Source organism: Lactuca virosa, chromosome 6 (assembly GCF_052849685.1).
Source record: "Lactuca virosa cultivar CGN04683 chromosome 6, Lactuca_virosa_CGN04683_v6, whole genome shotgun sequence".
NCBI lineage: Eukaryota > Viridiplantae > Streptophyta > Magnoliopsida > Asterales > Asteraceae > Lactuca > Lactuca virosa.
The window spans coordinates 17,132,025-17,276,203 of NC_136431.1; the positions used below are offsets into that span (position 1 = coordinate 17,132,025).

The following is a 144,179-nucleotide window of genomic DNA, read 5'->3' on the forward strand; positions in this document are numbered from 1 at the left end:
GGTGGCAGCTTCGGCGAGGCTCGGATGCGAGGAGGCTACGTGCCGGCTTCGGATTGGGCCAACACCTCGGACACGGGGCATCAGCAGCAATGCGCGTCGGAAGCCTATTGGACCGCACCCTCGGTCGAATCAGCATGCGACACGCGAGTCGGGCACGAGCCAAGCATGCGAGGATCACGTGGCCTATGCGAATTTTCTCGGATTTTAAAATAATTTCTCGCTTTTCGCGCCAAAACTTCTAAAATCCATAACTTTCGCATACGAGCTCCGTTTTTGACGTTCTTTATATGCACGCGTAGGTAAAATTACGCTCTACAACTTCTGCTTAGACTTTGTCGGCTAATTTTGACTTTAATTTTTATATTATTATTTTTAACAGACCGGGACAGGAAATCCGTTAAAAATTCATAACTTCTTCATCCGACGTCCGTTTTTGTCAGGCTTTTTACCGTTGTGCTACTATTTATGAGACCTTCGATTCTCGTTTAGGCTGTGTCGGCTAAAAATCACTCGATCTAAAATTCGAGTTTTTAGCTGTCTACTGCTAAGCTGAAACTTCGAAAAGTCATAACTTCCTCATACGAAGCCAGATTTTGGCGTTCTTTTTATCGAACTTCTCGGTTTAACGAATACTATGACTTTCATTTAGATCACTAAGGCTAAAAAGTATTTTATCAAAAACTTACTTTTTACGACATTCGGCACCGTGCCGGTTTGTCGCGAAACTTCGACAGGTCATAACTTCTTCGTTATAACTCGGATTTCGGCGTTCTTTATATATCCGTAATCCATGTCACGACCACTACAACTTTCTTAATAGATATCGGCTTTATCTAAAATTTAATTTTCGACGCTCGTTTTTATTCTTAATTAATCAAATCCTAATAATTAAGCATAAAACACATAAAACACATAATTTTTCACATAATTCCTTTTCATTTCTCCAAAATGAGTCACAAAGGTTAACCTATACTATCATGTCAATATTAATGCCTAGCCTCGAAACACGGGCATTACAATTCTCTCCCTCTTAGAATGATTCTGTCCCCGGAATCACACATCAGCAAACAAATACGGGTAGCGACTCATCATGTCACTCTCCGTTTTTCCCCAGGTGAGATTTGGCCCATTCGTATGTTTCCAATACATAAGCACTAAATCGACCATCTGGCGTCACAACTCCTTAGTCTTATGGTCAACGATTGCCTCAGGTTCTTCAATTAACCTCTTGTTTTCATCCAACCTTAATTCTGAAATGGGAATTATGTCGGGCACATCTCCCGTGAATTTCTTCAAATAACACACATAAAAGGTGTTATGAATACCCGCCAGTTCTTCCGGTAATTCTAGCTTGTAAGCTTTATTCCCGATCCTCTGAAGAACTTTAAATGGTCCAATAAATCATGGACTCAACTTTCCCTTTCTACCAAATCTTATAAGTCCCTTCCATGACGAGACTTTAAGTAAAACCGAATCTCCAACTTCGAATGATATCAGTTGTCTTTTCTTGTCAGCATAGCTCTTTTGACGATCTTGAGCTGCTAACATCCTTTACTTCAATTCGGCTTAAGTCAACTACTACGTCGAACTTGGTTCTTTGAACCACGTAACAAACTCATCGTAGTCAGACTCAGTTTGATGTGACCTCTAGGGACGGAATAACAATCATCTTCTTAGTCATTACCGAAACGAAGGTAATGAAATACTCGAACAATAACGGAATCAATTTCTAGCTTCTTGGTAACCTTGTGACTTTCCTTGATCCAAGTACGAGTCCTGTGCTTCCGGTAGTATAGGCCTCTACTACCATTCACACCTACTCCTACTCGTCCCAAGTATTGTCTCGCAGTTCTCAAAGTCACCATACAAGAATTTCACATAGTCATTCAATTCATCAGATGACAAAACTAGGGTTTATAAAATTTCATAAAATAATTACACAGAGGTTTGAGTTTACCCTATACTACGCCTCTAATAGGCTACACCATAAGTTACTAACTGCATTGCTACTTTATATTTGGGCTTTGGGAATATAAAGTCCTTACTCCTGATCCATTGTATTTCCATCTGCTTCCTTAATGATCATTTGGAATGCCTTTGGTTTTGGTTTTGGTGGAACATTGGGCATTGCTACCTCTTTTTTCTTTGGGCAGTCTTTCGAAATGTGCCCTTCCTCGTTGCATCGATAGCATATCCTCTTGTTGGACGGACACTCGTTGGCATAATGCCCAGTCTTTCCACGCTTGTAGCAGGTCACCTCTTCGCTACATTTCCCGAAGTGCTTCTTTTTGCACTTCTCGCACCATTTTGCTTCGCCTTCTCCTCCTCCAGCCTTCGAGAATTTTCTTTTCTCGTTGGACCCTGAAGTCCTTTCAAAATTTCTTTTCTCGCCAACTTCAACCTTGCTGGCGGCTCTCCCCTTAATCATATCTTCAACAGACTTGGCAGCCCAGATAGCTGCCTCCAAAGTAAGTGCCTGACGTACTGGCACCGCATACTCCCATGGAAGTCCCTTTGCGTACCTGTCAATTTTCGCCAGCTCATCTGGGACAATACGCAAAGCAAACTCCATTTTGTCTGTGAAGTTATTCGTATATTCATCAACAGTCATACTCCCCTTCTTCAACGTTAGAAATTGGTTTTCTAAATTAAGCACGTTTTGGGCCGAGCAGTACTTGCGCTTAAAGTGCACCAAGAACTCTGCCCAAGTCATTTGCAGTGGCTCATTAGGGCTTAGGGTTTTCCCCAATGTATTCCACCAACGAGCAGCACTACCCCTGAACTGACGTACTGCAAAGGTGGTTTGTAACTTGCCTTGGCAATCACAAGTCATGAAATCCAACTCCATTTCCGAGATCCAGTCCATTACTCCGACGGGATCTTCTTTTCCAGTGAAGGTCGATGGCTTGTAAGTCATAAAGTCCTTATACTTGCACCCATTTCTCTCCACTCTACCCTCGTGGTTATTCCTCCCAACCACAAGCGGTTCACTATGACCAACCGATCTGCTGTTGTTCCCTTCTTCAGATCGATCGTCATTTAGTTCACGTCGTTCAACAGGAACTGAAGGTCCATCCCTGTTGTTCAGCAAAATTTGCCTCAACTCCTCCCTTTATTCAGCCAACATGGTCTGAATCATAGTTCGTACTCCAGCCATAGTGATGGGTTCTGGTGCAGCTCCTACTATAGGCACCTGTTCCACCACTTGGGGTTGAGGTTGTTGGTTTCTGTTTACATTTCCAGCTCCACTTCGGGTTCTTGCCATTATAATCTATATACCGAATAAGGCGAATTTAGGTCTTTATCCTTGTTAGACATGTCAATTCCCTTATCACTCCGAAACATTTACATGTTAGTTCTAATCTCGTAATCATACGCTTAGAATCCTACACACATAAGGTTTCCAGATCCGGTCGGCAACAGACCATAGATCCGAATAAATAATGGCATATATGGCAAACATATAACATTTAGCACATAAGGGCATTTTATGCATCTTTCCTAAAATAAACTAGTGCTCGTGTCTAAAATATGGTAGACACACATCTCACAATCATCACTTAGCATTCTAAGTTTAAGTCTAGAAATCCTACAAATTCCTAATTCGCTTAAACTAATGCTCTGATACCAACTGTGACATCCCCTAATTTCTCGACCAGAAAAGACCGATTTAATTTATGCTTTTTAAAATCAAATCAGAGAAATCTTTATAAAAGATGTTGCGGAATTGGTCCCAAAACAAAATATGATAAAAGTTTGTCAAAACCTTTCTTTAAGAAATATATAATTTCCTTTTATATCAAAACCTCGGGATGTCATGTTCCGATACAGATCAAAAGCATAAACAAGACATTATAAGCCTTACAACAGTTATTTATAACTACTGGCCTATAATCCAAAAATCAGTCATCATCATCATCCGACTATGCTCGGGGTCCACTACCTGTAATATAAAAAGCTGAGTGGGTCAGGCTTGGAAGCCTGGTGAGCATATAGGGTTTTCAACCCACAATAAATAATAAACTCTTTAAGTTTATCAATCAACAAATACTTTATTAATTTCAGCAACCAAAAACAACCCTAATTACCCATTCCCGTTATCCTCACCTTACGTCCCTAAAACAACTATCACAAGGGACCTAGCCTAAGGATTTTCATTAGGGGTGACAACTTTGCTTCGGGGGTTCCTCCGCAATTATGTCAAATAAGGCAACCTACATGGTGACAACACTGCTTTCCTCAGCAATTTATGTCAAACAAGACAACCTAACGCAAAACGACCAATAAGGTGACAACATTGCTTTCTTCAGCAATTTATGCACGCGTAGGTAAAATTATGCTCTACAACTTCCGTTTAGACTTCGTCGGCTAATTTTGACTTTAATTTTTATATTATTATTTTTAACAGACCGGGACAGGAAATCCGTTAAAAATTCATAACTTCTTCATCCGACGTCCGTTTTTGTCAGGATTTTACCGTTGTGCTACTATTTACGAGACCTTCGATTCTCGTTTAGGTTGTGTCGGCTAAAAATCACTCGATCTAAAATTCGAGTTTTTAGCTGTCTAATGCTAAGCTGAAACTTCGAAAAATCATAACTTCCTCATACGAAGTCAGATTTTGGCGTTCTTTTTATCGAACTTCTCGGTTTAACGAATACTACGACTTTCATTTAGATCACTAAGGCTAAAAAGTAGTTTATCAAAAACTCACTTTTTACGACATTCGGCACCGTGCCGGTTTGTCGCGAAACTACGACAGGTCATAACTTCTTCGTTATAACTCGGATTTCGGCATTCTTTATATATCCGTAATCCATGTCACGACCACTACAACTTTCTTAATAGATATCGGCTTTATCTAAAATTTAATTTTCGACGCTCGTTTTTATTCTTAATTAATCAAATCCTAATAATTAAGCATAAAACACATAAAACACGTAATTTTTCACATAATTCCTTTTCATTTCTCCAAAATGAGTCACAAAGGTTAACCTAGACTATCATGTCAATATTAATGCCTAGCCTCGAAACACGGGCATTACAATTCTCTCCCTCTTAGAATGATTCTGTCCCCGGAATCACACATCAGCAAACAAATACGGGTAGCGACTCATCATGTCACTCTCCGTTTTTCCCCAGGTGAGATTTGGCCCATTCGTATGTTTCCAATACATAAGCACTAAATCGACCATCTGGCGTCACAACTCCTTAGTCTTATGGTCAACGATTGCCTCAGGTTCTTCAATTAACCTCTTGTTTTCATCCAACCTTAATTCTGAAATGGGAATTATGTCGGGCACATCTCCCGTGAATTTCTTCAAATAACACACATAAAAGGTGTTATGAATACCCGCCAGTTCTTCCGGTAATTCTAGCTTGTAAGCTTGATTCCCGATCCTCTGAAGAACTTTAAATGGTCCAATAAATCATGGACTCAACTTTCCCCTTCTACCAAATCTTATAAGTCCCTTCCATGGCGAGACTTTAAGTAAAACCGAATCTCCAACTTCGAATGATATCGGTTGTCTTTTCTTGTCAGCATAGCTCTTTTGACGATCTTGAGCTGCTAACATCCTTTACTTCAATTCGGCTTAAGTCAACTACTACGTTGAACTTGGTTCTTTGAACCACGTAACAAACTCATCGTAGTCGGACTCAGTTTGATGTGACCTCTAGGGTCGGAATAACAATCATCTTCTTAGTCATTACCGAAACGAAGGTAATGAAATACTCGAACAATAACGGAATCAATTTCTAGCTTCTTGGTAACCTTGTGACTTTCCTTGATCCAAGTACGAGTCCTGTGCTTCCGGTAGTATAGGCCTCTACTACCATTCACACCTACTCCTACTCGTCCCAAGTATTGTCTCGCAGTTCTCCAAGTCACCATACAAGAATTTCACATAGTCATTCAATTCATCAGATGACAAAACTAGGGTTTATATTATTTCTTAAAATAATTACACAGAGGTTTGAGTTTACCCTATACTACGCCTCTAATAGGCTACACCATAAGTTACCAACTGCATTGCTACTTTATATTTGGGCTTTGGGAATATAAAGTCCTTACTCCTGATCCATTGTATTTCCATATGCTTCCTTAAGGATCATTTGGAATGCCTTTGGTTTTGGTTTTGGTGGAACATTGGGCATTGCTACCTCTTTTTTCTTTGGGCAGTCTTTCGAAATGTGCCCTTCCTCGTTGCATCGATAGCACATCCTCTTGTTGGATGGACACTCGTTGGCATAATGCCCAGTCTTTCCACACTTGTAGCAGGTCACCTCTTCGCTACATTTCCCAAAGTGCTTCTTTTTGCACTTCTCGCACCATTTTGCTTCGCCTTCTCCTCCTCCAGCCTTCGAGAATTTTCTTTTCTCGTTGGACCCTGAAGTCCTTTCAAAATTTCTTTTCTCGCCAACTTCAACCTTGCTGGCGGCTCTCCCCTTAATCATATCTTCAACAGACTTGGCAGCCCAGATAGCTGCCTCCAAAGTAAGTGCCTGACGTACTGGCACCGCATACTCCCATGGAAGTCCCTTTGCGTACCTGTCAATTTTTGCCAGCTCATCTGGGACAATACGCAAAGCAAACTCCATTTTGTCTGTGAAGTTATTCGTATATTCATCAACAGTCATACTCCCCTTCTTCAACGTTAGAAATTGGTTTTCTAAATTAAGCACGTTTTGGGCCGAGCAGTACTTGCGCTTAAAGTGCACCAAGAACTCTGCCCAAGTAATTTGCAGTGGCTCATTAGGGCTTAGGGTTTTCCCCAATGTATTCCACCAACGAGCAGCACTACCCCTGAACTGACGTACTGCAAAGGTGGTTTGTAACTTGCCTTGGCAATCACAAGTCATAAAATCCAACTCCATTTCCGAGATCCAGTCCATTACTCCGACGGGATCTTCTTTTCCAGTGAAGGTCGATGGCTTGTAAGTCATAAAGTCCTTATACTTGCACCCATTTCTCTCCACTCTACCCTCGTGGTTATTCCTCCCAACCACAAGCGGTTCACTATGACCAACCGATCTGTTGTTGTTCCCTTCTTCAGATCGATCGTCATTTAGTTCACGTCGTTCAACAGGAACTGAAGGTCCATCCCTGTTGTTCAGCAAAATTTGCCTCAACTCCTCCCTTTTATTCAGCCAACATGGTCTGAATCATAGTTCGTACTCCAGCCATAGTGATGGGTTCTGGTGCAGCTCCTACTATAGGCACCTGTTCCACCACTTGGGGTTGAGGTTGTTGGTTTCTGTTTACATTTCCAGCTCCACTTCGGGTTCTTGCCATTATAATCTATATACCGAATAAGGCGAATTTAGGTCTTTATCCTTGTTAGACATGTCAATTCCCTTATCACTCCGAAACATTTACATGTTAGTTCTAATCTCGTAATCATACGCTTAGAATCCTACACACATAAGGTTTCCAGATTCGGTCGGCAACAGACCATAGATCCGAATAAATAATGGCATATATGGCAAACATATAACATTTAGCACATAAGGGCATTTTATGCATCTTTCCTAAAATAAACTAGTGCTCGTGTCTAAAATATGGTAGACACACATCTCACAATCATCACTTAGCATTCTAAGTTTAAGTCTAGAAATCCTACAAATTCCTAATTCGCTTAAACTAATGCTCTGATACCAACTGTGACATCCCCTAATTTCTCGACCAGAAAAGACCGATTTAATTTATGCTTTTTAAAATCAAATCAGAGAAATCTTTATAAAAGATGTTACGGAATTGGTCCCAAAACAAAATATGATAAAAGTTTGTCAAAACCTTTCTTTAAGAAATATATAATTTCCTTTTATATCAAAACCTCGGGATGTCATGTTCCGATACAGATCAAAAGCATAAACAAGACATTATAAGCCTTACAACAGTTATTTATAACTACTGGCCTATAATCCAAAAATCACTCATCATCATCATCCGACTATGCTCGGGGTCCACTACCTGTAATATAAAAAGCTGAGTGGGTCAGGCTTGGAAGCCTGGTGAGCATATAGGGTTTTCAACCCACAATAAATAATAAACTCTTTAAGTTTATCAATCAACAAATACTTTATTAATTTCAGCAACCAAAAACAACCCAAATTACCCATTCCCGTTATCCTCACCTTACATCCCTAAAACAACTATCACAAGGGACCTAGCCTAAGGATTTTCATTAGGGGTGACAACTTTGCTTCGGGGGTTCCTCAGCAATTATGTCAAATAAGGCAACCTACATGGTGACAACACTGCTTTCCTCAGCAATTTATGTCAAACAAGACAACCTAACGCAAAACGAGCAATAAGGTGACAACATTGCTTTCTTCAGCAATTTATGCACGCGTAGGTAAAATTATGCTCTACAACTTCCGTTTAGACTTCGTCGGCTAATTTTGACTTTAATTTTTATATTATTATTTTTAACAGACCGGGACAGGAAATCCGTTAAAAATTCATAACTTCTTCATCCGACGTCCGTTTTTGTCAGGATTTTACCGTTGTGCTACTATTTACGAGACCTTCGATTCTCGTTTAGGTTGTGTCGGCTAAAAATCACTCGATCTAAAATTCGAGTTTTTAGCTGTCTAATGCTAAGCTGAAACTTCGAAAAATCATAACTTCCTCATACGAAGTCAGATTTTGGCGTTCTTTTTATCGAACTTCTCGGTTTAACGAATACTACGACTTTCATTTAGATCACTAAGGCTAAAAAGTAGTTTATCAAAAACTCACTTTTTACGACATTCGGCACCGTGCCGGTTTGTCGCGAAACTTCGACAGGTCATAACTTCTTCGTTATAACTCGGATTTCGGCATTCTTTATATATCCGTAATCCATGTCACGACCACTACAACTTTCTTAATAGATATCGGCTTTATCTAAAATTTAATTTTCGACGCTCGTTTTTATTCTTAATTAATCAAATCCTAATAATTAAGCATAAAACACATAAAACACATAATTTTTCACATAATTCCTTTTCATTTCTCCAAAATGAGTCACAAAGGTTAACCTAGACTATCATGTCAATATTAATGCCTAGCCTCGAAACACGGGCATTACAATTCTCTCCCTCTTAGAATGATTCTGTCCCCGGAAGCACACATCAGCAAACAAATACGGGTAGCGACTCATCATGTCACTCTCCGTTTTTCCCCAGGTGAGATTTGGCCCATTCGTATGTTTCCAATACATAAGCACTAAATCGACCATCTGGCGTCACAACTCCTTAGTCTTATGGTCAACGATTGCCTCAGGTTCTTCAATTAACCTCTTGTTTTCATCCAACCTTAATTCTGAAATGGGAATTATGTCGGGCACATCTCCCGTGAATTTCTTCAAATAACACACATAAAAGGTGTTATGAATACCCGCCAGTTCTTCCGGTAATTCTAGCTTGTAAGCTTGATTCCCGATCCTCTGAAGAACTTTAAATGGTCCAATAAATCATGGACTCAACTTTCCCTTTCTACCAAATCTTATAAGTCCCTTCAATGGCGAGACTTTAAGTAAAACCGAATCTCCAACTTCGAATGATATCGGTTGTCTTTTCTTGTCAGCATAGCTCTTTTGATGATCTTGAGCTGCTAACATCCTTTACTTCAATTCGGCTTAAGTCAACTACTACGTCGAACTTGGTTCTTTGAACCACGTAACAAACTCATCGTAGTCGGACTCAGTTTGATGTGACCTCTAGGGTCGGAATAACAATCATCTTCTTAGTCATTACCGAAACGAAGGTAATGAAATACTCGAACAATAACGGAATCAATTTCTATCTTCTTGGTAACCTTGTGACTTTCCTTGATCCAAGTACGAGTCCTGTGCTTCCGGTAGTATAGGCCTCTACTACCATTCACACCTACTCCTACTCGTCCCAAGTATTGTCTCGCAGTTCTCCAAGTCACGATACAAGAATTTCACATAGTCATTCAATTCATCAGATGACAAAACTAGGGTTTATATTATTTCTTAAAATAATTACACAGAGGTTTGAGTTTACCCTATACTACGCCTCTAATAGGCTACACCATAAGTTACTAACTGCATTGCTACTTTATATTTGGGCTTTGGGAATATAAAGTCCTTACTCCTGATCCATTGTATTTCCATCTGCTTCCTTAAGGATCATTTGGAATGCCTTTGGTTTTGGTTTTGGTGGAACATTGGGCATTGCTACCTCTTTTTTCTTTGGGCAGTCTTTCGAAATGTGCCCTTCCTCGTTGCATCGATAGCACATCCTCTTGTTGGACGGACACTCGTTGGCATAATGCCCAGTCTTTCCACACTTGTAGCAGGTCACCTCTTCGCTATATTTCCCGAAGTGCTTCTTTTTGCACTTCTCGCACCATTTTGCTTCGCCTTCTCCTCCTCCAGCCTTCGAGAATTTTCTTTTCTCGTTGGACCCTGAAGTCCTTTCAAAATTTCTTTTCTCGCCAACTTCAACCTTGCTGGCGGCTCTCCCCTTAATCATATCTTCAACAGACTTGGCAGCCCAGATAGCTGCCTCCAAAGTAAGTGTCTGACGTACTGGCACCGCATACTCCCATGGAAGTCCCTTTGCGTACCTGTCAATTTTCGCCAGCTCATCTGGGACAATACGCAAAGCAAACTCCATTTTTTCTGTGAAGTTATTCGTATATTCATCAACAGTCATACTCCCCTTCTTCAACGTTAGAAATTGGTTTTCTAAATTAAGCACGTTTTGGGCCGAGCAGTACTTGCGCTTAAAGTGCACCAAGAACTCTGCCCAAGTCATTTGCAGTGGCTCATTAGGGCTTAGGGTTTTCCCCAATGTATTCCACCAACGAGCAGCACTACCCCTGAACTGACGTACTGCAAAGGTGGTTTGTAACTTGCCTTGGCAATCACAAGTCATGAAATCCAACTCCATTTCCGAGATCCAGTCCATTACTCCGACGGGATCTTCTTTTCCAGTGAAGGTCGATGGCTTGTAAGTCATAAAGTCCTTATACTTGCACCCATTTCTCTCCACTCTACCCTCGTGGTTATTCCTCCCAACCACAAGCGGTTCACTATGACCAACCGATCTGATGTTGTTCCCTTCTTCAGATCGATCGTCATTTAGTTCACGTCGTTCAACAGGAACTGAAGGTCCATCCCTGTTGTTCAGCAAAATTTGCCTCAACTCCTCCCTTTATTCAGCCAACATGGTCTGAATCATAGTTCGTACTCCAGCCATAGTGATGGGTTCTGGTGCAGCTCCTACTATAGGCACCTGTTCCACCACTTGGGGTTGAGGTTGTTGGTTTCTGTTTACATTTCCAGCTCCACTTCGGGTTCTTGCCATTATAATCTATATACCGAATAAGGCGAATTTAGGTCTTTATCCTTGTTAGACATGTCAATTCCCTTATCACTCCGAAACATTTACATGTTAGTTCTAATCTCGTAATCATACGCTTAGAATCCTACACACATAAGGTTTCCAGATCCGGTCGGCAACAGACCATAGATCCGAATAAATAATGGCATATATGGCAAACATATAACATTTAGCACATAAGGGCATTTTATGCATCTTTCCTAAAATAAACTAGTGCTCGTGTCTAAAATATGGTAGACACACATCTCACAATCATCACTTAGCATTCTAAGTTTAAGTCTAGAAATCCTACAAATTCCTAATTCGCTTAAACTAATGCTCTGATGCCAACTGTGACATCCCCTAATTTCTCGACCAGAAAAGACCGATTTAATTTATGCTTTTTAAAATCAAATCAGAGAAATCTTTATAAAAGATGTTGCGGAATTGGTCCCAAAACAAAATATGATAAAAGTTTGTCAAAACCTTTCTTTAAGAAATATATAATTTCCTTTTATATCAAAACCTCAGGATGTCATGTTCCGATACAGATCAAAAGCATAAACAAGACATTATAAGCCTTACAACAGTTATTTATAACTACTGGCCTATAATCCAAAAATCACTCATCATCATCATCCGACTATGCTCGGGGTCCACTACCTGTAATATAAAAAGCTGAGTGGGTCAGGCTTGGAAGCCTGGTGAGCATATAGGGTTTTCAACCCACAATAAATAATAAACTCTTTAAGTTTATCAATCAACAAATACTTTATTAATTTCAGCAACCAAAAACAACCCTAATTACCCATTCCCGTTATCCTCACCTTACGTCCTTAAAACAACTATCACAAGGGACCTAGCCTAAGGATTTTCATTAGGGGTGACAACTTTGCTTCGGGGGTTCCTCAGCAATTATGTCAAATAAGGCAACCTACATGGTGACAACACTGCTTTCCTCAGCAATTTATGTCAAACAAGACAACCTAACGCAAAACGACCAATAAGGTGACAACATTGCTTTCTTCAGCAATTTATGCACGCGTAGGTAAAATTATGCTCTACAACTTCCGTTTAGACTTCGTCGGCTAATTTTGACTTTAATTTTTATATTATTATTTTTAACAGACCGGGACAGGAAATCCGTTAAAAATTCATAACTTCTTCATCCGACGTCCGTTTTTGTCAGGATTTTACCGTTGTGCTACTATTTACGAGACCTTCGATTCTCGTTTAGGTTGTGTCGGCTAAAAATCACTCGATCTAAAATTCGAGTTTTTAGCTGTCTAATGATAAGCTGAAACTTCGAAAAATCATAACTTCCTCATACGAAGTCAGATTTTGGCGTTCTTTTTATCAAACTTCTCGGTTTAACGAATACTACGACATTCATTTCGATCACTAAGGCTAAAAAGTAGTTTATCAAAAACTCACTTTTTACGACATTCGGCACCGTGCCGGTTTGTCGCGAAACTTCGACAGGTCATAACTTCTTCGTTATAACTCGGATTTCGGCATTCTTTATATATCCGTAATCCATGTCACGACCACTACAACTTTCTTAATAGATATCGGCTTTATCTAAAATTTAATTTTCGACGCTCGTTTTTATTCTTAATTAATCAAATCCTAATAATTAAGCGTAAAACACATAATTTTTCACATAATTCCTTTTCATTTCTCCAAAATGAGTCACAAAGGTTAACCTAGACTATCATGTCAATATTAATGCCTAGCCTCGAAACACGGGCATTACAATTCTCTCCCTCTTAGAATGATTCTGTCCCCGGAAGCACACATCAGCAAACAAATACGGGTAGCGACTCATCATGTCACTCTCCGTTTTTCCCCAGGTGAGATTTGGCCCATTCGTATGTTTCCAATACATAAGCACTAAATCGACCATCTGGCGTCACAACTCCTTAGTCTTATGGTCAACGATTGCCTCAGGTTCTTCAATTAACCTCTTGTTTTCATCCAACCTTAATTCTGAAATGGGAATTATGTCGGGCACATCTCCCGTGAATTTCTTCAAATAACACACATAAAAGGTGTTATGAATACCCGTCAGTTCTTCCGGTAATTCTAGCTTGTAAGCTTGATTCCCGATCCTCTGAAGAACTTTAAATGGTCCAATAAATCATGGACTCAACTTTCCCTTTCTACCAAATGTTATAAGTCCCTTCCATGGCAAGACTTTAAGTAAAACCGAATCTCCAACTTCGAATGATATCGGTTGTCTTTTCTTGTCAGCATAGCTCTTTTGACGATCTTGAGCTGCTAACATCCTTTACTTCAATTCGGCTTAAGTCAACTACTACGTCGAACTTGGTTCTTTGAACCACGTAACAAACTCATCGTAGTCGGACTCAGTTTGATGTGACCTCTAGGGTCGGAATAACAATCATCTTCTTAGTCATTACCGAAACGAAGGTAATGAAATACTCGAACAATAACGGAATCAATTTCTAGCTTCTTGGTAACCTTGTGACTTTCCTTTATCCAAGTACGAGTCCTGTGCTTCCGGTAGTATAGGCCTCTACTAACATTCACACCTCCTCCTACTCGTCCCAAGTATTGTCTCGCAGTTCTCCAAGTCACCATACAAGAATTTCACATAGTCATTCAATTCATCAGATGACAAAACTAGGGTTTATATTATTTCTTAAAATAATTACACAGAGGTTTGAGTTTACCCTATACTACGCCTCTAATAGGCTACACCATAAGTTACTAACTGCATTGCTACTTTATATTTGGGCTTTGGGAATATAAAGTCCTTACTCCTGATCCATTGTATTTCCATCTGCTTCCTTAAGGATCATTTGGAATGCCTTTGGTTTTGGTTTTGGTGGAACATTGGGCATTGCTACCTCTTTTTTCTTTGGGCAGTCTTTCGAAATGTGCCCTTCCTCGTTGCATCGATAGCACATCCTCTTGTTGGACGGACACTCGTTGGCATAATGCCCAGTCTTTCCACACTTGTAGCAGGTCACCTCTTCGCTATATTTCCCGAAGTGCTTCTTTTTGCACTTCTCGCACCATTTTGCTTCGCCTTCTCCTCCTCCAGCCTTCGAGAATTTTCTTTTCTCGTTGGACCCTGAAGTCCTTTCAAAATTTCTTTTCTCGCCAACTTCAACCTTGCTGGCGGCTCTCCCCTTAATCATATCTTCAACAGACTTGGCAGCCCAGATAGCTGCCTCCAAAGTAAGTGTCTGACGTACTGGCACCGCATACTCCCATGGAAGTCCCTTTGCGTACCTGTCAATTTTCGCCAGCTCATCTGGGACAATACGCAAAGCAAACTCCATTTTGTCTGTGAAGTTATTCGTGTATTCATCAACAGTCATACTCCCCTTCTTCAACGTTAGAAATTGGTTTTCTAAATTAAGCACGTTTTGGGCCGAGCAGTACTTGCGCTTAAAGTGCACCAAGAACTCTGCCCAAGTCATTTGCAGTGGCTCATTAGGGCTTAGGGTTTTCCCCAATGTATTCCACCAACGAGCAGCACTACCCCTGAACTGACGTACTGCAAAGGTGGTTTGTAACTTGCCTTGGCAATCACAAGTCATGAAATCCAACTCCATTTCCGAGATCCAGTCCATTACTCCGACGGGATCTTCTTTTCCAGTGAAGGTCGATGGCTTGTAAGTCATAAAGTCCTTATACTTGTACCCATTTCTCTCCACTCTACCCTCGTGGTTATTCCTCCCAACCACAAGCGGTTCACTATGACCAACCGATCTGCTGTTGTTCCCTTCTTCAGATCGATCGTCATTTAGTTCACGTCGTTCAACAGGAACTGAAGGTCCATCCCTGTTGTTCAGCAAAATTTGCCTCAACTCCTCCCTTTATTCAGCCAACATGGTCTGAATCATAGTTCGTACTCCAGCCATAGTGATGGGTTCTGGTGCAGCTCCTACTATAGGCACCTGTTCCACCACTTGGGGTTGAGGTTGTTGGTTTCTGTTTACATTTCCAGCTCCACTTCGGGTTCTTGCCATTATAATCTATATACCGAATAAGGCGAATTTAGGTCTTTATCCTTGTTAGACATGTCAATTCCCTTATCACTCCGAAACATTTACATGTTAGTTCTAATCTCGTAATCATACGCTTAGAATCCTACACACATAAGGTTTCCAGATCCGGTCGGCAACAGACCATAGATCCGAATAAATAATGGCATATATGGCAAACATATAACATTTAGCACATAAGGGCATTTTATGCATCTTTCCTAAAATAAACTAGTGCTCGTGTCTAAAATATGGTAGACACACATCTCACAATCATCACTTAGCATTCTAAGTTTAAGTCTAGAAATCCTACAAATTCCTAATTCGCTTAAACTAATGCTCTGATACCAACTGTGACATCCCCTAATTTCTCGACCAGAAAAGACCGATTTAATTTATGCTTTTTAAAATCAAATCAGAGAAATCTTTATAAAAGATGTTGCGGAATTGGTCCCAAAACAAAATATGATAAAAGTTTGTCAAAACCTTTCTTTAAGAAATATATAATTTCCTTTTATATCAAAACCTCGGGATGTCATGTTCCGATACAGATCAAAAGCATAAACAAGACATTATAAGCCTTACAACAGTTATTTATAACTACTGGTCTATAATCCAAAAATCACTCATCATCATCATCCGACTATGCTCGGGGTCCACTACCTGTAATATAAAAAGCTGAGTGGGTCAGGCTTGGAAGCCTGGTGAGCATATAGGGTTTTCAACCCACAATAAATAATAAACTCTTTAAGTTTATCAATCAACAAATACTTTATTAATTTCAGCAACCAAAAACAACCCTAATTACCCATTCCCGTTATCCTCACCTTACGTCCCTAAAACAACTATCACAAGGGACCTAGCCTAAGGATTTTCATTAGGGGTGACAACTTTGCTTCGGGGGTTCCTCAGCAATTATGTCAAATAAGGCAACCTACATGGTGACAACACTGCTTTCCTCAACAATTTATGTCAAACAAGACAACCTAACGCAAAACGACCAATAAGGTGACAACATTGCTTTCTTCAGCAATTTATGCACGCGTAGGTAAAATTATGCTCTACAACTTCCGTTTAGACTTCGTCGGCTAATTTTGACTTTAATTTTTATATTATTATTTTTAACAGACCGGGACAGGAAATCCGTTAAAAATTCATAACTTCTTCATCCGACGTCCGTTTTTGTCAGGATTTTACCGTTGTGCTACTATTTACGAGACCTTCGATTCTCGTTTAGGTTGTGTCGGCTAAAAATCACTCGATCTAAAATTCGAGTTTTTAGCTGTCTAATGATAAGCTGAAACTTCGAAAAATCATAACTTCCTCATACGAAGTCAGATTTTGGCGTTCTTTTTATCAAACTTCTCGGTTTAACGAATATTACGACTTTCATTTAGATCACTAAGGCTAAAAAGTAGTTTATCAAAAACTCACTTTTTACGACATTCGGCACTGTGCCGGTTTGTCGCGAAACTTCGACAGGTCATAACTTCTTCGTTATAACTCGGATTTCGGCATTCTTTATATATCTGTAATCCATGTCACGACCACTACAACTTTCTTAATAGATATCGGCTTTATCTAAAATTTAATTTTCGACGCTCGTTTTTATTCTTAATTAATCAAATCCTAATAATTAAGCGTAAAACACATAATTTTTCACATAATTCCTTTTCATTTCTCCAAAATGAGTCACAAAGGTTAACCTAGACTATCATGTCAATATTAATGCCTAGCCTAGAAACACGGGCATTACATACGCCGACATGGTCCTACGTCCCAACTGTCCGGCCTGGTTGATCCTTATTTGACAGAACTCTTGGTATTCATTGGGATTCATGAAAGATCTAGTTCTCAATACCAAATTATCATAAGGATTAGTAGGATAATGTATTATAGGTTAATACTCATTCGACGTGTTATCCGTCAGTTGGATCATCACTAGAATCACTCAGATAGCTGTCAATCTTCCAAGTCATTGTCAAGGTGAGTTCATTTCACTATATTATGTATTCCAGTATATATCCATGTATGTTAGGATATAGGAGCCAGTAGAGTAGGTGTCATGGTGTAGTTTCTATATGCGTGTAAAACCGAATGTGTAGTATCTATTTGCATAATTATTGGTATGCTTAAAAGATAGTGAGGGTTGTTGGTGGAACGAATAAAGTATGGGAGCCCATAGACACGTGTTTGTGTAGTTAGGGTTGATGGCTGAATGAAATAAGTACCGGAGCCTATAGTGTAACATCCCGATGATGAGGTATTTTCAATTTTAACCCTATGTATGAAGGAATATTGCATTTTGACCCTTGTTCTTGAGAAAGATTGCAATAATGGCCCATAGTGGCATATTGGTGATTTTTAGCCAAAGCCTTAGTACGTTGGGCGTACGTTGTGTATGTTGGGTGAACTTGGGCAGACCTTAGTACGATAAGCGTACACCACGTACGCAGGGCGTACGTGAAGGATCCTCTGTAACGCCTGTTTCGTAGTACGCATTTAATTATAATTTAGTCATTTTTGAAGAGCTACTCGACGAGTTGGGAGCCCTAGACTCGTCGAGTAGAAACGAGATTGAACGCGGGATCTTAAGCCACCTACTCGACGAGTTGAGAGCATCGACTTGGCGAGTAGGTCTGCCAGCATGAAACCCTAATTTCAGGGTTTTGGACCATATTTAAGCATTTTAATCCTCACCTTGTGGCCTCATTTCCAGCCTCCAAGTCCCAAACCCTAATCCACGAAACCCTAGAGCCTTGTGTGAGTTTATGAGCCATTTTGAGTGAACTTTGTGTGATTTGAAGCTTGTAGAACAAGAAGAAGAAGCTAGAGGATTCCAGGAGAAGATTGTAGGTCCAGAAACAACACCTCATCCTCTTCATTTCCTGGTAATCAAGCCTCTAACTTGTTTAGTAGTTTCATAGATCTCCTTATTTTCACTATATTGGGTTTTTGCGTTCAAGAAGCTTGACCCTTGGGATATCGACGTCCCAAGCAAGGATCCCTTCAGATCTGGAATTGTTAAGGGTTGTTATGGCATAAAGGTGCAAACTTTATGCCATTGGAACTGCCATGCAAGCTCTAAGGTGTTATTTTGGATTTTTAATCCCCAAATGGCCATGCATGGAAGGAAACCTAGGAGCTTTACGTATCCAAATGGTGTCTAAGGCCTAGATCTATGTCAGTATGCTTTAGTTTGGAGTATTATGGCATTTGGACCAAGATCTATGTTCTAGAGAGCTAGGGTTTGAGTTAAACCCTTTAAGAAGGACTAATAATGGGTAAAGTTGGAAACTTTACCCTTAAAAGTGTATTTTCAGTATGTAGACGAAGTATGGAGTTTGGATCTGAAGGATAGGAGCTTAATCCATTGAGATGGATCAAACAGACGGAGGAACTCGGCGAGTCCATAGAGGGACTCGACGAGTTAGGTTGGCTTGTCCCGATTCTGTTCAAGGCAGAAATCGGCGAGTCTGTGAAGGGACTCGAGGAGTTGACTCGTGTTTTCACGACTATGAGTAGCAATGGAACTCGGCGAGTCGGGTGGATGGCTCGACGAGTTGAGTCAACTCAGATTGTCGACTTTGACTTTGACTGAGCGTTGACTTTGACTGGGACAATGACTTTGACCAAGGTTGACCCGTGAAGGGGTCTTAATGTAAGGGATGGTATCTAAGAGGTCTTTTTGTATAGGGCGAGAGTAGAGCCAGTCGCGGGAGCAGAGACGTTCAGCTACTTCACTCGACAGTTGAGGTGAGTTTCCTTTAGTAGGAATGGGTCTACGACACCAATGTCGGTCTGTATATGTAATATGCATAGTAGCTGAGTGTGGGCAGGGCCCGTATCTCACAGATAGCACGATATAGTACAGATTTATATGCTTAGTTATACTTGTTGTCTATGTGTTACTTGTATATTATTTGTATGACTATTTGAGTGTGGGCGTGACCCGGATCTCCTAGTAGCTGAGTATGGGCGGGGCCCGGATCTCCTAATAGCTGAGTGTGGGCGGGGCCCGTATCTCATAATAGCTGATTGTGGGCGAGGCCTGTATCTCATAGTAGCTGAGTGTGGGAGGGGTCCGTATCTCATAGTAGCTGAGTGTGGGCGGGGCCCGTATCTTATTGAGTGTGGGTGGCACCCGTATCTCCTAGTTGCATGTTTTATGTATGGTTTATGGTAGTTTGGGGAGACTCACTAAGCTTTATGCTTACAGTTTATAGTTTTGATTTTAGGTACTTACGGTAGCAAGGGGAAGAGCTCGGGATGATTGCGGTGCACACATCATTTGTTCATCCTTGGATGTTTTTACTCTGATATGTTAGACAGATTTTTATGATATTTTGAGATACATGATCCATGGTTTTATATGATGTTTGGATAATTATGGTTTTATTAAATAAATTAAAATGAAATTTTTGGAACGTATTTTGGGATGTTTCAAGTTGGTATTAGAGCCTTGGTTTGAGGGATTCGGGCACACTCTCGGGTGTGTCTGAACGCAAACCGAAGACTTGGTATGAAAAATTTCAAAAGAAAATCATTTTTATATATAAAAAAAGGAATTTTGAAAAGTGAAAAGAATTTTGAAAAGAGAAAAGGGTGTGGTGCATGCAATCAACCGAGCTCAAGTAAGTACTCCCAAATTACCCATACAAGTTTATGCTATGATATGATTATGAGAACTGCATGCTAGATTAGGGCTAAGGATCTAGGAATGATGCCCTGTATGCTTGTTATATCTGAATGAAAGCTGCATGCTAGTTAGGGCTAAGGATCTAGGAAGGATTCCTTATGTGCCTGCTATATGATCTTATTGAACCGTATGCTAGTACCGATTTTTCAGTAATATGATAGCCTGAGTAGGATATGCTTGATCATGATACTCAATGCTCGAATGCTGGTTGCTTTGTGCTTTTAGGAATCCTAGTTATCTTTAACTAACTAGTAAACGAGTATGTTAAGTTACATATTATGGGGACTAAATAATTTCAGAAGGTTAGGTTTACGCTCTATTTCGGAGCTCTTGTCTGAGTCTAACCGTTGTAGGGAAGGACCTCTCATTCGAAGAATTATCTGGTCTTAGTGATATGTAATGGTATTCGCGAGCTAGTTAGCGAGAGATAGCAGAGGCTTCTTATGCAGCTGATAGGGAAGAGTGGGTTGGTGATTACCCTACGGCAAGCCTAGAATGAGATTCACGTGAGAATAGCAGTAGCAGTAGAAGGGACTTGGTGGAGTCAAGGCAGTTCTTGAGGAAAGTACGGATAGATGTGGATGGTAGTATGGGCCCGTACTACTGAAAGTAGAGGATCCGTACTCGAATCAAGGAAGGCTGAGATGAATCCATGGAACTTGTAGTGTGTGTGATCCCTCGAGTTATAATGAGTATTCTGGTGATTGTTATGGTGTATTTTTAGAATGGTGACGCTACGCACTAGACCACTCGGCACTTCGGGAGCTGGAAAGGGATCATGCTCGGGCTCTGGAGCCGGATATCTCGACGAGCAGACGAGAGAGTTCATATCGTCTGAGGTCACACACACTTATTTTAAACCAGACCCCTGTGATCTTTGGTACAATCAAGGAGGGTATCTTGGACCTTTTGGATGAGAGACTGAGTGCATTCCGCACTGAGGTGGCGGCCATGATGGGGTCGCGCACACTGACTTTCAGGGAGTTCCGAGCATGCGGAGCTCCAGATTACCATGGGGCTCGGGACCCCATTGCTAGCAGAAAATGGTTGGCTGATGTCTCTAATGCATTCCGTACGAGCCGATGTCCCGAGGGGGACAAGGTTTGATTGGCCTCCTGTCTGCTGAAGGACTGAGCACGCGACTGATGGGAGGAGGTCGGTCGAGCCATTGGAGATGATGCAGTTCTAGATGCGATGACCTGGAGTGATTTCTTGGCCATGTTCAGGGCCGAGTTTGCACCTGTGATTGAGGTGCATCAGCTTGCTAGGAAGTTCCAGGATCTCGAGCAGACGACTGAGACAGTGGCGGAGATCACCGCCAAGTTTAGGGAAAGGGCCCTTCTCGTTCCGCAGTACGTGGCAGACGAGGAGATGAAGAAGGCCCAATATCATGAGATGTTGCGGAGTGATATCCGCCAGTTTGTGAGCCGATCCAGCTGCAAGAAGCTAGAAGATATGATTGCTAGGGTTCGTGAGAGAGAGAGATCGATTTAGAGATGGAGAGGAAGAGGAAGCCAGAGTCGGTGTCTGGAATGGAGGGCTCAGGCAAAAAGCCCAAGGTAGATTCCCGACGGAAGGGCCACCATGGCCGAGGTCGCCGTGACAAGTGTGGTAGGATGCACGAGGGCACGTGCAGGGCGGGTAGTTCGGGTTGCTTCAAGTGCGGCCGAACTAGATATATGAGCAAGGACTATACTGCTACCACCAACACCACAATATCTGATCTGATTTGCTTTTAGTGCAATCATAGGGGACACAAGAGGTCCTAGTGTCCGAGTTTAGCAGAAGTATGGAAGGTGGCGGCACCCGCTCCTGCCACATTGAGGATTACAGATGGCCGACAGGGCCCGACAGAGGCGCCAGTGGCGAAGAGCAGAGCCTTCCAGTTGACAGCAGAGGAGGCACGTGCAGGTCCTGATGTCGTTACGAGTATGTATCTTCTCCTTTTCCCTTTATGTATATTGATTATTGCTTATGTTCATGTGTTTCATTATAGTATCGTTCCTTGTGAACGGTATATCTGCTCTAGTATTGTTTGATTCGGGGGCTACCCGATCTTTTGTATCGCTCGCGCTGAGCAAGCGATTTGTTGGAGAACCGTGGAAGTTAGATTGTCCACTGGATGTGAGATAGCAGATGATAGGACCTTTCGGGTTGCCAGAATTCATCGGGGGTTCACACAGCAGTTGTTCGATGAGCAGTTTTTAGTGGATTTGGTCCCCATTCCCCTGAGAGGGAATAAGTTTATAGTTGGTATGGACCGGTTGAGTCCCAACGGAGTAGTGATCGACTACGAGCAGCAGCTACTGTGGGTTCAGACTCCTAGTGGGGGAGGATTAGTGATTCAGGGAGAGAGGCCGTAGGGTGGACCTATCCTATGTTCAGAAGCGAGAGTGAGGCGCTATCTTTAGCAGGGTTGCGCAGGTTATGTCGCATATGTTGTGGATGCCCAGGATAAGGGTATGGCGACAGTGGATGATGTACCGATTGTACGAGAGTACCCGGATGTGTTCCCATAGGATTTTCCTGGGATACCTCCGGAGAGACAAGTTAAGTTTAGGATTGACCTAGTCCCTGGTGCGGCTCCGATAGCCAATGCACCATATCGGTTGGATCCTCCTAAGATGTAGGAGTTGTCTACGCAGCTGCAAGAGCTGCTACACAAGGGATTTATCAGGCCGAGTAGTTCACCATGGGGATCCTCGATCCTATTTGTGAAGAAGAAGGACGGGTCACATAGGATGTGCATAGACTACCGGGAGATGAATAAGGTAACGGTGAAGAACCGTTATCCCCTCCCGAGGATTGATGATTTGTTTGACCAGGTAGAGGGTGCATCTTGGTTCTCCAAGATTGATCTGCGATCGGGCTATCACCAGATGTGAGTCCGAGACGAGGATGTGCAGAAGACAGCTTTTAGGACTCGCTATGGTCACTATGAGTTTGTGGTGATGCCGTTTGGACTCACCAATGCTCCAGCCGCGTTCATGGACCTCATGAACCGTGTATGCAGACCGATGCTGGATCGGTCTGTGATAGTTTTCACTGATGACATCTTGGTTTACTCCAAGACTCGGGAGCAACATGAGGAGCACCTGAGGGAGGTGCTGGAGACACTGAGGAGGGAGAGACTTTTCGCGAAGTTCTCCAAGTGTGAGTTCTGGTTGGACGAGGTGTTGTTTCTGGGGCACCTTGTCAACCAGAAAGGTATTCTGGTCGATCCGGCCAAGATAGAGGTCGTGATGCAGTGGGAGGTTCCGAGGTATCCAACTGAGATTCGGAGTTTTCTTGGTCTAGCAGGTTACTATCGTTGATTCATCCAGGATTTCATCAAGATTGCTGTTCCTTTGACCCGACTGACCAAGAAGTCGGTAACATTCTACTAGGGGGCTGAGCAGCAGGCAGCCTTCGAGAGTCTCAGACAACGTTTATGCAAGGCACTGATTTTGACTTTACCGGAGGGAGTTGATGATTTCGTGGTTTACTGTGACGCTTCGATCACGGGCATGGGTGTGGTATTGATGCAGATGTTGGGTTTTGAGCATAACATCATTCCTATGGTGTACATGCAACGCTAATTGCTTTGATCTAGGTTTTTCTAAATTGAACATACAACTATGAATACCAAAGCAATAAACCCTAATCTAGCATGCTTATTTCGAAATTGACATGATAAAAAAGTTAGAATCTTTTACCTCTCTTGTTATGTAGTAATAACAACTTTAATCCTTCTTGATCTTGACTTCTGAAAGCTTAGTGCCCCAAGTGTTGCACCTCTAATGGAGTCACAAACACCCAATGCAAGAAGATGACTTAGGAGAGAGGTGAAATCGGCTGGGGCAACTCAAAGAAGACATTGGGCCGATTTCTACATGTTAAGGGGTCTATTTATAGTTGAGGCTATTAGGGTTTTAAGGTGAAAACCCTAACTGCCTTGCTTAGGCCTTAAGCAATCCATGGAGCCCATCTAGAAAGCCCTTGGACGAAATCTTCCTGGTCTCTCCAAAGATTTCGTCCAATCCCTTTCTATTAGGAATCCATACCCCAACTAGCAATTATCAGATAATTACAATATCAGTCCCCTTTATTTAATCAATCTCTTTTGATCACCAAATTAATTCCAAATTAATTTCTAATCAATACCAATTAAATAATATGATTTCCAAATAATATATTAATCTTGTAATATATTAATAAAACCATTTTAGGTATGAATTTATTATTCATATAATAAATTCTACTCTCTCTCCTCTCGTCATCCTATGAAGTTGCATGAGTGAAGGAAACCCAAAAGGACCATGCTCATAATCAGGTCAAGTACATACCAAAATAGTTATGGGCTTAGACACCTAATCCAACAGTCTCCCACTTGGATAAGTCTAATAACTATTTTGCAAGTACGACTTCAGAACCTGATTAGCAATCGTAGCTTTCAAAAGCCGCTGTCGAACTCTGATCTTATCAGTAACGTGTCCTTTAGATAAGAGATCATATATTCCTCCATTCTAGATATCGTATGAACTGAGACATGGATTTAAATCATACTCTCTGTTCATGTGTTGTTTCCCGATTTCCAATTTATGACGACTGACAACAGACTACAATTGAGCACATCAACTTAGTCCAGGCTTGGCCAAGCGCTTAGGGTGTCATCACTAAATCATCGAGGGGCCCACAAATATCGCTTTTATCCCACATTGGGTGAAAGGAATGGATAAACATCGACTCATATGCTTTCTTGTACGTACTCATCAAATCACACACAACAATATGTTTTATAACACCAAGTTACTGGTGCGTTTACATATGTCAATATGCAGCCGACTTGCAGACTACAACTCACATGTCTCGGTTTCAAGAATATAAGATATTATCGTCTCATTAATCACTCGTGATAAAATCCATGAAGTGATTCATGTGAGCGTGGGTTTAATCTAATACTCAAATCTTATTTCAGGAGCACTCATGAACACTGCAGCACCCTTTTGCTATGTCTAAATGCTTCAGACAATCTACAGTCGGATTCATGACAGTCTTGCCTCAATACCTACTTCCAACGTATGATCGACTGTGGATGTTTGAATAACCTAGTTATTCGGGAAGTCAAAACATGCAAAGTGAAACACAAGAATAATCGAATCCAATATGGCCTCACACTTTGAGTATAAATAAAACACCTTTCATTTAATCATCATATCGATTACACATTATTCATTGTATAATGTTTCAGATAATCAACTTAATACTTGGATTGAAACAATAGTTGTCCCATGCTCCAAGCATGCACACTACGTTTACCTACAGTCCTAACCTTGTGAAATAGATCAATTGAACATATTTCCAATGATGCTCATTTCACAATTCCTAATCCTTATCATAAGTGTAAGAATACCAAATTCTTTCCATTTTTAGAATATGTTAGATTCTAACATTTTATGCAATGATCCTTTTGTAATGTCATAGCACCAGAGTCACCAAGACTTTACCAATGAAATTACAAAGTGCTCTATTGGAGATTATTACAAGACAACTCCATAGATATGAAGTCTCACATTCAAAATATATTCCTTTGAACATCCTTCATGCATAAAAGTTTCTAATCAACATAGATTCTCAATATCCAACTCCTATTATGGAAATATTTCCATATTTCCCATATGACAACTCATTCTAAATAGAGTCCTATCTATTCATAATAATGCCAATATGGTCCATCCATTAATATACTTCCAACTTCCCACAGGCGACCAACCCTTAGCGAACCTCAGATTGTCCTTGACAGTTGTTTAATTGTTTTAGTCATATCGGGTTCTGGTCCTTTTTCCCTCTTAATGCTCTAGGCATTTGGAAAATCAGAACGGACAAATATTACAGCATATGCAATCAATCCTATACCCGAAGCGTATGGGACACAATACGCAATGGAAACGTGATACTTTACTAGTCTCTTGCCATAATATTGCCATATATGGAATTCCCTTATGTTGAATCTTTTCAACATAACATTTATATATGTCCTTTGACTAAATTTGATTAAAATTTCTCGATCTAAGCTTTTAGATTCGAAATGAAGTATAATATTCTCTCCCTTAATTATAGCAAAACAACCTTTCAACTTCTGCAACTTTGCGAATTGAATTTTTTTTTCTATAATTAATATTGATAACTCGCAATACTTAACATAATAATCATGCTCCCACTAACATGATAATTATTTCCTTACCAACATAACACTTATGCTCCCACTAGCTTTGACATCTATTAGGAAATCAGTTGGACTTTCTAGAAATCAATACTTATTGACTTTCAAAGTTCATATTTCTAATACCAGATGCTTCGATAAGACTTTATCTAGGCTTCTCAAACTGATACACCTTTCCTTAGATAACTCACATGTATGTCTAAAGAATTTTAGAACTTATAGCAATAAGTCCCAAATGTTCAGACTAATTGCCAAATCTCACAATTCGAACTATGAAGAGGGATGTTGTAATCATAATCGAATTTGAGAATGCAATTTATACAATTGCTGTCTCCTTAAAATCTTCTTAGTGAAAGCGTTTCCTCACAATCATTTTCATGAAGCCGATAGAAACCTTGCCACTTACATTTTATGGTGTATGTGTTCCTATCCATGTGACTTTGTCATAATCACAAGACAATGTTTGTGACAAATCCCAACTCATATGGACTGAACTTGTTCATTGTTAATTTCTTACCACTTGGCAGCACAAGGACCTACCATGTCTTTCAAGAAGCTCACCTTTACAGATTAATGTACTTTAATTGATCAAGGTATTTTGCCTTATACAATCAATTGAGAACTCTTAGGACTCACATGCATTGTTAACTTAAACTGGAATGGCACAGAAACAAGAATATGTCAACGCGATAGGTTATAATCCTCAAGTCGTGTGCTAGTGATTAACAATAGGTTTACTCTTGATTAGCTCTTGAAACCTTACAAGATCATTAAGACTCACACTGACCTCTTTACATATAAGATTCTTTTGTCAAGAAACGTTCATTCACAAACAAATATTCAAGAGTTAGTGCGGATTCTTATCAAGACAAACACTTCACACAATTGGTTTTAGTCGGTCTTTGTCTTATCCAAGACATCACAATTTACTAATTTTAAATGTGAAAGAGTAAGAACATTCCTACTAAATATTATGTCACTCAAATCACAATCTTGGAGTATGACTCTAAGACTCGATTTTGGAACGAAGTATGATTCACCATTTTGATTTAACCATTTCAACAATTCCTGATTCCTCTACTTAGTCATACAAGTGTACTAAGGTATCTTTAGAGGATGAATTGTGATATGGTCTCATAATCATTAAGACGATTATAAAATATGATACTTAAGTACTCTCCCATCTTTTCAGATTGGAGAAACTTTTAGCTTTCTGCCAAATTGATTCTTCTTATTCGATCTGCTATTCATTGAAACTTTTACAATGATTCAGAATTACACTTAATCTTATAAGCATAACCATGTTTACTAAACTTTTAGTAAAACATGACGAATAGCCTTCATTGTTATTTGTAGTGGACCTGACCAATACACAACAATGTGTACTAGATCTCCTAGTCCTTCACTTGACTCTTTGTCAAGGAATTAGTCTTAATTTTCCAAATTCGATGGTTCTCATTCATCATGCAATACCAATCGTATGATTCCTATTTTCTGTCCAATTGAAACTTGGGTGACGAGAATCTTTCCTTATTTGGTAAATTTTCGAGACTACCACAAATAACATAGCTAAGAATCACATTCATTTTCAATATTGCTAACAATAAAAACATACAAACACCAATTTTCACAAAAGCCATTGCAAGGAAGTATAAATAAGTTAAAAATCAAAATTTATTTTATTCATGAAAATGCGGAAAAAAAACTTGTCCTTACAACGCTATTACAAATGAAAACTATGTTACTTAATATTCCTAAGCAATTCTATCATAACCCCTAAACAACAGCTCAAAAATCCGATCATCAAACCATGCGATCGAAATTCATTTCTTCGCGATCAGACTCATCCTGCTTCTTCCTTTAAGCTTCCTTTCTTTTCTGCGATCCTACAAAACATCAAAATGCAATCTTATCACATCATGTATAAAGAATCTACAAACAGAAACTTAATGGAGTTAGATAGTGGATTTTACCTGAATCAGAGTCATACATCTTGACTCTCCCATCTTTGTGATCTCTTAGGTAAATAGGGCAGCTTCGTAACCAATGCCCCTTCTCTTGGCAGTAGAAGCAAATGGACTCTTTTGGAATAGCACACGGGACAATCTCAGATTCAGCCTTTCTTTTTACCATCCAGTCAAAAGAAGACTTTTCTGGACTTCCAATGTTACCATTGTCAATGTCCATGGAATTTTGGGAGGTTGATCTACCAGTCAAATTTGCTTGACCAGTGTGCCAAATCATTTCTGATTCAGCAGCAATAAGCAAATAGGTAAGACCAATGAGGGTCACGTCGTGGTCCATCATATAGTAATCTCTAATGAACTCACTATATGAGTCAGGAAGTGATTGAAGAACCAAGTCAACAGCCAGCTTCCTTGATACATCGACACCCAACATTCCCAACCTGTCATGGAACATCATCTTCTTGTGGAAAGCTTTTTCCAAAGGGTTCAGGAAGACCATAATTGTTAGAGTTTGACATCTAAAAAACGGGAGAAATTCAAGTTAGTTGATTTAATCCTTAATATAACACCCAAACGAAATATTAAGGCTACGACCCAACACAATATTCTACAACTTGGAAGAGAGATGCCGTAATCCAGTTGCAGAATATTTGAAGGTAGGTAAATGACGATTTACAAATTTCCACCATGAAAAATGAAAATTTAAAAATTAGGTTTTAAATGAATTGAAACTCCTAGATCTTTTGTGATTCATTGAACTTTTCAATGGCATGTTTAATCTCGATTATGCCCTTCATGTTTGTGACTGGGATGCCAAGGATCACAAACAAGGTGTGGATAACTATGCAAATTAGCTTGGTACTCTCGAAGATATCCATCACCTAATCAATGTGTCGGTTAACCACACACGCTCCATTGATCTATGATAATCTACGAGCTACCCATTGCCATCCTTCATTGGTCCCATATTAGTGTGCCGGTTAACCACACACGCTCCACTAATGACCAACAAGGTGCAATGTGCAATTTCATGGATTAGCACCAACTCCACATTTTTCTTAAAGCAACCAAGATTTAGGAATTTATAAAAGTGTTTAGTTACTTCGTATTACATTATACTTATAATGGAAGGTTTTGTCCTATCCTACCCATTCGGCTAACGACCCTCCACTACTCAAGGGTGCGGTGGGTAAGAGTGGATACCCAATAGCGGTCATTTTACAGGCCGCTTCCTTAAACACCCCTTATAGACCAGCTTCGTGAATGAGGCCTACTAACGGTAAGACTGACTCTTTACTTATACATATATAATATGTTATACTTTTAAGTATAAAGGTGTATTTTATACTTTTAAAATACTAGGTGGTTTGATCTATTAATAAATTAGACTTTTAATTTCGTTAATCTTAAACCATATTTTTTTAAGGATTTATTAATTCTCTCTTTTAATTAAGCACTTAATTAATTTAATAGAACCATAAGGGTGCAATTTGAACTTTTCAAAATACTAAAGTTTTAGAATTTAATATTTCAAAATTAATACCTTTTAATTAAATTATAAATTCCAAAACTTGAGGACAAATTTTGAAACCTTTCAAAATATTAGGGTTTAACTATTTAAATTTGAGTAAATTACACGAATGGTCCCTATGGTTTGGGACAATTTGCGCGCTTGGTCCCTAACTTATTCTTTTTAACTCGAAAGGTCCCTGTTGTTTGTTTTTGTTACGCATTTGGTCCCTACTGTTTTTTTTTGTTACGCGCTTGGTCCATATTTTACCTAAAAAGACTATTATTTAAATAGAGAAAAATGGTGGGGTAGGTAAGGTAAGGTGAGAGGGGTGGGGTTGGGGGTGTGCTTATTTAAATAAATTAAAAAATCAATGGCAAAATAGTCTTTTTAGGTAAGACAGGGACCAAACGCGTAACAAAAACAAACAGTAGGGACCTTCCGAGTTAAAAAAATAAGTTGGGGACCAAACGCGCAAATTACCCTAAACCATAGGGACCATTCGTGTAATTTACTCTTTAAATTTCAGAAAACTAAAACTTTTAAGTTCAAATTTAAACTATAAAACCAAAAGGGTGTAAATTGAAACTTTTCAACTAGGTCAAATATTTGAATCATAATAATCCTATATTATCCATATTTAACCAAATCCATTAATTTTGATCAGGATATCCATTACCGATCATAAAAATCGATTTTAGGCTAGAAAAACGAGTTTTGGTAATTATCTTAATCAAAATCTGGCCAAAAATCCAAAAAATTTGCTGTCAGCCGAACCGACTCGTCGAGTTGGCCCAACTCGTCGAGCCCAAAACTGGACTCGTTGAGTCCGTCAGTCAGACAACAAATTTCTGACTTTTTGATCCATTTGGTAGTTCACTTTTGCATCTATTCAATAGAAAAACGACTTAGGCTCTGATACCACTGTTGGGTTTTGAGCATAACATCATTCCTATGGTGTACATGCAACCCTAATTGTTTTGATCTAGGTTTTTCTAAATTGAACATACAACTATGAATACCAAAGAAATAAACCCTAATCTAGCATGCTTATTTCGAAATTGACATAATAAATAAGTTAGAATCTTTACCTCTCTTGTTTTGTAGTAATAACAAGTTTAATCCTTCTTGATCTTGACTTCTTAAAGCTTAGTGCCCCAAGTGGTGCACCTCTAATGGAGTCATAAACACCCAATGCAAGAAGATGACTTAGGAGAGAGGTGAAATCAGCTAGGGAAACTCAAAGAAGACATAGTGCCGATTTCTACATGTTAAGGGGTCTATTTATAGTTGAGGCTATTAGGGTTTTAAGGTGGAAACCCTAACTGCCTTGCTTAGGCCTTAAGCAATCCATGGAGCCCATCTAGAAAGCCCTTGGACGAAATCTTCTTGGACTCTCCATAGATTTCGTCCAATCCCTTTCTATTAGGAATCCATAGCCCAACTAGCAATTATCAGATAATTACAATATCAGTCCCCTTTTTTAATCAATCTCTTTTGATCACCAAATTTATTTCTGATCAATACCAATTAAATAATATGAATTCCAAATAATATATTAATCTTGTAATATATTAATAAAACCATTTTGAGTATGAATTTATTATTCATATAATAAATTCTATTCTCTCTCTCCTCTCGTCATCCTATCAAGTTGCATGAGTGAAGGCAACCCAAAAGGACCATGCTCATAATCGGATCAAGTACATACCAAAATAGTTATGGGCTTAGACACCTAATCCAACAGCAGAGGGGTCACGTGATAGCCTACTCTTCGAGGCAGTTGAACCCTCATGAGGCTAACTATCCGACGCATGATTTAGAGCTGGGGGCTGTGGTTTTCGCCCTCAAGATTTGGCGGCATTATCTCTATGGGGTTCGTTGTACCATTCACACGGACCACAAGAGTTTGAGGTACCTCATTGATCAGCAAAATCTGAACATGAGGCAGCGTCGGTGGTTAGATGCTCCGAGCCGCAAGGAAGTGGCAACCCCAATTCGAGACATATGTTTGAGGATGACAGTGATTACCCCGTTGTTGGAGCGGATTAAAGAGGCGTAGGTTGAGGGCCTGAAGGAAGAGCGTCAGAAGTGCGAGTGAATTATAGGCCTAGTGGCCTCATTTGATTATGATAGTTGCGGGTTGTTGCCCTACATGGGAGGGTCTAGGTTCCATACCGGGGCGGAGTATGACAAGTTTTGATGGATGAGGCCCACAAGTCGAGGTTCTCCATTCATCCCGGGGCGACGAAGATGTATCAGGATCTTCGCCCTGTTTACTGGTGGCCCTGCATGAAGCGGAACATCGCATTGTATGTAGAGCGGTGCTTGACTTGCAGGAAGGTCAAGGCTGAGCACCAGAGACCACACGTCAAGATGCAGCCGCTAGACATTCCCGTGTGGAAATGGGAAGATATCACCATGGATTTCATCACCAAGCTTCCGAGGACCGCACGTAGAGTAGATTCGATATGGGTCATCGTGGATAGATTGATCAAGAGTGCTCATTTTATCCTGATCCAGGAGAGTATATCGGCTGAGAAGCTGGCCGAGATCTACGTGCGTGAGATAGTGGCACGACATGGAGTGCCAGTCTCGGTGGTGTCAGACCGAGATGTCCGTTTCACTTCCAAATTTTGGAAGCGGTTTCACGACGAGATGGGTAATCGTCTCTACTTCAGCACCGATTTCCACCCTCAGAAGGATAGACAGAGCGAGAGGACGATTCAAACTCTCAAGGACATGCTACGTTCATGTGTACTGGATTTCGGTGGCAGTTGGGATACGTATCTTCCGTTAGCGGAATTTTCGTATAACAACAGCTACCACACTAGCATAGATCGACCTCCCTTCGAGATGCTCTATGGGATGAAGTGTAGGACCCCAATCTGTTGGGGTGAGGTTAGTCAGGGAGTCGTGGGGAGTACTGAGGTAGTACTCAAGACCACTGAGAAGATCCAGCAGGTCCGGAGTAGGCTCCAGACTGCTCAGAGTCGGCAGAAGAGCTAAGAGGCCTTCAGACTTGGAGTTTCAGGTGGGCGACATGGTCCTCCTGAAGGTGTCACCTTGGAAAGGTATCATCCGGTTCAGGAAGCGGGGCAAGCTGGGCCCCAGGTACATCGGTCCTTTCAGGTTATAACCCGGGTGGGCAAGGTAGCGTATCGGTTGGGTCTGCCGGCAGAGCTCAGCCATATCCACAACACTTTTCATGTTTCCCAGTTACGAAAATGTTTAGTAGATGATTCAGCGATTGTGCCTTTATAGGATATTTAGGTTGACGACAACCTGAACTACATTAAGAGGCATGTGGCGATTCTGGATCGCAAGACGAAAACCTTGAGGAACAAGGTTGTTCAGCTGCTGAAGGTGCAGTGGCAGCACCACAAGGGCTCAGAGTGGACTTGGAAGCCCGAGGAGGAGATGAGGGAGCACTACCCAGAGTTTTTTCCTGACGCAGCAGACTTCGAGGACGAAGTCTAAGACAAGTGGGGGAGAATTGTAACGCCTGTTTCCTGGTACACATTTAATTAAAATTTAGTCATTTTTGAAGAGCTACACGATGAGTTGGGAGCCCCAGACGCGTGGTAGAAACGAGATTGAACGCGGGATCTTAAGCCACCTACTCGACGAGTTAAGAGCCTCGACTCGGCGAGTAGGTCTGCCAACATGAAACCCTAATTTCAGGGTTTTGCACCCTATTTAAGCATCTTAATCCTCACCTTGTGGCCTCATTTCTAGCCTCCAAGTCCCAAACCCTAATCCACGAAACCGTAGAGGCTTGTGTGAGTTTGTGAGCCATTTTTAGTGAACTTTGTGTGATTTGAAGCTTGTAGAAGAAGAAGAAGCTACAGGATTCCAGGAGAAGATTGTAGATCCAGAAACAACACCTCGTCCTCTTCATTTTCTGGTAATCAAGCCTCTAACTTGTCTAGTAGTTTCATAGATCTCCTTATTTTCACTTTATTGGGTTTTTGAGTTCAAGAAGCTTGACCCTTTGGATATGGACATCCCAAGCAAGGATCCCTTCAGATCTGGAATCATTAAGGGTTGTTATGGCATAAAGGTGCAAACTTTACGCCATTGGAACCCCCATGCAAGCTCTATGGTGTTATTTTGGCATTTTAAGCCCCAAAAGGACATGCATGGAAGGAAATCTAGGAGCTTTACGTGTCCAAGATCTATGTTCTAGAGAGTTAGGGTTTGAGTTAAACCCTTTAAGAAGGACTAATAACGAGTAAAGTTGGAAACTTTACCCTTAAAAGTGTATTTTCAATATGTAGACGAAGTATCAAGTTTGGATCTGAAGGATAGGAGCTTAATCCATTGAGATGGCTCAAACAGACAGACGAACTCGGCGAGTCCATAGAGGCACTCGACGAGTTAGGTTGGCTTGTCCTAATTCTATTCAAGGCAGAACTCGACGAGTCTGTGAAGGGACTAGACGATTTGACTCGTGTTTTAACGACTATGAGTAGCACTGGAACTCGGCGAGTTGCTGGGATGACTCGACGTGTTGAGTCAACTCAGATTGTCGACTTTAACTTTGACTGAGTGTTGACTTTGACTGGGACATTGACTTTGACCAAGGTTGACCGGTGAAGGGGTCTTGATGTAAGAGATGGTATCTAAGAGGTTGTTTTGTATAGGGCATGAGTAGAGCCAGTTGCGGGAGCAGAGACGTTCAGCTACTTTACTCGACAGTTGAGGTGAGTTTCCTTCAGTAGGAACGGGTCTACGACACCAAGGTCGGCCCGTATATATGATATGCATAGTAGCTGAGTGTGGGCGGGGCCCGTGTCTCATAGATAGCACAATATAGTACAGATTTACACACTTAGTTATACTTGTTGTTTGTGTGATACTTGTATATTATTTGTATGACTAGCTGAGTATGGGCGGTGCCCGGGTCTCCTAGTAGCTGAGTGTGGGCGGGGCCCGTATCTCATAGTAGGTGAGTGTGGGCAGGGCCCGTATCTCATAGTAGCTGAGTGTGGGCGGGGCCCGTATCTCATAGTAGCTGAGTGTGGTCGGGTCCCATATATCATAGTAGTTGAGTGTGGGCGGGCCCCGTATCTCCTAGTTGCATGTTTTGTGTATTGTATGTGGTTGTTTGGGGAGCTCACTAAGCTTCGTGCTTACAGTTTACAGTTTTGGTTTCAGGTACTTCCGGTAGCAAGGGGAAGAGCTCGGGATGATTGCGGTGCACACATCATTTGTTCATCCTGGGATGTTTTTACTCTGATATGTTAGACAGATTTTTATGATATTTTGAGATACATGATCCATGGTTTTATATGATATTTGGATAATTATGGTTTTATTAAATAATTTAAAATGAAATTTTTGGACTGTATTTTGGGATGTTTCATCCTCAAACCCTAATTTTTAGGGTTTTGTCCATATATAAGCGTCATTATCACCTTATTTATCACTCCCTCATCAGCCTCTACCTGAGAAAATGTCCCTCTAGCTAACCCTAAGTGAGAAGAGTGCATCTTGAGCTCATCTTTGTGTTTTGGTGATATTCTTGAAAAGAAGAAGAAGTTGGTGGGAAGGCCTTGGAGCTTGGAAGCAACGTAGTCTGGGATTCTCTCCTTGCTAGCAAAATCCAGGAGGTAAAAATCTATTTTCTTGATCATCTTATCTTGTAGATCTAGCCATTTCTTTATTTAGGGCATTTTTGGTCCCAACTATGATGATTCTTGAGCATGGCATGCTCTTAATTGAATAAGTCGTCCTTTCAGACCTAATCAGGGGTCTTGAGTCATAAGAATGTGGTATTGATGCTTAGTTTTTCCCCATGCATGTTGTAGAAGGTCTTAAAGTGTTAAGAAGTTGGGATTTTGTGTATTAAGCACTTAATGGGCACGCAAAGTCATAAAGTTAGAAACTTTATGACTCGTCATGGTATTTAGGCCTTGGATATGAAATTTGGACGTTAGAGCTTAATGCATTAAGCTCTTATTGAGGAAAAAGGGAGTATGTGTGTACGCCGTGCATAACCTAGCGTACGTCGCGCGTACGTGGTCAACCTACCGACTCCATTCAAAGCCAGAGAACGCCCAGCGTAGGAGCTGAGTACGCCCCGTATACTCAGTTGAATGGACCGAGTTGACCCGTTGACCTTGACCTTTGAACAGTATTTTGACAAAACTGACCTAGGGTTATTTTAGGTATTTTGAGCTAATTAACTGAGATTAAGTCCTTGGTTTTGGTTAGGTTATTGTTGAGCCGATTTTCGGGACCAAGTTTGCATTCAGACTAAGGGGTGAGTTTTCCTCACTGTACCCGTGGGTCGAAGGCACCAATATCGGCCCACTATATTATTTATCCAAGTTACGATGGTATTATGCTAGTTTGTAGTTGTTTATCAGATCCGTATAATTATCTATATTTGTTGGCTCTGCGTTTATGTTTATTTGTTGCATCTGTCGACGTGTTGTGTTGGGTTGAGGTGGTCCTACTGTGTGCTGTAGGCCAAGACACTCGGGGACGACCGGATAGGTTGTAGGCCCTGCGAGGCGGTCCAGTCAGGCCGCAACCCGTGGAGCGGTCCGGATAGGCTGTAGGCCTTGCGAGGCGGTCCAGTCATGCCGAAGGATCGTAGAGCAGTATAGATAGTTGTAGCCCCTACGAGGCGGTCCAGTCAGGCTGACTACTCATATTGTATGCTTGTTTGTTGAGGTGTGATGGTACTTTTTGGGAACTCACTAAACTTCGGCTTACAATTTTTAGTTTATCATTTCAGGTACTTCAGAGGATCGTGGGAAGGCAAAGGCATGATCGTACAGACAACTTCCTATTTTTATGTCTCCGGGTCTGGGGAAAACTCTGATTTGAAATAATGCTTTTGAAACAGTAACTCTTTTTCTAAACAATATTGGTTCATGGTTGGTTTTTGAAAATTTTAAATTTATTTTAATTTTTGGAGTGTTACATATAGACCCGCATAGATTTTATGGCGGAACGATTAAAGTACGGGAGCCATTATTTGTATACATGTATAAATATTGTGGTATATGGTATATTGGGGGAAACTCACTAAGCCTAGTGCTTGCCCAGTTGTTTATAAGCATTTTTAGGAGCGTCATTGGTTCATAAGAAGGGCAATGTTCGACTATACATACGCGCATTCACAATCATGTTTCTGCATAATATAATAATTACTCTGATGTAAATTAATATTTTAACTAAATAAAAATGAAAATTTTCCTATGAAAAATGGGACGTCACAATTTATTTGAGCCAATATGTTATAGTGCATTTGTAGCTTACCAGTCCTAGTGAAATCATGAGATAAAAATGCAACCTTGTGTAATTTGAGGGACATAATAAGTTATACTTTATGAATACATAGTCCCAATAAAAAGCCTACCGATGACTGATTATCTCCTGGGTCCTTTCTGATAAAATAAAGCGAGTCAATTTTCCAAGTTTATCTGTTTAAGTTTTTTTGTTGTTGTTGAGTTTAGTTATATATAAAGATAAGTAACAGTTCAGGAGCGAGACCAATCTATGACCTTTGAGACTCGATGAGTATCCCCATCGGGGATATTTTATATATTTATCCACCTATTTATAAAAGCTTGGATGGATAGGAAGAAATATCATTTAAATGGGTTTCATAAAAAGTCATGGGTTCCATTAGCAGCCTAAGGTCTCCGAGTACTCCAATGAATTTTTCAGAAAGTCACGAACGATAGTATTAATATGGAGTTAAAGTTATTTTTTTTGCTTATGTGAAATTTGAAAGTTGAAGTTATGAAAAGAGAAAAATAAATTGGAGAAAAAAGTTCCACAAAAATATGAAGTTGAATAAAAGCTTAGTTATATTTTTAGGATAATTATATTATATAGTATTTTTAATTTTAAAGTTCAGTCACCTGGATTTTGGCAATAACTTTTGAAACGAAAGGGGGTAAATAAAAGGGCGTAGGTGGTAGGAATGCCAAAAATGAATGTTGTTCAAAATAAGTGGGAAGCATTTATGAGAATTATAAGTATTTATGTAACACCCTATTTCGGGTCATTTCATAATTTGGGGTCGTGATCTGAAGATGAAGCATCATATGGCTTCGGGCCGTGGGAAAGAGAGGATTAGACTCTTTTGGTGATGGGTAAGGTTGGTTGTGGGTACCGACTGTTCGGTTTGTGTTTAGGAGCCCAAGGGAATATCCATAGATTGATGGTGCAAACCTTTTATGAATTTTGGATTTATGTCCGGAAAGTTTTAAGGCAAAAGATATATGAAAGGATTATAGAGCTTCATATTACCTTTCAGTGGATATAAATAACGCCGAAATCGGACTTAGAATGAAGAGTTATGGCCTTCGGAAGATTGGTGATTCTAGACCCTAACCGAGTATGTTGGGCGGACACTAGGAGTATGCCGGACGTACTGGCTCGACATCCGGATCACGGAGGCTTCAGCGTACGCAAGGTATACGCATGGTTACGTAGGGCGTACGGCCAACAGGGTAAAACCCTAAATTTTAGGGTTTGTGCCCTATTTAATCACCTTAAGTCACTCATGGATCTTCTTATGACGATCCTCCACTTCTCTAAACCCTAAGAACGAAACCTTAATTGCCATTTATGAGATTTGAGCATGTAAGTGAGTTATTGTAACGCATGTTTCAGGTATCATTTATTTTTCTAACATTTAGGGTTTTGGACTGGGACTCGACGAGTTGGGGAGCTACAACTCGTCGAGTAGGGATCATTATGGACGTGGGATGAAGGGTCTACTCGACGAGTTGGAAGGCCCCAACTCGACGAGTAGACGCTGGAGAGGAAAACCCTAATTTTCTGGGTTTTGCACCGTATATAAAGAACTTATGGCTCATTTGTGGCCTCCCTCATCGTCCTTACAGTCCAGAGAAACCCTAGTTTGAGCCTTATACCTTCTTGAGTGTGTGTGTGTGAGAATTGGAGAGTGATTTTAGGGTGATTGTGAAGGAACTTGGAGCTTGAAGAGGTTGGAGTGAAGGGAGAAGCAGTAGATCCGACATCTACTTTGTTTTGGCAATCATCTTGAAGTATAAAGTTGATACCTTGACCTTTTATTGCTTAGATCTCCTCTTATGAAAGTATATGGTCACTTTTGGAGCAAAATGGAATCATTCTCGGATTTGAACTTGTCATGAGAATAGGATTTCAGATCTGGACAACCCAAGGCTTCCATGGACATAAAGTTGCCAACTTTATCTAGTCTTGGCACTCCTCCATTCCCTAAACCTTTTATTAAACTTAGTTTTAGTGTTTTAGCCTCTTGAGGCCTTGCATGCACATAAAGTTAGCAACTTTATGTGGTATTTCAGTCCTAAGGGATTGGATCTGTAGTTTGGAGCTTTAGATTCTACTGAAAGCGGCTGAATATGTTAAGAATGGAAAACTCGACGAGTTGCCATGACAACTCGACGAGTTGGATAGGGTATTCCCCGCCTTCTGGATACAGAGCGAACTCAACGAGTTGATAAAATAGCTCGACGAGTTGGCTAGGGTTTTTCCCCGGTTTGCTGAACACTGAAGGAACTCGACGAGTTGCTAGATGCACTCGACGAGTTGGGTCAACACGGATAGTTGACCTTGACTGTCGACCTTGACTTTGACCATGGTTGACCAAGATTGACCTTAAGGGTATCTTTGGTATTTCGGGATTTTGACAAAGTTAGTCACATATTGTTTGTAGGTAGTTGGGTTGGAGTTGTGGATTGGGTTTGACTTTTACCGATTCAGAACTTCTTGAGAGGTGAGTCTCCTCACCAAACCAATGGGTCTAAGGCACCAAGGCTGGCCCATTCAGTTAGCTGTAGTGTTTATTATGGGTTCACTACGGATATGTCTGGTATGTATGTATATGGGAATGTGCTAGTACTGTATTGACTAGATATGTGAAGACCCCGGGGGGAGCCCGTGGCAGTTGGATATAAGACCACGTGGGGGAGCCCATGGCATCCTAGGGAAAGACCATGGGAGGAGCCCATGGCAAGTAGTTAATACCATTGGGGGAGCCAATGGCACAAAGGTATAAGACCCTGGGGGGGCGGGGAGGAGGAGCCTACAGCCTCCTGGAGTAAGACCCTGGAGGGAGTTCATGACATCCCTATATGTTTATATATGTGTTTTGTAGTCTGATAGTTATTTCTGTGATATATGGTATGCTAGTCGACTTTGTGTTATTTCCATGGAAGACCCAGGGGGAGCATATGGCAATCGGATATCAGACCATGAGGGGGAGCCCATGGCGTTCCAGGTAAAGACCATGAGGGGGAGCCCATGACATGTGGGTATAAGACCCTGGGGGAGCCCACGACATCCCTGTATGTTTGTATGCATGGCTTATGTTGTTTATGTAGCTTCTATAGCTAATATGGATTATGTGACTATGTGGATCGTGTGGGGTATGCTCTGGGGAACTCACTAAGCATTACCTTACAGTTTGTTGATTGTTTAAGGTACTTCAGAGCCTAAGGGAAAGGGCAAGGTTTGATGGCGCGACATGCACTCTTTGGCATTTCATTTGGGGACACTCTGGTATTTTGAATAAAATGTTTGATGTTATGGATTTTGAAAATAATTGTTTTTGAGATTTCATATTTTATGGGAGTGTTTTGGTGATTAAAAAATGAAAATTTTATTTGGAAATTTGGGTCGTTACAGTTATGGTGGTGTTTTTGGTGAATTGAAGGAAGAAGAACTCTTGGAGATTGCCTCGGTGTTGCTTGAGCTTGTAGATCCAGAATTATCATCAATTTTGCAAGCTATTTGAGGTATAAAGCTCTCAACTTGATGGTTCCATATGCTAGATCCAAGTTAGGGCTTTAGTGTGCATTTTTGGGTCCTTTTAGCCATATATGAGATTAGGGTCTACTCCAGAAGCCATAAATGGTAGGTCTTATAACGTTTGAGGTCCCTTGTCCATAAAAATGCAATCTTTATGAGTTATAATTATCCATATATGTGTTAGGATCCTTATTATGGTTCTCTTTGAGTGTTGGGCCCCATTAAGTCATGCATGGGAGTAAAGTTGCCAACTTTATGTGTTAAGACATTATTTAGGATCACATCTAAGGTTGGAAAAGTGGCCAAATTGATTAAGAACTTAGTGACAAGTTTTGGGCCACTGTGGAGTACGTTGGGCGTACTCAGCTAGTACTCAACGTGTACTGGCCAAAAGTGGGTACGCTGGGAGTAATTCTGACTACGCAGGGCGTACTCAGTAGTATTAAATTTTGTTGACTTTTGCGTTTGGGCCTTATTTGGACTACTATGGTTTTGGGCCTTGATGGGCCACTAGTCTTTTTGACTTTGGGCCGTTGTTAGACTTGGGGTCTTCATGGAATTGGGCCCATAAGGGGCTTTGGGTGTCATTTTTGAAATTGGGTCATATTGAGATTTTGGAGCCATTGGGTTGGGCCATGGTTATTTGGTCAAGTGAGGAAAGGGTAAAATGGACCAATTAGTAGTTGGGATTTTATGTGATTGATTAGTGCGGGGATTTTCCAGATCAGCAGTCTGAGCATTTATCTGGTAGTTTTAGCAATTGAGGTGAGTTTCCTTCACTATATTTGTGGGTCGAAGACACCAATGTCAGCCCACTAGTTTATGTTGTAGTATGATGGTTGTTTTCGTGATAACTTTCAAATATGCTTGTGTTTGCTTGATGACTCTGTGATTCTCTGTTATGATAATATGTGGTAGTAGTAGGGGTGAAATAGACCTAGTATCCGGTTGAAATTGACCAAAGGGGATTGCAAGCACCCAAATATGCTTGATGGTATTCGGTTGAAATGGACCGAAGGGGATTGCAAGCAACCATATATGGTTGATTGTATCTGGTTAAAATAGACCGATGGGGATTGCAAGCACCCATATATGTTTGGTTGTATGTTTGTATTGTATGTGGTATTTTGGGAAAACTCACTAAGCTTTGTGCTTACGGTTTTATGGTTTATATTTCACGTACTTCCGGTTTGAAAGGGGAGGGCCCGGCGTGACTGCACAACATCCACCTATGTTTCCGCAACTTTATGATTTTGGGAATTGTACTCTGATAACTATTTTACTATAACATACTTTGAATGATTAAAAAGGTTAAATGGTGTTTATGGTTGATTTAAACATGAAATTTTTACCTTATGATTTTGGGGACGTTACAAGTTGGTATTAGAGCCTTGGTTTGACGGATTCAGGCATACTATCAGGTGTGTCTGAACTCAAACTAAGGAATTGGTAATCGTTTTCAAAGAATATAAAATTTCTAAAAAGATTTTTATAAAAAAAAGGGGTGTGATGCGTTCAATCGGCCGAGCTCAAGCAAGTGAATCCCAAAATACCCATACTTTTTTGTTATGATTATATGTTATGAGAATTACATGCTTGATTAGGGCTAAGGATCTTCTCAGGAACTCCATGTTAGCAGAGATTCATTTGTATGCCTATTGTTTGAGCTTTAGAATCGCATTCTAGTATGGAAAGCTTGGCCTGATTAGGTGATGCGTCAGTTAGATTTTCCCGTTGCCTGAATGTTGCATGCTTTTTGCTTTGGGCGGCTCATATTAATGTGAGCTAATTATTTCATGAATATGTTAATTTGCCTTCTATAAAGGTTAAATAATCTCAGAGTGATGGATTTGACCCTATTGCATAGCTCTTGTCTGAGTCCAACCGTTGTAGGGGTGAGTCTTTTACTCGAAGGATTATCTAAGCTGTGTTGCATGTGACTGTATTCATTAAGTAGTTAGCTGACATTAGTAAGAGTTCTTCAACAGTTGATGGCAGGGTGAGGATGAGGAACCTATGAGAGCCTAGGAAGTGTTTGAGTGGTTTCGGTCGTGCTGTTTAGCGAGTACTTGCAGTACCAGTTTGAGAAGGTAACTTAGAGATATTTAGGATGATTCTTGAGGAAATTATGGATATGTGTGGAAGGTAGTATTGGGCACGTACTACTAAAAGCATAGGATCCATACTCGAATCGAGTGGAGTCATGGAGAATCTAGGGAGCCTGTCAGATGAGGATTCTTTGGGTATGTTTTGATCATTCTCATGCCTGCTTTTGAGAATGGTGATGAGCACGCATGGAGGAGGTTTACGTTCTGGTTCAGGCTCAGGTGTTGGTACTGATCCGATTGATGAGCGGATGTAGGAGTTCATCTCGTCAAAGATTACCCGCGATATTTTGGAGCAGACTCATGTGATCTTCGGAACGGTCAATGAGGGGGTTATGGAGATTTTGGATGGGCGTTTGGGCGCATTTCGCACTGAGGTTATGGCTATTTTTGGAGCTCGAACTCTTTCCTTCCGCGAGTTCCGTTCTTGTGGAGCTCCCGAGTTCTTTTGGGAGAAGGATCTTATTAATAATAGGAGGTGGTTAGCGGACATGGCAAACACTTTTCAGACGAGGTTCTACCCCAAGGGGTCGAAGGTCAGATTTGCTTCCTGTATTCTGAATGACAGAGCTCAAGATTGGTGGGAAGAGGTAGACTTCGCTTTGGGCGGAGAAGCCCTAGAGACAATGACTTGGGATGAGTTTGTGACCCAGTTTAGGGAAGAGTTTTCACCAGCTATTGACATGCAGCAGTTGGCAAGGGATTTTTAGGACCTTCGTCAGACTACTGAGACTGTGGCAGAGATCATTGCCAAGTTCCGGGAAGGGCTTTGTGGGTTCCGCAGTATGCGGCAGATGGGGAGATGAAGAAGGTAGGTATCATGATGTGATGAGGGATGACATCAGGGAGTTTGTGAGTATGTTATGGTACAAGACCCTGAATGATATGACTGCTAGAGCCCGGGAACGAGAGATTGATTTTGAACACATGGGGAAGAGGAAGCCAGAGCAGTTGGGGGTCCTATGAGGAGACCCACGACTTTAGACCAGGGGTTGAGGAGCCAGAAGGGTCGGGGTCAGGGTAGCACGTGCGGGAAACAACACGATGGGGTGTGTCGATCTAGGGGTATGGTTTGCTACAAGTGTGGCAAGATTGGTCATGTTAGCAGAGATTATTCCCAGGTGACGAACCTATTATGTTTTCACTACAACCAAGTGGTCCACAAGAAGGCCGACTGTCCGGAGTTGATGAGAGGATGAGTGAGGGTACCTGCTCCAGCCACTTTGAGGATTACGGATGGTCGTGAGGGCAGAGTGGAGATTCCTGTGGTTAAGAGCCGAGCATTGCAGTCACAGGTCGAGGGGATCCAAGTTCCATCACTTGATGTCGTAGGTGTGTATTGTATTCTTTTCTTTCATGCTCATTTTAATTATATTTATGATTATCTGTTTATGTATGAGATGCTATGTAGGGTGTATTTAAGTCTCCTCCTGGGATTATAGTTTTCTCCATGATGGTCTAGACATTTTATCGTGAGAATCTTCATATGCCATTTTTACAAGCCGAAATCCGTATTTAGGGGATGTTTGGGTGAGCCAGATTGGAATTTCGATGTGGGAGGCATCTGCCATCACTAGAACACGCTTATGTGAGAAATAATCAGCAGGGATTCAAGAAATTCGCGATGTCGACATTTCGGGTTCGAATGCATGGTATGTAGGGGTTATTCGTGCTTTCGAGACAATAAGAAATGGGTTGATCATGGATGTAAGATCGATAGTTTCCAAGTTCATACGTTTGAATTGTGGTCAGTTGTAGGTTCGCCGAGAATCGCTCTATATGCTAGTGGGTCATAGAATCGGTTAGGTACCCATTTCGATAATTGTGATATTGTTATTCGTCAGATGGTAAGTCACCAAGGACTTTTAGTGAGGTCAACGAGATCTACTTGAGATGGTAGAGCTCGATGAGATTTCAGTAAGGATTCATCCGATTTTGGAATGAGTGTGATCGTTAAGATTGGCTAGTAATGGAATGCTAGTTCTTGTATGTTTAGGTTGTCAATAGTTTAAATTGTAAGGTTGCGAAGTGGATTGAAAATCCATGAAAGTTTGTGGATTGGAAGAGCATAGTGGAGCCCAAGTGGGGCAGAATCGTTCGGTAGATATGTGATTTCCAATAGGTTGAGGGTTATGTTAGAGACTCTCTGCTTGTTCTCGTCTGATTAAGGATTTGGGGTTCGAAGCATAACCCAAACACCTGGTTGGGGTATAGTCAGATGCGGGTTCAACTCATGATGATTATGGTTGGAGTAGAAGATGAGCAGAAGGACCATGGGCGGTGACAATGGAAATATGTAAGTGTTGTAAGACTGCGGGGTGGCCGTATCATTCACTAGAATGGAAAGTAGCGGTAAATGTGTTGTAAGACTGCGGGGTGGCCCTACCGTTCACTAGATTGGCAGATAGTATTGAAGTGTTGTAAGACTATGGGGTTAGCTGTAGCATTCACTAGGTTGGTAGATAGCTTGGTAGTGATATAAGACTGCAGGGTGATCCGTAACATTCACCCAGTTCTTGAGTAGCGGTGAGAGCATGGTAAATCCATGTTTGGACCCATAGTTCCTCTAGGTGGGATTAGACCATGGCAAGGCAGGTCGTGAGACTGTGGGAAGGCCACAACATTTGTAGTATTAAGGAAGGTTATGGGTTGTGTAAGGCCGTTTGTGATATAAGATTACCCTTGGTCATGTAGCATTCATTTATAGCAAGTGGATTTGATTGCGTCAGGTTTTCTAGTTGGTTATGTTCGTTTGGATCTAAAGAGCTATTGGAGCCATGATAGAAAGCAAGCTAGGACAGCTCTTTCCAGATAAGACCCTCGTTCGGAAATCGTATGGTGCGATTGTATGAGGCTATTAGCCTCAGCAACCGGTTGGAAATACAGTATATCGGTTAATTTGTAGGTAAGTATGAGACCAGGGAGGTCTCGACTGCATCAGAAATGTAATTATGGGTCATCAAGATGAGCCTGAGGTGGTACTAGTGTTCAGGGGTCATGTTACGATTCGCCTTCTTGTTAAGTGGATATGTTAAGTCACTTGCTTCATAGGTTAAATAATATCAGAGTAATTGATTTGACCCTACTGCATAGCTCTCGTCTATGTCTAACCGTTGTAGGGATGAGTATTTTACACGAAGGATTATCTAAGCCTTTTCTCAAGTGAAAAGTTTTCTGCAGCAATGGATGGTCAGTGATTCTATTCCCGGTGGAAACAACAAGATAACCAAGGGTTGGAAGTATTATCATCAGTTGGAATACGAAGTGGAGTTGTAGTCACAGTGATTCAGAGTGGAATGGCTGTAAGGGAGTTAGACAGGGTTTTGGCAATTTTCATTTCGGTCAGAGTAGTAATGGTTATTCTTTAGGGGTTGTGGAGGAAGTGTTCTATTTATCTTGTGTAGCTAGGATGTAGTAAGGAGTGATTTCGAGGAAGAAATCTAATTTAAGTGGGGGAGAGTTGTAACACCTTGTTTCGAGTCATTTCATAATTCACGGTCGTGATCCAAGGATCAAGCATCACAAGGCTACGGGCCATGGGAAAGATAGGATTAGAATCTTTTGGTGATGGATAACGTAGGTTGTGGGTACCGAGTGTTCGGTTTGCATTTTGGAGCCCAAGGGCATATCGGTAAATTGATGGTGCGGACCATTTATGAATTTTGGGTTTGATTCCGGAAAGTTTTAATGCAAAAGAGAGATGATAGGACCGTATAACTTCTCATTAGTTTTTTGTGGATATAAAGAACGCCGAAATTGGACATAGAACGAAGAAGTTATGGCCTTCGGAAGATTGGAAGTTCTAGACCGTAGCCGAGTACACTGGGTGTACGCTAGGAGTACGTAAGGCGTATTGGCTCGACATCCAGATCGCATAGGCTTCAGTGTACACAGGGCGTACGGGAAACAAGGGAAAACCCTAAATTTTAGGGTTTGTGCCCTATTTAATCACCTTAAGTCACTCATGAATCTTCTTACGACTAGCCTCCACTTCTCTAAACCCTAAGAACAAAACCCTAATTGGCATTTGTAAGATTTGAGCTTGAAAGTGAGTTTTGGTGAATTGAAGGAAGAAGAACTCTTGGAGATTGCTTTGGTGTGGCTTGAGCTTATAGATCCAGAATTATCATCAATTTTGCAAGTTATTTGAGGTATAAAGCTCTCAACTTGATGGTTCCTTATGCTAGATCCAAGTTAGGGCTTTATTGTGCATTATTGGGTCCTTTTAGCCATATATGAGATTAGGGTCTACTCCAGAAGCCATGGATGGTAGATCTTAGCACCCTTGAGGTCCCTTGTCCATAAAAATGCAATCATTATGAGTTATATTGGTCCATGCATCTGTTAGGATCATTATTATGGTTCCCTATGAGTGTTGGGCCCCATTAAGTCATGCATCGGAGTAAAGTTGCTAACTTTATGTGTTAAGACATCATTTAGGATCACATATGAGGTTGGACAAAGTGGCTTAACAATTAAGCACTTAATGGCAAGTTTTAGGCCACTACGGAGTACATTGGGCGTACTCAGCTAGTTCGTAACGCATACTGGAAAAAAGCGGGTACGCTGGGCATAAGTATGAGTACGCAGGGTGTACTCAGCAGCGTTGACTTTTGTCAACTTTTGCGTTTGGGCCTTATTTCGACTACTAGGGTTATGGGACTTGTTGGGCCACTAGTCTTTTTGACTTTGGGCTATTGTTAGGGTTTGTCCCTTCTTGGATTTAGGCCCATAAGGGGCCTTGGGTGTTATTTTGGAAATTAGGTCATATTGGGCTTTTGAAGCCATTAGGTTGGGCCATGGTTATTGAGTCAAGTGAGGAAAGGGTAAAATTGTCTTTTACCCTGGGAGTTGGACATATGATTGAGGTTCCTAGTTATCGTTTATGGCCCGATTATTAATTGGGATTTTATATGATTAACTAGTGCGAGAATTTTCCGGATCAGCAGTCTGAGCATTTAGCTAGTGGGTTTAGCAATTGAGGTTGATTTCCTTCACTTTATCTGTGGGTCCAAGGCACCAATACCGACCCACTAGTTTATGTTGTAGTATGATGGTTGTCTTCATGACAACTGCCAGTTATGCCTGTGTTTGCTTGATGACTCTGTGATTCTTTGTTATGATATTATGTGGTAGTAGTATGGGGTGAAATAGACCTGATATCCGATTGAAATAGACCTAAGGGGATTGCAAGCACTCAGATATGCTTGATGGTTTCCGGTTGAAATAGACCGAAGAGGATTGCAAGCACCCAGATAGGCTTGACTATATCCGGTTGAAGTAGACCGAAGGGGATTGCAAGCACCCATATATGCTTGGCTATATGTGTCTATGGTATGTGGTATTTTGGGGGAACTCACTAAGATTTGTGTTTACGGTTTTATGGTTTATGTTTCAGCTACTTTCGGTTTGAAATGGAATAGGGGACGACATAACTGCTTAACATCCACCCATGTTTTCACAACATTATGATTTTGGGGATTGTACTCTGATAACTATTTCACTATAACATACTTTGAATGATTAAAAAGGTTAAATAGTGTTTACGGTTTATTTAAAACTGAAATTTTTACCTTATGCTTTTGGCGACGTTACAATTTAGGGGTTTGGAAGAATTTTGGGTAATTTTGATACAAATACATGCATTGAGGTGAGATGTAATGGTTGAGTTTAATTCAGATTGTTTTGTGTGATGTTGCTATTCTAAGTTCTTTGTGATGTATTAAAATAAGTTTTTCTTAAGGGCAAGCAAAAGCCAAGTGTGGGGTATTTTGTTTTTGTCATATTTATATACATATTTTTGCATTATTTTAATACATTTAAGCTATATTTTGGTAAAATACAAAGATATTTGGTAATTATAATGTTTAAATTCTATCTTGCAGTCAAAAAGGACATTCTTCAAGAAAAATGACTGAAATTGAAGAAAGTTGGATACTTGGAGGAATGGCACTTTAAATTGGAGAAGAAGGAAGAAGAAATCGAGCATATTGAACCTCCCACGACGTGGACATCTACATTCCACGATATGGATTTTGGAAGCTTCTCGATTCGTGCATAAAGAGCTTTCTCATGACGTGAGCCTGTATTTGTCATGACGTGACCACATGCCAACAGTAGAATCCTCTACGGACATGCACAGATTCCTTGGCGCATATGGGATAAACGAGTCTCCCACGACGTGGCACTTACTTCTAATGTTGTAGCGACCATATTTTGGCAAGTATATTTGTCAGTATTTTAATGTAAATCAGAATATTTTGAGCAGAGAGTTGCGACTGAAAAACGGGAAAAAAAACTTTCTAAGAACCCTTGGAAGGCAAAAGAAGATTATAGATCGATAGATTGGAGCAATATTTCCACATAAATCATTCAATTTGTCAAGATTTAATCATGTTTAACCTAGATTTCTTTTTTATTATGTGTATTTGTTATGTAATTAAGGGCTAAAACTTTATAATTTTGTTTAGTGATGATGAACCCTAATACTATGTGTTAGTTTCTCTTTTCATGGATTTATGGAAGTTGGTTCAGCTTGTGTTTGATAGATAAATACCTAGTATGTTAAAAGTTTCAATATTTGTTGCTTAGATTCGAAGTTATATGTAGTTAAATGATCACTTTGGTTTCTTGAACTTGTTTACCTAGTTGTTTATGACATTAAAATTCCTAGAGCTTGTGAGAACAAGCATCAATGCGCAAGGAAAGGTTTAAAAACTTAAACCTTGAGTTAATCTTTAAGATCAACGTCTGCTCTTAATATGTAGTTCCCGTCGAATCTGGTAAACCAGTTAAGATATGAAGATAAATAATCAACAAAGTATTCAAGTAATAAATGAAGTAAACTTGAGTATAATCAATGTAAATATAATTTAAGAACAAGAAGAATCTTATGAAAGAACTTTGACTGGAAGTAAAGTTGAAACTGATGTAAAGAGAATAATTTCTGTTTTTGGATTTATACTTCGATTTTTAACTCTTGAAACATTCACTCCTTAAATAGTGAAGGAGGAACATAGTACAAACCATTAAAAAGTTCTAAGGACTAGATAATGATTAGTGTTTGACAAACTGACATCTAAAAGATACACAGTGGACCATATCCTTCTTTCTTCCTCCGATAAAACTTTGGCTGGAAATTTCAGAGGAGCTTGAAGTCCTACAACAACATTTGTGATCAAGTCTTCATCATCTTCTTCTTTATCATCTTTGCTTGAAGGGTCAATGGATATAAGTTGTATATCATCATCATCAGATTCATCTCGGAGACTGAACTCCAAGGCAGGTTTCCATTGAATGGTTTGAACCTTTTGGCTAGGTCCTTCTCCCCCTTACTTCGGAAGGCCATGCATCCGAGGCAAGTCAAGTTGTAGGTTGTACTTCGGTCAACCTTTCGAATACTCTCTGGAATCTCATGCTGATTTTCTTTGAGAGAGCGTCGTATGCTTTAGTAGTGGGAGCTTGGGCTTTCAGATGATCAAACAAGGTACCCAAGATGGAAAGCATTTCGTCGAACTTGTTGTTGGGAACGTCAACGATGTTCCAACAAGCTCAGATTAACTTGATGAGGACCTGTTGCATGATGAGATTAAGTTCATCCTTCTTCATGATTTCTTTCTCTAAGCTCTAGATCCTCTTCTCATGACGGACATGTGTTTGCTGAATCGTCTCGTTTGTCGCTTTGATCATGTCTTCATGGATTTTCAGCATAATGGAAGTGGTAGACATGTGATGATCCAAGCTATCATTGTATTTTTATTCGACTTCTTCCAAGGTGTGCTTGAATCGTAATGAGATGAGATGATCAAGTTGAGCTGCTCGTTCGGCTTCAGAGGGGCCAGTTTGTTGAATCTTCGAAAGGGATTGGAGGATGGCATCGAGCTTGGAGTCGAGGCTAGAAACCTTTTCATCAAGCTTGGAGTCGAGGCTAGAAACCTTTTCATCAAGCTTGGAGTCTACTGCGCCACTGATTTGTCGTGTGATTTCTCGGAGTTCCAGCAGGGTAAATGGATCAGCAATATTTTCATCTGATGATCCAGTGTCCAAGGTGGAACTCTCATACTTATCATCATCACCATCTTTGTTGACTTGAGGTTCGGAAGGAGTGGGATTATTTGCTGTTTAATTTCCTTGGGGAGGATTTGTTTCGGTTTCACCTCCTATAGTTGCTTGGAATTGGTCATCGATTTGTACTTCACCAACATGTTCCGAGGAAGATGACGTCAGTCCAAAATCATAAACAAGCCTTGATGAAGAAGGATTTTGTAGTGATCTGAATGAGGAGAAGAGTGGAGGTGCACCAACGGAAGCTCTATCATCATTGAACATAAACTTCGTTGAGTGATCTTCGTCTGAGGGCGGTTGAAAGGCATCATGAGCAGGAGACTTCGGAGGATCATCCAAGATGATTGTAGTTTGATGAGCTTCTCCTGTTGCAAATTCTCTATCTGTGACTTCTTCTGTGTGAGCACCAAATGGTAGGTTGCTCTAAATTGCACATTTTCTCATGGAAATGAGAGTTGATTCAACTTGAGCATGAGTTAGATTAGGATTTCTAGTGTGAGCCCTATTAACAAAATCAATCCAATCTTCATTGGTAGAAACTAGTCATCCTTTACCTGAACCAAGTATCAGACCAGTTGGGGCTCTAGAAGTTGGAGGGACAACTCCAGGTTCCGAGAGCTTCGGATCTGAGGCAGGGGCCTCTGATCGTGCTTGTGTTGAATAAAATGGGATTTCTGAGATGACATGTGAGTTTGTTCCAGGGGGTGCAAGGAACTTTGTTCAACATCGGCATCATATTTTTGGGAAGATGAGGGTTGATCATGTGGATACTCCTCGTGAGTGTGTGCAAGTGATATTGAAGCTTCGAAGGGTACTTCGGAAGAGTGAACTGGTGGGGTAATCGGATGACCCGTGTCAGTCGGAATGTCAGTATGTGATTCGTTCTGAGAGGAACCACTGGCGTTGGCTCTTTTTTGGTTTGAGCTTTGGTAGGAGAGGTTTTGCGTTTGGAAGCCTTTTTCTTTTTGCCACTAGTCGAAACTGGTTTGACCACATCTAAGGGCTGAGCAACAGAGATTGGGGCAGACTGTATCGAGTCATACATAGTCGAAGTCTCTAAGTGATGTTTTAAGAAAAGAGAATCCGATGGAAGAATGGACAATATGTGTTGTGGAAATCTACGAGTGAGTCCAAAAGTCGATTGGTTCGGAAGTCTATACATCTTAATAACTTTAATAGAGAAAAATACCTCTTTCGGTTCTGTGTTGATAAGGATTGGCTCTTATCTCTCTTGCTAAATTTGTTGAAGTGTAAGAGGCCAAAACCTTGGAATTGAAATCTCATGTGGCTTTCTCTTGACAGAAAACATCTAAAAGTCTTTCCATAGGACCTCGGTTAGATCGACAACGTTAGTCCTTCCTGAGTAGATGATGTAAACGACATACAACCAGTCTTTACTCATTATATCTATGCCGCCATGTTTTTCTGAAAGACCTTAAAGAATGGGGTGCATCAGTACGGTCCAAAGGCCAGGAACTGCTGATTTCTTGAACTTCTTGGCCTTAAACTCTTCAGTGTACCCATTTTTGTTGATGAACGTCTGGAACTCTTTAGTCGTAGATTCTTGCACTTGAAAACCCTTGGGGTTTTCTGGAATACCAATGGCTTTTAGGAATGTTTTCTTTGAAATAGGAACAATTCGATCACTAGTAATTTTCGTTTCCAGAACACCGTCTTGAATCTTGATTCCCTCGAAGGCAGTGAGAAGGATCTATAAAGGGATTTGAGGGTTCGGGCTTTTGGTGAGTGGAATGGCAATGGGGTGATGTGAAATGAACTCGATCATCACACGAAGGGATTCTTCTAAATCCATGGGATCGAGTGAGAAAATTTGGGTCGTTTTGCAAAGGATTGGTTCTGTATATGAAGATGAAGCGGAACATTTCGAAGATTTCTTCTTGGTGACAATTTTGGGAATTTTTGGGACATTTTGAGAAGAGGCCATTGTTGCAGGTACGAAGGCTTAAGGAACATATTTTCAGAGAGAATGTGAGAGAGGAGGGTGAATAGAGCGTAAAAAAAGAGCAATTAAGGTTGGAAAATCTTATATAGGTTGGATATCCCACGGGGTTAGGAAAAAGTGTAATGATGACACCCGATTGGAAAATTGATCGCATTAAATGTGTTGCTCAAATTGGCATGCATTTAACCTGCAATGACGAAAGAAGTGATGACCATACGTGCGAAAAAGAAAACTATCATTTTAGTTGAGATGATGTGCACTTTATCGAGACGTGTGCAAAAAGCGCGATTATTTAGGAATTAAGGATAATCATTAAAAAAAATAACTGTTAAATCATTTAAGAAAAACGTTTCGGAAAAAAAATTAATGAAAAACCTTTGAACTTCACTTGAAACAGAGAATCTCTGAATAAGGAAATTCCGAGATTGAATGTCATAAGATACTTCGAGGAGAAAATGAACACAACACTTGTACATGATATAGAGTTCAAGATGGCACAATCTCAGACTGAATATCAGAGATAAAATGCATGAAGATCTTAGAGGACAATTTTAAACAAATTTGAGATTTCGATACATGAAGAATCAGATCTCGTACAGTGGTAAGAGGTGAATGCACATTACCATTTCAGACTTGAATTCCGAGTGAAATGATCCTATTTATTCCGAGATGAAAAAAAAATTGACTTCGGAATTATTTCACTTTCTTGTGTTTCCATCAGAGAGTACAAGCCTCTTGGAAGAATTGAGGATCATGCATCATCATACCCATTTTGTTCAGAAACCCATTGAATTTGGTTTCGTCTAATGCCTTATTAAAGACATCAACAATTTCGTCGTCAGATGGAACAAAAATAAGTTTGATGTTTCCTTTTAAAACATGATCTTTAATAAAATGGTACCGAATATCGATGTGCTTCGTCATGGAGTGCTGAATTGGATTGTGAGAAATCGCAATAGCACTTTAAGAATCACAATGGATTGGAATTTGTTAAAATTGATAACCATAGTCCAAAAACTGAGATTTCATCCAAAGAACTTGAGAAGTGAAACTAGCAGCAACAATGTATTCCGCTTTGGCTGTTGAAAGAGCAATGCAGTTCTATTTCTTAGATGATCAGCTAACCAATCTTCCATCCAAAAATTACAACTCCCTGAGGTGCTTTTACTATCCACTTGAAGACCACCATAGTTTGAATCGGAGTATGCTTGAAGAAGGAAACTCTCATTTGCTGGATACCAGATTCTGATACTCTTTGTACCTTTGAGGTGTCAGAATATTTTCTCGACCGTCAAAAGATGAGACATCTTTGGATTAACCTGAAATCTGGCACACAGGCATGTGGAGAACATGATGTCCGGACGACTTGTTGTAAGGTAGAGAAGCGATCCAATCATTCCTTTGTACTACTTTTGATCAACAGCAACACCTGATGGGTCCGAGAAGATCTTGTGTCCGAAACCCATAGGAACCTTTGTAGAGGCACATGTGTCCCTTGAATACTTTTTGAGAAGCTCAGAAATGTATTTTTATAGGTGAATAAAGATTCGTCTTTTGGTTTGCTTGACTTGGAGTCCGAGGAAGAAACTTAATTCACGATTCATGCTCATTTGGAATCGACTAACCATTAACTTGGTAAAATCAGCAACCATTGATGAATCTGTGGATCCAAAAATGATATCGTCAACGTAGATTTGGACTAACATGAGGTTGTTTCCATTTGATATTCGGAATAGGGTAGGATCGAGAATTCCTCTTCGAAAAACGGAATGCTTGATAAAGTCAGTGAGAGTCTCGTACCAGACGCGAGGAGCTTGCTTGAGGCCATAAACAATTTTTCGGAGTTTGTAGCAATAGTTCGGATAAGAAAGATTGACAAAACCGGGGTGTTGTTGGAGATACACTTCGGTATCCGGTTCAGCATTGAGAAACGCATTTTTAACGTCCATTTGGTAAACATTAAAGCCTTTGTGAGCTGCATAAGCAAGAAAGATTTTGATGGCTTCAAGATGAGAAACAGGAGCAAAGGTCTCGTCATAATCTAGTCATTCAATCTGAGTGAATCCTTTGGCCACCATTCTTGCTTTGTTTCGGATAATAACTCCAACATCTTCTAGCTTTTTTCGGAAAACCCATATCGTACCACCAATAGGGTGATCCTGAGGAGGAGGGACGAGAGTCCACATTTCATTTCTATCCCATTCTGCCAATTCTTCTTGCATGGCTCTAATCCGTTCAACATGTTCTAATGATTCCTTGATGGATTTTGGTTCAACCATTGAGATAAATGCCAAGAAATGACATTCGTTTTTTATGTTAGTCGCAGAACGAGTTTGAACACAAGAGTTGAGATTTCCGATGACCTGATTTGGAGGATGATCCTTTGTCCAGATATGTAATCTCGGAATCTCTTGTGCAGCAGGTGATCCGAAATCAACAATGGGGTTATGTTGTTCCCCCTTAACCGTTTGAAATTGACGATGATGCTCCTTCTGAACTTCTAAACCGGATATATATACGTCGTCTTCGTTCGGAATGTCTACGAAGTTGGCATCGCCTTCGTTGTTGTTCGAAATAGGATCGGGTTCAGCGAATTGAGCTGCTGCATCTTGGAATCCTTCAACATTTGATTCAAGAGAGGGATGACCTCTCCCACTTAACCTGAGAAGGTTGAAACGGATTGGAATTAAATGTAGGAAAAGCGGGAGTCGGGGCAGAAAAATTTTGGGAAATTGGAGCTGCAGTTGATAAGGAAGGTCTTGATCAAGATTCCTAATCAAGAGCTATTTCTGACGGTTTGAACAGGGTTTCGAAGTCAACTTCATGGATAATTTGAGAGTTTGGACATCCTGGTGATGGAGCATCGGACTCCATGATGTGGATTGTGACACGGGTTGGGCCAGAATTCCAAACATAGTTGTCATTGAAAGTGACATCAAATCTTTCTTCAAGAACACGAGTCCGACGATTCAGAACTCGGTAGGCTTTGGAGTTTGGTGAGTATCCCAAGAAGATTGCTTCATCGGCTTTGGGTTGAAACTTCGTGACTTGATCACGGTTGTTTTTTATAAAGCAGCTGCAGCCAAAGACATGTAGGAATGAGATACTCGACTTGCGACCGTTCATGGCTTCATACGGTATCATGTTGAGGCGTAGATTGATGATGATTCGATGTTGAGTGAAGCAAGACGTGGACATAACTTCAACCTAGAGATAAAGTGGAAGCTTTGCAAAGTGGATCATCGATCGATCAACTTCAACGAGAGATATGTTTCTTCTTTCAAACACACAGTTTTGTTGAGGAGTGTAGGGAGCAGATAACTTGTGGTCGATGCCTTTATCGGAGAGGAATTTATCAATGGTGACATTGGTGAATTCCGAGCCATTATCACTTCGGATCCATCTTACAGGTAGTTTAACGAGAACTTCAATTCCTTTGATAAAGTTGATAAGTTCCAAGGCTGTCTCAGATTTTAGTGTAAGGAAGAAGACCCAAGTGAACCTTGTAAAATCATCAACAATCACAACAATGTACTTTTTTGATGCATACTTTCTAAAGTGGATGGTCCACACAGATCAATATGCAGAAGTTCGAATGGTTCTGAAATTTACTTTTCAATAATAACAGGATGACCTTTCTTGGATTCCTTCCCATATTCACATGCAACACATAAGTGATCATTTTCGAACTTGAGGAGTGGCAGACCTTAGAACATTTCACCGGAAACAAGATCATTCGTATATCGAAACTTTATATGAGCAAGCCTTCTATGTCATAACCAACTAATGTCAGGAACGAACTTTGAGAGAAGACAAAGTTGAGGCTTGCCAATGATCATGTTGATGTCTAAAGGATACATGCTCTTGTTGCGATTCAATTTGATTATACATTTTTTCCGATATTGTGTCATGACGTAGCTATGCTTTTTGCAGAATTCAACTCTTCGGTTGGAGTCAGTGGCTAGAGCCACACTAATCAGATTGTGCTTCAGTTCAGCTACATATGCCACATTTGAGACAGAGAAGTTGCCATTGGTGAGGATGCCATAACCTCGGATCTGAGAATTGGAGATGTTGCCATACGTTACATAGCCAACATTTGGAGAGAGTTTCAGATCACACAAAAAGTCTTTATGCCCCTTCATGTGCATGGAATAAGCACTATCAGTATACCATATTGTATCTTGTGCCGAAGCACAGAGTGCCTATAAAATCAATGATTTTTGGAGTTTTAGGCTCCGAGTTAGGTTTTGGGACATTGGTATGGACTGTGGACTTGAGTTGTGACTTTTGAGCAACTAGCATCTCAAAGGGTTTGTTCCGAGTACTTTCGAAAAGAAGAAAAACGCCATGGTCTTTTCATTGATCCAGAAATCATATTCAACAAGAGGTTGTTTGGGAACAATTTTTCTCGGACCAACAATATTTGGAGTTGTAGGAATGACAGTGTCACCTGAAGTTGCAGTTTCTTTTTCAACACATTTTACTTTCCACTCAAAATTTTGTTTTGAATCATTTGAATTTTTTTGAGTAACAGTGTTTTTAACAACTCGTTCTTTGTTTGTTATTTTTGATGGCACATTCCGTTTTGAAAGCTGTTGTGATTTGAAAATCGTACCATCATATATAGCAATGAACACAGAAGAAACTGTCCGAGGAGATTTAGTTTTGGTAGGATGCGTATCAACAGTAGTCTTTTTCGGAATGAGACTGACAACCTTGTTTTGAGATACCGAACTAGGAGGATTGGATGGCATTTTTAAGAATCTTAATAGGCGCAAATGTGTTGTGGTTCCTAGTAGATGGGCTAACGGTCTGAGATACTTTCCTTTTGGAACCCTCAATCAATCTGGAATCATGCCTTGACCTAATTTCCTTTTTAAGGGCATTTTGGCTTTGATTTTAGGGTCGTTAACATCTTTTTTTGTTTAACCAAGGTTTCTTCCAAGAGACAAATGATGACTTGGAAGTTTGTCCAACTGAAAGATTGTCAAACTTGGGCTTGATTGGCACTAGGGCTGTTTTTGAAATCACCTGAGAATTAGAAACACACGATTCAGATGAATCATCACCTAAGATTTCCTTATCAACGTCACTATCTAAAGATGCCCAAATGAAATCTGATCTATCGGAGTCAGGTCCAGTTGTCTTTGGAATTAATTCCTCAACAACACAATTGTTAGGAGGACCGAAGTTCGGAATTTGAACTCCAGTGTGGTTGATGCTAGGGAATGATTCCGAGGTCAAATTCCGGTCCAGGTGTATAAGAGGCGGAAGAGCTATGGAATCAGGACATTTGACAACTATGGGTTGAAACTCAGGAATCAGAGATTGAGACTGGTCTGAGGTCTCAGGAAGGGGTGACAATGGTGAAACAGGGGTATCTGAATGTTTGTAGTTTGGAATGTCTCCGATAAAAGTTAGATTTTGTAACTCCTTCAAGGGACGAACAACAGGTTTCAGAAACTCGCTTCTGATGCCTAGTGCTTTGGACCATGGATGACGAAAATTATGGGTCATTCGTTCATTTGCCTCAAGAATATCTATTGCATGATGAACAACATCAATTTTGGCATTCAGATGTTTGTTATCGGAAACTAAAACATTTCTTTCAGAATAAGTGATTTCACATTTGTCTTCTAAAATGATACATTCATCTTGGGAAATTACAAGCTCTATTTCTAGTGATTTTATCTTAAGCTTCCTATCTTCAAATCGTAATCTAAGGCGAGTCAGTTCAATTTCTAGCTTCTCACTTACTTCTGTAGCAGACTCATAATCTATATGGATGATGATTATATCTAATTGGATCTGGGTTAGATATGGTTCACAAAGAGAAAAATCGTCTCCTTCCTTGTGGATTATTGGTTTCCATATAGCAAACGTTTGGCTCAGCATCTTCATCGTCTCCTTCTGAACTTGATGACTAGTAGCCTTCATCACATTCGATTGTTTGTCTAGCCATAAGACACATATTTCTTCTAGTACTCACATCGTCCTCATCTCCAAAAGACCAGTACCTTTCAACATCTCTTGACACAGTAGTGACAAAAGCTTTTTCACTTGCATCCATCTCTTGGGCTCTGCGGGCTTGGTATGCAAAATCCTTGATCTTTGGTTTCTGTATGGTTTCAGCCACACAATCTTTGGCAAAATGATTACCATGACCACACTTGTGACAAACTATCTTGGGTTTCTCTGACTTTGGATTATCGTGGGATTCCGAGGGATGACTTGATGACGAGATGTTGGGTTTGTAAGAAGGTGGGTTCTCTAAAGGTTTAGGAAATGGTTGAGGATTATTCTGGTGAGGGGCTTGGAAACGGTTATGATATGGTTTGTAACTGGGATTCCATGGACGCTTGTATTTCATGGACAGTAAAGCAAACTCTTGTTGAAAGCGAAGTTCGGACTCAACTGCATATGGATCAAAATTCTCTGGATGGTTCAGAACAGGTGGAGTAGGTGGAGTAGGAAAGGTTGGTTGAACTGGCGTAACAGGTGGAATAATTCCGAAGGGATTTGACACAGATGGGGTTAGAATCAGCTGGTTAACATGACTAACCAAGGCAAGAGGACCTCCTGACAGTTCTCTTAACATTTGTGCAACTTTTAATTCGTGGCCTTGTAGTTTGTCAAAGAGTTGGTAGAACTTCAGCTTCTTCAAATATCCATTACTCTGAAGACATGTTTTGACATTCCCCCAGCCTTTTCCGAGGCTATTGATGAACTTCAAGTTGTACTCTAGAGGAGTTTTGGTTATTCTGTGTGTAATCATGTTGTTTACAACAATCTGATACCTATTTGAAGCCGAGGCAACGGATTAACCTGGAGTAGTGGTGAAGGTATCAAAATTGTTGACAACTGAAGTCAGACACTTTTCTTTCATGTTCTTGGACCCTTCGAACAGATCGTGAAGAGTATCCCAAATCTCTTTAGCATATTTGCACAACTTAATGTGCTCAAATAGAGAGGGAGGAACACTGAACACCATCTCGGAATATGCAACTTGATATGCATGTAGTTTCTCGATGTCTGTATCAGTGAGAGGTTTTGGGCGTTGTTCTTCTTGTCCCATAAGAGTTGCAGCGGCATCTCTCACCGTTTGTCTGACCGGGACATGTGGACCTTCTTTCACGGATCGACATATTTCTTCACCTTTTTCCTTACCAAGTAAAAATCTTTCCATTCTAACTTTCCAGTGATCATAATCTTCAACAACTAGCAGTGTGGAACGAGAAGGGCAACCCACGCTATTTGCTATTTGCATCGAATACATTTGTTGAGATGTATTAGGAGCAGCCATTGAAGTTAAGATATTATAGCAGAAGTGGTATATAGAAGAAATTTTATCCTGAACACATAAATGATTGAGATACCAAGGTATTCTCAGATCAACTATAATTTGTTCTTATGGATTCAAAGGACAACCACTCAAGCTTAGATACCAATTGTGAGAACAAGAATCAATGCGTAAGGACAAGGTTTGAAAACTCAAACCTTGATTTAATCTTTAAGATCAACGTCTGCTCTTAATATGTAGTTCCAATCGAATCTAGTAAACCAGTTAAGACTTGAAGATAAATAATAAACAAAGTATTCAAGTAATAAATGAAGTAAACTTGAGTATAATCAATGTAAAGATAATTTAAGAACAAGAAGAATGTTATGAAAGAACTTTGACTGGAAGTAAAGTTGAAAGTGATGTGAAGATAATAATTGCTATTCTTGGATTAATACTTCAATTTTTAACTCTTGAAACATTTACTCCTTAAATAGTGAAGGAGGAACATAATACAAACCATTAAAACATTCTAAGGACTGGATAATGATCAGTGTTTGACAAACTGACATCTAAAAGATACACGCGTTTTAGTCCTATGAACTGTTACATCAAAGTAAAGACAAAATGCATTAAATGTGTGTACAGACTTCTGACTTGTGAACATCTTGATCTCGGAATTGATCTGGCTTCATAACTTCATCATATCTCAGACACAAGCTGACTTCGGAACTTGATTGCTTGTAATTGCTAGAGGTTCACTTTTCATGTATCAACAGAGCTAGTAATTGACCAAATCCAAATTAGGTGATAAATATAGTTTCTTTAACTGTGCTAGAGAACATAATTAGATCATAATTTTTGTTTTGGTAATTTGTCTAGATCATAGATAATTAATTTTAAATTTATCATTCATTATATAATATTCTTCATAATAAATTAAGTGTCCCACTTGTGCAAGACCATTACATAGTAGTTCATAAATTGGAGAAAATGTTAGGAGATCAGACCAAGACTTCTAACAACTTTTACTTTGGTAACCAACTGAAACTAATCCATGTATTGAAACTATCCATAGGAAAATGAGTGATTTAAAGCTAAACGGAAGTGTCTTAGTTCTCTTGATTCCAATTGTCTTTATTTGTTTTCTTTAGTTTAAGAGTTTTAGTAATTAATTTCAGTTAATCTGAACTTGCAAAATCAGATACCCCCAACCCAATTTTAGTCGTTTTCTTAGTTTAATTTATAGTAGTTATTTTATTAATTAAAATGTCGTTACTTGAGATTGACACCCGACTTACTTTAATAATCTATAATTCGACTAGGTACGATGTCTAATTGTGTTTAACTAGTTAAGTTTTGTTTAGTTTATAAATTTAAAACTAGTATACAAATTGCACATCAGTGGAGATGATTAAAATACAAATGTGTGCTTTCTTGTTGAATACTTTAGGAGTAAAAAGTTGAAGACTCGAGTATATAAGGTACTCGAAGATGGGATTGGGCATCTAAACAAATCGCTCGTGTCAAAATCGCGGTAAAATTTTGATGCGAATCTAAAGGGATAGAGATTGTTTGCTGATTTTATGGAAAATATTGTTTTTGGTATGAAAATCTTGACTCCAACATGTCCCTTTTGTGTTATCCATATTTGTATTGCTGCTGGAGGAGGGCGATATGCAATTGCACTTGTTCAGGTTGCTATTGGGAGCTATTTCTATGTTATTTTGGCTTCGAGGAGGAGGAACTTTGTAGCAAAAGGTGAAGCTTAAGGAATGGTGAGCAAATCTATTGGAAGAATTCTTGAAATCACACTAGCTTATTGCAGAAAATCTTCTACTCATATGGCCCTTGCTTCTTTCGAGGTTGTGACTTGGTTCAACATGTTCAACAATCTCAAATCTTATCAATCCATTTAATTAAGGACTTTGAATCCTTTTCGTGCATGTTTAGTTTCTGTTGGTGCTAATATACTTGTGAACGATGAATTGAGAGTGGTTTTGATTGGAGATAAGGTGAATACAGAAAATGAATGGATTTTACTTAATGGATCCACGAGCAACGTTATAATGGGTAAACAACCACTGGCTCCACCCACCTTGAACAATATTTTTTAAAGAGTCATGTCATGACTATATCAAGAAAAATGCCGCAATGTCATGGAAAATGCAGGCTCTCCTAATGACACGTTAACCACATGGAATAATGGTGATCAAGGTATCAGACTTTGTAGGATTGAGCATATGTTCTTTACATCCGGCGAGAGAACAAAAAGCGGTAAGGAAGATGATTATAAATGTTGTTCCCGAACAAGGTATAGCATCCCAAGACCTATTATTGCCTTGTCAAAGGTCCGACTTTGAAGGCATTTTCCCTGGAGGGACTACCAGTGACAATCCGTTTCTTAGACCCTTCACTCCATGAATATCTACCCAAAGGTGGTGAAATGACAAGTTTGAAGGATTATGTGAGAAGGATGAAACAGGAACATGATGACATTTATTACATGATTGGTGCGAGCAAGAAGGTTGTTAGGAATTTATCTGGTGATAGTCCTACGTTTGGTTATAAGGTTGCAACCAGAGATCTTTCTATTATTTAACTACAAAAAGTTTGATTTTTTTTTGTCACAATCCGACTTGTAGTTTTCTCATATATGGTTCAATATTCTCGCTTCTTATCCCACAATTTTACACACATATTTGTAGGTTTTGCCAAAGAGTGAAACCAAACAAAAACACAATAACATAAAATGGTTTAAAAAACAAAACCTTTTAAAAAATCACTAGGTGGTTTTGATTTAAAAAAAATGAAGAGGTAAAAATAATAATAATAGCTAAAAAACTCAAAAACAAAACATTAAACCTTCAATTTTTCTAAAACAGTTTGCTTTTAGGTTTGTGTTTCGTTGCACACCTAATCATTATGAAGTTATTTCCTGCTAATCAACTTCATGTTCGATAAACCTTTTTTTTTAATAATCTAAGCGGTTGATTAAGTACAGGTTAAAACAACTTGGGTTTACGAACGGAAAATTTATTAAGATTTATCAATTTAATCTAAGATATGTTTCTTTACTGAATGTACTTGATAGAAACAATATGTCAATATGCAATCCATATAGATATATAAGTTTTTTTTATGTATAAATTAAGGGACCTGTAACTTAATAGATCCATGACTTGTTAATGGACTAAATAGGGATTGATTGATTTGTCCATTAAGACAAACGGCTCAACCTCTTTATGTGATTAGGTCCATTCTTCATTTCATTTTATCTTCTCTCATATATATATATATATATATATATATATATATAAACACACACACACACACACATATATATATATATATATATATATACATATATATATATATATATATATATATATATATATATATATATATATATATATATAGGTGAGATCAATGGCGAACTCCATTGAAGGAGCGAATCATCGTACTGTTCGATCATTTTTCTAACCATACCAAATTTCGATCATTGTCTAACAATACTTCGGCCTCTGCAAATCGACGTAGGGCAATGCCAATGCTTCGAAGTGATTGAACGTAAGCAAGATTAAAAACTTATTAATATTAAGTAAACTCAAAAAAAATCTTATGCATTTGATTGATGCATTATTTTTTTTCCTATTTGTTTCATAGAAAACTAATTACTAGATCATTGTTCGATTATACAGATTGGAAATTTATTAATTTGAAGCAAACTTTAAAAAATATCTTATGCATATGATTGATGCATTGTTTTTTTTATTTTTGTTTCACAAAAACATGACAAAACTTTTGATACACAAACAAGTCACATAAAAGTTGTGAAACTAATCACTAATAAACACTTAACAATATTAACATATGTCACAAGATCAAAAAAATTAAATAATCATTCATTTACTCCAATCGTCAATTATCTTTTTCTCCCGGAAGATGAAAAACATGAATGAAGAAAAAGTTGAATATTTACTTTTTAAAAGGGAAACAGGTGAAGATGAACTTTTTAAAAATAAGAGATATGTTAATTGTTAAGTGTTTTCTTTGTTTTTGGAGAGCTTGTTATATCAAGAACGGGAAAGAATCTCATGTTTTGGTAGGAAGTGTAATATTGGAATACGAATCACAGCATGTTGTCATGCATGCGACAGAAAGTAAACATATTAACATGAAGGTAAAATTCTATCTAACCAAATGCATAAAACAAGTAATATATTCTATACCTTCAATTTTGTGCCATATAACATCTTAATGATAGCCATCGAGTCATATGAAGGAATTGTTGCATCTGTTTGTGTTCGCATAACCTGTTGAAAAGAAATTAGCATAAAGAAGAAATAAAACATTCTCCACATTTTTTAAACATAATAAAATATATAAATAATATATAAAGGACCTGCATCAGAAGGATCTCGCTTCTAGCAGGCGGATCTGAAAATGGTTGGGATTTCGATGTCGCTTATCAACTCCTGAAAAATAATACATTGTCAATTTCAGTCAATGCATACACATAACACACAAAAATATATAAAAACATATGATAGTTGGTAGCCATCTTTTGCAAGCAGCAACACCATCATTTGGAGCAATTATTAAATTAGGAAAAATTTATTGTCCATAAAGAAGAAGATCCATTAAACCCCATTTATGCATATTAAATTGTTGTGTATATGATATATTTATGCATATATATATATATATATATATATATATATATATATATATATATATATATATATGCATATAAATGTACATATATGCATATGATGCATATGCATGTGCATATTAACATGCATATATGCATATAAATGTATACATATGCATATGATGCATATGCATAGGCATATTAGTATGAAGATATGCATATACATGTATACATGTGCATATGATGTATATTAATATGCATATATGCATATAAATGTATACAGATGCATATATTAATATGCATATATGCATATAAACGTATACATATACATATATTAATACATGAAAAAACAATTAAATACATATGATTATTCTTATGTATATGCATATCCATAAGGATAAGTATATGACATACGCATATTCATATGCATATGCATATCTATATGCATAATATGACATATGCATAAGAATAAGTATATGCATAATCATACAGGTGGCATAAGGTGCCAACATATGCCCGTTTGGATTATTTTTTAGAAGCAAGTTTTTTTTAAACCTGAAGTGAATTCCGATTTCATCCAAATTCTTCTTTTTCCATGTGAACCCTAAAGTCAACTTGGGTCCAGTAACTTTTGACCTATTTTTATTAGAGTTGTTATTTTTTGGCTTCTTAGATGATGATTGGATTTGATCCATAGATTGTGTTTGAAGGTTTTTTTTTTCAATTATCCATAATGCAACCATTTGAGAATGGCTATTGTAGGGCGTAAAATAGTAAAAGACCTAAGTTCATGAATCATAGGCAATAGCTTAGTTGGATCTTTGCAATTTCATTCAGATAAATTGTTCTTGGGTTTCAAGTATCATTCTCCACCAGCATGGTATGGTCTAAAGCTTTCATTTTCAGGTCCAAAAATGATACCTGGTGCCAACAGTGGGAATTATACATTGAAGATAACATCCCCTGTGATTACAACTCCATATCTGAATACAAAGCCCGCATACATATGAGAGAACATTTCTGGTTACAAAAAAAAACATGTTATTTATGTTCTAAATGCAGAGAGTACATCAACAAGCAAAAGAATCAGTTTCTACTGAATAACATAATTAATTGAAAATGCAAAAAGGAAACTGGTAAATTAAAATTTGATGTAACCGAGACAAAAAGGAATTGTCAAGGTAAATCGAGCAAAAAATCCAGGATTTTTGGAACCAGACCACATTTCCTCAACCTGTAGAAAATGAGAAAATAAATCAAATGAGAAACACGATCCCTTTTGACAATCATCAAAATCATGATTATTGCTTGATTTTTATTATCACCCCTCTGTATTTCATCCGGGTAGCTGCACCAACAAAGAAACCGGAAAGTTGGGCATATAGATCTTTACGTTCTTTGAATATTACAACTACTATTGTTGGCATCCATTTTTCCTTCATGAAAAAACTAAAAACAACTTAATTCATCTATCTAATCGCTTAATGGATCTTGATTTTAAAGGTTTCTGTGAAACAAATATAAAAAAAACAATGCATCAATCAAATGTATAAGATTTTTTTTTAATTTTACTTCAAAATAATAAGTTCTCAATCTCTGTAATCGAACAATGATTTAGTAATTAGTTTATAGGTTCTTTCCTTTACTTGCGATGAAGTAAAGAAATTCATCAAAAAAATCAATCGATTTTGTAGCCGCTCATCTTGGTTCGTTGGTTCACTCCTTAGCAAGGAGTTCGCTGATGAACTTCATTATATATATATATATATATATATATATATATATATATATATATATATATATACCATCTTATAAAAAATATATAAATGTGGGACCCTGAAAATTAAGACAATTGTCTTAAACTCAAGGAAATGAAATATGAACCTTTGGATATTCTTTGGACGGTGTAGATCATGTTATTAGTGATCCTTGTGAAAATCTTACAACCAATCAAAATCCTTTATGTATTATGTACAAGTATTGAGACGTGATATACAACCTCTTAGGCTGAGATTTTTCTCTCCAACAATTCACACGGATAGACATAACACCATTGACCTAATTTTTGTTTACACGCCTCCCTCTTTCTATCTTTCTCAGACCTAAAAGCACCGCTCTTATCTTCAGACACATCTTCCCCAAATCTCGATTCAAAATTTGAATTCAACATGCTCCTCTCTGAAAAACCCAACACGATGACATCACCATTTTTCTTCAAACACAGTTGTGGATGTTGTTTCACCCCACCACCAGTGTATACCCTTTTTGTTGTTGTCGGCATCTCGACCTATTGCCGCCGCGACTCCAGTGGTTTGAGATTGAGATCAGACTATATCATTTACAAATGGAATTACTCAAAACGACCCTTTTAACGGTTAGTGTTCTTCAAACTCTTAACACGTATCTGGTTATCTAACTATTTTGGTGGTAAGAGATCTCTATCAATCTATCCCTCTCTATCTTTTTTGCAGAAACAGGAGGCAAACACATTCATATTTTCAGAGAGGGGTTCGAAATGCGCAAAAACATGGAGTTGTTAAGAAGCTTGAGAGGAAAGTTGGATCCAATCAAAAGGTATATTTTTGGATAACCTTTCTTCATCTTTTTGTTTTTCTCGATTTAGCTTGGAGGTAACGTAATTCACCACAACCCGTCGTTTACTTTTCTCTCAAGAAGGTTTTTTTTAAAATGAGGGAACGCACAATTTTTTTTGTCAAGGTAGCATTTCGTTGATTTCATTTTGATGCTTCAACTTTTGTCTCCTGTACAGGTTCCTCCATCTCTCACTCAAAAGTTATTGTATGTTGCTTCATTATTTGTCCCTTTAAATATACAGATCGATGCACATGTTGACAAATAGATCTCTCTCTCTCTCTCTCTCTCTCTCTCTCTCTCTCTCTCTCTCTCCCCAGGTAAACCACTCATGAAGTAGAAAACATCTGTTTCTGGCCATCTTTAAAAGAGCAGTTTGAAGTGGGTACAACATGATGCTTGAAGAATTTTTTTTTGTGTTGGGGAGATGATAAATTTTTTTATACCATGCTGATAAAGATATAAACTCCATACACATTGCTATAATATATAGATATAAGTTAAAAAAACAAGCTAAACACATCAGATATAAACAATATTTGTTTTTCTAACGTCTCTTTCTCTTCATTGTTATTTATTATGTATATATTTTGAGTTATGTGTGTTTGCTCATTTTTGTGGCTTCAATTATGGTATCATAAAGACTTTTTGGATCTGTATGTGGGTTTGCAATCCGGATGAAAAATATGATTTCAAAGGAGCATTGGAGGTGAGCCAAAAATAATCCCAAGTTATATCTGATCTGTAGAACATGATTTTTCTAAGAATCATGTGTATCAAATATGAGCAGTTTGTTTTTGATATTCCTTCATGTTTTATAGTTTTTTTGGAAATGCAGAAATTTAAATCATTGCTCTCCAACTCTCCAGACGAGAGCCTTAACCATGAAGCTAGAGTGATATTTAATGTTTTGTAGTTGATATATAATTCATAAACTTTTAGCAAGATCTAATTTTGGTATTACTGTTTTTTGTGTGTTTGTCAGATGAATGTTTGAAGATGGGAAGCATATGGTTCACTCATCCATTAGTGATTTTTTTATTTAGATCTGGGTGTGGATCCGTTTTTGTTCTTCTTTTTATAGTTTTTAGAGTTTCTTACTAGATTTGTATGTTTGTATTCGAAACTGACTTTGGGATTTTATATATCTATCTCAGAGTAGTTGACTAGATCTTATAGTTGTTTATAGATTTTATGTTTTTCTTATTTTGTAAAATAGATTCTCGACATAGTTGTGTGTTCTTAATGTTGTATTGGTTAAAATTTAATACATCTTAAAGCAAAATTAAACTCTTTTGTGTTCATAATTTTCTTCTTGGTTATATGTTCTCATAATGCATTGGTTTTGTGATCTCATATTTTTGTGGTTATAATTTTAATTTTTTTACACAACTAATGAATGTTTTTTTAGTGTTATTTCATGCTCTTTTGTTAAGGTATGATACATTAAATGAATTAATATAATAATGTCATTTGTTACAATATTTTTACGTTTATCTTTGAATGAGTTACATTGTTAAAACAATATATCCATCACCTTTATACAAAAATTAAAAAACATAATATATATTTATCTACCTCCAAGTTCATACAAACATCGATCATTTTTAATTATTACATTGCTTATACTTTATAATAACACAATCTAAACTATAATTTATGAGTTACATGATTTAGTATTCCTTTTTTGTCATTTCGTTTTCTAAATACGTTTCACTATGTATGTTACTATATAAATTAATTAAGAGAATATAGAAAAATTATTTTTGTTAGATATTAACTAAATTTGATTTTCAACTGATGTTGCAGATAGGATGATGAATATTTAATAATTGTATTCAAGAAATGAAGATGCTGTTAAGTGTAAGGAAAGTTATCAATAATCACTATCAAGCAAAAGAGAATATAAATGATGATAGTCTATCGGTAGACTCTTGAGTATGTACCGCAACACCAGGTTATGTCTTGAAAATGATAAAACTTGTTTTAAAAATGATATTCGACGGAAAAAAAATAGATTTTTCATGTTTACAAAATTTTAAAGTTTAATTGTTTAATCATTTTTCATTCGTAGCTTTAAATAATTGTCAAAATCTTAGATACTCAAGTAAACCTATTCTTAAATTTCAAAATAAGAATATATTTTTTTCCATATGTTTGGGTGGATACAGGGAAAAGAGACTAATTATGCTATTAGTTGGCCACATTCCAAAAAAAATTAAGTAAATTACACGAATGGTCCCTATGGTTTAGGGTAATTTGCGCGTTTGGTCCTTAACTTATTTTTTTAACTCGGAAGGTCCCTACTGTTTGTTTTTGTTACGCGTTTGGTCCCTGTCTTACCTTAAAAGACTATTTTTCCCTTGATTTTTTAATTTATTTAAATAAACACACCTCCAACCCCACCCTCTTCACCTTACCTTACCTACCCTACCATTTTTCCCTATTTAAATAATAGTCTTTTTAGGTAAGACAGGGACCAAGCGCGAAACAAAAACAAACAGTATGGACCAAGCGCGTAACAAAAACAAACAGTAGGGACCTTCCGAGTTAAAAAATAAGTTAGAGACCAAGCGCGCAAATTACCCTAAACCATAGGGATCATTCGTGTTAATTTACTCAAAAAAATTTATATATATAGAATGCCTAATTTGATCATTAAATTTGTTTTTTTTTAATTTTTTTTAGTAAAAATTATATTAATTAGAGAGAAAAAATGGTGGCGGTTGTGCATAACTCTTTAATAGGAAGATATTTAGAAAGAGGTATGGAAGGCCGCTTATATTCCGTAAATCATTTTAAACTTAATTGTACTCTTGATGACTTCCCGAATTATGAAGGATACATCTTTGTTGATCATCAAAATGTCATAGTTGTCAAACAAACTACACATTTACTCTACTTCAATTGGTCATTAGTAATCAATTTCCAACTTATCCATTGGTAGAATCTATCGAATTTCTTGTGAGAAATCCACGTCAACGAAATCTAATCGGTAAATTTTGAATAGTTATTACAATAATATTTATCTTATTTTTTGTTAAATAACATAAATTTATTTTACTAAAATATTAATTTAGATGTTGTCCGTAAAGTTATTGATGACCGACTTTTAGGTCACGACTCTACGTGTGATTTACTTCTTCAAGATAAATCGTAAGATTTTATAATATTATTATCATTATTATTATTAAAATACTAATTATTATTACTATTAAAATTAATATTTTAAGTTATTATAGTGGATACATAATTCAACTCATTTTGAATGATGGTCCTAAAGCCTTACCTTTTAGACTCGCATAATCAATGTAAGGGAAATGGATCATATATGTATCCCGTGTTAAATATCGAAGCCAAGCGGGGAGTATAAACTTTTCACTAGATTTCGTTTAGCAAATTAATTATTTTTACAATCCATTTAACCTACAACAACATACTTTCATATTTAACCTATAGCAACACACTTTCATATTTATAATAGCAGTTACTTTCATATTTAACCTATAATAGCAATATATTATTATTTGTAACCAAATTAACATAGTAATTTATTTAAACTAAAAAAATACAATTGTTTTTCTGTTTTTAGGCTAAACTACACAGTTTTAACAACATATAAAAAAAACATTATTCGTTAAATGAAACTAATCACCGTCCGCTGCTAGATAAAGAGTAATAGACGGAAATTACTATTTGCTGCCCGTCTAGAGACAGTTGATCGCCGAAAGGAACAAATCGCCGGAATGAAACAAATTGCCGCCGCCGCATTGCGCGGGTACGCTACTAGTATATATATATATATATATATATATATATATATATATATATATATATATATATATATATATATATAGAGAGAGAGAGAGAGAGAGAGAGAGAGGTATGTTCAAATGTAGATGAACAAATATTGTGTGGATGTAGGGATTAATATAGGTCAAGTATTATTTAATTTTAATAAATAATTAATTAAATCATCTACCATTTAATTTAGGAAAATTACTTTATTTAAAACTCTATTGTCTCTTCCATCGACACCCACAAAATCGTATCCCTCTCGCTTCCATCGAGATTTACTGAACCACCTCCGGCTAGCACATCCTCTCTCCTTTGAAGCTATGATTGGAGCGCCGCAACCTACCGTAGACCTTCGGCCCCATTAGTGACTCAAGAACCCCACCTTTCGTCGATGTTCTCTCTCTCTCTCTCTCTCTCACTCTTTCTCTCGTTCCAAAAGTCTTGATTTGGTTTAAATCAACAAATGAGCAAAAGTCGTGATTTGGTTATTCTACATTTGAATCATCACCGGATCGAGGCCATATGGATTTAGACTTTGAGGTAGGAAATCGAGAACCGGGCAGCGGTGGAGGCGGTGGTGGTGGGAGGAAGGGATTTAAGTATCGTTATCGTCAAGAACGGGACTTAATTTGACTGTGTGCTTCATCGATTCAGCCAACCCTATTTTCTTACCATCATCGATTTCTCCCAGGTAAGTTCTCGATTCCACAAAATCAGCTCGTTTCCATTAATCCTTATTATATTTTTCCTGTGTTTATTTATGTTTTTAGCTTGTTTGTATAGTAGTTTTCAATTTTGAATCAAATAGATAGGTCAATTTTCCCCTTCATGTTTGATCTAAAGGAATAAGAAATCCTATTTGTATTGATTTATATCATGTTCCTAGCGTTTTTTTATATTCTATACTACTTTTTCACAAATTTATCCATAGATAATTTTTTGTAATTTAATTAGTTGTTTAATATTTTTCACTTCCAGCATCATTATATGTTAACTAATTATAGTTGAACAGTGCAATTGTTTTTTGTTTTGAAGACAGTTTACTTTTTACTCATTGTTTATGTCTTTTGGCGTTGTATATAACTATACAAAATCATAATGAAAGTAATCACAAATCATGGATGATGCAATTACAAAATCATATAACTAAATCACCTAAACAAGTAAACTGCTAAACTCTTCCAATTTTCAATGTACAAAGTATTTGTATAAATGGACAATTGGTCCATGAGGCCACAATTTATATGTATTTATATTCTTGAACTTCATTATTTGTATGTGTTTTGTTTCAGGCTCACTCAGAATGTAGTAAAGTTGCTTGGAACAACAATGGTGGATGGAAATTAAGAGACAATTTCATGACAATTGAGATTCACCACACCAAAATGTCAAAATATAACAACATGAAACAAGAATGAGAAAATTTCAAAAAATGACATTGTATTTTTATAGAACGTGACAGTAAAAATTGTTTTTTTGTTTATTTTTGGACCTTAGATTCTTCAATAATATTAATAATAGATGATTATTCTTTAAGAATGTTTTTATTCTTCAACCCGTGGTTCAAAAATTTGTTATTCTTCAAAATGTTCATTCAATCAGAATATGTATTCTATTAGAATATATATTTTAAATTTTCGGTCCACATTCATTCCTATATATATATATATATATATATATATATATATATATATATATATATATATATATATATATATATATATAATATAGAGAGTTACTTTTTTCCAATGTTAAAAAAACTAAATACATATTATATTATAAGGGTTAATGTAACATCCTAAAAATACAGTCCAAAAATTTCGTTTTAAATTATTAAATAAACCATAAAATACTATCGAGGAATAAAAATCATAAGTCGTGTCCATCCCAAAACATCATATCAATACCAGTATCAATGTAACCAAAATCACATATAACATATCAGAGTAAAAATCCCAGGCTAAAGCTGTGGTGTGTGTCATGCGATCATCCCGAGCCATTCCCTTTAATAGTGGAAGTACCTGAAACCAAAACTAAAAATCGTAAGCACGAAGCTTAGTGAGCTCCCCAAACTACCACATATCATACACATAACAAATAACATAACTTTGGGACTCTGTCGAGCTGCATCGGGACGAACCCGACATCGGCTTACCCAGCATTGGGCCCCGGCCGGCATCGGGCTTACCCCGACATCAGAACACGTCTCGCATCGGGCCTCGCCCGATATTGGGCTTGCCCCGGCATATAACATCTCATATACATAAACATATAACATAAGCATATAAACATTAGCATATAAACATTCATCGGGCTTGCCCCGACATCGGACCGGAGTCCGGAACATATAACACATAACATATAAGATAAACATGCATCGGGCTTGCCCCGACATCGGACCAAAGCCCGGAACACATAACACATAACATATAAGCTATACATGCATCAGGCTTGCCCCAGCATCGGACCGAAGCCCGGAACACATAACACATAACATATAAGCTATACATACATCGGGCTTGCCCCGACATCGGACCGAAGCCCGGAACACATAACACATAACATGCAAGAATCACAAAGACATCAAGCATACATAAACATTCCTCAGGACCGTCCCGAAATCGGATCGTAATCCGGAAAGCATATAACCTACATCGGGCCCTGCCCGACATCGTACCGTAGCCCGGAACAACTAACATCTAAACGGGTCAGCATTGTGGTCGTAGACCCGTTCCTACTGGAGAAAACTCACCTCGCACTGCTGAAGTCCGGTAGACAAAACTCCAGCTACTGGATGGCAGGTTCTCGAACTGTCAATCATAAAAATAACACCCAATCAATAATTGGGTTCCAATACATATCCATAAGTCCATGCTTGGGGTAAAAGGCTACTTTACCCCCAACTTAGCTTGACTCAACTGCAAGGCCCAATACAAAGACCCAAAAGTCAACTATGAGTCAAAGCCCAACCTATGGCCCAATTTTCCAAATTGGGCCCAAACCTCTACATGGTCTTCCCTAAGGCCCAACCATTTATTCTTGGTCCAACACTTGACATTCTGATGGTCAAATATCTCATAATCATCAAGGCCTAGTTATGGCCCATCTATGGCCTAATTTTCCAAATTAGGCCACAACCTTTCCAATGGGCGTTATCCTAAAGCCCAATCCAAGTGTTCTAGTCCATTTACTTGTTAATAGTTGGCCCATCAAGAGTCCAGACATCTAGGCCCAACAGAAAGGCCCAACTCTAAACCCAACACAATTAGGGTTTTCTCATGAAATGACAATTAGGGTTAAGTGTTCCTATTTAACCCATTAAGGACTTAATCCATTAAATCCATCACTCTACTAGGTAAATCATATGGTGTGGTGGGGCTTGATACATAATCCCAATCCGGTTGTCCAAAATGCGGGTCCCGACAATCCAAAGCCCATATATCCAAAATTAGGGTTTTCTAAACCCTAATTAGGGTTTCCAACCCATCACAACCCAATTAAGCCCAAAAACTAAGTCCTTAGGCCCATTAGGGTTCCATTAGGTAAATTAGGGTTTTCCTAAGTCAGGCACCACCCACTACCACCTCGGGTAGTGGTGGTCAACGACGGCTCACGGTGGCAGCCACCACCTCACGGTGGTGGTTATGGTTCTAGTCCCATTATGTCCAAGCATCACAAAAGCAAACTAACACAATCTAAAGCACATCGCCGCCTAACACGGCGGCTGGTAGCGGCAGGAGCCGGCAGCCACCACCTAACGCTGGTGGTTATGAGTTTTTTTTTTATTTTTATTCTAGCACCGATTACAAAATTACAATGCAAATCCCAATAAAACACACAAACACACTCACTGACATAAACACACACACACACATCCACCCTTGTGGTGCCTGGTGGTGGTAGAGGGTGGCATCCACCACCTCACGGTGGTGGTGGTGGTTGTTCTTGGTTTTCCGGCCAAACAAACCACACACCTACAACTGAAACATGCACATAAAACACGTCTCTTGCTCGGGAAGGAACACGACCACCCACCTCACAGTGGCGTACGGCGGTCCGGCAGCAACAGTAGCGCCTAAAATCGATGTTACCGACGACGGATGGAGCTAGAAGGCGGTCACAGCAGCGGCTAACGGCGGCAGTGGTTGCCCCTCTTCACTCCCGACGTCTCTCCGTCGGTCTTCGTCCTCCGTCACAACAGAAGCGGCGCCAACCTGGTCTTCAACGGAAACGGGCAGCGGCGGTTCGGTGGGAATGAAACAGTAGCGAAGAACGTCTTCGCCGGCAGGTAGGATGGTCACTTGGAGAACGGTGGCGACAGAACACGACTGGGCGTAACGAGCGACGGGGAAGTGGAGGTCGCCTCCACCGAAAATGGCGGCATCAACCCCCTTATCTTGATATTCCTGACTTCCTGGCGTTGCATCCTCGACCTCAACTTCGCCGGCGAGAGAGAAGAGGACCGTTCAAGCAACGACATGGAGGTGGCGGCTGAGAAAGCTCCGAAAAGGGTGGTGGCAGCTGTTACATCCGGCTAGGGCTAGGGTGATGGGTTGGATTATATACCCGTCCCCCTTGAAAGTTCCTACCATAATGGCAGAAATGGTCCCTCCCTCATGAAGTTATTTCGATTTTGCTCCAATATTTACCCCTTTAAACCCTTGTTCCCTTAATTCTTTTCATAATAAGTCCAATAGTTACTAAACAGCCCCTCCTCTACAAATTGTTTTCAAATGAGGTCCATATGTTACCATTCAGCCCCTAAGCCTCTAAAATATCTTCAAATTAAGTCCCAATAATTTACCAAGTAGTCCCTGCCTTCATAAATATTTACCAAATCAATCTGGAACTTACACTTTTAACCCCCAACTTCTAAATTATGCCAGTTAACTCCACGAAACCAACACCTTGATATATAATTATTAATTTTAGGGCTACTATTCATTCATTGATTTCTTTATTTATTTATTTAATAAACAGGGTGTTACAACTCTCCCCCACTTAAATAGATTTCGTCATCGAAATCATTCCTTACCCTTCCTTACATGCTAAACCACTCAAGTAACATGGCCACAATCGTGGGCACACCCTAGCCTTCCCCAGGGTAACCGTGACTAACCTTCGCAAGGCCCTAAATCCGCAGACGAATGAATTCCTTGCAACAAGATCCCATCTACTCCGTCTAAAATCTGCAGTCTCGAGGTGTTCTGACTCCCTAACAGACCGCTCATACTGAATCATTATTGTTAAACCCAATCCACGTATCCCTCAACTGACTACTCAACTTCTGATAACTCGAGGTTCCCACTAGAAAACAGGATCACAGACCCACCTATGCTTGCAGATCAATAATACTTGGCCAAGGCTCAGATAATCCTGCTGTGGGTGACATAGCATTACTCAGCAATCTGTTGCTCTAACCACACATGAAATCCTAAAATACCATTTATGCTTGAGGCCCGAAACTGTCTAAAGCACTGATCTGCCTGAAACATTGAACTGCCTAAAACAGTATGCAGCCACATGGCTGCTTCCCAAAATTCACCAGAACCTCCCTGGTTCCAGCTTATCTGAAATTTTAAAGCCCTGCCCGGTTGCTGAGCCAAGAGCAATCTCACAGTCGCCCCACGCGACTTCCGAACGAAATCCTTGTCTATCAATAGTTGCCACTAGTTATCTTGCCACTGCTACTCTAACGATTTTCTGATCTAACTCATCGGGTCCATACTTCGGATCCTGACATCACCCAAACCCAATGCTAAAAGTGAATGCTACATGACCAAGGGTAGCCTTAAATCGCACACAACCTTAAACGGTCCCTCACGTCCTTGATCACATGACTGCAGTGATGTTCCCACGGTCTCATCACTGGCTCAAACAAGTCTAATTCACCTGGGGAAATCCGTAAACCAATCTGTGGATTTTCCATGCCCTCACTGCTGCACCCGAACTGGTGGGTACTACCGTTCCTTCCGTGATCTAACACATTCCCATGCTATCTACTAACCTAGTGAATGTTATGGTTACACCCGTAGACTTAGAACACTCTAGCACTATCTGCCAACCTTGTGAATGCTACGGCTACACCTGCAGACTTACAACACTTTAGCACTATCTTCCAACCTTGTGAATGCTACGGCTACATCCAAAAACTTACAACACTCTAGCACTATCTGCCAACCTTGTGAATGCTACGGCTACACTTGCAGACTTATAACACTCTAGCACTATCTGCCAACCTTGTGAATGCTACGGCTACACTCACAGACTTACATCAATCTAAAACTATCTGGCTGTTAGTGAATGCTACGGCTATCCCGCAGTCCTACAACACTTTCCACACTATGTCAATTGTTGATTGCCAATCCGAACACATCCAACGTCGAGCATACGCACAACCTAGAATCCCAAACTGAACTCCTGTCCTGACTGAAATCCCATACCTGATTCCCTGAAGCCGACTATCAAACATTATGAGAATGCGATCTCATTACTAGCAAGTTTCCGAACTTCCAACTCGCATTATCCTCATTCCATACAGCCGCTTGGGCTGTCTTCCTTCCTGACAAGGATGCAAAACTTATCCCAATTTCAAAACTGCTCCTGCTTCTAAATCCCTAGACGGTTCTCCCCCACTTAGATTCAACTAAGTCTTCATAATACATGAAAATTGGAAAATTTCCAAATCCTTCTCACCTTCCAACGATCGATCCGATGACAACCAGCTCTTGCCAACTAGCGCTCCATTACTAGCCAGTCAATAACGGTTACTTAGACAACCGAATCCTGTCGATGCTGAATAACCATCCTGCGGAACCCTGACTACTGACCTTCCACAGAACACCCCTGATCCGATCTTGAACATAAACTAAGATGACACTGTACACTCCCAAACCGCAATTAGGGAAATATCCTTTTGCTACCCACAAATAATTCTCGGTATGCAATTGGCATATGACATCTCTTGGAAATATAATTAAAACACAGATAGAGGTTAAGCCCGGAGTTACACTTACTCATACCCTTGGAACAAAAGACTCCATCGTGTTGCACTGAATCTAGCCATGCTGGCCTCTCGAAAGCTGATCCGAAATCTTGGGACTCCTCCCGAGACCCTCTAATATAAGCAATTGATCTGGTTCCCTCTTCCCAATGTGCTCCAAGTCAATATCTCATTCTCGGGCTCTAGAAGTAATATCATTCAGGGTCTAACACCCCGAGATACTCACGATCTCCCTGCTATCATTCTGCAATGTGTCCTGATACCTTACCTTCTTCATTTCCTCATCTACAGCCTACTGTGGTACCAAATAAGCTTTCTCCCGAGACTTGGCAGTGATATCTTCCACAGTCTCCGTAGTCTGGCGGAGATCCAATAAATCTTGCGCCAACTGCTGCGCCTCAATCGCCTGGGCAAAATCTGCCCGAAATCCGGTTGAAGAGTCATCCCATGACATAACATCGACCGCATCATCACCCAACTCACTACAAACCTCTTCCCATCACTCCCGTGCCCTGTCCTTCAGGAGGCAGGAAGTAAGTCGGACCTTGTCCCTCTCGAGCAACGGCCAGTACGAAAAGCGTTGGCGACATCTACTAATCATATGTTGCAAGCAATGGGGTCCCTAGCCCCACGATAATCTAGAGCTTTACAAGCTCTAAACTCCCGAAACATCAACGTACGCGCCCCTATCATGGCCGTTATCTCAGTGCAGAATGCACTCTGCCTCTCATCCCAAATCTCTAAACTTCCCTCCCTGATCATACTGAAGATCTTGTGAGTCTGGTAAGTGATACGGTGCGTAATCTCAGATGGAATGAACTCCCTCATCTGATCATGGAGTTAACCGGCTCCAGAGTCCGAGCCTGATTCCTCGCCGACACCAGAACTTCCATCTGTTCTACCACGTAGCGTCACCATACTCAGGTATATACCATCACAATCATCATAATACTCATCATAACTCGAGGGATCTCACACACTACAAGTTTCCTGGATTCATCTCAGCCTTCCTTGATTCGAGTACGGATCCTCTGCTTTCAGTAGTACGGGCCCATACTACCTTCCACATCTAGCCGTACTTTCCTCAAGAACTGCCTTGACTCCACCAAGTCCCTTCTACTACTACGACCAATCTCATGCTAAACTCTGTTGGGTTTTATGTACTCTAACATTCCTATGGTGCACATATAACCCTAATGTTTTGGATCTAAGTTTTCTCTAATTATACATGTAATAAACATTTTCCAAAGCATGAATCCTAAACTAACATGCAAGGTGATATTTGAATCATAAAAACTAGTTAGAATATTACGTTGTGTAGTAGCTTGAATAACTTGGCCTCAAGAAAGCTTAGCACCCCAAGTGTGATGCCTCAAATGGAATCACAAAACACCAAGAACAATTAGGATGAATATGGAGAGGTTATGGAGACTAGAAATCAGATTCTCCTTCTTGGAATGCAAGGTGTAACCGATTTTAGCTTATGAATACACACACACACACATATATATATATATATATATATATGTATATATATATATATATATATATATATATATATATATATGTGTGTGTGTGTGTGTGTGTAGAACATCAAGGGTCATGTGTAACCCTAATCCATACCCATAAGCTTATGATCCACCCATTTGATTTGGATAAATACTTCATGGATTAACCCATAAGCCCATCACAAATCAAACCATGGATCATTAGCCCAACTCATATGTATCAATTTAATTAGTCTCTTTTGATCACTAAATTAATCTTTAAATTAATTCTTGATCAATACTAATTAAATAATATGATTCCTCAATTAATATATTATACTTATAATATATGGGAAATCTCCAGAAAAGTCATAAAATTTTACCCTAATTTACGAAAAAATCTCAAACTAAAATTTGTTTACGAAAAAGCATGAATTAACGGTAAAAATGACGATTTGACATTTTTTTCCGGTTTACCGGTTTTATTACTTACATGTTTCACTAAAGTCCCATTATTTTACCCTAATTTGCGAATAAGTCCTAAAATAAAATTTACTGATGATTTGGCCCTTTTCTTCATGTAACATACATTTTATCGGTTTCATTGCTGACTTAGACACCTAGTCATTAAATTAGTTAATAAGATGAATACGATGGGTTATATAATGCCACATTTACTATAAACTTTGATACCCATCTCATCGGCTCATTTATGACTATGTATCTACGTCAGCAATGAAACCAATAAAATGTGTGTTTCCAAGAAAAAAGGGCAGAAAATGAGTTGATGTCTGATGAGATGGATATATTGGGTTACATAAGATTAGATAGACAATTTGATATTTCTTATAAACGTAAAAAGAAACGCAGTTGTTGTTAGTTTATGTAATTATTGTAGCCTTCGTTGGATGCATTTTATGTTCCAAAAAGATATACAATACATCAGGATATCAAGTTTTGTGCTAAACATAGCATTATATAACTCAACATATCAATCTCATCATCTCATTGAATGACTAGGTGTCCGGGTCAGCAATGAAACCGGTAAAATGTATGTTACATAGAGAAAAGGGCCAAATCATCAGTAAATTTTATTTTGGGACTTATTCGGAAATTAGGGTAAAATAATGGGACTTTAGTGAAACAGGTAAGTAATAAAACCGGGAAACCGGAAAAAAGGGTCAAATCGCCATTTTTACCGGTAATTCAATGTTTTTTCGTATACAAAATTTAGTTTGGGACTTTTTCGTAAATTAGGATAAAATTTTAGGACTTTTCTGGAGATTTCCCATAATATATTAATAAATCATAATTAACCTCTTACTCAAATATCCTTCCTGACATATTGCTTTGATGAAATGCTACTATCGGGTCAACTACATACCAATTATAGTTATGGGCTTAGACACATTTTCCAACAGTCACCCACTTGGATAAGTCTAATAACTGTAATTGCCAATGTAACTTAAAATCCTATTAGCAATCGTAGCTCTCAAAAAGCCATTGTCGAACTCTGACGCGTCCATTAGATAAGTGATCATATAATCCTCTGTTCTAAAAGATATTGTGTGGACAAAGACATGGAATTAAAGTCATACTCATTGTCCAACATTTTGTTTCCCGATTTCTGACTTGTTTGACATAGAACTTAATTGAACACATCAATAGAGTTATGACCGGGCCCGACACATAATTCAAAACAAAATCATCGAGGGGCCCAAGATATCGCTTTTAATCCTCTTAGGATAAAAGGAACATATAAACTTCGACTTATATGTGTGTGCTAACTATTCATTGAATCATACATAATAGCACATTTTATAACATCGAGTTACTGATGCGTTTTCACACTATTAATGTTCAATCAACAAATAATCGCAACTCATATATCTTGGTTTGAAGATTATATGATATTATCGTCTCACAATCACTCGTGATAAATTCCATGAAGTGATATGTGAGCATGGGTTTAGTCCAATACTCAAATCAAGAGCACTCATGAATGTTTGTAGCAATCTTTTGCAATGTCTAACACCTTAGACAATCATATAATAAGCCATTCATGACAGTCTTCTTTCATAACCTACTTCCAAAGTATGATTGACTGTGGATAGTTTGAATAATCTTAGTATTATGGAAGTCAAAACATGCAAAGTGAAACACAAGAATAATTGAATCCAATATGGTCTCAAAACTTTTGAATATAAATAAAACACCTTTTATTTAATCACCATATTGATTACACATTATTCATTGTATAATGTTTCGATTTATCAACTTTATACTTGAATTAAAACAATAGTTATCCCACGCTCCAAGCATGCATACTATGTTTACCTATGGTCCTTTCTTTGTGAAATAGATCAATTGAATACAACTTCAATGAAACTCATTTCACAACTCCAAATCCTTATCGCAAGTGTAAGAATGCCAAATTCTTGTCACTATTAGAATGTGTCGGATTCTAAACTATTATGCAATGATCCCTTTTGTAATGTCGAAGTACCAAAGTCAAAGAGACTTTGCCAACGATATTACAAAGTATTCATTTGGAGATTGTTACAAGACAATTTCCGGAAATGAAGTCTCAATTTCAAAGTACATTCCTTTGAACATCCTTCTTGCATAAAACTTTCTAACCTACACATAGATTCTTAATGTCCAACTCCCATTATGGAAACGTTTCCATATTTTCCATATGACAGCTCATTATTAATAGAATCTTGTCTATTCTTAATAATGTCAATATGGTCCATCCATTACACTACTTCCAATTGCCCACAAGCAACCAATCTTTGGCGAACCTTAGATTGTCCTTGACAATTGTTTAACTACCTTAGTCATATCCGGTTTTAATCCTTTTCCCTCTTAATGCCCTAGCATTTGGAAAAATAGAATAATAGAATATTATAGCATATGCAATCGATCCTATATCCAAAGCATATGGGATACGATTCATAATGTCTTACATAAAGACATGATACTTTACCAGTCTCTTGCTATAATAATTTCATATATAGTATTTCCTTATGTTGAACCATTTCAACATAACATTCATATATATCTTTGACTAAATTTGATTAAAATCTCACAATCTAAGCTTTTAGATTTGAAATGAAGTATGAGTTCCTCTCCCTTAATTATAGCAAGACAACTTTTCAAACTTTGCAACTTTGCGAATTGATACTTTTGTTTTCTAGAATTAGTATTGCTAATTTGCAACACTTACCATAATGACTATGCTCCCACTAGCATAATAATTATTTCTTTAATAACATGACACTTATGCTCGCACTAGCTTTGTCACATACTCATAAATAAGCTGGACTTCTAGAAATCAATACTTGTTGACTTTCTTACCAAAGTTCAAATTTCTGATACAAGATGCTTCGATAAGACTTTATCTAGGATTTTCAAACTCATACACCTTTCCTTAGATAGCTCACATGTGTGTCTAAACTATTCAGAACTTACAACAATAAGTTCTGAAATGTTCAAACTATTTGCCATTTCTCACAATTCGAACTATGAAGAGGGATGCCGTTAAAATAATCGAATTTGAGAATTCAAATATCACAATTGTTATCTCCTTAAAATCTACTTAGTGAAAGTGTTTCCCCACAATCACTTTCATGAATTGGAGAGAAACCTTTGTCACTTAGATTAATGGTGTATGTGTTCCTATCCATGTGAATTTGTCATAACCATAATCACAAGACAAGGTTAGTGACAAATCCAAACTCATATGGACTAAACTTGTTCAATCCTAATTTCTTGCCACCTAGCAGCACAAGGGCCTACCATTGCTTCCAAGTTGTTTAACAGATCACTCTTACTGATCAATGAACTTTCATTGATCAAGGTGTTTTGCCTTATGCAAACAATTGAGAACTCATAGAACTCACATGCATAGTCAATCGTAACTGGAATAGGCACAGAAACAAGAATATGTCAACACGATAGGTTACAAACCTCAAGTCGTGTTCTAGTGATTAACAATAGGTTTACTCTTGATTAGTTCTTGAAACTCTTCAAGATCTCTAAGACTCCCACTGGCCTCTTGACATATAAGATTCTTTGTGTCAAGAAACATTACTTGACAAAAAAAAATTCAAGAGTTAGTGCGGTCTCTTATCAAGATAAACACTTCACACAATTGGTATTAGTTGGTCTTTGTCTTATCCACCACATCACAAGTTACCAATTTCAAATGTACAAGAGTAAGAAACATTTTATTCTACATTTGATGAGAGTTATAAACCTTTTCTTAAGATTATGTCACTTAAGGCACAATCTTGGAGTATGACTCTAAGATTCGATTTTGGAACGAAGTATGACTCATCTTTTGATTTAACCATTTCAACAATTCACGATTTATCTTCTTAGTCATACAAATGCACTAAGATGTCCTTATAGGATTAACTATGATATGGTTTCATAATCACTAAGATAATCATAAAACACGATACTCAAGTACTCTCCCTTCCTTTCAGATTGGAGAAACTTTTATCTTTCTGCCTGTTTGATACCTTTTATTCGTTCTGCTATACATTGAAACTTTTTCAATGATTCAGAATCACACTTAATCTTGTAAGCATAACCATATTTACCAAACTTTTAGTAAATCATAATGAATAGTCTTATTTTTCTTTGTGGTTGACCTGACCAATGCACAACAAAGTGTACTAGATCCCCTAGTCCTTCACTTGACTCACATCTATATGTGAACAAGGAATTAGTCTTAATTTCCGAAAGACGAAGGTCCTCATTCATCACACAATACAAGTTGCATGATTCCAAGTTTTTGTCAAATTGAAACTTGGTGATGGGAATCTTTCCTTATTTGGTAAATTTAGACACTACGACAAACGAAAGAATCAAATCCATATTGCTAAAAATAGAAACATACAAGCATCAATTTTCACAAATGTCATTGCAAGGAAATATAAATAAGATAAAATCAAATTTTCCTTTATTTATAAAATGTGCGGAAAACTTGTCCTTACAATGCAAATACAAATGAAAACCATGTTACTACATATTTCTAAGCAATCTATCATCACTTTTAAGTAGCAGCTCAAAAATCCGATCATCGAACCATGCAACCGAAATCCGTCTCTTCGCGATCAGACTCCGCTTACTCTTCCTTTAAGCTTCCTTTCTCTTCTTCGATCCTGCAAAACATCAAAACGTAATCTTATCACATCATGTATTAAGAATCTCCAAATAGGAACTTAATAGAGTTAGATAGTGGATTTACCTGAAGTAGAACCATACAATTCGATTTTACCCTCTCTTAGATTTCTCAGGTAATCAGGGCAGCTTCGCTTCCAATGTCCCTTCAAATGGCAGTAGAAACAAGTGGACTCTTTGGCATTTGCACATGGAACTACCTGAGAACTGGCTTTTCTCTTATGATCAAAACTTTTGACCATGTCCAATTCAATTCCTTTAGGAGAAGGAATCATTTATGGGATATCCATGTCATTGCCTATGTCCATGGTAGCTTGGGATGTAGATCTTCCAATCAGGTTTGCTTTACTAGTGTGCCAAATCATTGCTGATTCAGCAACAATAAGCAAATAGGTAAGATCGATAAGGGTCACGTCGTGATCTGTCACATAGTAGTCTTTAACAAAATCACTATATGACTTAGGTAGTAAATGAAGAACCAAGTCAACAACCAGCTTCCTTGGGAACACGACACCCAACATTCTCAGCCTGTCAATATGCAGCTTCATATCCAAGACGTGAGCACATACAGAGTTTCCATCTTCATGTTTGCTTGCCAATAGGGCTTGAGTGGCCTTGAACTTTTCAAGTCTACGAACATGTGGGTCAGGGAGAATTATTGAAGGAGGTGGAGGAAATGAAATATGATTTATGGGAACATCATCTTCATGAGGAAAGCTTTTTCCATAAGATTCGGGAAGACCATAGTTGTCAGAACTAGACATCTATAGGGAGAAATTCAAGTTAGTTGATTTAAGTCCTTAATATAACACCCAAAATTAAATATTAAGGCTAGGACCCAACACAATATTCTACAATTCGGAAGAGGGATGCCGTAATCCAATTGTAAACTATTTGAAGGTAGGTAAATGACGATTTACCAATTTCCACCATGAAAAATGAAAATGAATTTTAGGTTTTAGATGAATTGAAATTCCTAGATTCTTTGAGATTCATTGAACTTTTCAATGGTATGTTTAAATCTCGATTATGCCCTTTAAGTTTGTGACTGGGATGCCGAGGATCACAAACAAGGTGTGAATAACCATGCAAATTAACTTGGTACACTTAATATTACAAATCACCTAATCAATGTGCCGGTTAACTACACACCCTCCATTGATCCATGATTAACATCAAGCTACCCTTTGCCACACATTGTTAGTCCCAAATTAGTGTGCCGGTTAACCATACATGCTCCACTAACGACTTAACAAGGTGCAAAGTGCAATTTCATGGGTTAGCATCAATTCACATTTTTCCAAATAACTAAGATTGTGAATTTACATGTGTTTAGTTACTTTATATTTCATTATACTTTTAATGGAACTTTGTGTCCTATCCTACCCGTTTCGGCTAACGACCCTCCACCAGTCAAGGAAGCGGTGGGTGAGTGTGGACACCCATTATACCACCATTTTATAGGCAGTAACCTTATACCCCCCGTTATAGACCGGCTTCGTGAATGTGGCCTACTAACGGTAAGACTGACTTGTCTTATACATATATAAGTATTAAACTTTAATATTATAATAGAATAGGGTTGAATTTTAAACTTTTAAAATTCTAGGGTTTGGAATTAAAGTTTCATTAATGAGACTCTTCAAGTTCCAAAACTTGAGGGCAAGTTTTGTAACTTGTCAAGACTTTTGATTTCCATAACTTATGGATTTTAAAGTTCAATGAATGAGACCTTTCAAATTCCAAACTTGTGACCAAGTTATGAAACCTTTCAAGACTCTTGAATTCTATAACTTACATTAGTTAATGGTTTCATAAATAAGGACTTTTCATATTCCATAACTTGAGGACAAGTTATGGAACTTTTTCAAGAACACACATAGATCAAATGAACTAATCCAATTATGATTTGATGATCATTTACCAATTTGACCTAATTTGATTTATAGTACATGATAACTTCAAATTTTACAAATAACTAGTATATCACAAAAACAAGTAGTTATCTTAGAATTTGATAAACATCATGTTATTGGATGGGGATAGGCATTACAATATCATTAAAATCGAATTTTATGAACCAAAACAGTTTGTGGTAATGTTCCTAATCCAAAACAGGGCACAAACTCGAAAATTCTGCCATCAGATGCACCAACTCGTCGAGTGCCATAATGGACTCGTCGAGTTCAAGTCATACATCATCCAACTCGTAGAGTTCAATGATGGACTCAACGACTTGGCACTGCCAGAATCCCGAAATGCAGTTTTTCAGCTTTGAAAATTACACAATTGCATCAATACAATAGACAACACCCATGACTCTGATACCACTGTTAGGTTTTATGTACTCTAACATTCCTATGGTGCACATATAACCCTAATGCTTTGGATCTAAGTTTTCTATAATTATACATGCAATAAATATTTTCCAAAGCATGAAGCCTAAACTAGCATGCAAGGTGATATTTGAATCATAAAAACTAGTTAGAATATTACCTTGTGTAGTAGCTTGAATAACTTGGCCTCAAAGAAAGCTTGGCACCCCAAGTGTGATGCCTCAAACGGAATCACAAAACACCAAGAACAATTAGGATGAATATGGAGAGGTTATGCAGACTAGAAATCGGATTCTCCATCTTGGAATGCAAGGTGTAACCGATTTTAGCTTATGAATACATCTATATATATATATATGTGTGTGTGTGTGTGTGTGTGTGTGTAGAATATCAAGGGTCATGTGTAACCCTAATCCATACCCATAAGCTTATGATCCACCCATTTGCTTTGGATAAATACTTCATGGATTAACCCATAAGCCCATCAAAAATCAAACCATGGATCATTAGCCCAACTCATATGTATCAATTTAATTAGTCTTTTTTGATCACTAAATTAATCCTTAAATTAACTCTTGATCAATACTAATTAAATAATACGATTCCTCAATTAATATATTATACTTATAATATATTAATAAATTATAATTAACCTCTTACTCAAATATCCTTCCTGACATATTTATTTGATGAATGCAACTCAAATGGACCATGCTACTATCGAGTCAAGTACATACCAATTATAGTTATGGGCTTAGACACCTTTTCCAATAAAATCATCCTAGGCTTGCCCTAGGGTAATCACCAACCTACTCTCCGCCATCAGCTGCATAAGAAGTCCCTGCTATCTCCCCTAACTAGCTCACAAATACCATTACATATCACTAACACTAGATAATTCTTCGAATGAGAGGTTCTATCCTACAACGGTTAGACTCAAACTAGAGCTGCGAAATAAGGCTAAACCCAACCTTCTGAAATTATTTAGTCCTCGCAATATGTAACTTAACATATTCGTTTACTAGTTAGTAAAAGATAACTAGAACTCCTAAAAGCACAAAGCAAGCAACATTCGAGCATTGAGTACACGTAATCAAGCATATCACATTCAGGCCATCACCGACTAATCTGTACTAGCATGCGATTCATAAAGCTGAGATACACATAACAGGCACATAAGGGATCCTTCCTAGATCCTGAGTCCTAAGCTAGCATGCAATTCTCACAACGCTGATACACATATAATAGGCACATAAGGCATCCTTCCTAGATCCTTAGTCCGAATCTAGCATGCAGTTCTCATAAACATATCACAATATAAGCTTGTATGGATATTTTGAGAAACTTACTTGAGCTTGGCTGATTGCGTGCACCACACCCATTTCTCTTTTCAAAGTTCTTTTCCCTTTTCAATTTCTTTTCAATTTCTTTTTTATGAAAATGATTTTCTTTTTGAAAATTTCATACCAAGTCCTTAGTTTGAGTTCAGACACACTTGAAAGTGTGCCCGAATCCCTCAAACCAAGGCTCTGATACCAACTTGTAACATCCCAAAAATACAGTCCAAAAATTTCGTTTTAAATTATTAAATAAACCATAAAATACTGTCGAGGAATAAAAATCATAAGTCGTGTCCATCCCAAAACATCATATCAAAATCAGTATCAGTGTAACCAAAATCACATATAACATATCAGAGTCAAAAATGCAGGCTAAAGCTGTGGTGTGTGTCATGCGATCATCCCGAGCCCTTCCCTTTACTAGTGCAAGTACCTGAAACCAAAACTAAAAATCGTAAGCACGAAGCTTAGTGAGCTCCCCAAACTACCACATACCACACACATAACAAATAACATAACTTTGGGACTCCGCCCAGTTGCATGGGGACGAACCCGACATCGACCCCCCCCCCCCCCCCCCCCCGGCATCAGGCTTACCCCGGCATCAGACCACATCTCGCATCGGGCCTCGCCCGGCATCGGGCTTGCCCCAACATACAACATCTAATATATATATATATATATATATATATATATATATATATATATATATATATATATATATATATATATATATAAGCATATAAACATTAGCATATAAACATTCATCGGGATTGCCCCGGCATCGGACCGGAGTCCGGAACATATAACACATAACATATAAGATAAACAAGCGTCGGGTTTGCCCCGACATCGGATCGAAGCCCGAAACACATAACACATAACATATAAGCTATACATGCATCGGGCTTGCCCCGACATCGGACCGAAGCCCGGAACACATAACACATAACATATAAGCTATACATGCATCGGACTTGCCCCGACATTGGACCGAAGCCCGAACACATAACACATAACATACAAGAATCACAAAGACATCAAGCATACATAAACGTTCCTTGGGACCGCCCCGACATCGGATCTTAATCCGGAAAGCATATAACCTACATCAGGCCCTGCCCGACATTGGACCGTAGCCCGGAACTACTAACATCTAAACAGGTCGGCATTGTGGCCGTAGACCCCTTCCTACCGGAGAAAACTCACCTCGCACTGTTGAAGTCCCGTAGACAAACCTCTAGCTGCTGGATGACAGGTTCTCGAACTGTCAATCTTCAAAATAACACCCAATCACTAATTGGGTTCCAATACATATCCATAAGTCCATGCTTGGGGTAAAAGGCTACTTTACCCCCAACTTAGCTTGACTCAAGCCCAAGGCGTAATCCAAAGGCCCAAAAGTCAACTATGAGTTAAAGCCCAACCTATGGCCCAATTTTCCAAATTGGGCCCAAACCTATACATGGTCTTCCCTAAGGCCCAACCATTTATTCTTGGTCCAACACTTGACATTCTGATGGTCCAATATCTCATAATCATCATGGCCTAGTTATGGCCCATCTATGGCCCAATTTTCCAAATTGGGCCCAAACCTTTCCAATGGTCCTTATCCTTAAGCCCAATCCAAGTGTTCTAGTCCATTTACTTGTTAATAGTTGGCCCATCAAGAGTCCAGACATCTAGGCCCAACAGAAAGGCCCAACTCTAAACCCAACACAATTAGGGTTTTCACATGAAATGACAATTAGGGTTAAGTGTTCCTACTTAACCCATTAACGACTTAATCCATTAAGTCCATCGCTCTACTAGATAAATCATATGGTGTGGTAAGGCTTAATACATAATCCCAATCCGGTTGTCCAAAATGCGGGTCCCGACAATCCAAAGCCCATATATCCAAAATTAGGGTTTTCTAAACCCTAATTAGGGTTTCCAACCCATCATAACCCAATTAGGCCCAAAAGCTAAGTCCTTAGGACCATTAGGGTTTCATTAGGTCAATTAGGGTTTTCCTAAGTCGGGCACCACCCACTACCACCTCGGGTAGTGGTTGTCAACGATGACTCTTGACGGCGGCCACCACCTCACGGTGGTGGTTATGTTTCTAGTCCCATTATGTCCAAGCATCACAAAAGAAAACTAACACAAGCTAAAGCACACCGCCACCCAACACGGCGGCTGGTGGCGGCAAGAGGCGGCAGCCACCACCTCACGGTGTTGGTTATCAGTTTTCTATTTATTATTCTAGCACCGATTACAACATTACAATGAAAATCCCAATAACACACACACACTCACTAACATAAACACACACAGCCACCCTTGTGGTGGCCGGTGGTGGTAGAGGGTGGCAGCCACCACCTCACAATGGTGGTGGTGGCTGTTCTTGGTTTTCCGGCCAAACAAACCACACACCTACAACTGAAACATGCACACAAAACACATCTCTTGCTCGGGAAGGAACACGACCACCTACCTCACAGTGTCGTACGGCGGTCCGGCAGCAACAGTGGCACCTACAATCGATATTACCGGCAGCGGATGGAGCTGGAAGGCGGTCACAGCAGCGGCTAACAGCGGCAGTGGCTGTCCCTCTTCACTCCCGACGTCCCACTGTCGGTCTTCGTCCTCCGTCACAACAGAAGAGGCACCAACCTGGTCTTCAACATAAACGGGCAGCGGCGGTTCGGTGGCAATGAAACAGTAGCGAAGATCGTCTTCCCAACAGGTAGGATGGTCGCTTGGAGAACGGTGGCGACGGAACACGGCGGAGCGTAGCGAGCGATGGGGAAGTGGAGGTCGCCTCCACCAAAAACGGCGGCATCAGCCCCCTGTTTCTTGATATTCCCGACTTCCTGACATTGCATCCTCGACCTCAACTTCGCCGACGAGAGAGAAGACGACCGTTCAAGCAACAACATGGAGGTGGCGGCTGAGAAAGCTCTGAAAAGGGTGGTGGCGGCTGTTACATCCGGCTAGGGTTAGGGTTATGGGTTGGATTATATACCCGGCACCCTTGAAACTTCCTTCCATAAGGGCAGAAATGGTCCCTCCCTCATGGAGTTATTTCGATTTTGCTCCGATATTTACCCCTTTAAACCCTTGCTCCCTTAATTATTTTCATAATAAGTCCAGCAGTTACTAAACAACCCCTCCTCTACAAATTGTTTTCAAATGAGGTCCATATGTTTCCATTCAGCCCCTAAGCCTCTAAAATATCTTCAAATTAAGTCCCAATAATTTACCAAGTAGTCCCTGCCTTCATAAATATTTACCAAATCAATCCGTAACTTACACTTTTAACCCCTAACTTCTAAATTATGCCAGTTAACTCCACGAAACCAACACCTTGCTATATAATTATTGATTTTAGGGCTACTATTCATTCATTGATTTATTTATTTAATAAACGCGGTGTTGCAACTCTCCTCCACTTAAATTAGACTTCGTCATCGAAATCATTCCTTACCCTTCCTTACATGCCAAACCACTCAAGTAACATGGCCACAATCCTAAGCACACCCTAGCCTTCCACAGGGTAACCGTGACCAACCTTCGCACGGCCCTAAATCCGCAGACGAACGAATTCCTTGCAACAAGATCCCATCTACTCCGTCAGAAATCTACAGTCTCGAGGTGGTCTGACTCCCTGACAGACCGCTCATACTGAATCATTATTGTTAAACCCAATCCACTTATCCCTCAACTGACTAATCAACTTCTGATAACTAGAGGTTCCCACTATAAAACAGGATCACAGGCCCAATTATCCTTGCAGATCACTTATACTTTGCCAAGGCTCAGATAATACCGCTGTGGGTGACTTAGCATTATTCAGCAATCTGTTGCTCTAACCACACATGAAATCCTAAAATACCATTTCTGCTTGAGGCCCAAAACTGTCTAAAGCACTGATCTGCCTAAAACACTGAACTGCCAAAAACAGTATGCAGCCACATGGCTGCTTCCCAAATCCATCGGAACCTCCCTGGTTCCAGCTTATCTGAAATGCTGAAGCCCTGCCCGGTTGCTGAGCCAAGAGCATTCTCACAGTCGCTCTACGCGACTTCCGAACGAAATCCTTGTCTATCAATAGTTGCCACTAGTTATCTTGCCACTACGGCTCTAATGATTTTCTGATCTAACTGATCGGGTCCACACATCAGATCCTAACATCACCCAAACCCAATGCTAAAAGTGAATGCTACATGACCAAGGGTAGCCTTAAATCGCACACGACCTTAAACGGTCCCTCGCTTCCTTGATCCCATGACTGCAGTGATGTTCCCATGGTCTCATCACTGGCTCAAACAAGTCTAATTCACCTGGTGAAATCCGTAAAGTAATATGTGGATTTCCCATGCCCTCACTGCTGCACCAGAACTGGTGGGTACTACTGTTCCTTCCGTGATCTAACACATTCCCATGTTATCTACTAACCTAGTGAATGCTATTGTTACACGCGTGGACTTACAACACTCTAGCACTATCTGCCAACCTTGTGAATGCTATGGCTACACCCGCGAACATACAACACTCTAGCACTATCTGCCAACCTTGTGAATGCTACGGCTACACCCGCAAACTTACAACACTCTAGCACTATCTGCCAACCTTGTGAATGCTACGGATACACCTGCAAACTTACAACACTCTAGCACTATCTGCCAACCTTGTAAATGCTACAGCTACACCTGCAGACTTACAACACTCTAGCACTATCTGCCAACCTTGTGAAGGCTACCGTTACACCCGCAGAATTACATCACTCTAACACTATATGGTTGCTAGTGAATGCTATGGCTATACCGCAGTCTTACAACACTTTCCACACTGTCTCAATCGCTGATTGCCAATCCGAACACATCTGAGGTCGAGCATAAACACGACCTAGCATCCCAAAGTGAACTCCTATCCTGACTGAAATCTCATACCTGATTCCCTGAAGCCGGCTATCAAACATTATGAGAATGCGATCTCATTACTGGCAAGTTTCCGAACTTCCAACTCACACTATCCTCATTCCATACAGCCGCTTGGGCTGTCTTCCTTCCTGACAAGGATACAAAACTTATCCCAGTTTTAAAACTGCTCATGCTTCTGAATCCCTAGACGCTTCTCCCCCACTTAGATTCGACTAAGTCTTCACAATACATGAAAATTGGAAAAATTACAAATCCTTCTCACCTTCCAACGATCGATCCGATGACAAATAGCTCTTGCCAACTAGCGCTCCATTACCAGCCAATCAATAATGGTTACTGAGACAACTGAATCCTGTCGATGTCGGATAACCATCCTGCGGAACCCTGACTACTGACCTTCCACAGAACAACCCTGATCCGATCTCGACCATAAACTAAGATGACACTATACACTCCCGAACCGCAATTATGGAAATATCCTTTTGCTATCCACTAATAATTCTTGGTATGTAATTGGCATATGACATCTCTTGGAAATATAATTCAAACACAGACAGAGATTAAGCCCGGTGTTACACTTACTCATACCCTTGGAATGAAAGACTCCATCGTGTTGCACTGAATCTGGCCCTGATGGCCTCTCGAAAGCTATTCCGAAATCTTGGGTCTCCTCCCGAGAGCCTCCAATATAAGCAACCGATCTGGTTCCCTCTTCCCAATGTGCTCCAAGTCAATATCTCGTTCTCAGGATCTAAAAGTTATATCATTAAGGGTCTAACACCCCGAGATACTCACGATCTCCCAGCTATCATTCTGGAGTGTGTCCTGATACCTTACCTTCTTCATTTCCTCATCTACTGCCTACTGCGGTACCAACTAAGCTCTCTCCCAAGACTTGGCAGTGATATCTGCCACAGTCTTCGTTGTCTGGCGGAGATCCAATAACTCTTGCGCCAACTGATACGCCTCAATCGCCTGGGCAAACTCTGCCCGTAATCCGGTTGAAGAGTCATCCCATGACATAACATCGACCGCATCATCACCCAACTCACTACAAACCTCTTCCCATCACTCCCGTGCCCTGTCCTTTAGGAGGCAGGAAGTAAGTCGGACCTTGTCCCTCTCGAGCAACGGATGGTACGAAAAGCGTTGGCGACATCTGCCAATCATTTGCTGCTAGCAATGGGGTCCCTAGCCCCACGATAATTTGGAGCTTTACAAGCTCTAAACTCCCGAAACACCAACATGCACGCCCCTATCATGGTCGTTATCTCAGTGCGGAATGCACTCTGCCTCTCATCCCAAATCTCTAAACTGCCCTCCCTGATCATACCGAAGATCACGAGAGTGTGGTAAGTGATACAGTGCGTAATCTCAGATGGAATGAACTCCCTCATCTGATCATCGAGCTGCCCGGCTCCAGAGTTCGAGCTTGATCCCTCGCCGGCACCAGAACTACCATCTGGTCTACCATGTAGCGTCACCATACTCAGGTATATACCATCACAATCATCATAATACTCATCATAACTCGAGGGATCTCACGCACTACAAGTTTCCTGGATTCATCTCAACCTTCCTTGATTCGAGTACGAATTCTCTGCTTTCAGTAGTATGGGCCCATACTACCTTCCACATCTATGTGTATTTTCCTCAAGAACTGCCTTGACTCCACCAAGTCCCTTCTACTACTACTGTTGATCTCATGCTAAACTCATCCTAGGCTTGCCCTAGGGTAAACAACAACCCACTCTTCGCCATCAGCTGCATAAGAAGTCCCTGCTATCTCCCCCTAACTAGCTCGCAAATACCATTACATATCACTAAGACTAGATAATTCTTCGAATGAGAGGTTCTACCCTACAACGGTTAGACTCAAATGAGAGCTGCGAAATAAGGCTAAACCCAACTTTCTGAAATTATTTAATCCTCGTAATATGTAACTTAACATATTCATTTACTAGTTGGTAAAGGATAAATAGAACTCCTAAAAGCACAAAGCAAACAACATTCAAGCATCGAGTACACGTAATCAAGCATATCACATTCAGGCCATCACTAACTAATCTGTACTAGCATGCAGTTCATAAAGCTGAGATATACACAACAGGTACATAATGCATCCTTCCTAGATCCTTAGTCCTAAGCTAGCATGCAATTCTCATAAAGCTGATACACATATAATAGGCATATAAGGCATCATTCCTAGATCCTTAGTCCTAATCTAGCATGTAGTTCTCAGGAAATAGAAGATGAACAAAGTTGCATCTCAGGAAATAGAGTTTTTGATTCTGATCATCGCATAATCTCATATTTATACTTTTCCTCTAAAATAGTTTTGGTATAATAGTTTTCATCCCTCATAATTTTAAAGTTAAATTATCGGTATTTTCTAAGTTCCGATTTTAGTCACTTGCTATATTTAAAGTTTCGTTTTTGATCCTTTATATAGATTTTTCTATAGTTTTCGTGTTTGTTAATATTACTTTTTATTATTAGAATTTCTTAATTAATTATCATTTATGGCGTTGTACCAAACAATATATATTTTCAGACCTTGTTTTTTCCCATCTCCTCCATACATAATTGGCGGAAAATACAAGCATTGGAATAATGACGAGCTTTTTAAAACCAAATTTTTTTAGTAATGATATTTCAGTAAGGTATAGTCGTGTAATCACCTTGCTCATAGGATTATATGAGGTGGCAACAACTGAGAGTATTACTATTCTCCATTGTTGAAGTGCATTTATGACGTCCCATGTTTCTTGCACCTTTTTCATATTTTCACGATCCATGTATGATGTGTATTTTTAATGCCGTAGTTATTTATTTATATTTCTTAGTCTATCGCATCCAAACTGAGTATAATATAGTGTTGAGAAGCAACAATGTCGAATTCAAGGGAAACGATAGTGAATTAATATTAGAGTATTTTATTATAAATTATACCAAATAAAAGAAAGCAATAAAAGAGAGGTTTTTATTATTAAAATACTAATTAAATCAACAACTAAACTAACTAGATAAAATGACTGGAAATGAATCACTTTGGGTACTTTGTTTTAGACAAAATTACATCTCAAAATCATAGATAATTACTAAAGTGCAATTGACATTTATTCTTTATTCATCGATTCCTAGTATGACTAGTTTTCGAGTTTTGACAACTAATCCTATGGTTTTCAAGACTTTTAATTGCATCAATCAAGTGAACTAATTATTCTAAAAATCACTGTTCAGTTCGTATTACGAGAGTAAATCAAAGATCATGAAGCTACTACACACGAATGGTCATCATATGTATTCTTACACATTAAAATTACAAACTTTGCTACTTAACCTTAGGTTTTGATCAAACCCTAATCATACCAATTTTATGAATGTAAAATAAATATGATTCTAGCGAACTTAGATAGACTGATTGTCTAATTTATGAATTACTCAACAATAAATAATAGATCAAGCTACTTTAACACATAATGATCTTTTATCAAGCAAACATAATAAATTAAATAAGAATAAATAAACCAAACAGCAATTTAATCCATAATCTCAATGATTTATTTAGTCTAACAAAAAACAATAGGGTTATGAAGCCCTAAAGTCGAAAGTAAAACATACAAAAATCATAACAGAATGCTAATCGTTGTACGAACAACAAATCGAATGGGTTTCAGCATCCTTACGACGCGAAAAAAATAATCTAGACCCTCAAAACAACACTTATAGGGTTATTTTCGTAGGGAACAAATTAGGGTTGAAGACATGTCATTAGAGCTAATTTTCGGCTTGATTTATGGGTTTCAGCATCCTCACGACGCGAAAAAAATACTTGCCACACCGTGGGAACTCTATTCAGAATGTTCATGATTTTTTTAAATATTCCACGCCGTGGAAATTGCTTTGCCACGGCCTGGGAACTGGGAATCTGAATTTTTCACAAATACAAAGTCGTCCGAAATTTTGTCTAGTTTTCAAAACATCTTGAGTCTCATTAATCAGAATTGCGATTCATGAGATAATTACCTAAAATACATAGTTAAATAAGACCATATCAAAATACGTCGTGAAAATAGCTCTTGTCTCTTCCTTTTTAATTCCAAGCTTTCATTACAATTGTAATTGAACATTTCAAATCATATTAAGTATCATATATCTTAAAATATAACATTTTTACTCAAATATATTAAGATAATGGTCAGAATACATACTTAAATAAGCCCATATTAAAATACCCCACAATATTCTTTTGTTTGTCCCCAAGCAAAACTGGATTCATTATGATTTCATTTTAATACCATCACATCAAAACTTTGCTTACCAACATCACAAAGAATAACCCAATTTGAATTCACCAATTATGTTTCACCTCAATGCATATATTTGTGTCTTTACTTCCCAAATCCAAAATACTCACAACCCTCAAAAACATTCCACACTTATTTTGAACAACATTCATTTTTTGCATTCCTACCACACATGCCCTTTTATTTACCCCTTTCATTTCAAAAGTTATTGACAAATTACAAGTGACTCGACTTTAAAAAGAAAATACTATATCTAATAATTTTCCTAAAAATATAACTAAATTTATTGCAACACACTATTTTTTGGAACATTTTCTCTTTTACACCTTTTTTATATTTTTTTAGAATTTATTTCCATTTTTTTCTTTTCTCGTAACTTCAATGTCAACTTTCACATATAAGCAAATAAAGAATACTAACTTTATTTCTACTATATTATAGTTCGTGACTTTCTAAGAAATTCATTGGAGTACTCAGAATCTCTTAGGTCATTAATGGAACTCATGACTTTCGATGAAACCTACGTAACGGTTTTCTTCCTATTCATCCAAGCTTTTATAATTAGGTGGATAGATATAAATATCATCGGGGGCAGTACTCACCGAGTCTCAAAGGTCATAGTTTGGTTCCACTCACGAACTGTTAATTATTTATTATATATAACTAGACACAAAATGCATAAATCATACTATACTTATAAAAGAAGCATTTTTCTTTTCACCGCATCAATTTGAAACTCCCAACTTTTCATATTTCCATACAATATAATTTCTAACTTAAATATGTTATTAATTAAAATATTATCATAAATGAAAGACTTCTTGAATTATCAATAACTTCAATATAGTGTTAAATGCATAACCTAAATTAATATATCAAACAAACTTAAAAATATAGTGTAAAATTTAAAACCTAAAGTAAAATATCAAATAAAGTTTTAAAAAAACTCAATGTATATTTTTTACAAGAGTTAAAAGGAAAATATTAAGTACAATAAACATAAAAGAACATAAATCTAAAAGTAAAATTAACTAAAAGATCTCCAAAAACTATTTTCTATAATAACTGAAATTCAGTTAAGTTGTTTTTAAATTAATTTATGATAATAGTAGTTAAAATAACATAAAGTTATAAATTAAATTATGTTAGAGCACAAACAATGATTGAAAATTTAAATAATCATCATGATGATATTAAAACGTCATCAATTTTTTTTAAAGTAAATAAATCATAACATTAGTTAATTAAAATAGATGAGAAATATAATTAATTTTATACACACGTAAAGCATGAATAGATAACATTAAATGATTCTATCTTAGTAAGTGTTATATTATCTATTGTTCAAATTAATTATAATGTTATATTAACTAAATGTCAAAATGTAATAAAAATTATTTTTTAGTTAATATAAATGACATAAATATTTTCAATGACATATGATTACTAAATGGTTAACTAAATAATTTTATTATGTGCAACGTGCAAATATTCGCCTAGTTAAACATATAAAGTTGGAACTTGACTTGCTTTATTTTAACAGAAAGGACTCATGAGATAAATCGTCACCGGTAGGCTTTTTATTGGGTCTAGTTATCACAAAGCAAAACTTATTATGTCCCTCAACCTACACAAGTTCATGTTTTTGTCTCATGATTTCACTAGATCTGGGAAGCCACAAATATATTATAACATATTGGTTCAACTAAATCTTAGAATTCACATCAAATTATCCCACATAATACTAGCAAACATAGCTGTAAAGCAATAATATCAAAACAAATTTTTTAAAAATAAACTAGATTTTTTATGTTATACCATTTTTCGAGTCTTTTTCCACTCCCCATACCCCACACTTAAATTATACAATGCCCTAATTGTATATAATAACAATTAAAGCATATAAAATAAAAGAGTGAGAAAATGAATGAACTCGCCTTGGGTATATAGTCACGAGAACGAAATCGATTGTAGTGGGTTGCTTCGAAATGTGTGTTGGAATGATGATGCTTCGAATTTTGATGGAAACAGAAAAGTAGAACCTCTTTAATTTTCTACTCATGTCGAGACTTGGTGTGTGAAACGATTGGAAAAATCATCATATAGCAGTACAAAATGTAAAATCCCAGAATCATGTCTCAGAAAATTCCATCGCGTAAAAACATGAAGCCACATCGTCGTTGTGCATGTGCCACAATGTGGAAACTGAACAGTAGAAAGATTTGTGAATAAAAATCAACTCGAGCCGTTTCATCCAAACACTCGTCTCGTCTCTCGTATAAGTTATTCCCTTTAGTAATGGACTTCAATAACAGCCCTGACCCCTCTCTCGTGTGGGTTAGTGACCCCACACTTGTGTGATGCAATGCCTCTCGTGAAGTATCTCTTGTGGCAAAACCGCACTCGATCCTAATCGCTGAAATATTGAAAGCATCCGAAGGGTAATATAATTATGAAAACATCTAAAGCAACAATATGATCAACATGGAAAACAAAATTAAACAAACTAAAAATAAAAATAAAAACAAAAACACATTAAAATAACTAAAATATAAAACTAGCAAACAAAAATAACTAAAAAGGATATCACGATGACTCGTCTTTGTGGAATCATGCTATAATTGTTGATAAAATCCCTCGCATGCAAGAAGTTTTTTGTAAAAACTAAAACTTGTGGGACCCGTTAGACTATTTCCTTTGTTTTCTTTGCATCATTAACTAATAAGTAGAAAAAGAATTGATCCAACTAGTCAAAAGTAGCAAGAGTTTGGTCTTCCAATTAACCACCATGATATGTTTTGCTATACTACGCCTCGTGGATTGAGTTGGACAAATCACCAAAGTAGTAGACTAAACAAGTCAAGAATTTCCTAATCGCTTGCAATTTCGAAACCCATGCAAAAACAAAAACCAAGTAATGCGTATGATCACGAATTCCTACACAAAACAATAAAAACCTTCCCGAAAAGTGACATGTTATCAAAGAAAATAAAAATAAAAGAAAAAATACGAAAACAAAAATGAATAATCAAATAAGCTAAATTAATTGAAAACCATTCACCGGCAACGGCGCCAAAAATTTGATGTGTATTTTGCACTAAGTTTTTATTTATACTTCCTAGTATATCGCATATAAACCACACCTTACACGTACTGAACCTGATCGAGTATAATATAGTTTTGATAAAAAAAAAAGGGTGTCGAACTTAAGAGAAACGATAGTGAATTTGTATTAGAACTTTTGATTATAGGTTATACCAAATAAACGAAAGCAGTAAAAGAGGGAATTTTATTATTAAAATCTATGTTAAATCAACAACTAAACTAACTAGTTAACCTGACTGAAAGCGAATCACTTCGGGTACTTTGCTTTAGACAAAATTACATCTCAAAATCATAGATAATTACTAAAGTGCAATTGACATTTATTCATTATTCACTGCTTCCTAATATGACTAGTTTCCGGGTTCATACAACCTTTGATTTTCAAGAGTTTTAATTGTAATGATCAAGTGAACTAATTATCCTAAAAACCACAGTTCAGATCGTATTGTGAGAGACTTGAAATACTAGGATCAAAGATCAAGATGCTACTATACACGAATTGTCATCATATGCATTCTTACACACTAAAATTACAAACTTTACTACTTAAACCTAGGTTTTTATCCAACACTAGTCATACCAATTTTATGAATGTAAAATTAATATGATTCAAGAAAACTTAGATATACTGATTGTCTAATGTATGAATTACTCAACAATAAATAGTAAAGCAGACTACTTTAACACATAAGGATCTTTTATCAAGCAAAAATAATAAACTAAATAAGAATAAATAAACCAAATAGCAATTTAATCCATAATCTTAATGATTCATCTAGTCTAACACAAAGCAATAGGTTTTTGAAGCCCTAAATCAGAAAGTAAAACATACGAAAATCATAACGGAATGCTAATCGTGGTCTGAATAACAAACCGAATGATTTCTGGCATGAATCGGCTCTCTAATCCTTCAGATCTTCGCTCCAAATCAATTTAACGGCCCTCCGACCGCCTATGACACCCTAAAAACGGCACTCCTGGGGTTTATTTCCATAGAGAACGAATTAAAGTTGGAAATATGCCATTACGACTAATTTTCGGCTCGATTTATGGATTTCAGCATTGTCACGCCGTGGGAACTGAATTCAGAACGTTCGGGGATTTTGTTAAAATTTTCCACTATGTGGAAATGGCTTTGCCACGGAGTGGGAATTGGGAATCCGAATTTTTCACAAACACAAAGTCATCCGAAATTTTGTCTAGTTTTCAGAAAATCTTGAATCTCGTCAATCGGAGTTACGAGTCATGACATATGGTCAAAACACTGACGAGCGGTCAAGCTGTCCAACAACATCTTGTTGCGTCTTTTTAACTCATGTCTCTTCCTTTTGCATTCCAAGCTTCCATTTTAACTATAATTGAACATTTCAAATCATATTAAGTATCATATATCTAAAAATATAACATTTTTACTCAAATATATTAAGATAATGGCCTAAAATATATAGTTAAATAAGAGCATATGAAACATCCCAAAAATACGATCCAAAATTTTCGTTTCAAAATCATTAAATGAAACCATAGTTATCAAATCCTTTCATCAACACATAGCCAAGTACTCAAAACATTATAATCAGAGTAACAAACATCAGAGTAAAACATCCCAAGCTAAAACATTATGGTGTGTGCGATGCAGTCATCCCGAGCTCTTCCCTCCGCTACCGGAAGTACCTGAAACCAAAACTAAAAACTGTAAGCACGAAGCTTAGTGACTTCCCCATACTACCACATATCATACACATAAACATACATACTAGGCCCCCGCCCCTACATCAGGTCCATCCAGGCATCGGACTCGCTCCGGCATCGGGCCCCGCCTGGCATCGAGCCCCGCTCGGTATACAGATCTGTTTCTCTTAGGCACCGCCTGTCTCTGGGCCTTGCCCGCTATACACATACAATCAAATAAACATACTAGATCATAAAGAAACATACTCTAATGTATTCATGTTCTAAGGCCTGGCCTAACTTGGGCCTCACCCATGTCCTGCTACTGATGAGTCATGGAACCCCATCCATGCTCCTGGTGTAAGTGAGATACGGGCCCCCGCCCACACTCACTTCTCTCCTACCACAGGCCCTGCCCCTACTCTACTAATGATGAGTTATGGAACCCCATCCATACTCAGCTAGTGATGAGATACGGGACCTCGCCCACACTCACCTCCCTAGCAGGCACATACAAGTTGTTGGGTTTTGAGCACTATAACACTCCTATGGTGCACATGCAACCCTAAATTCTTTGGATCTATGTTTTCTCTAATTATACATGCATTTTTCAATTTTCCAAAGCATTCTCCCTAACTAGCATACAATTGAACAATTGAACATTATAACTAGTTAGATGACTTACATCTTAGAAGGCCTTGTAGTTCTTGACCTTTGAAAGCATGAGCACCCCAAGTGTGATGCCTCTAATGGTTCACAAACACCAAATGCAAGAGGAGGCTTGAGAGAATAAGTTACTTAGCACAAAATCAACTTCACTCTCTTAGAATGAATGTGTCAACCGATTTTAGCTCTAGGGGGTTTATTTATAGTGTGGCAAATGCTAGGGTTACATTTTGTAAACCCTAATGACCTTTCATATTACTTAGGATCCATGGGTTAACCCTATGCAATATCCATGGATTATCTCATTGGTTTAGCCCATCCTAAATAACCATGGATCATTAGCCCACACTATTAGAATCATTGATTTACACAATCAATCCCCATATATTTAATTAGTCTCTTTTGATCACAAAATTAATTCCAAATTAATTATTGATCAATACTAATTAAATAATATGATTTCATATTAATATATTATACTTGTAATATATTAATAAATCATAAATAACCTTATTCTCAAAAGTCAATCCTATCAAATTGAACTGGTGAAGGCAACCCAAAAGGATCATGCTACTATCGGGTCAAGTACATCCGAGTTATAGTTATGGGCTTAGACACCAAATCCAACAGTCTCCCACTTGGATAAGTCTAATAACTATAACTGCCAATGCAACTTCAGGATCCGATTAGCAATCGTAAGCTTTCAAAAGCCGTTGTCGAACTCTGACCCAGTCAGTGACTCGTCCTTTAGATAAGGGATCATATATTCCTCTGTTCTCAAGATATCTATGCGGACAAATACATGGAAAATAGTCATACTTATTGTCCTGCAATTTGTTTCCCAATTTCCGATTCGTGTGACATAGAACATAACTGAACACATCAATTTAGTTCTGACCGGGCCGGGCACATAGTCAAAACAGAATCATCGAGGGGCCCAAGATATTGCTTTTAATCCTCTTAGGATAAAAGGAACATATAAACTTCGACATTATATGATTGTACTAACTACTCATTAAGTTATGCACAACGATACGTTTTATAACATCAAGTTGCTGATGTGTTTTCGTATCATCAATACACAACCAACTCGTAGTCGACAACTCATATATCTTAGTTTGAAGATTATATGATATTATCGTCTCACAATTACTCGTGATAAATTCCATGAAGTAATTCAGGTGAGCGCGGGTTGAACCCAATACTCAAATCTTATTTCAGGAGCACTTATGAATGGTGTAGCAAACTTTTGCTATGTCTAACGCCTTAGACAATCTACAAGCCAAGTCATGACAGTCTAGCCTCATTACCTACTTGCAAAGTATGATAGACTATGGATGGTTTGAATAATCTTATTATTAGGGAAGTCAAAACATGCAAAGTGAAACACAAGAATAATACTAATCCTATATGGCCCCAAAACTTTTGAGTGTAAATAAAACACCTTTTATTTAATCACCATATTGATTAAACATTATTCATTGTATAATGTTTCAATTTGTCAACTAATACTTGAATTAAAACAATAGTTATCCCATGCTCCAAGCATATACACTATGTTTATCTACGGTCCTTACTTTGTGATATAGATCAATTGTAAACATTTCCAACGATACTCATTTCACAATGTCAAATCCTTATCGTAAGTGTAAGAATACCAAGTTCTTGCCACTTACTGTAATCTATTAGATTCTAAGCTTATATGTAGTGATCCTTTTGTAATGACTATGTACATAAGTCACAGAGACCTTGTCAATTACAAAACATTCCATTGGAGATTGTTACAAGACAATTCCATAGATCTGAAGTCTCATATATCAAAGCACATTCCTTTGAACATCCTTCTTGCATAAAAGTTTCTAACTTTCTCATAGATTCTTGATATCCAACTCCTATTATGGAAACATTTCCATATTTTCCATATGACAACTCATTGGTAATAGAATCCTGTCTATCAATATGGTCCATCATTACTATACTTCTAACTATCCATAACCAATCTTTGGCGAACCTTGGATAGTTCTTAGCAGTTGTTTAATAACTTTAGTCATATCCAGTTTTAGTCCTTTTTCCCTCTTAATGCCCTAGGCATTTGGAAAATTAGAACACATGAATATTGTAGCATATGCAATCGATCCTATACCCGAAGCATATGGGATACGATTCATAATGTCTTACATAAAGACATGATACTTGACCAGTCTTTTGCTATAATATTTCCATAAATAGAATTTCCAATCTTGAAGCATTTCAACATGGTATTCATATAAATCCTTGACTAAATTTGATTAAAATCTCAATCTAATCTTTTAGAATTGAAATGAAGTATAAGTTCCTCTCCCTTAATTATAGCAAAACAATTTTTCAACCCTGCAACTTTGCGAATTGAAAACTTTGTTTTCTATAATTAACATTGCTAACTTGCAACACTTACCATAATAATTATGCTCCCACTAGCATAACAATTATTTTGTTACTTGCATAACATTTATGCTCCCACTAGCTGTGACATAAATCCAGAAATCAGCTGGACTTCTAGAAATCAATACTTTATTGACTTTCTTACCAAAGTTAAGATTTCTGACACAAGATGCTTTGATAAGCCTTTATCTAAGCTCACACACCTATTATTAGAAAGCTCATATGTGTGTCTAAACAATTTTAGAACTTACAGCAATAAGCTCATATGTGTGCCATTTCTCACGATTCGAACTATAAAGAGGGATGTCGTAGTCATAATCAAATTTGAGAATGCAAATATCACAATTTCTAACTCTTTATAATCTACTTAGTGAAAGCGTTTCCTCACAATCATTTTCATGAAGCGGAGAGAACCCTTATGACACGTAGACTTTATGGTGTATGTGTTCCTATCCATGTGAATTTGTCATAACCATAATCACAAGAGAAGATTAGTGACAAATCCAAACTCATATGGGCTGAACTTGTTCAATCTTAATTTCTTGCCATCTGGCAGCTCAAGGGCCTACCATGTCTTCCAAGTTATTATGCAAACAATTGAGAACTCATAGAACTCACATGCATAGTCAACTTCAACTGGAATGGGCACGGAAACAAGAATATGTCAATACGATATGTTACAAACCTCAAGTCGTGTGCTAGTGATTAACAATGGTTTTACTCTTGATTAGTTTTCGAAACTTTTCAAGGTCTTTAAGACTCCCACGGACCTCTTGACATATAATATTCTCTTTGTCAGGAAACATTACTTGACAACAAATATTCAAGAGTTAGTGCGATTTCTTATCAAGACAAACACTTTTGACAATCGGTCTTAGTTGATCTTTGTTTTATCCAAAACATTACAACGTACCAATTTCAAATGTACAATAGTAGAAAACATTTTACTCTACATTTGCTAATATGTCACTCAATATACAATCTTGGAGTATGACTCTAAGATTTGATTTTGGAACGAAGTATGATTCACCTTTTGATTTAACCATTTCAACAATTCATGATTCCTATTCTTAGCCATACAAATGCACTAAGGTATACTTAGAGGATTAATTGTGACATGGTTCCATAATCATAAGGATGATCATAAAACACGATACTAAAGTACTCTCCCATCCTTTCAGATTGGAGAAACTTTTATCTTTCTGCCGATTTTGATTCTTTTTATTCGTTTTGCTATACATTGAGAGTTTTCAATGACTCAAAATTATACTTAATATTGTATGCATAACCATATCTACTAACTTTAGTAAACCATAATGAATAGTCTTATTGTTCTTTGTGGTAGACCTAACCAGCGCACAACCAAGTGTACCTGATCCCCTAGTCCTTCACTTAACTCACATTTACATGTGAACAAGGAATTAGTCTTTATTTCCCAAAGATGAAAATTCTCATTCACCATACAATACAATTTGCATGATTTCAAGTTTCTGTCCAATTGAAACTAGGGTGATGAGAATCTTCCCTTATTTGGAAAATTTGGACACTACCACTAACGAAAGAATCAAATCCATATTGCTAAAATTACAAACATCAATTTTTCACAAATTCCATTTTAAGGAGATATAAGATAAGATAAAATCAAAAATTTTATTTATTTATGAAATGCGGAAAACTTTTCCTTACAATGCAATTACAAATGAAAACTATGTTACTATATTTTTCTAAGCAATTTATCATAACTCCTAGCATCAGCTCAAAAATCCGATCATCGAAGCATGCGATCGAAATCCATCTCTTCGCGATCAGACTCTCCATGCCTTTCCTTTAATCTTCCTTTGATCCTACAAAACATCAAAATGTAATCTTATCACATCATGTATTAAGAATCTACAAACATGAACTTAATAGAGTTAGATAGTGGATTTACCTGAAGTAGAGTCAAACCTTTTTGACTTTACCTTATCTTAGATCTTTCAGGTATTCAGGACAGCTTCGCTTCCAATGTCCCTTCAAATGGTAGTAGAAACAAGTGGACTCTTTGGCATTTTCACATGGAACTATCTCAGACATCGCTTTTCTCTTATGGTCAAATCTTTTGACCATAGCCAATTCCCTTCCTATATGAGAAGGGATCTTTTTTGGACTATCTATTTCATTACCTATGTCCATGGCAGCTTAGAAATTAGATCTTCCAATCAAATTTGCTTGACCATTGCTCCAAATCATTGTTGACTCAGCAGCAATAAGAAAATAGGTAAGATCAATAAGGGTCACATCGCGGTCTGTCATATAGTAGTCTTTAACAAACTGACTATATGACTAGGGAAGTGACTGAAGAACCAAGTCAACAGCCAACTTTCTTGGAAAAACGACACCCAACATTCCCAGGTTGTCAATGTGTGACTTCATATCCAAGACATGTGCACACACAGACCTTCCATCTTGGTGTTTACTAGCCAATAGGGCTTGAGTGACCTTGAACTTTTCAAGTGTTTGAACTTGTGGGTCAGGGAGAATAATTGGAGGTGGTGGAAGAAGTGAAGTATGATATTGTGGAATATCATCTTCATGTGGAAAGCTTTTTTCAAAAGATTCAGGAAGACCAAAGATTCGGGAAAGCTTCTACAAGGGAGAAATTCAAGTTAGTTGATTTAAGTCCTTAATATAACACCCAAAATGAAATATTAAGGCTAGGACCCAACATAATATTCTACAATTCGGAAGAGGGATGTCGTAATCCAATTGTAAAATATTTGAAGGTAGGTAAATGACGATTTACCAATTTCCACCATGAAAAATGAAAATGAATTTTAGGTTTTAAATGAATTGAAATTCCTAGATTCTTTGAGATTCATTGAACTTTTCAATGGTATGTTTAAATCTCGATTATGCCCTTTAAGTTTGTGACTGGGATGCCGAGGATCACAAACAAGGTGTGAATAACCACGCAAATTAGCTTGGTACACTTAATATTACAAATCACCTAATCAATGTGCTGGTTAACTACACACCCTCCATTGATCCATGATTAACATCAAGCTACCCTTTGCCACACATTGTTAGTCCCAAATTAGTGTGCCTGTTAACCATACACGCTCCACTAACGACTTAACAAGGTGCAAAGTGCAATTTCATGGGTTAGCATTAATTTGCATTTTTTCAAATAACTAAGATTGTGAATTTACATGTGTTTAGTTACTTTATATTTCATTAAACTTTTAATGGAACTTTGTGTCCTATCCTACCCGTTTCGGCTAACGACCCTCCACTAGTCAAGGAAGCGGTAGGTGAGAGTGGACACCCATTAAACCACAATTTTATAAGCAGACTTGTCTTATACACACATACACACATATATATATATATATATATATATATATATATATATATATATATATATATATATATATTACTAAACTTATAATATTATAAAGTATAAGGGTTGAATTTTAATTTTTAAAACTCTAGGGTTTGGAATTAAAGTTTCATTAGTGAGACTTTACAAATTCCAAAACTTGAGGGCAAGTTTTGAAACTTGTGAAAACTCTTCATATCCATAACTTATGAGTTAATGTTGGTTTTTATGAAAAGACTCTTGATTTTCCATAACTTGAGGACAAGTTATGGAGCTCATTAAAAGATTTATGATAAGACTTTTCATGTTCCATAACTTGAGGACAAGTTATGGAACTCATTAAAGAACATTTAGATCAATTCTAACAAGGAAAGTTATCATATAATTTTTATAATCATGATCTAAACTAACTCATAAAGTAAAATAGTTTCAAAACAAATGATACAAGTAATTATCTTAACATAACAACTATCATAAGAATTTTGACAACTATCTTTTGATGACTCTTGGAATTCATAACTATGTAACTTATGAGTTTAATGTTATTTTAATGTATGAGACTTTTCATTTTCCATAACTTGAGGACATGTTACGGAAGTCAATAAAATCATTTAGATCAATTTCAACAAATAAATTAATCATATAATTCATGATTGATCTAACTAAATTCATAAGCAAGATAATATCAAGTCAACGATTTGCAAGCAACTTTGTTTATCATATAAATCAACAATTATCTTAAAACTATGATAATTATCTTGTTATTGGAGGAGCATAATCACTACCATATCATATAAAAGATTTAATGATGTAAAGCAGTTTGTAGTAGTGATCCCAATCCAATCTAGGCCAAGAAAACTCAAAATTCTGCACACAGGGCCATGAACTCGTCGAGTGTATGAACTGACTCGACGAGTTGCCCTGTTACTGAGTGGACTTGTCGAGTCAGCCAGTGGACTCGGCAAGTTCATCAGTCAGAGGCAGAAAATCGATTTTTTTTTCAACTTCGAAAAATAACAAGCATCAAGTATAACATAAAACAAACCTGGCTCTGATACCACTGTTGGGTTTTGAGTACTATATCACTCCTATGGTGCACATGCAACCCTAAATGCTTTGGATCTATGTTTTCTCTAATTATACATGCATTTTTCAATTTTCCAAAGCATTCTCCCTAACTAGCATACAATTGAACAATTAAACATTACAACTAGTTAGATGACTTACCTCTTAGAAGGACTTTTAGTTCTTGACCTTTGAAAGCTTGAGCACCCCAAGTGTGATGCCTCTAATGGTTCACAAACACCAAATGTAAGAGGAGGCTTGAGAGAATAAGTTTCTTAGCACAAAATCAACTTCACTCTCTTAGAATGAATGTGTCAACCGATTTTAGCTCTAGGGGGTTTATTTATAGTGTGGCAAATGCTAGGGTTACACTTTGTAAACCCTAATGACCTTTCATATTACTTAGCATCCATGGGTTAACCCCCATAGACTATCCATGGATTGTCTCATTGGTTTAGCCCATCCTAAATAACCATGGATCATTAGCCCACACTATTAGAATCATTGATTTACACAATCAATCCCCATATATTTAATTAGTCTCTTTTGATCACAAAATTATTTCCAAATTAATTCTTGATCAATACTAATTAAATAATATGATTTCATATTAATATATTATACTTGTAATATATTAATAAATCATAAATAACCTTATTCTCAAAAGTCCATCCTATCAAATTGCACTGGTGAAGGCTGTAACATCCATAAAATTCGAGCCAATTTAAAACTTTTAAAACATTTAAAACCATTCAGTTATTACAATTTGTTTTCAAAATAGTTTAAACATCAGAGTTCCCAGAAATCATAATCATAAATCGAGGAAGTGTACGGTCATGCCTTTGCCCTCCCGCGGTTATCCGTTGTACCTGAAACAATAATCGATAAATGTAAGCTCGAAGGCTTAGTGAGTTACCCCCAAAATACCCATACACACAACAATACACATACAATAACAAACAGCATACTATGGGTCCAATCAACCATCGGGTTGGAATACCCCATGCCCTCAACCACCGGGTTGGAATGCCAACATAGTATGGGTCCAATCAACCATCGGGTTGGAATATCCCCATGTCCTCAACCATCGGGTTGGAATGCCAATATACTATGGGTCCAATCAACCATCGGGTTGGAATACCCCCAGACCCTCAACCATCGGGTTGGAATGCCAATATACTACGAGCCCAATCATCCTCGGGATGGAATGCTCTCGGCCCACAACCATCGGGTTGGAATGCCCACATACTATGAGTCCAGTCATCCTCGGGATGGAATACTCTCGGCCCACAACCATCAGGTTGGAATGCCAATATACTACGGGCCCAATCATCCTCGGGATGGAATGATCTCGGCCCACAACCATTGGGTTGGAATGCCCATAACCAATCAAACATGTGCACCTATACCAGATAATCATATAACAGTATATAGAGACAACATACTAGGGTCCTATCATCCTTGGGATGGAATACCCTCAACTACCAATCAATCATGTGCACATATAACAGGTAATCTCCTACCAGCATACAGATAGTCAGACCAAACTACATGTCACTAAGCATAACCATCCTATCTACCAGGATATCGATCTAACCTATCATAACAACAAAAAATCTGAATAATAATTCAAAGGGTCGGCCTTGGTGCCTTAGACCCTTGAGTATAGTGAGGATAACTCACCTCGCAATGTCGGTCTGAAATGAAGAATCAATTTCCCGAATCACCGCCTCACCAAAAATCCCGAACAATCCAAAGTAACGAATAATAAGTCAATAATTGGGAATACTAATCTTGACTAAGAATCCACATAGTCCATTTCTAATTTGGGCCAAGTCCCAATATCAAATTCACTATCCACAAGTCCAAATACATATGCCCATTAATTGCCTAATTTTCCAAATTGGGCCCAACTCCCTAATTGGGCCTCATTCAAAGGCTCACTACCGAAACTGGCCCAAAAGACCCTTATATAGAGAGCCCATCAAGGCCCAAGTCCAACTAGTCCAAAGGTGGCCCAATCCCGAAGCCCAAATCGCAAAAGCCCAACATAAGACGTACGTTGGCGTACTCCTCTAGTACGCTGGGCGTACTCCTCCTGACGTTGACCACCATCAAGGTGGTTGACTCAGTACGCTGGGCGTATAGAACATACGCTGGGCGTACGTGGGGTTTTGCCAAAACGCTAATAAGTGCTTAATGACTTAAGCACTTAAGCCCATATTTCAGATCCGTCTAGAAAAAGTGTCTTAGAGCCATAAAGTCTTGAACTTTATTACTTTGGACGTCCAGAAATCTCTTAATCCATGGTCTTAATCCATTAAGACCTTTCTACTTCATGCATGGGACAACTTAAGCTATTGCGACCTCATTTTTATCACTTAGGACATCTTCAAGGGTCTACAAGGACATCTTATCTTGTCCAAATCGCATCATGCACCAATTTGGGGACTTTTGGGACAAGAAAGGTTCCATAAGGCTAGAATAGATAGATCTATGTCATGCAAGCACAAAGAAACTTCAGATCTACAAACTTATCCTCCTTCTCCAACTCCTTGATGCAACACCTTCTTATCCAACTTCTCAAAACACACTCTATAAGCTCACACACTCAAGGAAATGATTAGGGTTTGGGGAAAACGACTCTAAACTGTGGAGGCTGAGGTAAGGGAGGGTTTTGAGGTCATAAGGATGTTTATATAGCACCCAAACCCTAAATATTAGGGTTTCCTTCTGTCATGAGTACGCCCAGTGTACACAAGTGTACGCCCAGCGTACTAGGGCGCGCCTAGTACGCTCAGTGTACCCTTATGTACACACAGCCTACTCCTCCTGATCCCAAAATTGCAATTTATCCCTTAGGCTTTTCATGGCTTCACCCCTCTATCCCCAGGGACTATAAATGACAAATCTTAGGATGTTACAAAGGCAACCCAAAAGGACCATGCTACTATCGGGTCAAGTACATCCCAGTTATAGTTATGGGCTTAGACACCAAATCCAACACAAGTATCACGTAGACAACATGTATAATCTAACATGCAACGTATAAGCATTCCTTGGGCTTGCCCCGACATCGAACCCTAGTCCGGAACATACTACCATATAAGCATTCCTCGGGCTTGCCTCGACATCGGACCTTAGTTCGGAAACTACAAATACAGACACATGCAAGAATCACAAAGACCTCTAGCATACTAACATTCCTCGGGCCTCGCCCGACATCGGATCGTAATCCGGAACACATATCATAAAATGCCTAGGCCTTACCCTCTGGTCTTCCTACTATATGCAAACATAATGGGCCGGCATTGTGGCAGTAGACCCATGCACATAGTGAGGAGACTCACCTTGCACTGTTGAAGCCCTGCTGATGCTCTTCTGGTTGCTAACTGGAAATTCCCGAACTGCTACTCCTTCGGCTCCCCGAGCTATCAGTACCAAAATAACACTTAGACCAACATACCGTCAAAAGTCAAACTAGGTCAACCTTGGTCAAATTCAATTGTCAAAGTCAACGCTCCGAGTTGATTCAGCTCGTTGCGGTTCTCCATCAACTCGTCGAGTTCTAAAACTCAGATTCCTGAATTCGCGATCCAACTCGTCGAGTCAACCCCAGACTCGCCGAGTTCCCTGACTACTCATGGTCGCGACTTATCACATCAACTCGTCGAGTCTGTAACAACCAAAAATTTCATGCCAATTTAAAACTTTTTCAAAACATTTAAAAAACAATGATCATTACAAAGTTGTTTTCAAAATATCTAACATCAGAGTTTTCCCAGAAACCTAAACAAATCATGAGGAGCTGTACGATCATGCCTTCGCCTTGTCGCGATCCCCTGATGTACCTGAAACAATAAAATGAAACTTTAAGCCCGAAAGCTTAGTGAGCTCCCCCAAAATACCAACTCCATACCAAAATAACCGCAACAAATAATATTTTCAGATCAGCATGCATAATGAGCCTTCAGCCTGACTGGACCGCCTCACAGGGCCTACAGCCTCATCGCCTTGATGGGGTTCTGTGCCCTATCAAAAGTAGGGGTCTTCGTGTTATCGAATTCCCTGTACTGGAAGCCCCGAGTGGCTCCTCCTCCTCCCCCACCGTTGTTACAGCTGATGCAGCTGCAGCGGCAACCGTCTCCGCAAGGGCTGCGTATCGCTCGTCGAAGTACTCGACCATGGCGGTCTTAATAGACCCGAACATCTCCGACAGCTGTGCCCGGAACGCAACATCAACCTCATCATGCAGGATCTCCCGAATCCTGGGATCCAGCTCCTCAGTACCCATCTGCACCACGGGCTCAGGTGCTGTTGGCCCCTCCTGGTCTCCGTCTCCTGATCCTGATCCTGAACCGGATCCAGCCACAAAGCGTCTCGTCATCACCATTATGAAAAATACCACAAGACATCAGATAATCTACATAAATAACTGGGAACCAACTCCCGACAAAACCCTAGGGGTTGTGACTTCCTTGCTACGCGTATGGGTCCTGTGCTTTCAGTAGTATGGGCCCCTACTACCTTCCACACCTACCCATATTTGTCTCAAGTATCACCGCAACACCCTAACAATATACATACATCTGGTGGCCGCTCAACCTCACTCCTAGAGGAAGGCTAACTGTCTCATAACTGACCTACCGGTCTCGCACAACCCACCCATCCATGAAACTTCCACCAACCCTGCAGCACTAATGTATGCCAATCATACATACCGATGGACCCTATAGACTTTCGAATACCTGATCCTACCCTAAGCCCTTCATCAAAGCAGAACAGGAAATAAGGCCAAACCAAACATTCTCAGGCTATAAGATCTTAGTTATGTACGACTGTTGTGCATACACTAAGCAACTACAGTAATGATGTAAATTTCATATAAGGAAAACCCTAGGCTACCAGGCATCATGTAATCAGGCAATTCTATCATGCAATTTTTGAAGATCCCTAGCCTAGCACTAGCATGCTATTCTAACATATCACATAATCAAATAACTGTATGGTATTTTGGGGTCACTTACTGGCTCCGGCTGATCGTACACCCTGCATCCTCCTTTACTTATTTTGAAAACCATTTGAAAATCATTTTGAAAATCTTTTCCTTGATTTGAGACTGGAGTCACACGAGTGTTCTTCCAATTCACTCAAACCAAGGCTTTGATACCAACTTGTAACACCCAAAAATTTCATGCCAATTTAAAACTTTTTCAAAACATTTAAAAACCAATCATCATTACAAAGTTGTTTTCAAAATATCTAACATAAGAGTTTTCCCAGAAACCTAAAAAAATCATGAGGAGCTGTACGATCATGCCTTCGCCTTGCCGCGATCCCCTGATGTACCTGAAACAATAAACTGAAACTGTAAGCCCGAAAGCTTAGTGAGCTCCCCCAAAATACCAACTCCATACCAAAATAACCACAACAAGTAATATTTTAAGATCAGCATGTATAATGAGCCTTCAGCCTGAATGGACCGCCTCACAGGGCCTACAGCCTATCTGGACCACTCCCGAGCCTTCGGCATGACTGGACCACCTCGCAGGGCCTACAGCCTATCCGGACCGCTCCCCGGGTATGTTGGCCTACAGCACAAAGCAGGACCGCCTCAACCCAACCCCCAATCAACGAACATGTCACATAAATACCATACGCTAGCTCATATCATATAACAGTCAACCGATCTAACATATCCCTAATCATAGCAACATCCCAATAACCGGGATACAGACCTAACCGGTCACTAACATAGCATTATCCTATAACCAGGACGTTGACCTAACCAGGTCGCTACACATAAGCATACCATTATCCTAACTACCAGGATGTAATCAATAAACATATCATGCCATAATCCCGATACAATATATAAAGGGCCGGCCTTAGTGCCTTAGACCCTATTGATATAGTGACTATAACTCACCTTGCGACTGCCGACTGGAAACAGAAAGCTCAACTCTTGAATCACCGCCACGCACCCCACCACCTATACCCAACACATCATAAGGTTTATAAATTCCTGAATACCCCAGAAGTCAACTAGTCAACCCTTGGTCAAAGTCAAAGTCAACTGTCAAGGTCAACAGTCCATGTTGACCTCAACTCGTCGAGTACCCTCAGCTACTCGCCGAGTTTCTTGCAATACTTGTCCACTCGCAGAGTCACCAGAGTGACTCGTCGAGTTCCTAAGGATCGTGGTCGAAGCTCCACGGCTACTCGTTGGGTTTCCTTCTTGCACTCGACAAGTCCACATGCATCCCTTAATTAGGAAACCCTAACTGACTCGCTGAGTTGTTCATCCAACTCGTCGAGTCTACGGCAATCTTCATCGGGCTCGCCGAGTTGTTCATCCAACTCGTCGGGTCCATGCCTATCTTCATATGACTCGCCGAGTCGACCATGCGACTCGTCGAGTCCCTTCAGTCCTTCAACCATACAGACACTTTTTAAGCCATGTCAAGGCTCCAAATTGCAGATCCAACTTCCTTAGGCATGCTTATCACGTAAAGTTGCAAACTTTACGTGCATGCAAGGCTTTTAAGACCCTAAAATAACAAAACTAAGCTTGCAATGAAGTTACACCCTTGAGGGAAGGTGCATACTAGGCAAAGCTGATGACTTTATGAATCTAGAGGTCAAGGGGAGTCCATATCTGAAGTTACAACTTCAGATCTTGGCTTAAGCACAAGAACCCTTTCTTAAAACTCATGCAAAAGAGGTTAAAAGAGAGATGAGCCAAAGAAACAACTTAATACCTTCCAGAGAGTGACAACTAATGAATCTCTTAGCTCCCCACGAGTTCCTAGCCTTGATTTCCTTGCTTCCCAAAGTGTTTTCTCCTCCAAAATTCCTCCTCCAAGCTTGAACACACCAAAAGAATACACACACTCGATTTAGGGTCTGAGAGGGACAAGAAGCAGTAAAAGGGGAGGCTGGGGGAGGCCAATGATCCTTTAAATAGGGTGCAAAACCCCGGAAATTAGGGTTTCATCCTCCAGCTCCTACTCGTCGAGTCCTTTCTTGGACTCGGCGAGTAGGTCACTAAAACACGCGGAGAAACCCGCTGTTACTCGACGAGTAGGGCAACCAACTCGTCGAGTAGACCTTGAAATCAAGAAAATTCTTATATAAAATCGATACCTGAGAATCAGGGTGTTACAGAGTCATTCCTCAGACTCGTCGAGTTCTACCATAACAGAAAACGGGACAACTCACTTCGACTCGTCGAGTTCCTCCCTGGACTCGTCGAGTCCCTCAGTCTATTTGGGTTATCTTAATGGATTAAGCCCCTACACTTCAGATCTAATTCCTAAACTTCGTCTACATGCTGGAAATGACCACTATTGGATGAGTGTCTAAGCCTGTCACTATATTTGGTAAGTACTTGAGCCGGTTGTGCATGGTCCTTTTGGGTTGCCTTCACCAAGGCAACATGATAAGATGATTTATCAAGTGAGAGGTTATTATGGTTTATTAATATATTATGAGAATAATATATTAAAGGAGAAATCATATAGTTTAATTAATATTAGACAAGAATTAATTAAGAATTAATTCTATGACTAAAAGACATTAATTAAATAACGGGGACTTAAACTGTCAAATGTGTGATAGTTGAGTATTGGGCTGAGAAGGCTTATGGACTAGGCTTGGACGAAATTAGGGATGTGTCCATCCTAATTTCGTCCATACATGCCCTATTCCAGAAGCTTCCTTGGACTACTTAAGGCCTAAGCTATCCATTAGGGTTTTGACTGAAACCCTAGCAGCACAAGTATAAATAAGACCCTAAGGCATCAGATTTCGGCACTAGAAACCCTAAGAGTCTTCATAGCCAGAATTTTGCTCATTCCTTCTCTCTCAATTAGCATCCTCTTGCTAGTGGTGTTTTTAAGCCATTAGAGGAGTGACATTTGTGACTCGAAGCTCCAAGACAAGAAGATTCAAGCCATTATAGAAGAGGTAATCATCTAGATCTGATTTCTTATGTTAATTTCGAAATATACATGCTAGATCTATGGTTCTTAAGTCTTGGATGAATTGCATGTACAATAGAGAAACCTAGATCCAAGCTTTAGGGTTTGAATGAGCACATAGGATGTTACTTTGTGTAAAACCCATCAGTGGTATCAGAGCCTTGATTGGTTTCTATTGTATTGATGCTTTGTGTTATTATTCACGCTTGAAAATCGAATTTTTGGCTTCCTGACTGACAGACTCTGCGATTCCCATAGTGGGCACGACGAGTAGGATGAACTTGGTGAGTTCCATAGTGGGACTCGGCGAGTCGGGCCGTCTGATAGAGGGATTTTCGGGATTTTATGCCTATTTTGTTGTGGGATAATTACCAAATCATTTTTAACTGATAAAATACGAATTTTAACAATATTGGGTGATTATCCTTGCCAAAATAAAAGATATTCTCAAATTAATTGATTAATTAATTCCTTATATGATAAATGCTAATTAATTGAATTTATTTGATCATTATCTTGCATAAGATTGGATTAGGTCAAATTTTGATAATCATTAAATTAAATGTTTGATTTAAATTATTTGCTATTTGTTCCTATGTGTTTTGAAAAGTTCAAAACTTGCCCTCAGGTTTTGGAATTTAAATTTTTAATTAAAAGTTTAATTTGAATTATTTAAAATTCCAAACCCTAGAATTTTACAAGTTTAAAATTCACCCTATACTATTATACTATTATAATAATTATTATTAGATATGTATAACTTAAATGCTAGTCTTACCGTTAGTAGGCCTCATTCACGAAGCCGATCTATAAGGGGGTATAAGGTTATGGCCTATAAAATGGCCGTTTAATGGGTGTCCACTCTCACCCACCGATTCCTTGATTGGTGGAGGGTCGTTAGCCGAACGGGTAGGATAGGGCAAACCTTTCCTCATTAAAAGTATAATGAATTTATTAAGTAACTAAATATTTTTCAAAAATTCCCAATCTTAGTTACTTTAGGAAAAAGTGAATTGATGCAATTCCATGAAATTACACTTTGCACCCTTGCTAAGACGTTAGTGGAGCGTGTGTGGCTACACTAATTGGGCTCTAAGCAAAGGTGGCAAAGGGTGACTCGATGTTTGTCATAGTTCGATGGAGCGTGTGTGGTTAACTGGCACGTCGAATAGATGACTGTAACATTGGGGGCACCATGTATATTTGCATGGTTATTCACACCCGCTATGTGATCCTCGGCATCCCAAGCACAAACTTGAGGGGCATATCGAGATTTAAACATGCCATTGAAACGTTCAATGAATCTCAAAAGATCTAGGAGTTTTCAATACATTTAAAACTTAGCTTTAATTTGTTTTTCATGGTGGAAAATTAGTGAATCGTCATTCACCTACCTTCAAATTATTTACCTGTTAGATTACGGCATCCCTCTTCTAATTTGTAAATAATGTTGTTGGATCCTAGCCCTAATTTCTCATTTGGGTTTTTAATTGGGGATTCATTTCTAATCAACTTTGTCTCTTTTCCTTTTCAGATGTCGAACTCGAACAACAACGCTTCCGGCTCAAATTCCTCTGGCTCGTTCTCACTCATGAATGTGTGTGGGAGAGTGATCTTTGATGGGTCCAATTTCAATGATTGGATCCGCAACATACAAATGGTCACTCGTTACGAGGACAAAGAGTATGTCCTCGATGAGAAGCTAAAGGAAATCAACATCAACACTGCCACTGCTGAAGAGATCGCTGCTTTTGAGGCCCATGAGCGTGATACTATGAAAGTCCATTGCATCATGCTGGCGACTATGACTGCAGAACTCCAGAATTCCTATGAGGACATGTATCCCTATAAGATGCATCAAGATCTAGTGGACCGGTACCACCGGAGCGCTAGGCAAGAAAGGTACGAGATCATCACTTCGATGATCACTACCAAAATGGGTAATGGAGAGTCCCTTACTGCTCATCTGCAAAAGATGCATAGATATGTCAATCGCCTGCTAAAGCTAAACGTTAACTTTGATGAAGAGCTGGAAATTGACATCATCCTTCATTCTTTGCCTCCCTGCTACAGCCAGTTCCGCATGACCTACCACATGAACAAAGAGGAGGTCACCTTGAGCAAGCTTCAAGGATCGTTGAGGACTGCTGAGAGCAACCTCAAAGATAAATCTGTTGCATCATCTCCAACTCCTACTGCTGCCCCAGTCCTGGCAATTGGGCAAGGGAAGGGTAAGAAGAGGAAGGCTCCCTCAAAGAGCCACCATAAGGGAAAGTCCCAAAATGGCTCCTCTTCCAGTGGAACCAAGGTTGGTCCTGCTAAACCCAACTCCAACCCCAAGGAGGTAGAGTGCCCCCACTTCCATGAAATAGGGCATTGGAAACGAAGCTGCCCGAAATATCTGCAAGATATCAAGGATAGAAAGATCAAGCTGTCCTACGCAGCTATTTACACTTTTAAATCTAATGATTCATCACATGCTATTTCTTGGGTACTTGATACGGGATGTGGTTTTCACATTTGTTCTGATTTGCATGGCATAAGAAGAAATAGGGATGTGGAGCATGGGAAGATAAATTTGATCATGGGGAACAGAAGATCATCGCCTGCCACCAAGATCGGGGTTTACTCTTTAGTGCTCAGTAGTGGATTAGGATTAGATTTAAATAATTGTTGCTATTCGCCAGATATAGCAAGGAACATCATTTCATTTCATGGTTTGTATAGACAAGGTTTTAGATATTCATTTGATAGTGAAAAGGGTTCTATTAATGCTTATCTTAATGGTGTTTTCTATTTTGAAGCATTACCTTGTAATGGAATATATGAAATTGTGATGGTTATAGACAATTTAGGAAATGATGTGTTGTGTATTGATTCTTCCAATGATTTGGATAAAGCATGCTTGTGGAATTGTCGACTTGGACATGTCAACAAGAAGCGCATAGCCCAACTCCAAAAGATGGAGTGTTTGAGTCATTCGACCTTAGGGACGATGACGTGTGCGAGTCTTTTTTACTTGGAAAGATGACCAAGTCACCCTTCACTGGAACTTGTGCGAGGGGTAAGGGTTTATTGGATCTCATACATACTGATGTATGTGGGCCCTTTAGATCCACCACAAGGGATGCTTGCCACTTCTACGTGACTTTTACCGATGATTATAGCAGATATGGCTATATCTACTTAATCAGGCATAAGTTAGAAACCTTTGAAAAGTTCAAAGAGTTCAAGTAAGAAGTGGAGAATCAGTTAGGCAGGAAAATCAAGATGCTTCGATCTGATCGAGGTGGAGAGTACCTAAGTCTTGAATTCCATGACTACCTCAAGGAATGCATAATTGTTTCGCAATTGATGCCTCCTAGGACACCGCAGTTGAATGGTGTGGCTGAGAGGCGTAATCTAACATTGCTAGACATGGTTCGTTCCATGATGAGTCGTGCTTCACTACCTATCTCATTCTGGGGGTATGCCTTAGAGACTGCCGCCCATATCTTTAACTTAGTCCCTACAAAGAAGGTTTCCAAAACACCTCACGAGATGTGGACAGGGAAAGCTCCCTCATTGGAACACATCAAGGTTTGGGGTTGCGAGGTTTTCGTAAGAAGAGAGACTCACGACAAGCTCGACCCTCGTAGTGAGAGATGTATTTTCATCGTCTACCCGCAGAAGTCCTTTGGATATCTCTTCTATAGACCGAGTGACAATGTTATCTTCGTTGTGAGGAGTGGGGTTTTCCGAGAACGAGAACTTATAAGCCAAGGGGACAGTGGGAGGCAAATCGATCTTGAAGAGATTCAAGAGTCGAGTGATGAAGGAACCTCTAATGCTGACGCTCAACCTGAGGAGGAAACTCCTGTTCAACCGATTGACGAGTCCTTACCTCTTAGACGTTCTGAAAGAGTTAGGGTTCAACCCCAGTTTTATGGTTTTCAGATTACTATAGAAGGGGATACGTTCATTAGTGATAGTACACTAGTGAATTTGGACGAATCGAACAGCTACAAGGAATCCATGGCAGGCCCGGAGTCTACGAAATGGAAAGAGGCTATGGACAACGAGATTCAGTCCATGTATGACAACCAAGTTTGGAATTTGGTTGACAATGTTCCAGGTCGTAAGACGGTTGGGTGCAAGTGGATCTTCAAGAAGAAGACCGACATGGATGGGAATGTGCACACTTATAAAGCACGATTGGTTGCGAATGTCTTTACTCAAACTCCAGGAGTTGACTATGATGAGACCTTCTCGCCAGTTGTGAAGATAAAGTTTGTTAGGGTGATGTTGGCCATTGCTGCATTTCATGACTATGAGTTACGGCAGATGGATGTCAAAACCGCTTTCCTCAATGGAAAGTTGGATGAGGATGTTTACATGAATCAGCCAGAGGGTTTTGTCAATGCAAAGCACCCCAATAGAGTGTGCAAGCTTGAAAAATCCATTTATAAGCATCTCGCAGATGGAATCTTTGTTTCGACGAGAAACTAAAAGAGTTTGGCTTCCTGCGAAGCGAAGATGAATCATGTGTATATGTCAAAGCCAGTGGGAGTATAATAAGCTTCCTCGTATTGTATGTCGATGACATACTGCTCATAGGAAACGGCATCCCGACACTGCAGGAAGTCAAGTCCTGGCTTGGGAAGTGTTTCGTTATGAAGGACCTCGGAGAGGCTTCCTATATTTTGGGAATAAGGATAGTGAGAAACAAAAGTAAGAGACTAATAGGACTTAGTCAGAATACTTACTTGGATAAAGTGCTAAAACGTTTTAGTATGGAAAATTCTAAAAAGGGGGAGTTACCAATCCAGAGTAATGCCAAGTTGAGTAAGACTCAAAGTCCGAGTACCGAACTCGAGATAGCAGAGATGATCCGAGTACCATACGCTTCTGCAGTTGGCTCAATCATGTACGCTATGACTTGTACTCGCCCTGATGTGGCCTTCGCTTTGAGCATGGTCAGCAGATATCAAGAGAACCCTGTCAAAGCACATTGGACCGAAGTCAAGAACATTCTTAAGTACCTTCGGAGGACCAAGGAATGGTTTCTAGTCCTCGGTGGGAGTGATGACTTAAGGGTGCGAGGGTATAGTGATGCCAGTTTTCAGACCGACCGAGACAACTACCGTTCGCAGTCGGGCTGGGTCTTTACCCTTAATAGAGGAGCGGTGACTTGGAAAAGTTCCAAGAAGGAGACCGTAGCTGATTCAATGTGCGAATCAGGGTACATAGCGGCTAGCAAAGCGTCCAAGGAGGCAATATGGTTGAAGAACTTCATTGGAGACCTTGGATTTGTGCCAGCCATAAAGGAGCCTATGGAGATATTCTACGATAATGAAGGAGCGGTTGCCTTGACCAAGGAACCGAGGGATCATGGCAGATCTCGACATATCGACAGGAATTATTATTTTATTCGACATCCGGTGGAAGAGGGACTCCTCGTAGTGAAGAGGGTATCGTCAGAAGATAACCCAACAGATCCCCTTACGGAGGGACTGAGTAGGGTTAAGCACTTGCAGCACGCTAGGAGCATCGGGCTGAAGGACGATATTAGTTTAGATTAGATAGTTTTTGAAACATGTAAAAGATAAATATAATTGGCATTTGATGATTAAATAAAGGAGTATTATTTATAAGTAATGTTACTATCTTATGTTAATTATTTACCCATTGTTTCACTTTGCATGTTTTGACTTCCTGAATAATAAGATTATTCGAAAGGTCCACGGTCGCTCATACTTTGGGAGTAGGTATGAAAGAAGATTGTCACGAATTGGTTTGTAGATTGTCTAAAGTGTATTAGACATGGCAAAGGTTTGCTGCAACATTCATGAGTGCTTATGAATTTGATTTGAGCATTGGATTAGACCCACACTTGCTGGTATTACTTCATGGAATTTATCTCGAGTGATCGCAAGACGATAATATCATATGGTCTTAAAACCTAGATATATGGTTTATTATTTGCAAGTTGGTTGTGCATTTATAATGCGTAAACGCATCAATAACTTGATGTTACAAAACGCATTGTTGTGTATGATTTGATGAGTGAATGGTAGATGCATATAAGTCAAAGTTTATCTGTTCCTTTTATCCTAAGAGGGTAAAAGCGATATATGGGCCCCTCGATGATTTGGTTTGACTTATGTGTCGGGCCCGGTCAGGACTGAATTGATGTGTTCGATTAAGTTCTATGTTATACGAATCAAAGATAAACAAACTGTTGGACAATCAGTATGACTATGTTCCATGTATTTGTCCGCACGATATCTAGAACAGAGGACTATACGATCCCTTATCTGAAGGACAGATTATTGATATGATCAGAGTTCGACAGCGTCTTTGAGAGCTACGATTTCTAATCGGATTGTACCTACATTATAGTTAGTAGACTTATCCAAGTTGGAGACTGTTGGATTAGTGTCTAAGCCCGTGACTATATTTGGTAAGTACTTGACCCGGTTGTGCATGGTCCTTTTGGGTTGCCTTCACCAAAGTAACATGATAGGATGATTTATCAAGTGAGAGGTTATTATGGTTTATTAATATATTATGAGAATAATATATTAAAGGAGAAATCATATAGTTTAATTAATATTAGACAAGAATTAATTAAGAATTAATTATGTGACTAAAAGACATTAATTAAATAACGGGGACTTAAACTGTCAAATGTGTGATAGTTGAGTATTGGGCTGAGAAGGATTATGGACTAGGCTTGGACGAAATTAGGGATGTGTCCACCCTAATTTCGGCCATAGAGGCCCTATTCCAGAAGCTTCATTGAACTGCTTAAGGCCTAAGCTATCCATTAGGGTTTTGACTGAAACCCTAGCAGCACAAGTATAAATAAGACCCTAAGGCATCATATTTCGAAACTTCAAACCCTAAGAGTCTTCATAGCCGAAATTATGCTCATTCCTTCTCTCTCAATTAGCATCCTCTTACTTGTGGTGTTTATAAGCCATTAGAGGAGTGACATTTGTGACTCTAAGCTCCAATACAAGAAGATTCAACCAATTGTAGAAGAGGTAATCATCTAGATCTGATTTCTTATGTTAATTTCAAAATATACATGCTAGATCTAGGGTTCTTAAGTCTTGGATTAATTGCATGTACAATAGAGAAACCTAGATCCAAGCTTTAGGGTTTGCATGAGCACATAGGATGTTATTTTGTGTAAAACACATCACTCTTAAGGGTAAAGTTTCAAACTTTACCCATTACTAGTCCTTCTTAATGGGTTTCGCTCAAACCCTAGCTCCTTAAGACACAAATCCTTGTCCAAAACCCTTATTACTCCAAACCAAAGCAGGAGGACCAAGATCTAGGCCCTAGACACCCAGTAAACACGTAAAGCTTCAAACTTTACTTCCATGCATGGCCCTTTGGGGCTTAAAAGGCCATAATATCATCCTTAGGGTTTGCATGGGACTTCAATGGCACAAAGTTTGCACCTTTATGCCTTCACAACCTTCAAAGACCTCATATCTGAAAGTATAACCAACTTGGGACATCCATGACCCATAAGCCAAGCTCCTTGGACCAAAAACCCCATAAAAGTGACCACAAAGAGATCTAAGAAACCACAAGGCAAGTTACAAGCTTGATTACCAGAAAGAGATGAGAATGGAACGAAATCCCTGGATCGATAACCTCCTCCTTGAACCTTCAAGCTCCTTCTTCTTCTTCTAGGCTTCAAGAACACACAACTCACTCAATAATGGCTCACACACTGAATGAAGGCTCTAGGGTTTTATGGATTAGGTTTTTGGGATCTGGAGGCTAAGAATAAGGCTGATGGGAGGAGAATAAGATGCTTAAATAAGGCACCAAGACCCGGATTTAGGGTTTCCCAAACCCAGACCAACTCGTCGAGTAGGTCACTTAATCCGCAACACAAAATCCGCTCAAACTCGTCGAGTCATCCCCCAGACTCGACGAGTTGCCTTATTGCCTTGAAGCTTTTCCTTTCCTTTCTTGGTCTTGTGGATTTTGGGTGTTACAACTCTCCCCCACTTAAACTGGACTTCGTCCTCGAAGTCCGCTACGGCCAACTACCCCGCAACCTCTCCCAGTGTTCCTATACGATGCATACTATGTCTGCTCGGTCCAATCCTCGAAGGATCGCTTCTATTGGCCTTCCTTCCGGTCTTCCCGAGTGAAATGCTAATCCTCAGAGATATTATCTCGAGAACAATCCAATCACTATAAACGTTTGAGTACATCACTCTTACCCAATCGGCAATACTTCCGGTACTCCCCGAGTACTTATGCTGAACATTCAAGGGGTTCACCCCCTTTACCCTGTGCGGTCCACAACCTTCCCAAGGCAGTTGTTCATACACAACAAAATTTCCTATCTCAGTGAAGGATAGATCCTTCACTGAAACTAAATCTCTAGCCATTCCTAGTACTGGTCACCTCGTTGCTACTTACTGACTGCTTCCATTTACTATGTGTCGGCGCTGAACACCCAACTCAACGTGCGGATCAGATAATCCTTCGAGTAAAAGACTCATCCCTGCAACGATTAGACTCGGACGAGAGCTGCGCAGCAGAGTGAAATCCTTTACTCTGAGATTATTTAACCCAGCTGTGAGTGACTCAACACCTCTCGGTCAACTAGTTGCTCCACACTAAACTTCCTTGTCACTGCTCCAGTCCGAAGACACTGCTATCTCTTATCCGCTTTCCGGATGAACCGATACCACCCTAGTCCCCAACTGATATATCATTATCTGGGTTACCGGACTCCCACCGGTTACTGAACCCAGCACAATCTCTCGGTCGCTCCCAGCGACTTCCGAAGAAAACTTCGGCTATCTAACACTGTTCTATTTTCCTTGCCACTCTGGTTCTATAAATCCTGGGATCCTCGATCCATTACTTGACCCTACGGTCTCTACCAAGTCCCACCTGCGCTACTATAAGTACATGGGTCTCGCCCACGGGTCTCACCCAAACTATATTTCGGAGCGGCCTCTCCCACAGGTCTCACCTGTCTAGGGCTATGCAGGCCTACTCCTCCTCGAATCTCAGCTTGCTATCCTTTCCTGACTCTTATCATGCTAACTAGGAGATACGGGCCCCCGCCCACACTCCTCTAACTAGGCTACTAATGAATGCTATGGCTTACCCGCAGTCTTACAACACATCCCACCCTGTCTAACTGTTGGTGATTGCTACAACTATCTCGTAGTCTTACATCCTGACTAAACTCGCGTCCTGCCGGGAAAAATTTCCAACCTCGTTTCCCAAACCAGTTATCAGCTAATCGTGAATATGCAAACTCAATGTTGGGAAGTTTCCCAAACTCCCCACTCACGTGCTCCTCTATGGAAACAGCCACTTGGGCTGCTTTCCTTCCCAACCAAGATGCGAACCCAACCCAGTTTCGTACTTACTTCCGCTTCTGATTACTCGGGTGGTTCTCCCCCACTTTGATCCAGCTAATTTCCTACTGCTCACAGCTTGGAAAGGATTCCCAATCCTTCTTATCATCCAATGATCGATATGCTGGCAATCCGCCGCTCACCAATGCTAGTGATCTAACTGACCAATACTAATCAATACCTCTCTTGAAAACTAGTGAAACACATCCCAAGTTCCAATCATACTTGCTACAATTACTGCATCCTGAGAACCTAATCTAAAAGGGGACGTCCTCGAACTACTACCCTATAATCCATGGTATGCAGATGGCATATAACTCAATCATAAGTAGGAAATAGAATTCTAAAGTACATTCACTAGTATCGATGCAGTACCATAACAAATAAATCATAAATAAAAGTTGATAGGAAAGTGAAAGATATGCACCTGCCACATCAAGGGCTGCTCGCGTCTCCTCTAAAATCAACTGGAATGCCTTGCTCCTTGCCACGGGCGCCTCTGCCCGGCTCTGACGGCCGTCGGTGATCCTCAAAGTCGCAGGGGCAGGTGCTATCACTTGTCCTGCTGTAGCCAAACTCGGGCATTGGACCTTCTTGTGGCCCCTCTGACGAGTTTTGAGCATTATAACACTCCTATGGTGTACATGGAACCCTAGACGCTTTGGATCTATGTTTTCTCTAATATACATGCAAAATTTCAAAATTCCAAAGCATCATCCTAACTAGCATACAATGGAGTATCTATACTACAAAATTCTAGTTAGATGACATACCTTTTAGTGTGGTTGAAAACCTTGAAGCTTTAAGTGCCTAGAACCAATAATGTGAATGCCTCAAATGGAACCACAAATCACCACCAACAAATGGAAGAACTAGAGACAGGTTATTCCACACACTAATTTCGGCTAGGACTCTTGAATATGATCTAGTAGTCGATTCCATGCAATAGAGGGCTTCTTATATAGTGTGGCTACATTAGGGTTACACCATGCAAACCCTAATGTGCATGACTTTCCACATTGCTCATGTTCCATAGGTTTAACCTCCATGGAGTATCCATGGTTCACACCATGGGTTTAGCCCAACATAAGGAATCATGGATCGTTAGTCTACTTTATAAGAATGATTGATTTACACAATCAACCCCATATATTTTTTGATCACAAAATTAGTTCTTGACCAACACTAATTAAGTAATAAGATTTCATATTAATATATTAGAACTCATAATATATTAATAAATCATAAATAACCTCTTCTCAAAAGTCCATCCTTACAGATTGTTCCGGTGAAATGCAACCCAAATGGACCATGCTACTCTCGGGTCAAGTACATACCAAATATAGTTATGGACTTAGACACCTTATCCAACAGTCTCCCACTTGGATAAGTCTAATAACTATAGTTGTAAGTATAAATTCAGGATCCGACTAGCAATCGTGGCTCTTAAATGCCTTTGTCGAACTTAGACGTACCATTTTAGATAAGTGATCATAGAATCCTCTATTCTCAAGATATCAGCCGAACAAACACATGGAACACATTCAATCTTATTGTCCAGCGGTTTGTTTCCCGATTTCTGATTCATTTGACATAGAACTTAATCAAACACATCAATTTAGTTCTGACCGAGCCCGACTCATAAGTCAAAACAAAATCGTCGAGGGGCCCAAGATATCGCTTTTAATCCTCCAAGGACTAAAAGGAACAGATAAACTTTGACAATATATGCTTGTACTAACTATTCACTGAACCATATACAACAGTACGTTTTATAACATCGAGTTGCCGATGCGTTTTCGTACTGTCAATGTACGACCAACTTATAGTCAACAACTCATATATCAAGGTTTGAAGATTATATGAAATTATCGTCTCACAATCACTCGAGATAAATTCCATGAAGTGATATAAGTGAGCGTGGGTTGAATCCAATACTCATACCTTATGAGCACTCATGAATGTCATAGCAATGTCTAACCATTTCTGACAATCTACAAGCCAAATTCATGACAGTCTTGATTCAATACCTACTTCCAATGTATGATCGACTGTGGATGGTTTGAATAATCCAATTATTCTGGATGTCAAAACATGAAAAAATGAAACAATAGTAAAACAATTGACATGAGACAGTACCATACTAGTAAATAAAAAACACCTTTTATTTAAGGATCAAATGTCAATTACAGTTTATCTATTACAAGTTTCGAAATAGCCATCTAATAACTAAAATTAATATCATCCCTCAGCCCAATGCGCCTCGCATGCTATAAATGTTTAACCCTACTCAATCCCTTCGCGAGGGGATCTGTCGGGTTCTCATCTAATGATACCCTATTTGCCACGAGGAGTCCTTCTTCTATCTTGTGTCTTATGAAGTGATATTTCCTGTCGATGTGTCTGGACCTGCCATGATCCCTTGGTTCCTTAGCTAATGCAACCGCACTATCACTGTCAAAAAAAATTTCCACAGGCTCCTTTATAGTTGGTACAACTCCAAGGTCTCCGATGAAGTTCTTCAGCCATATCGCCTCCTTCGTCGCTTCGCTTGCTGCTATGTACTCTGATTCGCACGTTGAATCAGCTACAGTCTCCTGCTTGGAACTTTTCCAAGTAATTGCCCCTCCATTTAGGGTAAACACCCAGCCCGAATGAGAGCGGAAATTATCTTTGTCGGTCTGAAAACTGGCGTCACTATACCCCACCACTCTCAAGTCATCACTCCCACCGAGAGTAAGGACCCAGTCCTTGGTCCTCCGCATGTACTTGAGAATGTTTTTCACAACAGTCCAGTGAGCCTGGCCAGGACTCCCTTGATATCTGCTGACCATGCTCAAAGCAAAGGCTACATCAGGGCGAGTACAAGTCATAGCATACATGATCGACCCAACAGCGGAAGCATATGGTAATCGAATCATCTCAGCTATCTCAGCCTCTATACTCAGACTTTGAGTTTTACTCAGTTTGGCATTGCTCTGGATCGGTAAGTCGCCTTTCTTGGAATTATGCATGTTGAACCTCTTCAACACTTTGTCCAAGTAGGTACTTTGACTAAGTCCAATTAGTTTCTTACTCCTGTCTCTCAATATCCTTATCCCTAGGATATAGGCAGCTTCTCCAAGGTCCTTCATAGCGAAACACTTCCCAAGCCAGGATTTCTCCTCCTGCACGGTTGGGATGTCATTTCCTATGAGTAGTATGTCATCCACATACAGTACCAAAAAGATAACTACACTCCCACTAGCTCTGACATATACACAGGACTCATCCTCACTTCTCGAAAAGCCAAACTCTTTGACTTTTTCATCGAAACAAAGATTCCATCTGCGAGATGCTTGTTTCAATCTATAAATGGATTTCTCAAGCTTACACAATCTATTAGGGTACTTAGCATCGACAAAACCCTCTAGCAAACTCATGTAAACATCCTCAGCCAACTTCCCATTAAGGAAAGCGGTTTTGACATCCATTTGCCATATTTCATAGTCATGAAACGCAGCAATGGCTAGCATAACCCTAATATACTTAATCTTCGCTACTGGTGAGAAGGTCTCATCATAGTCAACTCCCGGAGTTTGAGTAAAGCCCTTCGCAACCAATCGCACCTTATAAGTGTGTACCTTTCCATCCATGTCGGTCTTCTTCTTGAAGATCCATTTGCACCTGACTGTCTTACGACCCGGTACATTGTCAATAAAGTTCCAAACTTGATTGTCATACATGGACTGAATCTCGCTGTCCATAGCCTCTTTCCATTTAGCAGACTCGGGGCCTGTCATGGCTTCCTTGTAGCTGTTAGGTTCATCCAAATTTACCAGTATGCTATCACTGATAAATGTATCACCCTCAGATGTTATATAAAAACCATATAACACGGGTGGAACACTAACTCTACTGTAGCGCCTCAGAGGTACAGACTCGTCAACTGGATCAACATGAGTTTCCTCATCAGGTTGATTGCTAGTGTTTGAGGTTCCTTCATTAGTTAACTCTTGAAGTTCTTCAAGGTCAATTTGCCTCCCACTTTCCCCTTGAAATATAAGTTCCCTCTCTCGGAAAACCCCTCTCCTCGCAACAAAGACAACATTGTCACTCGGTCTGTAGAAGAGATAACAAAAGGAATTTTAAGGGTAGCCGATTAAAATACACCGCTCACTCCGAGGTTCGAGATTGTCGTGAGTCTCGCGCCTCAAGAAATCCTCGCAACCCCAAACCTTGATGTGTGCTAACGAGGGAGCCTTCCATGTCCATATCTCGTGAGGTATTTTGGCAACCTTTTTGGTTGGGACTCAATTAAGGATATGGGCGGCAGTCTCCAAGGCATACCCCCAGAATGAGATTGGTAATGAATCCCGACTCATCATGGAACGAACCATGTCTAACAAGGTTCGTTGCGCCTCTCAGCCACACCATTAAGCTGTGGTGTCCTAGGTGGCATCAACTGTGAAACAATTCCACACTCCTTAAGATAGTCCAGGAATTCGATACTAAGATACTCACCACCCCGATTGGATCGGAGCATATTTATCTTCCTGCGTAGCTAATTCTCCACTTCTTGCTTAAACTCTTTGAATTTCTCAAAGGTTTCTGACTTATTCTTGATTAAGTAGATATAGCCATATATGTTGTAATCATCAGTAAAAGTCACATAGAAGCGGTTAACATCCCTTGTGGCGGTTCTGAAGGGCCCACACACATCAGTGTGTATGAGATCCAACAAACCCTCACCCATTTCACAAGAACCAGTGAAGGGTGACTTAGTAATTTTTCCAAGCAAACAAGACTCGCAAGTGTCATCCGAACTTAATTCGAATGACTCCAAAACTCCAGCCTTTTGGAGTTGGCCTATGCACTTCTTGTTGACATGTCCAAGACGACAATGCCACAAGGATGCCTTATCCAAATCATTAGAAGAATCGATATGCAACACATTATTTCCTAAGTTATCTAAAACCATCGCAGTTTCATATACACCATTACAAGGTAATGCTCTAAAATAAAAAAAAACCATTATAATAAACATTTATTGCACCAATTTCATTATCAAACGAAAATGTGAAACCTTGTTTGTACAAACCATGAAAGGAAATAATATTTCTCACCATATCAGACGAGTAGCAACAATTATTCAAATCTATTTCTAACCCACTACCAAGCAATAAAGAGTAAACTCCAATCTTGGTGACAGGTGAAACCTTCCTATTCCCCATGATCAAGTTTATCTTCCCATGCTCCACATCCTTACTTCTTTTTAGGCTGTGCACATCAGAACAAATGTGAAATCCACAACCTGGTTCAAGCACCCAAGACTTAGTATGTGATGAGTTTTTAGATAGAATAGTGTAAATACCTGCATAGGTGGGTTTGACCTTCCCATCCTTGACATCCTGCAAGTATTTGGGGCAGCCTCGCTTCCAGTGCCCTTTTCATGGAAATAGAAACACTCTGCTTCTTTTGGGATGGTCGAGGGAGTAGCAGAACCTCCTTTGGTTCCACTTGAAGAGGATCCATCAAGATACTTTCCCTTGCGGCTCTTGGAAGGAGCCTTCCTCTTCTTCCCCTTACCTTGCCCAATTGCCAGAACAGGGGCATTAGCAGTAGGAGTGGTTACAACATTTTTACCTTTGAGACCACTTTCGGCAATCCTCAAAAGGCCCTAAAGCTTTCTCAGAGTGACTTCCTCCTTGTTCATATGATAAGTCATGCGGAACTGATCATAACATGGAGGTAAGGAGTGTAGAATAATATTTATAGCCAGCTCCTCATCAAAGTTCAAATTCAATTTGAGCAGACGGTCCACAAACCTTTGCATTTTCTGCAAGTGGCCCGTGATGGGTTCACCATGTTGGATTAGGTGTCTAAGCTCATAACTATTATCGGTATGTACTTGACCTGAGAGTAGCATGGTCCATTTCGGGTTGCATATCACCAGGACAATTTGATAGGATGGATACTTGAGTAAGAGGTTACTTATGATTTATTAATATATTATAAGTTCTAATATATTAATATGAAATCATATGATTTAATTAGTATTGATCAAAAATTAATTTGGAATTAATTTTGTCATCAAAAGAGACTAATTAAATTAATGGGGACTAATTATGGTAATTAGTGAAACATATGGATTGAGCTATTGATCCATGTTTGACTAAGTTTATGTAAGGATCCATAAAGAGTTAGCCCACATGAACCATGGATCATAACCCATGTGTATGGATTAGGGTTTACCCATGACCTTTGGAATCCTACACTATATATATGTTTCTCATACCCTAAAATCGGCTAGACATGTTCTTGGAGTTCATAGGAGCCGTTTTTGAAGCTAGCAACCTTTCTCTCAAGTTCTCCTTTGTCCAAGGTGTGTTGTGAACCGTTTGAGGTGCAATATTTGAGGCACTAAGTTCTTAAAGGCCAAAACTACAAGCTACAACAAGAGGTAATTCTATAACTCATATTTATGTTGTTTATATAAATTATATGATAGTTGTAGGCTTCATGCTTTGGAAACAATATTGCATGTATAATTAGAGAATACATAGATCCAAAGCATTTAGGGTTGTATGTGCACCATAGGATGTTGTAGTATACAAAAACCAACAGTGGTATCAGAGCCATGGGTTGTTCTCTGTTATATTGTTGCAATTGTATTATTTTCAAAGCTGGAAAATCTGCCAATTTCGTTTCTGCATGCCCACCACGACGTGGCAATATTTACCACGACGTGGTGAAGCATCAGATGACAAATTTCGGTTTTCTTGGCATAATTTGGATTTGGCTAATTAACTATGGATTGTTTTCTTGATAAAAATTCATTTTTTTATGTTATGAAAATAATTAGCCTCATCCAAATAAAAGATAATCGTCAAAATTTCAAGTTTAGTGTTAGTTTATATGATAAGCGAATTTATTTGCAAATTGTTGACTTGGTATTATCTAGCCTTATGAGTTACAATAGATCAATGATAAATTATATGGTAATTTTATTAGTATAAAATATTGTTCTAAATGCTTTTAAAGAACTCCATAACTTCCTCAAGTTATGGAACATGAAAAGGTTTTTTCATAAAAATCATATTAACTCATAGGTTATGGAAAACCAAAAGTTTTCAAGAGTTACAAAACTTGTCTTCAAGTTTTGGTATTTGAAAAGTCTCAAATTTTGAAACTCTTGTAATTAAAAGGTGTAACTCTTGGGTTCATAAATTAAAAAAAATTAATTAAATAGTTTTAATTTTGAATTTTTATATTTAGAACCTTGAAGTATTTGAATAATTCAATTACACCTTATAGACTTTATTAAATTAATTAAGGTCTTTAATTAAAAGAGAATTAATAATTACATAATGACATGGTTTAAGTTTAATTAAATTAAGAGTATAATTTATTAATAGATTAAACCATCTAGTATTTTAAAAGTTTAAAATACACCCTTATACTATTATAATATAAAACTTTTAATATATATATATATATATATATATATATATATATATATATATATATATATATATATATATATATATATATATATATATATGTATAAGACAAGTCAGTCTTACCGTTAGTAGGTCTCATTCACGAAGTCGGTCTATAAGGGGGTATAAGGTTACTTCCTATAAAATGGCGGTTTAATGGGTGTCCACTCCCACCCACCGCTTCCTTGACTTGTGGAGGGTCGTTAGCCGAACGGGTAGGATAGGACATTAGTTCTCATTAAAACTATAATGAAAATACCAAGTAACTAAACACTTATAAATTCCAAATATTAGTTACTTAGGAAAAATGTGAATTTGGTGCTAACCCATGAAATTGCACTTTGCACCTTGTTAAGTCGTTAGTGGAGCATGTGTGGTTAACCGGCACACTAATCTGGGACTGACTGTGTGTGGAAAAGGGTAGCTTAATGTTTGTCATAGATCAATGGAGAGTGTGTGGTTAACCGGCACATTGATTAGGTGATTTGTAACATTAAGAGTACCAAGCACATTTGCATGGTTATTCACACCTTGTTTGTGATCCTCGGCATCCCAGTCACAAACTTGAAGGGCACAATCGAGATTTAAACATGCCATTGAAAAGTTCAATGATTCTCAAAGGATCTAGGAATTTCAATTCATTTAAAACTTAATAATCAATTTCGTTTTTCATGGTGGAAATTGGTAAATCGTCATTTACCTACCTTCAAATATTTTGCAATTGGATTACGGCATCCCTCTTCCGAATTGTAAAATATTGTGTTGGGTCCTAGCCTTAATATTTCATTTTGGGTGTTATATTAAGGACTTAAATCAACAAAACCTGAATTTCTCCCTTATAGATGTCTAGTTCTGACAACTATGGTCTACCTTATCTTTTTGGAAAAAGCTTTCCTAATAAAGATGATATTCCACAAGACGATCAAGCGCAAAGATTAATCCCTTCTTCGTGTTGTAGTGGAACTTCACTTCCTCCACCTCCTCCAATAATTCTCCCTAACCCACAAGTTCATGGACTTGAAAAGTTCAAGGTCACTCAAACCCTATTGGCTAGCAAACACGAAGATGGAAGGTCTGTGTGTGCACATGTATTGGAGATGAAGTCACACATTGACCGGCTGGGAATGTTGGGTGTCGTTGTGTCGAGGAAGTTGGTTGTTGACTGGGTTCTTCAGTCACTTCCCGAGTCGTATAGTCAGTTTGTTAAAGACTACTATATGACAGACCGCGACGTGACCCTTATTGATCTTACCTATTTGCTAATTGTTGTTGAATCAGCAATGATTTGGCGCACTGGTAATGCAAATTTGGTTGGAAGATCTACTTCCCAAACTTCCATGGACATTGACAATGGAAACATTGGAAGTCCAGAAAAGGTTTCTCTTTCAAAGGGAAAGGGAAAGACTAAGTCTGAGATAGTCCCGTGTACCATTCCCAAAGAGTCCATATGTTTCGTTTCCAAAATAAGGGGCATTGGTTGCGAAGCTGCCATTTTTACCTGAAAGATTACAAGGATGGTAAAGTCAAGAAGTTTGAACATCCAAAACGAAATCTTAAAGCTAGCACCCAACACAATATTTTACAATTTGGAAGAGGGATGCCGTAACCCAACTTGCAAAATATTTGAAGGTAGGTAAATGACGATTTACCAATTGCCACCATGAAAATGAAATTTGTTAATTAAGTTTTAATTGGATTTGAAACTCCTAGATCCTTTGAGATTCATTGAACTTTTCAATGGCATGTTTAAATCTCGATTATGTCCTTTTAGGTTTGTGACTGGGATACCGAGGATCACAAACAAGGTGTGAATAACCATGCAAATGTACTCGGTACTCTCAATGTCAATTATCACCTTAGTCAATGTGTCGGTTAACCACACATGCTCCATTGACCTTATGATAAACCTTAAGCTACCATTTGCCACCATTACTAGTCCAAGTTAATGTGTCGGTTAACCACACACGCTCCATCAACGACTTCGTAAGGTGCAAAGTGTAATTTCATGGATTAGCATCAATTTCACATTTTCCTATAGTAACTAATATTGGGAATTTATAAAAGGTTTAGTTACTTTATAATTATCATTATACTTTTAATGAGAATTATAGTCTTTGTCCTACCCGTTCGGCTAACAACCCTCCACCAGTCAAGGAAGCGGTGGGTGAGAGTGGACACCCATTAAACCACCATTTTATAGGCATTAACCTTATACCCCCCCCCCCCCTATAGACCGGCTTCGTGAATGAGGCCTACTAACGGTAAAACCGACTTGTCTTATACATATATATAAATATTAAACCTATAATATTATAATAGTATAAGGTTTGAATTTTAACTTTTAAAATTCTAAGGTTTGGAATTAAAGTTTCATTTAGTGAGACTTTACAAATTCCAAAACTTGAGGGCAAGTTTTGAAACTTGTAAAAACTCTTCAAGTCCATAACATATGAGTTTAATGACATCTTTAATAGAAAAACCTTTCATGTTCCATAACATCCATAACTTGAGGACAAGTTATGGAGTCCATTAAAAAACATTTAAAACATTATTTAACTAATACAATAATCAAATAATTCATAGAAGATACAATTAAACTCATATGAACAAGACAATTCAAATCAAACAAATTTCATGTAATTAGCCTACCCATATAAACTAATAGAGGACATGATACTTTGACAATTATCTTTTAAATTGGATTAGCATGATCATTACCACATCAAAAACAGGTTTATAAGTTAAAAAACAGTTTAGGGTAATGATCCTAGTCCAATTCCAGCCTTAAAACTCGAAAATCAGCACTCTGGAGCACCAACTCGTCGAGTGCATGAACTAACTCGGCGAGTTGGTCAGATTTATGAGGGGACTCGGTGAGCTCCCCAGTGGACTTGGCGAGTCCACTGTCCAGAAAGTAGAAAATCGATTTTTTAAGCATTTGAAAGCAAAGAGCATCAAGTATATTGGAAAACAATCCTAGTCTCTGATACCACTGATGGATTTTGAGCATTCTAACACTCCTATGGTGTACATGCAACCCTAGATGCTTTGGATCTATGTTTTCTCTAATATACATGCAAACTTTCAAAATTCCAAAGCATCATCCTAACTAGCATACAATGGAGTATCTATACTACAAAATTCTAGTTAGATGACATACCTTTTAGTGTGGTTGAAAACCTTGAAGCTTTAAGAGCCTAGCACCAATAATGTGAATGCCTCAAATGGAACCACAAATCACCACCAACAAATGGAAGAACTAGAGAGAGGTTATTTGCACACACTAATTTCGGCTAGCACTCTTGAATATGCTCTAGTAGTCGATTTCATGCAATAGAGGGCTTCTTATATAGTGTGGCTACATTAGGGTTACACCATGCAAACCCTATTGTGCATGACTTTCTACATTCCTCATGCTCCATGGGTTTAACCTCCATGGAGTATCCATGGGTCACACCATGGGTTCAGCCCAACATAAGGAATCATGGATCATTAGCCCACTTTATAAGAATGATTGATTTACACAATCAACCCCATATATTTAATAAGTCTCTTTTAATCACAAAATTAATTCCAAATTAATTCTTGACCGACACTAATTAAATAATATGATTTCATATTAATATATTAGAACTTATAATATATTAATAAATCATAAATAACCTCTTCTCAAAAGTCCATCCTTACAAATTGTTCCGGTGAAATGCAACCCAAATGGACCATGCTACTCTCGGTGAAATGCAAACCAAATATAGTTACGGACTTAGACACCTTATCCAACACCCTCTGACTGCAATGGAAACATATCAGGTCTGATCCCTGGGTGGTGGTAGCAGTACAATCTCTGCTAAAGTGATCGATCCGGCCGCACTTGAAGCAACCCGAATCACCACCACTGCCGCTCCTACACCCACCCTCATGCGTCCTGCCGCACTTGCCACAGCGCCTACGGCTCTGAAAGTCTATCGATCTCGAATCCGACCCCTTGGGTCTCTTGCTCGAACCTGTGGACAACTGAACCTCATCCGGTTTCCTTTTCCTCTCTAACTCCAGGTCAATCTCTCTCGCTCTGGTTCGAGCGATCATATCCTCCAGCGTCTTGCAGCTGGATCGGCTCACAAACTGCCTGATGTCACTCCTCAGTATCTCGTGATATTGGGCCTTCTTCATCTCCTCGTCCGCTACATACTATAGAACAAGAAGGGCCCTCTCCCTGAACTTAGCGGTGATCTCAGCCACCGTCTCTGTAGTCTGTTGCAGATCCTGAAACTCTCGTGGTAGCTGCTGCACCTCAATCACTGGTGCAAACTCGGCCCTGAACCTAGCTGAGAAGTCACTCCATGTCATCGCGTCCAACGCGGCATCATCTCCAATGGCATGTCCAACCTCCTCCCACCAATCACGTGCTCTGTCCTTTAGAAGACAGGAGGCGAGTCGGACCTTGTCCCCCTCGGGACATCGGCGGGAACGAAAAGCGTTGGCGACATCGGCCAACCATCTGCTGCTAGCAATGGGGTCCTTCGCCCCATCGTAATCTGGAGCTCCACATGCTCTGAACTCTCAGAACGTCAAGGTGCGTGCCCCCATCATGGCCGCTATCTCAGTAGGGAAGGCTCCCAGTCTCTCATCCAAAATCTCCAAGATGCCCTCCTTGACCGTACCGAATATCAAAGGAGTCTGGTCCAATATACTGCGCGTGATCTCAGACGAAATAAACTCCCTCGTCTGCTCATCTATCTGCCCGGCTCCGGAGCCCGAGCCTAATCCCTCTCCTGCGCCTGAACTGCAAACTGGTCTGGTACGTAGGGTCACCATTCTGCAACATACCATAGATCCATCAGAATAATCATCACTATCGAGGGATCACACACGAACTACAAGCTCCTTGGTTTTATCTCAACCCTCCTTGAATCGAGTACGGATCCTCTGCTTTCAGTATTATGGCCCCTACTACCTTCCACATCTATCCATAGTTTCCTCAAAGATTGCCTCGACTCCACCAAGTCCCTTTCACTACTACTAATGCTCCCAGCACTAATCCCATCCTAGGCCTGCCCTAGGGTATCCTCCCACTCACTCTCTCCCATCAGTTGCATAAGAAGTCCATGCTACCTCCCCCTAACTAGCTCGCAAATAATATTACATATTACTAAGACCAGATAATTCTTCGAATGAGAGGTCCTACCCTACAATGGTTAGACTCAAACGAGAGATGCGAAATAAGGCTAGAACTAACCTTCTGAAATTATTTAGTCCTCGTAATATGTAACTTAACATATTCGTTTACTAGTTAGTTAAATATAACTAGAACTCCTAAAAGCACAAAGCAAGCAACATTCGGGCATTGGGCAAAGAAAACCAATCATATCCTCATCAGGCCATCATATCATTTACTAGTCAGTACTAGCATGCAGTTCATAAAGATCCTACACATATAACAGGCACATAAGGCATCCTCCTAGATCCTTAGCCCTAATCTAGCATGCAGTTCTCATAAAGCTCATACACATATAACATCCTTAGTCCTAATATAGCATTTAGTTCTTATAAACATATCATAACATAACTTGTATGGGTAATTTGGGAGTACTTACTTGAGCTCGGTTGATTGCATGCACCACACCCTTTTTCTCTTTTCAAAGTTCTTTTCTCTTTTAAAAATTCTTTTGTAAAATGATTTTCTTTTGAAAATTTTTCATACCATGTCCTTAGTTTGAGTTCAGACACAACCGAGAGTGTGCCCGAATCCTTCAAACTAAGGCTCTGATACCAACTTGAAACATCCCAAAAATACGATCCAAAAATTTCATTTAAAAATCATTAAATAAAACCGTAGTTATCAAATCCTTTCATCAACACATAGTCAACAACTCAAAATATTATGATCAGAGTAACAAACATCAGAGTAAAACATCCCAGGCTAAAACATTATGGTGTGTGCGATGCAGTCATCCCGAGCACTTCCCTCCGCTACTGGAAGTACCTTAAACCTCGTAAGCACGAAACTTAGTGAGTTCCCCATACTACCACATACCATACACATAAACATACATATTGGGCCCCCGCCCCTACATCAGGTCCTTCCCGACATCGGAATCGCTCCGGCATCACGCCCCGCCCGGCATCAGCCCCGCCTGGCATCGAGCCCCGCTCGGTATACATATCTGTTTCTCTTAGGCCCCGCATGTCTCTGGGCCTCGCCCTCTATACACATACAATCACATAAACATACTAGCACATAAAGAAACATACTCTAATGTATTCCTGTTCTTAGGCCTCGCCTAACTTGGGCCTCGCCCATGTCCTGCTACTGATGAGTCATGGAACCCCATCTATACTCCTACTGTAAGTGAGATACGGGCCCCGCCCACACTCACTTCTCTCCTCCCACGGGCCCCGCCTCTGCTCTGCTAATGATGAGATATGGAACCCGTCCATACTTAGTTAGTGATGATATACCGGACCTCACCTACACTCACCTCCCTACCAGGCACATACAAGTATCACGTAGACAACAGGTATAATCTAACATGCAACGTATAAACATTCCTCGGGATTGCCCCGGCATCGGACCCTAGTCTGGAAGATACTACCATATAAGCATTCCTCGGGCTGGCCCCGACATCGAACCTTAGTCTGGAAACTACAAATACAGACACATGCAAGAATCACAAAGACCTCTAGCATACTAACATTCCTCGGGCCTCGCACGACATCAGATCGTAATCTGGAACACATATCATAAAATTCCTAGGGCTAACTCTCGGGTCTTCCTACTATACGCAAAAATATGGGCCGGCATTGTGGCCGTAGACCCATGCATACAGTGAGGAGACTCACCTTGCACTGTTGAATCCCTGATGATGCTCTTCTGGCTGCTAACTGGCAATTCCCGAACTGCTACTCCTTCGGCTCCCCGAGCTATCAGTACCAAAATAACAATTAGACCAACATATCCTCAAAAGTCAAACTAGGTCAACCTTGGTCAAAGTCAAAGTCAATGGTCAAAGTCAATGCTCCGAGTTAACTCAACTCACCGAGTTGCTCCATCAACTCGCCGAGTTCTATAACTCGGATTCCTGAATTCGCGATCCAACTCACCGAGTTGCTCCATCAACTCACCAAGTTGCTCCGTCAACGCCTGACTCACTGAGTTCCCTGACTACTCATGGTCGCGACTTCCCACATCAACTCGTCGAGTCATTCCTCAGACTCGTCGAGTTCTACCATAACAGAAAATGGGACAACTCACTTTGACTCGTCGAGTTCCTCCCTGGACTCGTCGAGTCCCTCAGTCTGTTTGGGTTATCTTAATGGATTAAGCCCCTACACTTCAGATCTAATTCCTAAACTTCGTCTACATGCTGGAAATGACCTCTTAAGGGTAAACTTTCCAACTTTACCCATTACTAGTCCTTCTTAATGGGTTTAGCTCAAACCCTAGCTGCTTAAGACACAAATCGATAACGTCTATTTTATGCATATATTTATGACGTTTTCTTATTATTTTATACCATGTTTTTATGTTATTTAGAACTAAAATATACTTAATATGCTTTGAAATATTCAATTACAGTTAAAGTGGGAGCTGGAATGCAAAAGGAGGCAAATGGAGCTAAAAAGACGCAAAAAGAATATTGCTGGCAAATTGACCCCTCTTCAGTGTTTCGGGTATATCTAATGACTCATAAGCCTGATTTGCGAGATTTAATTTGTTTTGAAAACTAGACGAAATTTCCTACGATTTATGTGAGAGGGCCTTTTAGCTAATTCGGCATTATCTTATCCAAAATCGGCCTTGAAGATGAAGCATAAAAGCTGGACGGAAATTCCCTCCAAGTTACTTATTCCCCAAGCACCACTTACCTTATTTTTACTTGCTTAATCCCTAAGCCACCATTAGTTTCCTTATTCTAATCCAACTCTAATATTCCATATTAATTCCATCTCCATTCAACTATAAGTACCTCATATCAGTCCACCATTTTTCATAATCTATGATGTTCCACTTCGACTTGTGCGACAAGAAAACTTCATAACTGCCGTTTTGAGGGTCTAGAAGGCGGCCGGAAGGCCGTTAAGCTGACAGGAGCGAAGATCTGAAGGATTAGAGAGCGGATTCGTGTCGGTAATCATGTCGTTTGTTATTGTGACCATGTTTAGCATTCCACTGTGATACTATTATGTTTTTACTTTCTGATTTTGGTGTCAAAACCATTTGCTTTGAGTTTATGATTAGATGAAACCTTGATTATTGGATTAATTGCTATATTTGATTGTTTTATTCATGTTTAATTTTTCTTGTTAAGCTTGTTAAAAGATCCTTATGTGTTAATGACAATTATTTTCTGTTAATTATTAAGTATATCGAGTTGTATAAACATCTGCTTGATTGCTTGCCTCTTATGATTTTGATGACCATCAATATTATATGCCTAGGAATAGTGAACAAGAAACTAGGGTTAACTAGAAAATAAGTAAATTAATGTGTGAGTATATGTGACGACCAATCACATATAAGTTGATTGAATTGACAAATTTAATTAACTATTATTACAAGTCTTGCTTGATACGAACTGAACACTAGGAAACATGTTAGTTTAATCAATTGATCACTGCTTGAATTGACTTGTTTGCTAAAGGATTAGTAATATTGAACATGAACCTAATCATTTTAGAAATCGGTGAACATGAATAAATAAATTTGTGTGTGCAATTATCTATGATTTTAAGATGTAATCTGTCTAAACCAAAGTACCTAAAGAGATTTGTCTTCCTGTCAGTTTATCGAGATTTGCTATTTAGTTGTTCGTTTGAGATTTAATAAACCCTTTCTTTACTGCGTTTGTGTGTTTTGTGCAACCTATAATCAAACACGTTAAATTAATTCATTACCGTTCCCCTTGAGTTCGACACCCTTGCTTATCAAAGCTATACTATACTCGATCGGGTTCACTGCCTGTAAGGTGTGGTTTAGATGCGATAAAATAGGAATTATAAATAAAAAACTAGTGCATTAAATATTCACATCAAGTTTTTGGCGCCGTTGCTAGGGAACAGTTTTCAATTAATTTAGTTTTTTGATTATTCGTTATTTGTTTTTAATTTTTAGTTTTATTTTATGTTTATTTTTTATTTTCGTTGATATCACGTCATTTGTCGGGAAGGTTTTTGTTTTTATGTGCAGGAATTCGTGATCATATGCATTGCTTGGTTATACTTTTTGCATGGGTTTCGAGATTGCAAGCGATTAGGAAATTCTTGACTTGTTTAGTCTACTACTTTGGTGATTTGTCCGACTGAATCCATGAGGCGTAGTATAGCAAGGCGTATCGTGGTGGTTAAGTGGAAGACCGAGCTCTTGTTGTTCTTGACTAGTTTGGTCAACTCTTGTTCTACTTATTAGTTAATAGTGCAAAGAAAACAAGGGAAATAGTCTAACGGGTCCCGAAAGCTTTTGTTTTCAC

At 38.9% G+C, this 144,179-nt stretch overlaps 1 long non-coding RNA gene across 1 annotated transcript; it reads left to right on the forward strand.

Moving 5' to 3' along the window:
• Positions 1-66,592: 66,592 nt before the first annotated feature.
• Positions 66,593-68,385, forward strand: LOC145121135 (uncharacterized). The gene is made up of 2 exons (XR_013714513.1): positions 66,593-66,961; positions 67,059-68,385. It is a non-coding gene; the product is annotated as an uncharacterized LOC145121135 (long non-coding RNA).
• The last annotated feature ends 75,794 nt before the right edge of the window (positions 68,386-144,179 follow it).